We start from the raw sequence: 144,179 nt of genomic DNA, 5'->3' as shown, positions 1-144,179 counted from the left end.
TTGTGACCTGAAATAATATATACTTTTTGAAAGCATTTCTGACTCTTTGACTGTTTTAGCACTGATATGTGAATACAGTGGCGCAAAAAGTGGGTATGCGCTGTATGCGGCGCATAGGGGCGCCGCACCATGGGAGCGCCAAAGTTTGGGTAATTTTCTATATGCAGCTGCTGTTGTGCGTTACTAAATCATTTCTGCATTTCATTAATGTTATATAACATTTTAGAGGACTAAACAGGCTAGAGTAGGCGCCTCATCTCTTAAGATTCCATAATAGAATTTTTACAAAGAAGAGGGAGCGTGAGCGCCGTGACCGCTGAACACAAGCAGTTAGAACTAGGCTACGAGTAGTGAGTTGGTTGGATGGAAGATGGATAAAGCAAAAAAGCTGTCGGGAGCTGAAAACAGAAAAAGAAAGAGGGAAAAGGAGAAGACATGTCAGGGGATGCAACAGCAATTAAATAAGTTTTAAGTGGTTAGTGAAAGACAACAGGTAGGTTTTAAGGTGACTTTACGTTTGTGCTTGGAGGCTTGCAAATAATGTTAACAGACTAGCTAGCAGGCTAGCTAGCGTTTGCAAACATAGAAATGTAGCAGCCAAATGGGGGTTTATGGCTAGCTTAAGCCTCATCAATTAGGCTGATGATAGCTACATTTAGATTTTGGTTAAACCCTACTGTACCAATCCCATGTATGACACATCGCAATTTTATTAAGGCAAAATAACAACTGGTAAATATAAGGTGGCAGACGGGCCCTGGTAGCATTCACAGTAACTAACAAGAAGCTGGAAACGTAACTCTGGTTACCATGGTTACCATTAGCTGTTCATGTTAGCTGTGCTGTCAAACATTCAGGCCATCTGTTGGCATGGTGCAATACTAGATAAATGAGCAAGTGCAAAGGCAGGGCGTGTTATTATTTAGTAGCAACTAAAGAGCACTCTAGAATATTTTGGCTGCAGCATTGTTACACATCATCACCTTAAAAGATCTTTATTTGTAGGCTTACTTTTGCATATTAAGGCATTATGTTGCAATGGTTATCATTATAATGTTAATGTTTGCTACTGTTTATTATTTGTTAACATTGTTACTAATATATATATATTTGTGTGTGTGTGTGTGTGTGTGTGTACAGTATACTGTATGCACCATAGGGTACCATTACCATTATGGTAGGCATGCAGTGGCTGATATACTGATATAAACTGATACTGATATAAACCTTTATTATTTAAAGCCCATACATGATGATGTCTGGCACACTTATTTATTTATTTGTTTAAGAAAAGAGAAAAAACGTGTGTGTGGGGGGGGCGCCAAAATTGTTGCTGCATACCCCCCTGACACTGGGCAGTTGCACCCCTGTGTGAATATAATTGTCTCACTTTGTACGGACATGTTTATAGGCCATCTAGAAATATCTATCTTCTATTCTAATTTGGGCTCTTTAGTTTAGAATGTATTGAACTATTTATGTTTAGTTTAATTTGTCAGACATGGTAGTGGTGGCTTGGTGGTCACCTACACCAACTTTAACCCCCACTGAAGTAAGCGAAGTATTTGGGATTGCGGAATCTATAACATGCTGCATGCATTTTGTCAGTGACCGTCGCAGATGAACGCGGCTATGCACGTGTCCGTCGGAAGTAGCCTAATGATAATAATAATAATACGATCGATTTGTATGGTGCTTTTCATGGACCACAAAGACGCTTCAGAAAGCAAACATGTAAACAGATGTGACGATACGGTGGGTAGGTGTTGTAGTAAAGAACCATGTGACACATATGCTAGTATCACCTTAATTTCATAGCACCCTCGGTAAAATGCCGAGCACCCCCATAGCACCTGCAGAAAAAAATCTCTGGCGCCGCCACTGCTCGGCATGAGCTCTCTTTGCGTGGTGTCCCCGTTAAATATAAGATACAGAAGTGTACATAATTAGTCCTTTTTACCAGGTGCTGTTTGCATATCAAAACAGGAGTCTTTCTGTGAAGTGGGTTTCGGGCTACGGTAAGACCGTGTGTTCCCCGCCATCCACACCTTTCCAGCAAATAAGCGGCGTCATGCTCAAAGCTGAATGAGCCTGGAGACCGGAGGATTTAAACTAGCGCGGGCGTATGAGAGCGAAGGTGATTGGATATGTTGTGTTGTCACTAATTAGGGGCGCCTCTCCCGTTTCCTGTATGAACTTGGTCATTTGTTATGAAATGTAATGATCTGGTATATTATAAAATAATGTATCGAGCTAAATCAAACCAACTCCCAGTCAGCATACAAAGGTTTTTCTCATTTCAAAAGACAAAATATAATCTCAGAGATGTAAATGTACTGTACCAAATGCCAAAAAATAAATTAAAAGGAAATATATATCTGTTGTTGGAATTTCATTATGGAATGATGCTAACATATACTTTCTTAAGATTAGGACATTTTTTGTTTTCAAAGGGATGGTAGCTAAAGCCATTTTTGAGGGCTACAAGTGTCCATAATGTATGCAGGATTTTGTGCTGTTTATTTGGGATCTTGCGTCATTGCTCTTCTTGTGAATAACTTTTTGGAGGCAATTATTTTGTTTGTTTTTTTATTTCCATTACATGTATTACTTGTTAAAAAAAAATGCATATGTTGATGGGTAGCTTAAATTGGTCAAACAGGACAGGCTTAAATACAAGCATTATGCTTCAGCTTGTGCCTTTTCAGTCACTTTGAATGTATAGTTAGCCTATTTGTGTTGAACTTGTTTGTTGTTACTGTGTGTGACTGAATAAAAACATATATCAATATATCAATATCAACTTACATTACCACTGCACACTCACAACCTTACAGATAATGTATTGTATAGCATTTTTATTCAGTATGATATGACAGCACAAGATATATGGGTATGAGCAGTTGTAACATTGGCAGCAATAGTTGGTCATTAGCGCAGATATGATACAGGTACAGGTAGCAATAGAAGTTATGAATGAGGTAAGAGACATGAAAAGATATAAGTACAATGAATATGAGGTAAGAGTCATGATATGAAATAAGTACAATGCAACGGAATCTAACCAGAAGAACCATAGCAGAAGAGTGCAGAGTATTCTGCATAGTGGTAATATAAAAATAAATAGATGGGATATATACAGCATGATATGACAGTACAAGATATATGGGGTATGAGCAGTAGTAACATTGGCAGCAATAGTTGGTCATTAGTGCAGATATGATACAGGTACAGGTGAAGGTAGCAATAGAGGTTATGAATGAGGTTAGAGACATGATAAGATATATAAGTACAATGAATATGAGGTAAGAGTCATGATATGATATTTAAGTACAATGAATATGAGGTAAGAGGCATGATATGACATAAATACAATGAATAGGGACAACAATTTTAAATAAGTAGATATAGATATGAATACACTATAAAAAGTGGCTGAACAAAAAAAAAATAAGTAGATATAGATATGAATACACTATAAAAAGTGGCTGAACAAAAAAAAATACCAATTCAACACCCACAAGGTAGTTTACACAGCACCAGGTTAGAACCATCAAGGCGGCTCCTGGCCTTTTGTCTAGGTTGATGGGCCATCAGACCTGGTTCCTGGCTTTTTTGTGTCTTTGAACCAGAGCTATTACACTCTGATTGTTTGTTTTTTAAATAAATTACATGAAATGACATTGCTTGACCGTGTAACTATTTGTCTCTGTTTTGTTACCGACTTTCAACCACGAGAATGAGTAAAATCTTTAATAAGAGTCTCAACAACGTTTATAGGCTACGTGTAGCTATTTGTTTTGTCTTTGTGAGTCAACAACGTATAGGCTATGTCTTATATGCGCCCGTCTCTGTGCAATTCAGATTGCGTGTCTTTGTGAGAATTGTCAACAACGTATATTTCTCATATGCGCCCGTCTCTGTGCAATTCAGATCGCGTCAAGTGAAGTGCGCTTCATTCACAAAGTGGCGAGTCTCGCCCACTCGAATTGTGCCTGATTCGCGTGAAGCGAATGGCGACTCTCGCGCAGGCGAATTGTACCTATTCCCAGCTTTGGCCTTACCTGCATGTGGATATCTATTTGTCTCAGCACAGCCAAATAGCCTTTGGCTAGTCATCTCACCGACCTTAGTTTTACTCAAACAAAACAAAAATCAGTGTGGTTATCTCTGGCTGTCTCTGCCGGTCCGTGAACTTTGCGGCCAACGGATTTTCGTTTTGAGATGAGAAAACCAAAATCGGGAAACGAGCTGTCATCCGACTATCATTAAGAAATAGGAAAACGAAAATCGGGAAAGTACACATTTCGGGTCCGTGTATGATTCGTTCATTTTCATTTCAATTAAGAACTAAAAAAAACAAACATGAAAAAACGACTTGTTATCTCTTCATTTGTTTTTTAACGGTGAACAAAAAACGAATAACGACTTGTTTTTTCATTCTTCATTTCATACTCGTTTTAAAAATATATATATAGCCTATTTGAAAAACGGTCTTGGCGCATTTTGTTTTGCTTGCTTTTCTTTTTGTTTTTTAAATAACGTGCCATTCACGACCCGGAAGCAGGTTGCAAAGAGATTCCATGTGACGCAATACGTATGTCTTGAGGCGTGGGAGTAAAAAAAATCATCGTGAAAGAGGAAAACATGTGGGTCAATAAAGTAGCCAGAATCTTTCAGGTAATGTGATCATATAGGCCTACGATGTGTGTACATTCGTGATGTGAAATGTCTAAGTCTGTAGATGTGGTCTGGAGTATGGTGGCCTGCTACGATTGTGCTTGTGTCCTGACAGCTTCTCCTGCATGTAAAGGGTTAGGTAGAATTCCCTGCCATGGTCAACCCTGACTTGATCCCACATTCCATTGTTTGCCACGGCAGATCTGGATGTAAACAGTAAACACATGGAAGGTTAATAGGCTATACAATGTGGGCGTATGCTAGGCCTAATACCCTGTGTGGGTGTGTGTGTTCAGATGGTCTTACTTGTAAACTTCCTCGTATATAACAAGGTTGTTTTTGATTGGCATGCTGCAGTGAGCGACAACTTTACTTCTGAAGCCATCCACGGCCAGAACGTGCGTCACGCCAAACATAACCAACTTTTCGTTCTGGTCCATATGCAATTTATGGCCCATGTATGCGGCGTGGTATGGGACTGGATTTATATTTCGAGCACCCTACAAAAATATAAACTTTTGTCAACATGCAAGCTTACAAACATTAATACTAAAACGGGTGACAACCCCATCTGATCAGGCCTAATTGGCCTACCTGTTGCCGTAATTCATGGTACGGCCGGTGAGCTTCCCTCAACACATTTCCGACTCGACACTCAGCTGCACGCACTCCCTGTGTAGCCAGGTACCCGGTCATAAATTTACGACCATACGATGGGCCCGTCTGATAATAATAATAATAAAAAATTACATTAGGTCTATAATTTCTGAAAGACAGGCAGATGACATGTAACATGGTAAAGGTAGTATACGTAACGTATAAATAAACATAAGGCCTATACCTCCAATATAGAGCCCGTTACAGCTCTCTCCAACTCCATGTCAGTAACGTGCCTTTTACGCTTGAGGTTGTGATTGGTGCAAAACCGTCGGACACTCATTTCAGAGCATCTTTCAGCACCTATTTGTTGCAGCGCGTTTGAAATCTCAGCGTGAGTCTTGCCTGATTCAAAAAATTATTTTATCAAGTCTGCGTGGGTCTCTAAAGCAGCCATGGTGCATACCCGACTGTCTTGCCGCGTACGTGTGCAGAAATAACATCCGGTGCATATAAAACAGACATATTAAATAATAGAAATCAAAACCAGTGTTGATCGTTTTGAACAGGTTTAATTTTTTGACCTCAGCATGACATTGAATGTTCAAAAAATAAGTCGTTATTCATTTTTTGTTTGCTTTTGAGAAACAAACAATCAAATAACAAGACGTTTTTCGTTTTTTTGTCATTTGGTTCAGAATCGAAATACAAATGAACGAATCATACACGGACCGCTATCATCCGATCATTCAAGTATTCCATTCAATCTGGCAAACGGAAAACGAAATAATGACTCAATGTTTTGTTTTCCCGTTTTTCTGTATGACCAAATAAATGGGAATTGGTGTTTGTTTTCCTTTTTTTCAACACAAAACAGAACAATTAATAAATGCAATTTAATTTAATGCAAATTGAACTCTTCTATTTAGCAACCAGAAAACACAACTTAAGCTGCAATTTAAGTTTAATTTCTCAAAATCAGCTCACCAATAAAAAGAGGGCTTGTGTGTTTTTAAATTGACATAAAAAAATACAGCTTCCAAACATTTTCGAAGCAATTTGACCTTGAATGTGAGTAGTTGATCGAGTTATCATCTGCCCCGTCTTTTGATGCAATCATTTTAGCTCGGGCATTGGTCGCCCATTATGTATTTATCACTTCAATGGATTGGAAGTCCACTTTCTAGGCTCTCGCACGCCCCCTTCAGTGAGGCAGAGGTTACGTTTGCTGCGGTTTTATGACAGATCAGCAAGACTAAATAGGTTCTACACCGCAGTGAAAAAGCACATAGGGTAGGCAAACGTCTGGTTGCTAAATAGAAGAGTTCAATTTGCATTAAATGATAGCTAGTGATCTAGCTGACGTTATAGTCTCTGCGATTTAACTCATAAAACTATAATGGGGAAAGTAAGAAACCCATCAGGGTGCTGTTATCAATGTGCAAGCTGCCAATTTAATGGTTATTTAAGATACTGCATCTGTAACTTATTAGCAAATAAACTCCGCTGACGACCGTGTCTTTTATGTAGCCTACATTTTCCCAAAGGGACTGAGAAATAGACACTGTAGGCCTACTATCCGTTATCACCGTTATTGTAACCTATTTTGGCTTAAAAAAGGCAAATTTCGCCGAAAGGTGACAAGTTTGCACCCCTGTGTCAAGACCCGCCTTACGTTGCTGCTGATTGGTTTATATTGCGTGGTGCCTTCCGTGGTTGGTTAGATTTGGGCACAAAGGACTGCCAGATTGGTTATCTCGGTCAGTCAATCAGAGTTACTCGAAGCCAAGAGGACCAAAGTTTATTATCATGAAAATAAAAATATAGACTATTGAATGGGTAAATAAGCGTGAGAAATGTCAAGTGTAGCGTGTGGTGTGAAAATGGGTCAAATTGCGTGACTGTCACACTCAAAGCGTGACGCTTGGCAGCTCTGCATTATAACAACAGGCCTTTCCTTGACGAACACTGGTAACTTTCGCATAGGATCATGGGGGTGTGGGGAAACAGAAAAACAATAATAATAAATTACAGGCATTATTTCGTTTTGGCTTCCCTCTTTATTATTTGTTCTGTTTTGTGTTGAAAAAAAGGAAAACAAACACCAATTCCCATGTATTTGGTCATACAGAAAAACGGGAAAACAAAACATTGAGTCGTTATTTCGTTTTCCGTTTGCCAGATTGAATGGAATACTTGAATGATCGGATGATACACGGACCTTACAGGCATTATTTCGTTTTGGTTTCCCTCTTTATTAATTGTTCTGTTTTGTGTTGAAAAAAAGGAAAACAAACACCAATTCCCATTTATTTGGTCATACAGAAAAACGGGAAAACAAAACATTGAGTCGCTATTTCGTTTTCCGTTTGCCAGATTGAATGGAATACTTGAATGATCGGATGATACATGGACCTTTTCCGATTTTTGTTCTCCAATTTCCAAATGGTAGCCTAATGGGAAACAGCTCGTTTCCCGATTTTGGTTCGCTCATTTCAAACGAAAATCCGTTGGCCGCAAAGTACACGGACCTATCAGGTAGTGCAATATTACTGCAGTGCAAACAATAGAAAACTGTAGCCTAACATGTGTGTAAGGTGGCGAGACTGTATCACTGTCCATTTAAAAGGCCCATAGACATAGAATGGGCTACGTATTCTATGTCTATGGGTAGGCCTACCTGACCAGAAACCGCAGACTGTGAGTTGAGTTGTCTGTAAAGTTCTATGGACGTTAACTGAGGCAAGTGTAACTTGTCAGACCGATACCATCCATCATCTACCGAAAACCCGCTCATTTTTTTTCTTTGGAACTAGGAAGTGTTCAAATGCTAACACTTGAAACGACAAACGTCCGGTTGACTGCCATAGGCCTACTCTATCATCCTGTGACGCAGTGTATGTGATTTCACTCAACATCACCTGGCTACATTCTCCGCTGCTCAAGAGTCAACGTCCTTGGTGGCTGTCCGTGAATTCGTAACCTCCCTGACAGCTTCCCTAAAGAAAACTGCACCCAAGCCAGCTAGTATCTGTGAAGCTACTGCTGAGTTTACCGAAATAGAAACTAATAGGCTACCGATTTAGGCTTCTGATGTACGTATGTTTGCATATCACCTTGCCTCTTTTAAGGCATTAGAAGATCAGTTGTGTATGACCTGTAGCCTAGTTTCTTGCAGAAACCGTAATTCTTTACTAGATTTAGTGAAACAATAGTTAATAGTTTTATATTGTTTAAACAAAATACTAAAATGTAAAATGTCAATTTTCTACTGCAGCAGCACCCTCATGGTTTCTGCTATGTTATCTGTTGCCTCTCACCAGTTTTACAGTGGAACTGCCTCAGGTAAGCTATGACCTATAGCAGGTAGACTCAGGGTTGTAGTGGTAAAATTACAGGTGGGTAAACTATGAATTTTGTGAGCTGGCAGACCTCGACGCGAAGCCACCCAACACAAATCATCGCGAGCATTTTTATAATCAAAATCGCTGAATTTGCGCATGTCCTGTTCAAACTGACAGGAGACAGTAGTGAGACGGTGAGGCAGCGACAAACTGTGCCTCATCTCAGATTGCGCAATGCTTCACAAACTGGGTTGAGGGCATGCGAAGAACCTACTTAGTCTTGCTGATTTGACATTTCTGTAAACCGCAGTAAAAAAAACACGGAGAGGAGAGTTATTCTTCTACACTTATATTTGACCTTGACCGCGAAAATGGAAGATTCTATAGCTAAGCTAAAACATTTCACTAAGCAATTCACTAAGCTTTGTCTAACTGGCTTGCAAAGAATCTGTCTACAATTTTCAATGAATTAGCCTTATCTACAGCGATATGCTTGAGGATAATTACTCATGCATCCTCAATTGCTGAAATAATTTACGTTTTATTAGGCCTATTTAGATGGGACCGGGAAGGCTGGCTTGTTACCTGCATCATCGTAATTGCAAGCACTTTATTAATATAGTTTGTCCCTGTATTAATGCGATGTTGTCCGAACCAAAACAACGTTTAAAAACGTGAATTGATCTTCAGTCTTACTTTGTACTTGAGGCCTTTTGGGGGCATCTGTGGGAGTGGGAGCACTCGATGGTCTCTTAACAAAAAATCGCCTGATATCCATAATTAATCAATTCCGAACAGCCAGGCAGGCTAATCCGCAGCGTGTATGTGTTTACATACTTCCTGGAATCTGATATGTGTCGCCGCCACAGCCAAGGCCCTGATTGGAGGGTCACAGACCATACAGCGCAGATTAAATTGATTCAGACTACAGCGTTTATATGTTCAACAATTTGAAATTAAGGTGTATTGAAATGACACAAATTTATTTCCAATTATTCGAACGGCAAAATACAAGGCCCAGGGAACTTTGAGGTGCGTAAACGATATTGAGAGGTGCGTAAACAATATTTAGAGGTGCGTAAACGCTATTTCCAAAACCATAGGTGCGTAAACGGCGTTTACGTGCGTTAACCCTCCACTACAGCCCTGGGTTAACAGTGCACAGTACAGTAAACAGTGCAACCACAAGTGGTGCGGTTGGCAATGTTCAGTAGTCAGCAGTGTTACTTTAATCACTTTCAAATATGTGTCCAACAAATGTCTAGCCTGACGATGTCATACTCATAATTCTAGTCAGAATATGAGTCTGATACTGCTCCATTGAGCTGTGATTATGGGGCGTGTTTCAACGAACCAGGAAAGAAAATGCCTCTTCGCTCAATTGGATACATAGAACCATCAGAGCAATGTAGTATGACCATCTGATACATTAAACTTTTACCAGATCCTGTAGGAAGGACGGCAAAAACATATTTTAGATCGTCAAATACCTTAATCGCGTTTATCTGTTGCTCTTTCAATGCGCTGTCAATATCTGTGAGATATGCATACTCACGTTGGTCTAAGCGTTAGCAATAACCTAACAATAAATGTCTAGAGAGCTTCAGTTAAGACCTAGCCTGGATACCAGCCCAAACCCCGCCCACAACATTTTTTGGTCTGGGAGATTCGGTCTGACTTTGAGCTAGTTGGGAGAGAGTATCATCGGTCGGATTATGCCGTACCAATCAAAATTGTCAGGGCGGGCTTTATACGATGATGGACAGATGATCAAGCGGTAGATTCGAAATCCTCCCAAGATGGCGGCGTATCGGCAGCCTGTTAGTGGGACATATTTTATGTAAATGATGCTATCTACACAACTTTTTTTTATGTCTACATTGACTCGGTTAGTTATGTATTTGCAACCCGAATATTGCCGAGGATTGTATGTCTTAACTGAAGCGCTCTAGACCATTATTGTTAGGTCATTGCTGACGCTTACACCAAAAATCCATTGAAACACATAGTAGCTAGCTAGCCTTGCTGCTAATAAGTAACGTGAGCAGGCATATCTCAACAGATATTGACAGCGCATTCATTTTGAAAGAGGAACAGAGAAACGTGATCAAGGCATTTGTCGATCGAAAAGATGTTTTTGCCGTCCTTCCTACGGGATCAGGTTAAAGTTTTAATGTATCAAATGGTCATACTACATTGCTCTGATTGGTTCTAGGTATCCAATTGAGCGAAGAGGCATTTTTTCCCCTGGTTTGTTGAAACACGCCCATAACCACAGCCCAATGGGTCAGTATCAGACTCATATTCTGACTAGAATTATGAGTATGACATCGTCAGGCTAGTTAAGACCTACAATACTCGTGTGGCACATACACGACTAACCGAGTCAATGTAGACATAAAAAAGTTGTGTAGATAGTAGTGCTGTCAGTTTAACGCGTTATTAATAAGCCCATTTTAACGCCGTAACATTTTTTTATCGCACGATTAACAAATTTTTTATTAACGTTCTTTTTGCTCTCCCAAACTGTGTAGTAGGCTAACGTTACGTTTCAGTGAATTTTGAGGGCAATACAGCGTAATGGATGATAAAAAGCTTCTGAATAGAAAGTTTACCTTTAAAAGTTGTGTTGTGCAAAAAAAGCGAGCTTCACTGTTGTCGTAAAATGTCAACAGGCAGCTGGCTGAAAGCACAGAAGTAGTAGGCTTACCTTTTATTGGTAACCTAACTGTTACGGTTCATTGTTTTTGAAATAAGAGGCCTGACTTCTATGTTCACAGCAAACTTGACAAAAAGAAAATATTAAGCCATGGTTTAGCTGCACTATAGGCTGAGTCCTTGTTTATCTGAAATGTGCACTTTATAATTTTATTTTGTACCGCCCTGTTTGGCAATGTTGTTTTTCAATAAAATAAAACATTGCATAAAGCAAGCCAATCCAGTTTTCCATGTTGATAAGCATAAAAAAATAAATAAAAAATGATTAGAATAGATAAAAATGTGTGATTAATCGCGATTAAATATTTTGCTCGTTTGACAGCACTAGTAGATAGCTTTATTCACATAAAACATTTCCCACTAACAGGCTCGAATCTACCGTTAATTCAACTCAAGCCATCTGTCCATCATTGTATAAAGCCCGCCCTGACAATTTGATTGGCTGTCATGTTTTTGACCGGGAATAATTTCTCCCCAACGGAGCAGCGCCAGACCGAACTTCCAGATCAAAACATTTTGTGGCGGGGTTCGGTCTGGTATCCAGGCTAACAAATGTCTTAACCACAGTGTGTTTTTGTGGTGAAAGATTTTAATCTCAAACTCTCCTAGAACTGGGTCCTGATCCCGAAACACCAGCAACTCATCTTTCGAATATCCTGGAAGAGTATGTTTTTCCTTAAGTGGAGTGTACAATTGGATTGTCTGAATCAATGTCCCTAATCTGTCTGATCTCACATCTCTTCATACCAGTCAAGGCCAACCGGGCCCAAGCCCTTTTCCCTTGTTCATCATATTACATCATACGTCATACTCAGAATCTTCCAGAGTGCTCTCTGGTTCCCCTGCTCAGGGCTGTCAGAGGGAGGGCATCAGGTGCGGCAGTACAGCAGCCTGACATAAAAGGTTGTTATTGTTGCACACTTGGAGAAAGTAACTCTCAACTGTGTGCTATGAAAGGTTGTCTTCATTTATTTACACATTTACACATATTTCAGCTCACTTCATAATCAAGGACTGCTTCCTTTTTCTCTCTCGACAACTCAGTCTCGGTTAGCTCTTTTACTTCCTAACCGTCATGCAAACTGCATTAACTCTGGTATAACAGCGCCATCTAGAGGCCAAAACATGAAACAGCATCGTAAGTAAAGAAAATAAAAGGCCACAAAATCATGAAAAAGGGACCAAAGAAAAGACAATATGGGGGGTATGCCACACTATCAGATATTACAGTAAACTTGGAGCTAAGCAAGCCGCCTTGAAATGTCTGTACTACTGCCCACTTAAGTGCTAGGAGCTGTAATTTCTATAATTTGTGTCATTTTTTCAGCCTTTTTTCAGTCTTCTGCTCACATACGAAATTACTCTGGTATCTCCATCCTGATGCTGACATAAAACAGCTCCTAAGGGTGGCTTTACACGACAACGCTCCCGGGTGAAACTGACAAAATATTTTATCAGATGTGCCTTTTGTTTAGACGGTGACAGCGTTTTTGGGGCTTAAAAACGCAAAAAAATGAACCCACCCTCCAGAGTGGAAATCTTAAAAACGCTCCACCGCCGCGTTCCCGTCTAAAGGGTTGAAAACGCAAAAGTGTGCTCTGAGCTGCTCACGCTGGCTATCCTCGCATACGCGTTGACATCATATCCATGTGCATACAGCCAAACAACAACAAACATGTCGGATTATTTCCATCAGTCGGAGATTCAAGCTGCTTTGATATCTATCCAGGAGTCATTTCAGAAAATAAGCCGAGTAATCACAGATAAAACAGAACAGAGAAGGTGCATTAATTACACTAGGTCTCGAAGCTTGTCTGTTCTATCCCTTGTAGCCTACGTCGCTTTGGCCAAAGGCGTCTGCTAAATGACTAAATGTAAATGTACACGAACACTGCAAATGTAAGTGAATGAATAAATAAATAAGCACCCAATCGCGTTAAAATAGCCATAGTGGAATAGAATGGACAGGATATACATCCTGCAGTAGGTAGGCCTACCTCCACGTCTGCACCGTTAAGTTCAATTTCACACACTTTTGCGTCACCGTCTGCATGCAGATTTCCACCCAAAGACTCTCGTCTAAACGCAAATTAAAAAGTGGGAACGCAACGCCACTTTTGCGGTCTGCGTTCAGATCGTTGTCGTGTAAAGCTAGCCTGAGCCAAGACTTCTCGCATAAGTATCCACAATGAAAGGGGAGGTAAAGTCAAAGTCTCAAACTCAGCCTGAATGGACTGGCGTCAGCAACTAATTACATTCATAACAAGAATGCCCGGTACTGGCAACAGGCATCTGTACATTTCAAAGGAGTCTTTGGCTTCTGTGAAGGAATTATTCAATTCTATATAGGAATTTATCATTTATGGTTAACTATTAGTATTCTCATTTAGTTATAGGCATTTCTGTATTTCTTTGTGTGTGTTCCAGTGGCGACAAAAAGTCTGCTTGCCTTGTACGGGTTGGTATGAGAAAGGGGCCCGGATAACTTGTATGTCAAAGAATGTTTAAGTAACTTGGTTTATAAGGGGCTGGGTAACTTACATGTCAAAAGACTGTTTAGGTTGTTTTGAAATATGGTATGGAGCAAGACTGTTTCTAAACTTCAAAGTGAACAAAGAAAGGAGGGAGTGTTTTTATGTTTAAACCTATGTGAATCTTCTCTAATAAAACACCAGACTTGTAGGAGAGGCCTTAGTGTCGATCTTGGAGCGATCCGGGGTACGACACTCCTCTATGGCCAAGAGTAAAAAGTCTGTATTAACTTTATTCTGGTTTTGTGCTGAGTCTTATTTCTGAGGCAATACAGTCCTGATAAAAGAGTTAAGTCCTGGTAAAAGGGTTAAATTCCCGGACATTTTGGTCCTTCGAGCCGGATCTCTATACAGGTCCAGTTCTATCGGAGGCAGAACTACGGAAGCCGCAAGTCGATGCATCGCGCTGCCCAATAGCTTGGACAGCTGAAAGACCCGGCGAGTTGAATTCTTCCCGAGGCCGGTGGATGTCTTCTGCCCCTGCGAGACTGACCTTGACGAGAACAACGACCCAGATGAGACGCACAACAGAATATTAAGTGAGTAACTGGGTTACTGAATACACAGACAATAGCTATAAAGAGATCCGGGATCTCTTACAGAAATTTCTGCCTTTAATCGGGGATTAAGGGGGATGAATGAGTGTGTGTATGGAGTAAGTGATTGAGCACAATTAAAACAGTGAAATCTCTGCGCTAACGCCAAGAGGGACAGCAGACCGGTGTCTATGCCGGCCCAGAAGCACCTGTTCCTAGAGATTTTGCTGATCCATGAGATATTGTGATCCAATCCAAAAAACTCACCATATCTATAATTTTAATTATGGGTAAAAATGCGTCAAAACCGCAAGGTTGTACTGGTGACAGTAAGTACATAGAAAAGAAACATACTGATAGTCACACGAAGTATGTAGATCGTTGGATTAAAAAACATGGTTTCAGTGGAAAACTTGTTGTAGAGGACTGTGAAAAATTATGTAAGGACATAAATAAACATCACAGGGAAAAGAAAAAGTTGAAAACGCATCACAAAGATGAACTCGCATGTGCTGGCGTCTGGTTAACAGAGGCGAGAGAAAGACTTGATGGAATCAAACGATGAAAGAAGACGATGCGATAGTTATCAGTAAATCAAGATTTGCACAGCTGCAGCAACAACCGCAGCAATTGGTACAGCCAGCTGTACTACAGGCGCAGCCGCAGCAACAAGTAGGCCTAGTCGCTCAAATACCACCAGCCCCGCCACCCTTCAGTGCCAGAACTTCCAGTAACTCCAACTCGCGCAAACTCATTAAGTCCTGCACTGTACCCACCGTTGCCAGAAACTCCTCCATCTCAAAGCACACCTCCGCCCTATGAACATCCAAAACGCACACGCCATACTCCCATTAAATATCGTGATTGAACATATATTTCTCCCGCATCCATATGATAATCAGAATTATCGCAAGGGCTAGAGGCACATCAATTTCCGTTGATTGAACTACCCTATCCTGCTTTCATTCCTGCCGACGCAGTAGGAGTAAACAATCCTAGAACAATGCTGGTTTACCGTCCATGGAACCAAAAAGAAGTTGATAATGCGGTAAAAAGTGTCCCGGAACACAAAGAAAGATTGACGGATTTCCTCCAAGGCATGGAGACGTGTTAGGACCACATGGCTCGATGTGGAGGTAACATAAAAATGGGGAGACCACACCGAGTAAAGGTTTAAATCAAAAGATAATTTATTAACTGAATGAAATGAAAATACTTACAAAAGTCAGTGAATGAGAGGCAAGAGAAAGTAAAGTTCAATGTCGTGCCGATCAGTATAGTGTATGTGTAGTGGTAGAAGGCCAAAAGGGTAAACTCCAGGGGAAAGTCTGGCAGACCTGTGCCAAAGAGTCCATCTGAGAAAGAGGCCGCCCCCAAGCTCACCTCAGGAACTCTTTTTATTCTGTCCCGCCAATCATCTGCCATCTAGCCACATCTGCCAGACAAGAGGGCTCCCCCTGTGGATCGGAGGGACAGAACAACCAACAGGGTTTTAATGCGGCACACCCAGCATGGCCAAGCTGGGCATGACATCACTCCCCCCACAAGACAGAGGCCCATACAGGGGACTCTGTATAATGCATAACTAGCATTACCTAACTTCCACCAAAAAACAAGTGACTAAACCCATTATCCAGAAAGACTAAATAACCAAAACCACCAGCAGAAATTTCCACTCACAGCCCGCTAATCCTCATCAGGAGCCCTTGACAAAGCATCGGCTATGACGTTCTCAGACCCCTTTATGTGCCTAATAGTCAATCCATAAGGTTGTAGAAAGAGTGCCCAACGCATAAGGCGCTGGTTTGTGTTCTGAAGTGAGGAAAGGAAAGTTAGAGGGTTGTGGTCGGAGAAAACCACCACAGGGTGCACCCCCCCCCCCCACATAGACATCGAAATGCTGGAGCGCCCAGATAAGGGCAAGGGCCTCCTTTTCAATTGTCGAATAATTGAACTGGTGACGATTGAATTTACGAGAAAAATAACAAACTGGTCTATCGATGTCATTGTCATCCTTCTGAAGAAGAACTGCACCTGCCCCCACCTGGCTGGCATCAACCTGCAACTGGAACGGTTCCTCCAGCTTTGGTGCGGCCAGGACAGGTGCGGAACTCAGGAGAGACTGGGCGTTTTCAAAAGCCTGCTGACAGTCAGGAGTCCACTGAAATTTAACTGAAGACTTCAGCATATTAGTCAGTGGGGCAACAACGGACGAAAAATTACAACAAAAACTCCTGTAATAACCAATCATGCCTAGGAAACGCATCAATTCTTTTTTCGTTACAGGAGGTGGAAATTTGTCGATGGCTTGGACCTTAGCTCTTACTAACCGTACTTTTCCCTGCCCCACTACCTTGCCCAAAAACACAACGGTAGCCTGGGCAAATTCACACTTTGCTAGGTTCACAGTAAGGGTTGCTGCCACCAACCGCTCAAACAGTAAACGTATGCGTGAAAGATGTATTTCCCACGTGTCAGAGTAACAAACCACGTCATCAATGTACACCGCACACCCCTCCAGTCTCGCAACAACTTGATTCATGAGCCGCTGGAAAGTTGCGGGTGCGTTGCGCAATTCAAAGGCCATCCTTTTATAGGAATACAAACCAGTGGGCGTTATGAAGGCGGAGATCTCCTGTGCCCTAGGAGTAAGAGGAACCTGATAATATCCCTTTAATAAATCAAATTTGCTCACATAACGCGCAGCACCAACTTGATCGACACAGTCCTCTATTCGAGGTAATGGATAGGAATCTGGTTTTGTCACAGTGTTCACTTTTCTGTAGTCCGTGCAAAATCGAAAAGTGTGGTCAGGTTTTTTAACCAATAAACACGGCGATGCCCAACTAGAATAGGAGGGTTCAGCAAGCCCATTATCAAGAAGATACTGAACACTGTCATCTAAACTTTTCCGTTTATCAGGAGCAACCCGGTAAAATCTCTGACGGACAGGCCGTGCGTCTCCCACATCTATGTCGTGCTCGATCAAAGTCGTGCAAGTTGGTGTGTCGGAAAAAAGACAAGAATATTCCACAATCAAAGCTTTTAACTCTTCACGTTGTTGCACCTTCAAATGACCCAATACGACATCCAACTGAGCCAACGTCTCTGAATTGTTTAGACGAGCATGCAACATCGCACTGTCGGGCCCGCGCACATCATCCTCCGCTGAGACCAGCGAAGCATCAGATGCGCCCTCTACCACGACAAGACACACAGATCTCCCTACAGCCTTATCACTCGTCGACGGCAATGATGCATAATATGCCTTGAGAAGATTAACGTGACATAACTGTGTAGCCTTCCTACGCTCAGGCGTAGCAACCAAATAATTTGTGTCAGACACTTTGCGAACAACAGTATATGGGCCAGAATATTTCGCTCCAAAAGGAGAACCCTGCATAGGCAACAAAGCGAGCACCTGGACCCCTGGGCTAAAATCACGAGCTTCTGCTTTTCGATCATAATCGCTCTTCATTTTCTTTTGAGCTCCTGTTAAATTTTCGGTTGCCCTTTTACACGCTAAAAATAGCCTGCGTCGGAAACCATAAACGTAGCTGGACAAACTCTCGGGTGGTTCATTAGTCTCCACATCACTTGACAGCACGGACAAAGGAGTACGCACCTTGTGGCCAAACACTAAATCATTTGGGCTAAAACCTGTGCTTTCTTGCACGACTGCTCGAGCTGCCAACAGTAACCACGGCAGACCATCTTCCCACTCCCGTTCCATTTCCACGCAGTACGCGCGCAGCAGAGATTTTAGGGTTTGGTGGAAACGTTCAAGAGCCCCCTGGCTCTGTGCATGGTATGCACTGCTAAAGTTGTGTTGGATACGCAGCTCTTTCAATGCTGCGGCAAAGGTCTTCGAAGTGAAGTAAGAACCCCGATCACTTTGAATTACCTTTGGAATGCCAAAAATTGTTATAAACTGAGACAAAGACTTTACAATAGATTTTGTAGTAATTGTCCTCAAAGCAAATGCCGCCGGATAACGGGTAGCCTGACACATAACGGTGAACAGATAAACACAGCCAGATTTTGATTTGGGCAAAGGACCTACACAGTCAATGATCAAGTGTTCAAAGGGTGTGCCTACGGAAGGAATGGGTTGTAGAGGTGCAGGTTTAATTACAGTATTCGGTTTACCCGTAACCTGACAGACGTGACAAGCCTGGACAAACCGTGCTACATCCCTCTTTATCCGTGGCCAGTAAAAATGCTGTAACAATTTTCTGTAGGTTTTCTTTACCCCGAAATGACCCGACGTTCCCCCATGAGCTGTTTTCAATGCTACTTCGCGATACTTTTCAGGCATCACCACCTGCATGACCTGATCTGCCACCTCAGTATCCGCATTAGGTGACCACCTTCTAAGCAGCAAACCATCCATCACAAAGTAACCATGAGCTACATATTTATCATCCGCAGTGAAGGCCAAATATTTCTGTAAACTATGGTCATCATTCTGAGCCTCAACAATGTCTTTGCGAGACAATGGTGCTGGAAAATGGGGGATAAACACCTGAGCAGACGTGTTTTTCGAAACCTCAGACGGGTTAGCTGCCTGCGCATGGGCCATTGAGCGCGTCACAGCGCATGCCGTAAACACCTCTGGGAATTCTTTTTGACACTTATCTGGCTCGGCCTTCGGTGTAGCCTCAATCTTAACAACAGGCGGAGGTGATACCTGATCTGGAAAAACACAATCACGACCAAGATTATTTCCAACTATCAGATCAATTCCCTCTATTGGTAGAGATGGACGCACCGCAATGGTTACGTCACCATTCACAAAACCAGAACATAAATTAATTCGGTGCAACGGCACTGCAAATGACTGAAGCCCAATTCCCCTAATCAATACACAACTCCCCGTATCCGAAACAGAGGAGAACGGCAATATAGATTGGCAAATGAAACTTTCTGAGGCGCCAGTATCGCGCAATATCTTTATTGGAACTCGACGAGAGTCTCCCACCAACGACACGAACCCCTCTGTGACAAACGGAGCATAATCCGCCACATCGGACACAGAGGTTTCCTCATGCGTACCACATTTCACGTTCTCTAAATCTTCGTCGTCGGACACTGTACATTTTTCACGATTGAACATCTTTGTTTCAGTGAGCCCAGTCACCCTTGAACGTACAACCGGACTAGAAGATGAGCAGAGGCCCACTTTCCCCCCGTCACCTCTCATCTTATTACGCTCCAACAAAATCGGACAATTCGCCTTCCAGTGACCTGGCTCAGTGCAGTAATTACATGTTGTATCCGAATTAAACTCACGTGAATTGTTTCTAGTGCCTGGTATAACCGGATCAAACCTCCCAGGAGGACCCGCATTAAAACGGCTGGGCCGACGCTCCTTCCAACTTTGGTCATAACGCGGAGTGAACTCCCGAACTGCATACTTATGGGTCAGAGCATAACCATCAGCCAGAACAGCCCCCTCTGCTGTTGTTTTTACTTTATGTTCATGGATATAGGTGGCAATTTTATCCGACAGAGTATCCCTAAACTGTTCCAAAATCATAAGGTCGCGCAAAGCATCAAATGATTCCACACCCTCAGCAGTCAACCAGCGAGTGAAACTACTGGTGAGGTCTCTGGCAAATTCCGCATGGGTTTGTCTATCTGATTTTTTCAAAGACCGAAAACGCTGTCTATAAGCTTCAGGTATTAATTCGTACGCTCTTAACACAGCATCTTTAACACATGCATACACTTTTCTTTCCGCAGAAGGTAAGGCCACAAATGCCCTTTGCGCACGACCAACTAAAACAGTTTGTAATAAAAGTGTCTTTTCCTCATCTGTCCAGTTCAAATCATCCGCAACATGTTCAAACAACGAAAAAAATATATCAGGCTCACGCTCATCAAATTTTGGAATGAATTTAACCATGCCAGCCAGGCCACTTTGCGTAGACGGTTTAACGAGCTTTCCTTCAGCTGCCAGCTGTAGCCTGGTACGCTCAACATCGCGCTCTCTATCAAAGTTTTTAATCCTTTCTACCTCCAAACAACGATCTTTTTCTCTCTCCTGAGCATCAAACACTTTCTTTTTCAATTCATGCTCATGTTGCAGTTTCATCATCTGCATTTGTTGATCAAATGATAAATCCCTCGACCTAGCTTGGGAAACATTTTCAAACCCCGATGCTTCCTGATCGCTGCGCCCCTGGGGCTTCGCAGCTGACAGCACTTCCCTTTCTATTAACAATTCACGAATAAACCCTGCCAGCTGTGTCTTCCTGGCTGAACTCGGCAAAGTCACCTCAATCGAAAAGTGCTTCGCCACACTAATCAACTGATCCTTCGTCAACGCTAAAAACAAAGCCTCCGACGGCTCAGACAAAAATTCGTCCAGCGTATTCATTCTTTAATTATACAAAGGCCACCACACAACGATCAACGATTTAAACCGCACCACTATAGTCCTCTCAGGTCAACTTTCCAACCACAAACAAACCTACAATGGTGCAACTCATGCAACTGGACAACAACAAAACATTTTCCCTAACCGACTAACTAACCTATCTTCTGACTGAGCCCGAGAGCTGGGGATTAGTGAAAAATAATTTCACCCACCAATACCGCTGGAGAACCAGCCATCCCGACAAGTCAATTCAGCCTTACTCCACGGCGGTGACCTCCAGCCCAGACTCAGTCTCTGGAACCTAAACGCCTGAGCGCTCTAAATGGGAAAAAATTTGCCTGTTTACTTTGTCGTCCAGTTCCACCAGCACAACCATATTTCATCAAAACAAAGCAAACACACAAAAACTGGCTGGACTAAATCGCCCAAAGTTCACCCCAAAAAATATTAACCCTTTATTCAAATATGGAACTCCCCAAGCCAAACATACCCAAAAGGTCCACTCATGGACTTCTTTTTTTTTTTCCAGGATCAAGTGGCCGGTCGAGCCCCCATATGTTAGGACCACATGGCTCGATGTGGAGGTAACATAAAAATGGGGAGACCACACCGAGTAAAGGTTTAAATCAAAAGATAATTTATTAACTGAATGAAATGAAAATACTTACAAAAGTCAGTGAATGAGAGGCAAGAGAAAGTAAAGTTCAATGTCGTGCCGATCAGTATAGTGTATGTGTAGTGGTAGAAGGCCAAAAGGGTAAACTCCAGGGGAAAGTCTGGCAGACCTGTGCCAAAGAGTCCATCTGAGAAAGAGGCCGCCCCCAAGCTCACCTCAGGAACTCTTTTTATTCTGTCCCGCCAATCATCTGCCATCTAGCCACATCTGCCAGACAAGAGGGCTCCCCCTGTGGATCGGAGGGACAGAACAACCAACAGGGTTTTAATGCGGCACACCCAGCATGGCCAAGCTGGGCATGACAAGACGTTACGGGATATGTATAATTTAAATGGAAGAGAGGTAGAGTGGATTTATCGGTCCAAGATGAAGGTAGACTGGGCTCGAGTGAAAAACGGATTTCAAGTCGGTCCCGATGGTGTTGCAGCTCCGCACGCAGCTGGCAGCCCAGAGCTGGCAGCTCAGGTTACTGCGTTGCAAGCAAGAATTCGTGCGACGTTTGCGGCTCAGCCTAATTACACTAAATTAGGAGAAACAAAACAAAAAGACGGCGAAACTGTCTATGAGTTCAGAGAAAGATTTGAGCACGCATTTAGAAATGACAGTGAGTTAGCAGATACCACCCCAGCCGAGATTGCGATATTTAATGCGCATTTGAAACAAGCATTATTGGGGGGTTTCAGAGCTGAGGTCAGAGAATGGCTTAACAGAAATTTCGTTGAACTCCCTACATCTACCCTTGCAGCTTTTATGACTCAGTCTACACTGTAAAAAAAAAATGTAATAAAACAGAATTTCACTGTTTATTTTACAGATTTTTTCTGTATTTTTAAAATACCATTCAATTTACAAAAAGAGACTGTGATTTTACATGACAAATGTAAAATAGCATGAAATCACTGTAACTGTGAAAACACACAATATTTCTGTTGTTTTACACAGAAAAAAACCATTAGAAATAAGTTTATTTACTGTTGTAACACGGGTAGATGAAATCAAGCATTCTGATTGGTTGAGAGTGAGTCACTCAAAAATATCGAAACTGAACAAAGATGGCGGCGTGTAGCCTGTTAGTGGGAAATATTTTATGTGAATTAAGCTATCTACACGACTTTTTATACGTCTACATTGACTCGGTTAGTTGTTTATGTGCTACACGGATGGTGCTTGGTATTGGTGGTCTTAACTGAAGCTCTCAAATATTATTTTAGGTTGCTGATTTCGCGTAGACCAAAACTCCATTAAGACACATAGTAGCTTAAGCTAGCTAGCCTCTCTGCTAAAAGTATACCGTTAGCATACAGATTATGCTCTCATACATAGACATATACATGTATTATGTCTATGCTCTCATACGCCTCCCGCATTGAGGCCGATGTAGGGTCTGCGCGCGCCCAAATAGAACATTCTTGCACTGGTCACCACGGAGTTTCAACACTGACACGACAGCAGAAGACTAAAGGTAAATGTCTTTGTACTTTAATTGAGTTCTCAAAAATAAAAAGCTTAATACCCTGGCATTGTATTTGACGATGAAAGGCTCATTGTGTATAGGTTGTCATGCTGGTGTGCTGAATGGGGGCCGTAATGTGAGTGTAGCCAACACCATATGAGGCTCTGGCTAACTTTGACTAGCTAGCTTGCACTGACAACCTTCAGTTCGTAGTCGTTAGGTAATGTAAGCCATAGTAGCTAGCTAAGGTAACATTAACAGTTCAAGTTAGCTTGCTAGCCAACCTGGATAATTTAATCTGTAAAATGGGTTGGCATTTTGTATTTGCTATTGAAAACATGCAGAGTGAGAGAAAGTAGAAACCTGGCTAGTAACATATTGCGTTTTCTAATGACGAAGGCTCTTTTAAGCACATATCATAGATACTCTTTTGCCATAGCTTTAAGGCTAGCTATATAGCATATCGTGTTGGCTAGTTTGCTCCATTTTATATCATAACCATAGAGCAGGGGCAACGCCAGTGGTGGAAATCAGTTTTCCCCAAACCCTTTTCTCTCGAAGCACAATCTATGTATTCTTTGGGGAAAAAAGTCTCACGGCACACCAGCATTACATGTTATTGTGTTGTTTGGTTGTGAAATGCCTTTTAAGTTTAGTTTGTTCGAGTTCCCTCCCCACAGACAAGGCACAATGGAATCGGGAGCAATCTCCTGTGAACTTGAATGCATAGCTTGAGTATTGGTCATTGTATTGTCTGTTCCTGACCTGCTACATTTTCTTTTTCTGTTCAATTCTACAACAGAGGAACCAGCCTTGAACGGTTCAAATAAAACACAGTTCGGTAAGATTTCATTACTCAAATACGGCACTATCTATCAATCTAATTTTGCTACATGGTTTGATTAGCTAGCAAAACAATGGCAATGGTAGAAGTGGCTGTCTGTTTTTTTTTTTTTTTTTTTACTGTAGTGAATAATGACTAAAACCTTGTTTTTCTTCTCTTTATCAGCAAATGGAGGCTAGCTTTTAAAAAAATACTGGCATCTATCTACCTAGATGGCAGAGAGATCTGCAAGATAGTTACCACCTAAGAAATGCGAAGGAATTACTTGATGAATGAAAATCTCAAGATGGCCTACCTTCTGAAGTGTATATATAGATTGATTTCTCATGTATAATGCTGACTTCAATGAGTTTATTGATACAGATCGTAACACAGACATCAACGAACTTGATACATTTCAGTTATTTTTTTCTGGACGGGTTCTGAGCTAGCGGATGCAGAAATTCAACTGATATGTCCGGTAAGGCTGTAAGATAAGAAAACTTTGGTTGAATAGTTGTTGCTAATTTTTTAAGTAATTGTGCAGTCCTGTTGAAAATATGTGTTTTAAATGTTTGTTTAGGGATTTTAAACTGCACCAATGGCTCATACATTTTTGCTTTGGTTTGTGTTTTTCTCCAGCCTCCTCCCCTGCCAAGACAGACACATTTTCTACCTTCCCATGACAGGCTGGACGACAGTGGATTGGAGGCACTCAAAGTACTAATTCAATCAAAAGCTCCAAACATACTCACAGAATATGAGAAATCTGGTACCATATGCACAAAAAACAGGGTGCTACTTGTGAGGGTTGCTGTCAGCAATCTAGAGGAGAGATGAGGATTGTAAGTTGACGACACTGTCAAAGTGTGAGATTCAAAAGTATTGACAGTGGAGTGAAATTTGTTCTTATATATCTCATACTTAAAATTAATATTTTAGTCAATACATGTGAAGTGTGAGTATAACTGATGGCAATACATGTTTCTAATTGAAGAGTTCAGGTGCAAAAACCACTTCTGTGAAAATGTAGGTATGATATAAAGGGAAATATTCTCAGTGCCTACTATACGATAATCATGCCAGCTGTGTTTTTTCCAATTTACCACAAAAAAGGTCAGGTGGACTTCTGAACTCTTCAATGTGTGTTTAGAAATGGTTTGGTTGATGCTGTCTGTTATTTTCAGTTACCCATCCAGTGATGACAAGGTGCGTCTTGACAAGAATGTTGTCACCACGTTTCCTAAATTGAGTGTCAAAATCCAGGAACACAATGAGGGATATGTAAGTGAAAAAAAATGATGTTTACCTTCCCACCCCACATTTTACTGATGTACCAAATGTTTATTGTTTCAGAAATAAGGGCCATTGTATTGTTGGTATTATTGACTGATGCCTCATGTCCACTCTCTACCTTCAACCCATGAAAAGGAACACTACTTTGATCCAGCCTCACACAGCGGATTCATTCATTTTTAGCTACAGATTCAGTCCCTACGCATTTGACTTGTTAAAATCATCATTTGAATGCAGCGCCACTGAGCTACCGACTTCCCAAGCGACTCACTTCCACCCTGCGTTAAAAAACTTAAATTACGTAAACGGAGGTACTCTGTTGCACTTGGTCGCCATTTTTCCTGACAGAAAACACATTTTCTCAGGGAGCCACCGGCTATTTCTTAAGGATCAGTTGTAAATATGCCTTCACGGTGTGTTGCAGCATATTGCTCGAACGTCAGTTCCAATTCTTTTAGCCTTTTTCAAATTTCCAAAAGACGAGGAAGTACGCGAGAAGTGGGTGCAGAATGTGTGTCTTCTCCAGCAAGCTTGAAATGACAACTAAAGTAATTTGCTGTGAAGTAATGCTGGGAGCATTGCTCTCTATCCATTAAATAGGGAATGTATTTCACGTATGTGTAGAACCTATTTAGAATGGCTGACCTAACAAACAACAGCTGTGAAAGAGCTAAGAGACTGGAGGCAAACAGTACATCTGCCTCAATGAGGGGGGCGTTATACTTATTAGCAGCGAGGCTAGCTAGCTATGTCATCACTGTCAGAACTCGGCTCTTCTGCTGGCTCGTCTTCCAGATACGGCTCAATGCTCACAATCACCTTTACAAACTGATCCGGATCGAAGTCTTCCTCAATCTCATCTCTGCTTGAGTCTGTTGCAGAAAATTGCTCAAAATTGCTGAATTCTTCACCCTCCATCGCTAGTTGTGTGGCGTGGGAACGAATGAAGTCTACCGCCAGGTGACCCTGTGATGTCAGTGGCGGTAGACTTCATTCGTTCCCACACCACACAGCTATCGATGGAGGGTGAAGAATTCAGCAATTTTGAGCAATTTTCTGCCACAGACTTCAGGTTTCAGGTAAGCCGGCACTGCTTGTCGAAGAGCGTCGCGAAAACCACACTTTGAAATCGTGTACAAACTTAATTTTTCAATCATCGGGTTTACACATGACTTCAAAGTACTATGTTTTATGTATAGTCTTGATAATTATATGCCGTTTACCTTTTTTTTTTAGGTGTCATATGCACTTTAACCTTGTGAAATGGTAGATATCTAATTTGGATTCTAATATTTTCATGTAGACATGCTTTGCTTCAAAGCACTTCAGATGCTCACACACCTTCTTCCACCAATGCCATCAGGACGAGGGGCTGGATGGAGTCTCTGCAGTGTTAAATCAGCCATTTCCTACCTCATGGACTTTGTGCAAGTATGTTTGTTACTTATGACTTATTGGTTGCATCACTGAACCTCCTGATGTTGTGTTGTGGTCGCCTCCCCATGCTGGTTTAATAATGTAGTATGTGGAAAAGGCGGTATTGCACCCCCAATTCACACACGGGACGGGACGCCACAACCAAGGTTCGAAGGGTAAAAAGCAAGACGCAGCTCAGCAGTTGAAGTGAGAAAATAGTGCCGGTTTATTTTACAAGTGCGAAGTGGAAAAATAATAACAAAAGAATAATAAAGAAAATACTTTGGCAAAACAGAAATCAAACCGGCCCTTCATAGGCAATACCAAACTCACTTTCTGTTCAGATAAGTAAACACAGCCTCACAGCAAGCTGATATGTCACACACTGGCAACCCCGAAATCTCTCCTACCCAGTCTCCCCACTAGCTTTAAATAAGCCAACCAATCAACTACTAATTGGGAGAACTCACCAGGATAGGTAAATCAATACAGACAATATTCACAGAACAACAATTACAAAAGCCATAGAAAACATTTAGCATAATAATATCACATCATACTAAATATACATATTCATACACATTTCTTCATTCACTAATAGTCTTCAAATACATCACCTCAGTAATAATAATCATACACAGAAGTATTCACGGCAACTCAGCACCCCCCTCCATTAGCACAACCCAATTACACTGTCCCAGGACAGAATAAGGACCTAGCTCCAATGTGGCTCGCGTTTCCACCCGGACCAGTTTGCGGACGGACCTAGGAGACCTGCAGTTGACTCGTGAGTTGTGTTGCGTGTGTTTGAATAACTAACGAAAGTATTGTGAACGGAATGGAATCTGTAACTGAATCAGTGGGTACCTCACTGTTCGCTATGGTGTTAAGTAAATAAATGAAGTTTATTGAACTGACGTGTGTTGTGGTTGTTTGTAAAGTTAGCTTACCGGAACGTGCTGTAACTGACTATAACTCCGCTTTTAAACGCTGCCGCGGCTCCAGCTACCAGGTGTTGAATTATGGGAAATGTAGTGTGTTCATCAGGTTACGTGTGACGATGTGTGTGCAAACTCAGGGCTAGACGGTAGCTACAGGGAAAACGCGACCCTCGCTTTTCACATTTCCTCCCCCCTCTAAAGGCTCGTCACTAGGGTGACGAGACAGGAAGTCTGCTACTGGGTTCAGTTTCCCCGCCCTGTACTTGACCTGAAACTTGTATGGCTGCAGGGACAAAAACCATCGCGTAATGCGTGCATTAGAGTCTTTCATTTTGCCCAACCATTGCAATGCCTTATGATCAGTCTCAAGTAAAAAGTCTCTTCCCAACAGATAATATTTAAAAGTCTCTAGAGCCCATTTCATCGCCAGGCACTCAAGCTCCACCACAGAGTACCTGGTCTCACGAGGGAAGAGCTTACGGCTAATGTAAGCCACGGGCTTCTGTTCTTCGTCCTCCCCTTGGAGAAGAACGGCCCCAAGTCCCACTCCAGATGCATCGGTCTGCACCGTGAACTGGCTCTCAAAGTCCGGACTCTGCAACACTGGTTCACAGAGCAATGCTGCTTTCAGGTCCTGGAACGCCCCCTCATGCACCTCCTCCCACCTGACCCTTGTGGACCCCGACTTCCGGGTCAGATCAGTGAGAGGTGCAGCGCGGGTAGCAAAGTTTGGGATGAATCTCCGGTACCATCCAGCGAGCCCCAAAAAAGACCGGACGTCCTTCTTGGTCTGGGGTCGCGGACAGTCCCGGACAGCCACCAACTTATCCTTTTGAGGCTTAATCACCCCGCCACCGATGATGTGCCCGAGGTAACTAACCTCCGACTGAGCCAAGGCACATTTCTTTGGCTGGATTGTCAGCCCAGCTTCGTGGATGCGACGCAGCACCTCTCCCAGATGCTGCATGTGCTGCCCCCAGGTGGCGCTATAGACGACCACATCGTCCAGATAGGCCGCTGCAAAGGTGTCGGTGCCCTCCGGCACACGGTCCATCAGCCTCTGGAAGCATGCAGGCGCCCCCTGCAGGCCAAAAGGCATGACCGTGAACTGGTAGAGACCTTGAGGTGTACGAAAGGCAGTGTAAGGCTTAACTCCATCAGCCAAGGGAACCTGCCAATACCCCTTGCAGAGGTCGAGGGTGGTGACGAATTGCGCCTTTCCAAGCCGTTCTATGAGGTCCTCCAACCTCGGCATTGGATAGGCGTCGAAGTTGGACTGAGCGTTCAGCTGCCTGAAGTCAACGCAGAAACGGAGGGTTCCATCTTTCTTTGGAACGAGAACCACAGGGCTACTCCAGCCACTGCTGGACCGCTCGATGACCCCCAGCTGCTTCATCGACTCCAACTCCTCCTGGAGTGCAGGCAACAACCGCTCTGGGATACGGTACATCCGCTGTCTCACCGGCTTGGCGTCTTTGAGTTGAAAATCATACTCCACCACTGATGTCCGCCCTGGCTGCTCCGAAAACAACCCCTCTGGGATGATAGCTCGAAGCTCCTGCGCCTGTTGAGTAGTCAGGTGTGAGAAGTCAGGCTCCGTGGTGGGGACCTGCGCAGGGAAGTACTGCTCAGGAACGTCCTCATCCTCCCCCACAGCTCGCACCATCAGCTGGTGGCTGAGTGGCAACCCCCGTTCGTGCCACTCCTTGAGGAGATTGATGTGGAAGGCCTGCCTGGTCTTGCGCCTCCCTGGCATCTCCAGCTCGTAGGTCACTGGCCCCAGCTGACGAATAATCCGATATGGCCCCTGCCAGCGGGCCAGAAGCTTGTTCTCTGTCGTCGGCAACAGCAAGAGAACCTGCTGTCCTGGCTCGAAGCTCCTCTGCCGCGCTGACTGGTCGTACCACCGGACTTGGGTCTGCTGGGCCTGCCGCATGTTGTCTTCCACCAGGCTAGCCATCTCCTGCAGTTTGTCCCGCATCTTCAAGACGTAGGTGAGTATGCCGTCATTCTCGGTGGGTCTAGGATTCCCCCAGGCCTCCCGCAGCAAATCCAGAGGGCCCCTGACTTGACGCCCGTACAACAGTTCAAAGGGCGAGAACCCTGTGGACGCCTGCGGCACCTCCCTGTAGGCAAAAAGCAGATACGGCAGCCACTGGTCCCAGTCCTTGCCATTATCAGCAACAAACTTCCTGATCATGCTCTTTAAGGTTCGGTTATATCTCTCTACCAGCCCGTCCGTCTGAGGGTGGTAGGGGGTGGTCCTGATCCCTCTTATCCCCAGTAAACTATAAACTTGTTTCATGGTTTTGGACAAGAATGCAGTTCCCTGGTCTGTGAGGATCTCATGTGGTATGCCTACCCTAGATATCAGTTGCAACAAAGCCCGTGCAATAGCACTAGCTGTAATCTTGCGCAAGGGGAATGCCTCTGGGTATCTGGTAGCGTAATCGCATATCACTAGAATGAATCTGTGACCTGCCTGTGTTCTCTCCAATGGCCCAACTATGTCCATAGCTATCCTATGGAAAGGGACACCAATGATGGGAAGTGGATGTAGTGGTGAAGGCTTAACTTTGTAGCTACTGGTAAGCTGACAGGTGGAACACGACTTGCAGTACCTCTGAACCTCACTGTATAACCCTGGCCAGTGAAAACGTGCAGCTATCCTCTCAAGGGTCTTCACATTGCCAAGATGCCCTGCCCAAGGGATATCATGGCCTAATGCCAACACCTTCTCTCTCAGAGACTTTGGGACAACCAACTGCTCACTGCTGCCCCCTTCAGGTTGATGGTACAGTAGGCCCTCCCGGACAAAGTAGTGCTCCCCTGATAACGCTGCAGCTACACCAGTCTTCTCCCCATCTATCTCAGTGACTTTACTAAACACCTCTTTTAAAGAGTCATCTTCTCTCTGTAGTACACTAACATTACTGGGAATCTCCCACAAAGCTCCCTGTGAGACATCAGGAACTGGCACCTGGTCTCCAAGCTTCTTCACTGTGCCTTGCAGTTTCTCTCTCCTTCTCTGTCTGCGGCTCTTCTGCACCTTTGAATGCTCAGGTAAGCTAATGTCCTCCTGACTGAAAGGCATCATCTCTAGCAGTGACTTGTCACCTTCAGCTTTAGCCTTGGCTTGAGATCGCGTTGCTACCATGCTGACTGGCTTGGTAGTTTGCACTAACTCAGGTAGTATAAGTATATCCTGTCCCAACACTACTGGCTGGCTCAACCCTTCAACCACACCTGCATTTAGCCAAAAGGTCCGCCCTCTAACCTCCAGGCATATCACTGACACAGGATAGACATGCTCGTCCCCATTTACACAACACACCCTTATACGCTTACCCCCCAGCTTCTCTGACTTGTCTATCAGATGGGGCTGAACTAAGGTCTGTGTGCTGCCGGTATCTAGGAGAGCAAAAGTCGGTTTGCCGTTGACATACACTGGGACAGTCTGCACTTTGCTGACACACTCGTCGGATGTCCTACCAGGTCTAGGTATGCTACACATACTCATCTCTTTAGCCTTTTTGATGGGACACTCCCTGCTGATGTGCCCTGGATGATTACAGTAGTAGCATATAACATTATGTTTGCTCTGTGTGGCTGTGGGTGCTGAGGCCTGTCTAGGCTGTGAGGTATATGGTGGTCTAGGCTGTGACGTAGAGGTAGGGTGAGTCTGTGTGTTTGGTGCCCTACTCTGTCCAGACCCCCTAGGACCAACTCCCCCACCAAAACCCCCAGACTTACCCCCAGCTGGTGGTCTGTTGAAGCTCTGGTATCGGAATGTCTTCGCCCCCGGGCGTGCAGCAAGGAACGCCTCCACCAGCTCAGCAGCCTGCTGGCCAGTCGTCGGGTTATGCTCCTTCACCCACACACGCACATCAGGAGACAGGGTTTGCAGATACTGCTCCAAGATGAGGAGCTCTCCAACCATTTCAACAGTCTTGCCTTCTGGCTTAATCCACTTTCGATAGAAGTCCTTCAGACGGTTGTACAGCTCTTTCGGAGTCTCTCCTGGCCGGATGTCTGGATCACGAAAGCGCTGCCTGTAGATCTCCTCGCTGATCTCATATTTTGAGAGAATGGCATCCCTCACCTTGCTGTAGTCCATGGCCTCCAGGATATCCATTGCCACGTATGCAGAGCGGGCCCGTCCGGTCAGGTAGGGTACCAGGTACACAGCCCAGTCAGCTCTTGGCCACCGATAGGCCTCTGCCAGCCTCTCGAAGGTGGTGAGATACTGCTCGATGTCATCTCCCTCCTCCAGCCTTGGCACGGCTGCTCTGGTCCAGGCTGCTGGAGACGGCGCTGCTCGGCCTGGTGGTTCTGCTGGTCGAGGTCCTGGTTCTGGAGGTGCTGCTGGTAGTGGTGGTGCCACTGGAAGTCGATCGCCATCACCGCCTGGTCGACGTCCCTCACCGCCACGCCGTCGCTCTTCCTCCAGTTCATCGCGGACATTGTTCAGCTGCACCTGCACGCTACGCCATCTTTGCTCCTGCTTGTGGGCCTCACGCTCTTGGCCCTTGAGAGTCTTCTGTAGGAGACTGTGGAGTGATGCCAGGTTCAAGGTACCCAGGTCGTCTGCTGCCTCATCAGCAAGTGCTGGATCACGTCCCCTGGCTCCCTCATCGTCTTCATCTTCTTCCTCATTTTGCGCTGGCGGCGGCTTACCCTTGGTTAGATGTCGGATAGACATCCTCTGACGGATCAGCTCCCGTCTTCCAGAGTTCTTTCTTCTCTCGGAGTGCGCCACGATCCCACCGTTGCCACCAACTGTGGAAAAGGCGGTATTGCACCCCCAATTCACACACGGGACGGGACGCCACAACCAAGGTTCGAAGGGTAAAAAGCAAGACGCAGCTCAGCAGTTGAAGTGAGAAAATAGTGCCGGTTTATTTTACAAGTGCGAAGTGGAAAAATAATAACAAAAGAATAATAAAGAAAATACTTTGGCAAAACAGAAATCAAACCGGCCCTTCATAGGCAATACCAAACTCACTTTCTGTTCAGATAAGTAAACACAGCCTCACAGCAAGCTGATATGTCACACACTGGCAACCCCGAAATCTCTCCTACCCAGTCTCCCCACTAGCTTTAAATAAGCCAACCAATCAACTACTAATTGGGAGAACTCACCAGGATAGGTAAATCAATACAGACAATATTCACAGAACAACAATTACAAAAGCCATAGAAAACATTTAGCATAATAATATCACATCATACTAAATATACATATTCATACACATTTCTTCATTCACTAATAGTCTTCAAATACATCACCTCAGTAATAATAATCATACACAGAAGTATTCACGGCAACTCAGCACCCCCCTCCATTAGCACAACCCAATTACACTGTCCCAGGACAGAATAAGGACCTAGCTCCAATGTGGCTCGCGTTTCCACCCGGACCAGTTTGCGGACGGACCTAGGAGACCTGCAGTTGACTCGTGAGTTGTGTTGCGTGTGTTTGAATAACTAACGAAAGTATTGTGAACGGAATGGAATCTGTAACTGAATCAGTGGGTACCTCACTGTTCGCTATGGTGTTAAGTAAATAAATGAAGTTTATTGAACTGACGTGTGTTGTGGTTGTTTGTAAAGTTAGCTTACCGGAACGTGCTGTAACTGACTATAACTCCGCTTTTAAACGCTGCCGCGGCTCCAGCTACCAGGTGTTGAATTATGGGAAATGTAGTGTGTTCATCAGGTTACGTGTGACGATGTGTGTGCAAACTCAGGGCTAGACGGTAGCTACAGGGAAAACGCGACCCTCGCTTTTCACATAGTAATTCAAACGTTTTGTGTTACAGCCTAGAACGAGCATTTCATCATTGCTTGAGAATCCTGATTCATCGAGAGGCCACCAGCCTAGCATTGTGTGCATTGGACACCCAAGCGGAGCTGCCCAGCAGTATCTGATCGTCGCAAGAAGTGACAAGATTGCTATGCCACTTGGAGATGAAGGGCTGATGTATTGGGCCTTATTGAAAAAAAAAAACATTTACATTTGCAGTCGAGTTGGAAATGATATTAGAAGATATCAAGAGTCTGTGGATTTTTGTTTAGTTTTTTTAACTTTTTTTCTTTCATTTCCAATTCAGTTGAATTTTTTTTGTTTGTTTCAGAACCAGTTGCTGTATGGTTACCTGTTAGTTATTTTTTATATATATACAGAATAAAAATACAGAGAATGGGAAATTGCAGTTGTTCTTGTTCAGCTTAGTCTTGTTCAAACACAATTCATTTAAGCCCTTTTCCGACTGGCCAAAAACTGGTTCAAACCATTTAAAATTAAAATAATGATGGTGTTATTAGGTGAGTATAGTTTTTTTTTAAGTTGAAAGTGCTTTAAATATTCATTTTTTTTAACTTGTTTTTAAAGATTAATCAAATTATTGTTGTATACTATTATATTACATCTCATAAAAAATTATATACAGGATTTTTAAACAAATAATGCCATTAAAACCAACTAATAACAGCACATTTCTGTAAATGTAAGCATTATTACTCGTATAACAATGTTAATCTACCATCTTCATGGGTAATTTAATTTAACAGCACATTTCTGTAATTATGAGACCAATAAATGGATTTAGTGTGTGAACAAGTGATAGAGAGAGGCATATTCTCAAAGGCTGAAAGATCAGGTAAGTGACTATACACTAAAAATGATAATAAACGGTAATTTTGTGGCAGCTGGGGCGCCAGAAAAAATACCGTAAAATAACATTAAATTACAACATTTTCACATTTTAAAACAATTAAATGACCTAGAAAAATGGAAAATAAATGTTGTATTACGAATAATGTTCGTAATACAACGGTTATTTACCATTTTTCTAGGTCATTTAGTTGTTTTAAAATGTGAAAATGTTGTTATTTAATGTTAAAAAACCTGAAAATAAGGGAAAATCTTGGTAAAATTACAACTAAAAACTGTATTTTAATTACGGGAAATAACCGTATTTTTACGGTACAGTAATTTTCTGTTATTTCACAGTATTTTTCTGGCACCCCAGCTGCCAGAAAAAAAAACGTTTTTTTACGATTTTTTTTTTTTACAGTGTAGACATGCAGAAAAAGTAACTCAGGCTAGGAAAAAAGTCAAAGATGACATGAGGTCAGCAGAGATCTTCGTTACTGCCATTTCAAGTGTGTTAGACACCAGTCAGCGGGGAAGAGGTCGAGGTAAGAATAGAGGAAGAGGAAGAGGAGGACAGAGACAGAGAGGACAGAGAGGTGGAAGCAGAGGAAAAAGTCAGGATAGGAGAAAAGATGGATACGCACCTCGAAATAGAGACAGAGAAGAAGAGGAAGAAGAAGAGAGAGAAGACAAGGATAAGTGTTATTCTTGTGGAGAAAGGGGACATTGCACTGCACGAAAAGCAAGATTATCGGGCCCGTAAACGCTGTGATACTGCCGCGAATGATATGCATTCCTGGTTGATATCGGACATTCCCCCGAAATTTCTGTCTGCCGCAAATTCACGGAATTTCCCGAATACAGACCAAGAGGGGAGAGGGGGGCGATGTGTTAATTCTCACCTCCCGCTGACAGAGGTGTGAAAGGCTCTTATTAGCATATTGACTGTAGCCTCACACACAATGCAGCCATTGTTTGAAAATGACCATGATTTAAAATGTAACCGTCTTGATATTGGGGAAATAGATTCTTCCCTATTGGTCAACTTTCAACTGACAAAATCGTAGCCCCTCCCATTAACAGCTATTGCCTCATAAAAACGAAATTAATAATTTATGTATAATAATATTATGATAATGGTTATATATGAAATTAATTAATTTCTTATTGATCCTTTAAATAATCATAATCATAGTAGGCCTAATAGAAAGGCAGTTGCTTTAGACAAAATCGAGCATTGACGACCTTAAGTCAGGAATTGAAAACCAAAGCTTTATTTAAACAGACATTGCATCAGAGAAGAAAAAAAAAACAGCAGCCGCAATAACAGCAACACAGCACCGAAATCTGGGACAATAACATTTTGGAACGGCTTCATAGTGGCGGAAATGTGGTAGTCTTTCCGATGGTGTGCCGACACGAAGCCTTCTGTGGTCCCGCCCGGTCGAGTCTTCCTTGCAGAGCCGCACAAAGGTCAGAGAGCTTGTTGCTTCTGAAAACTGGCAGCCGCACAATCCAGCCAGTTTCCCCCTTGTCTGTGCAGTCCTCGTCATCGGACATCAGGTCCAGGGTAACGTTCTTCCAGAGGTCCATTTCTTCCGTCGCCAAGACGGTCATCCTCGCCTCCATCAGCTGTAAACATAAACCAAATAAGTGCCGCTGTGCTGACACAACGATAACGCATATTTCTATAGTTCGTCCATCAAATGTGTTTAACGACTGCAATGTACATTTGTTTATAAAGGACATCGTTTCTGATGCAAAACGTCACTTTTTATTAAACACGAATAATCTCACCCTTGCATTAGGTCGTATGGCATGGCGCTTCGCTCGCTGTTGTGTGAACGCCGCACAGTCTCCTGTAAAGTGCAATACACATTTCCAGAGTTAAGCAGCAGGCATTTGGGCAGTCTGGTAGCCTACGTTTCACAATGATTTCCCTGAATAATTTACATTGCTTGCGAGCAAAATTCTGAGGCCTTGTATAACTGTAAGAAGAAATCACCTAAACATAAATAGACTTACTGCGATTTTTGAATTAAGCGCCCTTCGCCCACCTCAGCGGTTCTGGACAGCTGTAGCTCGACGCACCGGAAACCGACATGGCTTCTTCTATCGACTAAGAACCGCACAGAAACGGTGCCATTCAGGCACAAAGTAGCCATCGATACACAATACACTTAATACACGGTACATGGACATTCAAATGCCAACACATTTTAACGGATATACGGTAGACATACAAGAGACTTACCGGCAGCATTCGTGATTGAGCTGAAGTCTGATTGTATACATCGGTCCCTGAGAAAAGGTTGCCGCCGGGAGACGCGGAATCTTTATTTGGTTCCGGGGGAATGATTGGGAAGGTTTAGTTTTGAAGTATAGTCCGTGAGCCAGAGGGGTTGGTCGTTACCGAAAAAGTCTGAAAGCCTGGAATCTCAGCTTTTCAAGGATGAAGTCCAAATTATGAGACAATTTCAGAGTCAGCAGCTTAGCATGCCATGGATGTGCAAATATGAAGCTGAATTTTCTAGCATTTTGGGCCGTGAAATGGTTGGGACTTTGTCACGTGATGATGACACTGATGTGCTTTATGTGAAGCACAATATTTTGCTGTCAGCAGAAAGACTTGTCTTAAAAAACTGTAACGTGCTGCCAATCTCTCCATTCCATAAGATTATCTTAGATGAGCATGACAGATGTGCTTTGCGAACAATGTATCACCAGATGTACCCTGACAACAGTATAGTTGAGGTTGACTGTTTTAGCATGACATGCAAAAGGGTTTCATATCTCAATGTTAATTACTCCATAGAAGGATCTAGAGCAGAGAGATCAGCATATGTATATGCTAAGTGGTGTACCAACACTAACAGTTTTGAGGTGCCCATCATTGACCCTCTATCTGAACCAAGACCAGCCGTTATAAAGCAGTTCTTGGTTGTTAATGTCATGACAAAAAGTACTACATGTTCTAGCTAAAGTTTCTTGGCTTTATCCCCATCCTGACAGACATTTTTATGGAAAGCCAGTAGAAGTTTGGAGTTTGCAGGGAGCAGACACCACCCACCCAGCATCTTTCCTCCCTGTTGTACACACATCCACTGTGCAGTTGAGCAAGACAAGGGAAAAGGTTACTGTTGTCATGCCACTCTGCACACTGGCTGAAATTTAACATATTAAGTGCTAACTCCTGTAGGATGACTCTGTAAGCTTTGCTAATGACAATTTGTAAATATTTTCAAAAGATTAAAAAATGAGATTATTTTCTTGTGTTCCCTTCCTTTTCTCTGACTGTACTCATACTAATTACCAAGCTGGTAAACGATAGTAAAAGCTGGCCTTATTTGTATAGCTGCAGTCTTGCCTTTACCAGGGGAGGGCAAGGGGGGGGGGGTTCAATCCAGGTCAATTCAATTAACATAACAAGACCTAGGCCTGGCCAAGGGGAAGAGGGGGGGGGGCTTTCACACTAATGTGGGCTTCTACGGCAATACACAGGGTCAAAAACTGTCGTAAATCCAGTGTCCTTTCAATCCAGGTCAATTAAATTAACATAACAAAACCTAGGCCTGGCCAAGGGGAAGATTACATGTGATGAATTTTTAGATTTGGAAGAAATCTGCTTGTCTACTAGTGGAAAACCCGAAATTACTCTGTTAGTGGATGGGAGGCCAGTCAACTTTCTCTGTGATTCAGGGGCGTGTAGAACTGCGATAATGGACGGAAAACATTTTCACCAATCAGGAGAGTTTGTGTTGGTACGGTCCGCAAATGGACACACACAGAGGCAAGCTCTAACTAAACCTATTTGGATAAGGAATCCCATAACAGGAGAATCGGTTAAAGCGCCCGTGATTATTTCACCCTCGTGTCCATTTAATTTACTCGGACGTGACGTTATGACAAAATTAGGTTTAGCCATTTATCCAACTCAGGAAGGCGGAATGTCTGTTCGCCGGTGCAAGAATGCGGATATCTTTGTAGTGGAGGGGAGGGGTGCTCCTTTCTACTCTTGGGGGCTAAACGTTCCAGAAAAATCTCTGTGTAATACAGCGAGTGCTTTGTTACATGAAGCAAAAAAAGTCGTGTCTCCTGAGTCAAAGTTTACACCCAAAAATGACATACAGGTCACTTTACGTTACTCAAATGACGGGAGACCTGGCCCAGACCCACAGTATGACGAATCAGTACATAATCTGGGTCCACAGAAAAATTTAATCACGGCTCTCTGTTGGAGGGAAAATACGTGTATGTGCACTGTAACTCTATCACCACAGGCTGAGAAACTGGTGCGCTCATTGACCCCAAACATATTATTGTCTAAAGCTTCCGACGAGGAATGGCAAGATAACAAAAAATATATGTGGGAAATTAACAGAGCGTGCGACTGGAAAGACATGGGTTATTCTCAATATAGTCCAAGTACTGGTTGGTGGAGGAAAAAGTTGAATTACGTTGTGATTACGACACCAGAGACAAGAATGAGTGATCCGAATGAAACTAAATGAGACATATTGTTAACTTCGGAAGAAGAGGCGGCGTTAAGTGAAATTAGTGACAAGCTGTGGAGCAAACATCCCACAGATGTGGGTAAAATGATCGGTGTTGAGCCCGTAACATTAAAGGAAAAACGGAATACTATCCTCGCGTCAAACAATATCCTCTCAAACCAGACGCCCAGGCAGGCATAGAGCCACTTATACAAGATTTGTTAAAAGCCAACATCATTCGACCGTGTGTTGATTCGCCATGCAATACACCCATATTCCCAGTAAAGAAGGCAGCGCCCTCTAGTGGTTGGCACCTTGTGCAAGACTTGAGAGTTATTAACAAAGCTGTTATTGCAAGAGCTGCTAATGTTCCGGACCCGCATACCCTTTTAAACCAATTAGACCCTGAAGCAAAATATTTTACTGTAATTGATTTAAGTAATGCATTTTGGTCAATACCAGTAGATGAAGCAAGTCAGTTTTGGTTTGCGTTTACTTTCAAGGGAAAACGGTACACTTTTAACCCTACTCTAACTTTTAAGGTTGAGTCAAGGATATTGCGAGTCACCCACTATATTTGCGGATGCCATACGGAACTGTTTAGCTGATTTTAATCCACCACAAGGTAGTCAAGTCTTATCCTATGTTGACGACATTTTGCTTTCTTCTAAAACACAAGAACAGTGCAAAATAGATACTTTATCTCTGTTACATTATTTGGCAAAAACAGGAAACAAAGTCAGTAAAAATAAATTGCAACTTTGGGCAACGGAAGTAAGGTATCTTGGTCATACGCTGTCTGGAAATGGAAGAACTGTAAATACGGAAAGAAAGAAAGCTATATTGGAAGCTCCTAAACCTATAACTAAAAAACAAATTATGTCATTTTTAGGTTTGTGTAATTATTGTCGACAATGGGTACCCAATTATGCGATATTAGTAAGGCCTTTGCATAATATGATTTTCTCTGAACCAATGGCGCCCCATGATAAAGTTACGTGGACCGAAGAAGGTTCAGAAGCGTTTCAATTAACAAAAGAAAAAATAGCCAGCTCGACAGTACTGGCTCTTCCTAAGTATGCAAAACCTTTCGTTCTCATGGTTGATTCCAGACATGGATTCATGACATCTGTTTTACTTCAAGTATGGGGAAGCAAAATGAGGCCGATTGCTTTTTATTCGACGCAGCTAGATCCAGTAGCTCGTGCCACTCCAGTCTGTGTGCAGGCAGTGATCGCGGCTGCAATAGCCGTGAATGTTTCAGCAGAAATTGTGCTGTTTCATAAACTCGTCGTAAAAGTACCCCATGCAGTGTCAATGCTTTTACTACAAACTAACATGACTTTCCCTTCTCCTGCTCGTCACTTATCATGCATGACTCTTCTTCTCTCACAACCACACATAACATTGGAGAGGTGTAATACACTGAATCCATCCACATTATTGCCGATACCTATAGACGGCACTCCACACATATGTCAGGAAGAAACGCAAAAGATTTTGAAACCAAGAATGGATCTGCAAGACACACCCCTACTGGGGGGACGTGTGATTTACGTTGACGGCTCTGCAGGCAAGGATGAGAGAGGGAGGAACTTAGTAGCTTATGCAGTCACTAGGCTCACTGACATAGTGGAAGCAAAGAAATTACCTTCTAACTTATCTGCACAAGCAGCAGAAATAATTGCATTAACAAGGGCATGTCATTTATACACAGGTCAGGAAATTACGGTATATACAGATAGCCAGTATGCTTTTGCTGCTTCACACATTTTCTGTGCACATTGGAAAAGGTGAGGTTATTTAACTTCTACAGGAAAAGAAGTTAAACACAAGAAGTTGTTACAATTGCCTAGTAAATTAGCTATATGCAAATGTGAAGCACACACAAATAGAACTGATGACATTTCAAAAGGAAATGCTTTGGCAGATAAAGCAGCCAAGCAGGCAGCTGGTCTGTATCTGACACAAGACACAGAGGATGACTTTTTGATTAACATGCAACAACAAGCACCCAAAAGTGAACAGGAAGGTTGGATAAAACACGGGGCAACATTGAAAGATGAGGTATATGTCAGTCCAGATAAAAAACCCATCTTGCCACGATCTTTATATAAATGGGCAGCGATTTTGAGTCATAGTGATACTCATGTATCAAGTGGAGGGATGGTTAGTCTAGTACATAAGTATCATACCACGTATGGATTCATAAACTATTCAAAAAAAATTTGTTTGCAATGTGTGATATGTATTCGTCATAATTCACAAGGGAACCTCAGGCCTAAGAGGGGCGTTTTCCCTAAGCCTGACTATCCTTTTCAGGTAATACACATGGATTATATCCAGCTTAGCAAAGCCAGAGGGCTGGAGTACTGTTTGGTTATAATTGATGTGTTTTCTAAATGGGTAGAGGTATTCCCTAGTTCAACACCAGATGCACTCACAGTAGCAAAAGCATTGTGTAAAAGAATAATACCAACTTTTGGTGTACCACAAATCATAAGGTCAGATAATGGTTCACATTTTGTAAATTATGTGCTGGACAGAGTGGGACAACAATTAAAAATTGATTTGAAAAGACATTGTGCATACCACCCACAGAGTGCTGGACTTGTGGAAAGAACGAATGGTACGGTAAAATCTAAACTTAGAAAAGCTATGGCAGAAACAGGTAGACAATGGCCTGATTGTTTAGATTTAGTATCTTTAAGCATGCATGTCACCCCTGCTCAGGGTCAACTCTTATCACCTTTTGAAATACTGTACGGTAGACCATACAGAATACCAGATCTCACTCCAACTGTAAGAGCCAACCCAGATGACATTTCCACACTAGCAGATTATATGAAGAAAACTTTACTGACTAGAGAATGCAAGGAGCCCAATACTGTTCCAGTTTTTTTCTGTGTCCCCACAGGTATAAGGACAGGTGAAGGTGGGAGACTGGGTGTTCATCAAAGTCATCAAACGAAAGTCTTGGTCTGATGATCGATGGGAGGGACCATATCAAGTGCTACTGGCCACTCCTACTGCTGTAAAGATTGCTGAACGCTCCACCTGGATCCACCTTTCACACTGCAAACTGAGATCATTATTAGGATACACCACTAGCGTTGAGTAGGGTTTAGTGGTTCCCTCGAGGGGGTTGAGAAATTTAGCTCTTGACCGTCTGAAAGTCACCGAATTCTGTAATTCGAGATTCTACTCTCCATAGTAGGGGTGTGTCCATTTTTTGTTTTACTGTGTTTATTATTTTTGTTTATTGTATTATTGTTTTTCTATATACATTATATCACTCCCTTACAACAATGTTTAAGCTGTTGCTATTAGTGATTACTTCAGGGGTAATGTTGGGTTTATGGTCCTCCACAAATGTAATTGAGAGAATCCAAAAGAGATGGATTTCATATGGGGAACATGAGGCCCTGGGGAATGTTACTCATCTGTATTTTACTAATTCATGGTATAGATATGCATCTTTGCAAGCAAACAGACGTAACAAGACAAACTGTTATGTATGTTCTTAAATGCCAACTTCCTCCTCTCACCCTAGACTTGAAGCTAGGCCACTTTCATATCAAGCCACAGTCTGTGTTGGAGAGAAGTGTGCCCCAGACAGCTGGGGCTACAATATTCCATCCTACTATCCAACTGGTAGCCAGGTGTGGGTAGCATGCAGCGATACACACCCCCTAGAAGAAATACAAAATGCTACACCCTTGCTGTCACCTTATGTGACAGTTAACTCCATATTTCCAATATGTTTTGCTAATAATGGAAACACTACCGTAGGTTCTCTAAGACAGAGACAGTGTAACCGAACCGTCATTCCTATTATTACCACCACAAAATATTCACGTACCAGTCTCTCAGGCAGTGTCCTGAAATTGAATGTCTTTAAATCGGATGTCATGAGTGTACCTTGTCCATGGGGAGACAAGTCCTTATGTTGGGGTTGGAATGAGAAGCACTGCCCCTCAGACAAAGGTACACCTACATTGAGTGATGTATTGTGGATGTGTGGTAATATTTTGTACAGTCATCTTCCTCCACACTGGGGAGGCGTTTGCGCCCCCGCCCAGGTCACGGACCACACCTTTATTGTAAGTGCTACCTCACAGCCAGAGTTATCTCAAAAGAAGAGATTTGCTGTTAAGGATCACGACAGCGTGTGGGGGACGGACGTGCCTGATGACCTCCAAAATTTGGACTAAAGGACTCAAGGTTACTTTGTCTCTGTTTCCATGGGTAGGAGTAGGTACACTTATGTTAAGGATGGAGACTCTTAACTATAGGTTAGGATTGTTTGTTAATGCAACCTTAGTCAACATGGAAGGTCTTAATAGTGAAGTTTCGAAAATTAGATTAATGCTATAACAAAATAGATTAGTTTTAGACCTGCTTACTGCATCGAGTGGAGGGGTTTGTGTGTTGCTGAATGACACCTGTTGTACCTGGATACCGGATGAAGTGCAAAGCGTCTCTGTTTCTGAAGCCTTACAGCAAATGAGAGCTGTACGTGATGCTCTAACACATGATAAGGTTGTGGATGTTCCGTGGTGGAATCCTTTTGCTTGGTTTACTTCTGGTGCCTGGTGGCAAATTGTTTTGAAAGGTCTGTTACCCATTGTAGCGATCTTTGTGCTTTTTTGTGTTTTTATGATATGTATTTCTACTTGTATCAAAGTTTTCATTTCTAGCCTAGTACGTAATTCTGTGCAGAATGTAATGCTGTCACAGGAATTTGATGCCCTGCTGTCTAATCAGAAAACTGATTCTTTAGTGTAATGATGCCTGTGCAGAAAACGTACCCACGAGATGTACTTGGTTGATGATTATATACTGGTTTATAGTTGAATGATAAACAGGAGGGAAATGTGAAGGAATTATTCAATTCTATATAGGAATTTATCATTTATGGTTAACTATTAGTATTCTCATTTAGTTATAGGCATTTCTGTATTTCTTTGTGTGTGTTCCAGTGGCGACAAAAAGTCTGCTTGCCTTGTACGGGTTGGTATGAGAAAGGGGCCCGGATAACTTGCATGTCAAAGAATGTTTAAGTAACTTGGTTTATGAGGGGCTGGGTAACTTACATGTCAAAAGACTGTTTAGGTTGTTTTGAAATATGGTATGGAGCAAGACTGTTTCTAAACTTCAAAGTGAACAAAGAAAGGAGGGAGTGTTTTTATGTTTAAACCTATGTGAATCTTCTCTAATAAAACACCAGACTTGTAGGAGAGGCCTTAGTGTCGATCTTGGAGCGATCTGGGGTACGACACTCCTCTATGGCCAAGAGTAAAAAGTCTGTATTAACTTTATTCTGGTTTTGTGCTGAGTCTTATTTCTGAGGCAATACAGTCCTGATAAAAGAGTTAAGTCCTGGTAAAAGGGTTAAATTCCCAGACAGCTTCACAAGAGCTTGTTCCTTTTTCAATGGCTCAGTGGGTTGACAGCATGTCCTCATCATTTACCCCTTAATGCTTACGGAAAAACTAATGTGTTATTGTGCTCACTTAACTACCCATGGACTCCACCAATCTTTATTTCAGATAAGATCCATTATTGCTTGTGTTCATTAACTTATTTGTTTCCCTTGATCAGAAACAACATTCAATCTAAGGTACTGACTGACATACTGACTTCTGTCCATAAGCGTTTACTGCGTCACAACAGGTCTCTTCCACATGATCAAGCACTGCTTTTAGGTTGTTCGGCATTTACAGAAGGTTCGTCTAATAGGGAAGCTTCCTCACACACTTCTACTTTTGTGAATGGAGGTTTATCTCTTACATATCTCCTTAGACAGGGACATGACAAATTCATATTGATCGTTGGCCGACTGATTTCTTGCACATAGGACCTGTTCTATCTCTTCAATAAAGTTATCTACTGACCTTCCATTGTTCTCAACATCACCGCTGAAGGGAGTGATATGGTCCTCTCAAGGAAAATAGACATGTGCTCCGATGTTCAGTAGTAGATGTGGCTTGTTCGTGTGCTCCGATGTTCAGTAGTAGCCTATATGTGATAGACATGTGCTCCGATGTTCAGTAGTAGATGTGATAGAAATGTTCAGTAGTAGCTTTGGCTTGTTCATGTTTTTCCCTAAGCACTTCTCATCAGAGGCAGTGTTGGCCTGCTCAGTCATGTTGTCATGTGCAGCCTCTGGTGATCACCAGGAAAATGTCCAGTAAACCTAAAAGTCTGTTATTCACACTAGGAAATGGATAAAGTCTTTGAGATGATGTGCCCTGACACAATATGACTAACAAACAAAGCATTATGCATAATACAGCAAAATGCTTATAACAATATTGAATACCAAATCGTTGTAATACACTCTAAAAACAAATGCGTTGGCTCAACGCAGAAAATTAACGCAACAGTTTGCATCAATCTTTTTTGAGTTATGACAACTTCTAATGAAATTAAGTTCAACCAAAGATCTAAATTGAGTTGGGGGAATTAGCTTTTCCTCTACAACCAAGGGAATTTTTAAGTACCACTAACTTAATAATTGTTAGCATAAACAAAAGTTTTTAAGTTGATAACTCAAAAAAATTAAGTTGTTCCAACAAGTTTTTCCACATTATTTAAAAGGAGTTTTTAAGCGTTATGTAATTAATTACCATAATCAGGACCACAAGTTTTTAAGTTGGCAACTGTTTAAAAAATTAAGTTGCTCCAATTAGATTTTTTTTCAGTATTTTGTTTTTCACTTTTTATTATGTTTTTGTTCATGTAGCTTTTAAGAAATCATTCAATTCAAGAACAAAATTGTTAGGCAATTAACTTTTTCTATATTAAATTGCAGTTGAGTACTTGAACACTCAATATATAAATCTTGAAAAAACAACAACACAAATGTAAATTGCCCAACAAATTATAAATACATACATTTGCAATATTGCCTTAAGTAAAGTAGCAAGCATATTCAGTTATGCCATTACAGCAAAGTTATAGGCCTTTATGTATTTAAAACCACAGTGCCAAACGTGTAAAATGTGTGTTGTTAACTCCAGTTTAAAAATTATTTTGTAAAACATTTGTTAACATTTAGCAAACTTTTACAACTCTCATTAGTGAAGAACCCACTTGCAGACATCACAGCTCAAGTTTCAAAGATTTTAATCAAACTCATAGGCAACGATGCAAAGGGAAAAGGCAGTCTCGTTACTAACAGAAAAAGGTGCAATTTTCAAATAATGCTAAAATACATAGGCAACGATGCAAAGGGAAAAGACATGGCAGAGGTTGCCCATGACCATGGCGTAACCTGTAATGTTTGAGCAACCCTGTTTTTGTAGAGGTTTCAAATGTACACATTTTGCAGCCACAGACCATTTTGCCCAAGATATGGGCCAATGTATGATAAACTAATGTATGTAGCCTTTTAGACCATGAAAAATGCAAACTTTAGGTTGTATCACAATAGTAACCAAAATCGAAAATCATTTACAATGCAAAAAAAAAAGAAACCAAAGGCTAGGCTACACTTGCTAACAGTTGATGGAATGTTGTAGCTAAACAAAGCTAATGCTAGTCATATTTAGCAGTGAATTTCGGCCATCCAACCCTTTAGTTTAGCATAGCAGTAGATGAGAATGATTAAGTAGAGTTTAATTGTAAATTAAACGAAACTTGCCTTGAAAATGTCCTTTATATTATACCACTTTGTAATAGAACTTTGTTCTGCCTACAGGTCTTCTAACACAGTCTTAACTGTCTGAAGTTGTCCAGGAATTTGAACTGGGTAGAGGAGGAGCCTAGAACTCCTGAACTCAAGGTGGAGAAAAATTAAGTTGTCAAGCCAATTACATTAAGTTACTACAACTTAAATTTAGTTTTAATTCAATGAATGCAGAAATTTGAGTTTGAATTACAAATAATATTAAGTTGATGTAATTACCAACATTATTAAGTCAACACAACTCATTTAAATAATGTTTGCAACTTAAAAGGTTGATCTAAATCGATAAATTAGAATTTTTACCTTGAAACCATGCATTTAATTAAGTAGTGGTAAAAGGTCCCCTGAATTACTTTTTAGAGTGTAATAACAACAACAATAATAACTAGAAAATGCATTTCCTGAAGGAAATACCAGTGCATGAAATGCAAAAGTTAGGAAAGGAAGAAGAAAAGAAAGAAGAGTGAAAGAAGGAAAGAAGAGTGGAAGAAGGAAAGAAGAAAGGATAGAAGAGTGAAGAAAGGAGAGAAGAGAGGATGAAGGAAAGAAGAGTGAAAGAAGGAAAGAAGAAAAGAAAGAAGAGTGAAGAAAGGAAAGAGGAGTGGAAGAAGAAAAGAAAGAAGAGTGAAGAAAGGAAAGAAGAGTGAAAGAAGGAAATAATAGTTGAAGGAAAGAAGAAAAGGAAAGAAGAGTGAAAGAAGGAAAGAAGAAAGGAGAGTGAAGAAAGGAAAGAAAAGTGAAAGAAGGAAAGAAGAGTGGAAGAAGGAAAGAAGAGTGAAAATATTGAAAAAAGGAGCTAAAAATGGAGTGAAGAAGAGAGATTGAGTGTGAGAGAAAGTAGACTGAGAGGGATAGAGAGAAAGATGGAGAGATGGAGAGAAAAAAAGTCGAGAATGGAAGGTGTCTTAATGTTCCTACACTGTAAAAAAAAAAAAAAAAGTTGGGTGAACTAAAAATTTTAAGGCAACAAACTTCAGTAAAATTTTAAGGCAACAAACTTCAGTAAAATTTTAAGGCAACAAACTTCAGTAAAATTTTAAGTTGGGCAATTAAACTCAATATTTTAAGTTTTGCTTTTGAGTTTGCTCAACTCTGAATTCTGATTTTGGTCAACTCAAGAGTAAGTTCTACTAACTCATAATTTTACATTGTAATAACATTTAATCCTTACTTGTGCCAACTCTCCCCTAAATTGTACTTACTTATTATTTAACATTGTAATAACATTTAATCCTTACTTGTGCTAACTCTCCCCTAAGTTGTACTTACTTATTATTTAACATTGTAATAACTTTTAATCCTTACTTCTGCTAACTCTCCCCTAAATTGTACTAACTTATTATTTAACGTTGTAATAACTTTTAATCCTCACTTCAGCTAACTGTCCTGTAAATTGTAGTAATTTATAATTTTACATTGTAATGAGTTCTTATACAGAATTCACTTTAAATGGGTTTAGTTAGTATAGCAGAATAATTTAAGAGGAATTTAAAATCGCACACTGCAATAGTTTATAATGTAACTCAACTTTATAATTTATAACCAGGAACTTCTAATCAAATGTATAGATAATTACAGACGCAACATATACATTCAAAACATTTGTTTTATTTATACTGTATCAAATCCCTTCCAAAAGGGGCAAGTAAATGCAAACTATCGAGACCATGTAACATGTTTCAGAAAAACCAACCAAAAAAAAAATGTTTCAGAAAAATAAATAAAATAAGATGCAAAATAAATGTAAAGTGGGAGATCGAGATACACAACAGTTGATTAATTAACATGGTGTTGGATGGACAGAAGGGAACAATTCCAGACCTGCCAACATTGGAAAATGTGTTTGAGTACCACCCCGGTGCGGCGCGGCAAGATTTTGTGGCCTTCATTTTATTAGTTATAATGCTGTTGTTGCATGATTGAACCAATCGACGACATTCTGAGCTAATAAATAATGCAGTTCTGAACCACTTTAGAAGGCCTAATGAAATAAAATAAAAAGACTGTGATAACAGTTATAAGTGATAACTGTGACAACTAATTTGTAGCCTGGGATGTTATTTCACTCTAGGCTCCTTAGGAACTTCTCACACAATGGTCATGTTGTATTTTTTCCCTACCTCATACCTATCAAGTGTCATGATTCATCATTCTTTTTTCTCCCCACGTCTGATGTTCGAATGCAAGCCCAATTACATGTGATACCAGGACTAGACAACTGCTAAGACCAAATGATGGCGCTGTGTTTGCTTCTTTATTATTTAGTTAAATTCTAGTCAGTGGAAGCGTTTTTTTAGGCTATTACAGACATCCCAACCTGCAAAAAGTCATTTCAGGGAGGTATCCCCCCCCCCTAGGCCTACGTATTACTGTTGTGGTCCCTAAAAGTTATAAAAGCATAATATCATTCTATAGGCTATAGCCCTATGCAATTCTTTGTTAATTATGTTTAAATATGTAGATTACTTTTACTATTTATTATATGCAGCTAATACTATCCTATTTATGTTAACTGCTTTTATTTGTATTCCATTGCAACTTTAAACAAGTTTAAGGAGCTTGTTGTTTTCATGTAGCCCTGGCAACTAGCTGGCATGAATAATATGCACATGAAATGAAACTTTTTGGGGGGCACTCTCCCTGTGCCATGGTGCCCCTGTTCCTAGATACACTGAACTGATTAATTCGGTTCGGGAGAAGAGATAAAAGGCCGCCCACACTGAAAATTGATTGGTTGACTTACCGAAACAGGCCAATCAGGATGCTCCTGAGGCACACACGCACACTGCCTCACACACGCACAGTCTCCAGGTCCCTCTCTCTCTGTCGTGCGCGCGCTACACAGATTCTAACACGGTTTGGAGCACGTCGCTCGCTCTAGATTCCGGGAGATTTTAAGTCATTTGCGGGCATCAGGGAGTGGTTATCAATATGCGGGAGACTCCCGGAACTTCCGGGAGACTTTGGATGTCTGCTATTATCATTAGCCTATTATTATTATTATTATTATTATTATTAGAAACATATAGCCTTTTACACTGTGGCCTGACAACAGCTGTGCGTAAGCATGTGTGGACACTGTACGTAGAAGGCTGCCGCGGACCTCTAGCATGAACTTGACAGATAGGCCTATGATTTTCTGATAATATGCATCTTACTGTGTTCGTTACCTGTTGCTCCTTGGTGACTGATGTCAATAATGACATTGCACACTGTGCAGAAAGCATGGTGGGGATGTGTCTGAAAAGAACGGAGGGATGGCCATCTCTCCCGGTAACTATCTATGATTTTTTTGCGATCTTTTTATTTTATCCGGTGGTTCTGCCATGGTAACATATTACAAGAGTTTGTCTAAAATAAGTAGTTTGAAAAAACACAAAAAGCGTAAAGTCAAACCATTCCTAACACAGCCAAGACACTTAGATGTATTTGCCATTTTAAATCGATGGCGAACACGAAAACCACATGGTTAACATCGTTGGGCTACATTTGTATAAATACATTTTTAACGTCTTATCTCTACATTACTCGTTAGTTTACCTTAAGTGATTTTTTTAATGTCCTCACTTGAAGAATTGGCCAGATGTGGTCGGGAAGGGAGAATTAGGTAAGTATTCATGAATGAAAAATCGTTAACTGACACCTAAACAGCGGTTGATTCCTCTGACCGCAGAGTAACCTAGTATTCTCTGATTTCGATGGTCATACAGGGGATAGTAACGATAGTAACGGCAGGGGGTCTGTGATTGGTCAAACTCCTCTTGTGCTTCTTGATCTGCTGCAGCTGCCTATGTACGCATTGGTGGCTCGAGACAGACTGTGAAGTTTGAACCCGTTGAAAACCGGCAATGCATTATTGAGCGTTATGCGTTCTAAAAAAAAAAAGAAATGCATATATTTTTTTGGTTATGCGTACTTTTAGACCATCAACTCGTACCAGCGTACTTTGATGTCAAAATGCGTGCCAGGTACGCAAAATGCGTACATGTTGGCAGGTCTGCAATTCCAGATCCAAGTAAATGTAAAGTGGGAGATCGAGAATACACAACAGTTGATTAATTAACATGGTGTTGGATGGACAGAAGGGAACAATTCCAGATCCAACACTTTACTTCACTGAAGAAGTTTGTTTTTTAGGGATCTGACCGTTGCAGAGAGGTCCGACCCCAGTTCCATTATGACCTTTTGGACAGTTTCAAAGGTGTATTTCAAATCCTTTGGGTAACTAAGGTTTAATGTATAGATCAGTCCAACAAGGTAGGCAAATGCAGTTGGCAGGTAAGGGAGATCTTGGAGGACAATCTCTTCTTCCAACACAAGAGCAACATTCCTGACACTTTTAGAGACTGCTCTGCTATCATCCTCCAACACAGTGAGGATACCCACAATGAGGCCTTTCGTCTGTCCCTCTTCTGGGTCAGTGTCCTTGTGTTGACAGACAGAAAACACCAATACATGAATTGCAAGACATTAGTAATTAAAATACTGTGAATCAGAATAAGCTCTTAATCTAAAATAACTCAAAATATTGTATACATTTTTTTTTTCCAAATAGAATTAATTATGAGTTTGACATATTAACTATTTCCATCCCATACACCACAATCAAAAATGTAACCCTCATACACACATCATATGACATCAATTAGGCTACATCAAGTCAAGGGCAGGACAGTGAAACTACAGAAGACACTCTGGACATGGTTAGGGAACCAGGAGGACAGAGAGGTTATGGTTGAAGACAACGTTAAATACAGCACTATAAATACAGTATAATAACATATTTACAATTTCTATTCATAGCCACTCACAAGACAGTTCCTGAAGAGCTTCTCCTGACTCTCACGGAGATACAAGGGAAGGCCCTTTAAAGCTGCAGTTTGTCTATGTGCAGTGATGTCAGATGTCTGAAACAAGAGTTGCATTAAACATTACAAGATGTAATTGACATATAAGTAGAGTAAACATGCAGGCAGCTGTCCTTTTCAATATCCAAAATGATTGCTACGATTACGATTGCTCACTGTGAAGGTATATCCACTGGAGGTGCTTTTTGTGTCACTGACAGGCTCATATCATTATCAGTGTCTGACAACATTATGAAAAGGCTCCCCACAGAGCAATGTCTTTTTGTTTTTAAGATTAAAATACCCTTTGTTTAACAAGAAAAAGCCGCTATATCACCTCGATTTGAAAACTGAATCAAAAACGTCTCAAAATGACCCATATATTCCACAATTCACACTACATGGACAAAGATGTAAACAGTGTTGTTGGACTGCTCATTAACTTCACTGGAGCAATTCCAAGAACGCGATTGGATAACAACGACAAAACGTCACGATTATAGGACCCAAAGTGTAGCTGCCCTCTCCATTTGCCTCGGGAATAGGCTAAAGTTATCGATAACGACTTAATAAACAATAACTGCAAGTGGCAACAATTTGTGTCTAAACGTGAATACAAACGTAGAACATATTTACAAAAACATGGCTTCTCCATATCCAGGGAACGTTAAAATGCACGAAATCGCACCTCGGCCCACCACCTATTAGGGGAAGCCAAGCTTTAAAGAAATCGCCACTGGTCGTAAGTGTGAACTAGCCAGGTAACAAACTACACACGATGGCAGACAATGCTAATATTTGTATGATGTACGCAAAAAATGAGCTCCCCCTCTTTGAAAGATCAGCAGCCGCCACTGGTGGGGCAGGCAGCACACTGACTGCAGAACCGAGCAGCAACCTGTCGCTGGCCCCGCGCTCTCTCTGTCCCTACTAAACCAGCCTGCTCACCTGCTACCTGGAGCAGAGACGGAGCATGACTACCACTGTGTAGTAACACTACACTTCTGAAAGATGGCATAAAATGTCAGCTAATGTTGCAACCACAATTTTGAGTTAGCATTAATACCCTAATGTCTGTTTTGTATCTGTAACAAGCTGGCAAACACGAATTAAAGCAGCACAACGGATCAATAGCTATACGCTAGCTATATGCTATCAGCTAAAACTGACGAAATCTCTTGAAATGTGCTGACTTTGACATTATTACAAACTAGTTACTCAACAACTGTCCTTACACAGAACTCCGACTCCCTCGTGAAAAGTGATAGAAATCCTAAAAGCCATGTATGTATGTGTATGTATGTATGTTCGTATGTATGGACGGATGTAGGTATGCATGTATGGATATGTACGTATGTATGTGTATATATGCATATGGGTGCGTGTATGCAGGTATATGCGGTGTATATATATATGTGTATATGTATGAACGCTGTATGTTGTTCTTCATTATTATTTATTTATTTTTCTGGTTCTCTTTCTTTTTTATTTTTTTTATTTTTTATTATCAGTTTTTTTTTTCTCCTTCATTAATTCTAACTTATTGACTTATCTTGAGTTTTTATTTTTATTTTTTTTTTCACGGGTGGGAACACAGAATGCACACTAGAATAGAAAATAGAAAAGAAATATGTGTTTCTTCAGAAATGGATACAATTATGACTGCTTATGAATTATGGAATATGAAATGAATAAACACAATAAAGTATAAAAAAAAAAAAAACAACTGTCCTTACACAGTCAAGCAAGTGCAACACAAGACAAAGCAAGATGGCAAATAAGCTTACTAGTTCAGCAGACAGTGGAAAGTTGGGCGGCAAAACTACAGAACGAAGTTATGTGCCTATAGACCCTGCATAGCAATGGCGCGGATGCAATTCTCCATATTAAAAGTCATTGTAGCGCCCCAATTTTTTTCAAGCTGTTATTTTTAGGTTCAACTGATTATCCTAACCATAATCCTGAAGTATGATTGTTGCATTGTGTTTCTTTAACACAATACCAACAGTCAGAAGATAACATGCCTGTCCTGTTTGAATAGGTTGCCTGACTGATGCTAGCTTTCTCTAATGACTGAAAAGCTTTGTGTAAATGTCTAGGTCGCTTTCTCCATTCAACGACGTACAACATAGGCCTACTGCACAACACAACTCAGAATAAAATTCGCGCATCATTTTAATTTAATTAAAGGTTGATTTAAAACGTACCTGTTTGGACTCCAGCAAGAGGCAGCAGCACAGCCAGAATGAGACTTCAATTGTAAAGTGCCAACGGACAGTTGGCTTTTCCCGCATTTCACAACAAAGAGGGCTTTTCCCCGCAATTCACAACACAGAAATAAGAGTTAGCAGAACTGTTGTCCCTCGTATTGAACCCCAACTTAAGGACTTAAGTATTAACAACTCACCAAATCGTTTTGGATCATACAACTTTCTTGCTTTGTTGTGTTAACTTACATTATTGCCTAAAATGTCACTAATTTATATTTTCAAGTTTTACCAACATAAAGTACTGTTTTAGGCCAACAAATACAAGTTGCTTTTTTTTACAGTGTAGTTACAGTTAAATTGAGAGGCACAAAGAGGTTACTTTGATTTGGCGCAGCTGTCAGTAAAGCACAGGTGCAAGCCAGTTTAAAGACCCTATTATGACGTCATAATGGCCCAATGTAAGTCAATGGGAAAATTTCGATTCGTTTTTATTTAATATCTTAAAAAGTATAAAGTTTAGAAAAGTGAAAAATACATAGCATAAGTGTCCTTTACAAGACCTACGCGACAAAGTTTGAATGAAGTTTCTACGTTAAGCGGTTTGAGCTGAATTAATCGCAGAAAAAGGTAAGAAGAACTAGAAAATGCATTTCCTGAAGGAAATACCAGTGCATGAAATGCAAAAGTTAAGAAAGAACGAATAAAAGAAAAGAAAAGTGAAAGAAGGAAGGAAGAAAGGAAAGAACAGTAAAAGAAGGAAAGAAGAGTGGAAGAAGGAAAGAAGAAAGGAAAGAAGAGTGAAGAAAGAAGAGTGGAAGAAAGAAAGAAGAGTGGAAGAAGGGAAGAAGAAAGGAAAGAAGAGTGAAGAAAGGAAATTAGAGTGGAAGAAGGAAAGAAGAAAGGAAAGAAGAGTGAAGAAAGAGAAGAAGAGTGGAAAAAGGGAAGAAGACCCGAAGAAGATAAGAAGAAAAGAAAGAAGAGTGAAAGAAGGAAAGAAGAAAAGAAAAAGGTAAGAAGAGTGGAAGGGAAAAAGAAAGGAAAGAAGAGTGGAAGAAGGAAAGAAGAAAGTAAAGAAGAGTAGAAAGAAGGAAAGAAGAAAGGAAAGAAGAGAGGAAGAAACAAAGTAAGGAAAGAAGAGTGAACAAGAGTGGCTCTGGATAAAGACAGTAAAGAGAGAGTGAAAATATTGAAAGAAGGAGAAAAAAAGAGTGAAGCAGAGAGATGGAGTGTGAGAGAAAGTAGAGTGAGAGTGATGGAGAGAAAGAAGGAGAGAGAGAAAAAAAGTACAGTATGGAAGGTGTCTATTAATATTCCTAGTTATACAGTTGAATGGAAAGGTACAGAGAGAAGAGGACCCTTGGAGGCTTGCCGCAGGTGTCAGTGAAGCACAGGTGCAAGCCAGTTTAATTACCCTATTATGATGTCATAATGGCCCAATGTAAGTCAATGGGAAAATTTAGATTCGTTTTTCTTTAATAACTTAAAAAATATAAAGTTTAGAAAAGTGAAAAATACATAGCATAAGTGTCCTTTACAAGACCTACGCGACAAAGTTTGAATGAAGTTTCTACGTTAAGCTGTTCGGGCTGAATTAATCGCAGAAAAAAGGTAACAAGAATAAGAAGAAGAAGAAGAAGAAGAAGAAGAAGCCTAGGAATAACAATACAGGGCATTTCATGCACTGTAATAAGAAGAAGAAGAAGAAGAAGAAGAAGAAGAAGAAGAAGAAGAAGAAGAAGAAAATGCCTAGGAATAACAATACAGGGCATTTCATGCAATGTAATTATTATTATCTATAAATAGGCTATTATTAAAAGGTTAGAATGACATATGAGTTCTAAATAGGTGAGTCTACCCTTTGAATGTACCATGGCTGTCACTTGATCGGATAGCACTAGGTAGGTCATTCCACAACTGATGCACCACTAATGAAAAGAGTCTTGATTGCTATCTCTTCATGTGCAGAGAAAGCATAAACAACGAGGAACGTTGACTTTTTCTATCTGGACTGGAACAGGTGCATTGCAGACAATACATGGAGACCATCAATGCTGTTAGAACATCAAGGGATATGTTTTCAATATAAACTAGAAAATGCATTTCCTGAAGGAAATACCAGTGCATGAAATGCAAAGGTTAAGAAAGGAAGAAGAAAAGAAAGAAGAGTGAAAGAAGGAAAGAAGAAAGGAAAGAAGAGTGGAAGAAGGAAAGACAAAAGGAAAGAAGAGAGAAGAAAGGAGAGAAGAGTGGAAGAAGGAAAGAAGAAAGGAAAGAAGAGTGAAAGAAGGAAAGAAGAAAAGAAAGAAGAGTGAATAAAGGAAAGAAGAGTGGAAGAAGGAAAGAAAGAAGAGTGAAATAATGAAAGTGTCAGGGCTGCTCAGGGATGAGACCTGAGTTGCTGGATTTGGGGAACCAGCGCTTAACCCAGTGGGCTACAGACAGGTGAGCTAATGAGAGGACCCAGTTGCAGGATGTCGTTTTGAGCTTAGCTTCTTTTTATTTTCAAAAACACAAAAGATTCCTCGACAGGAGAAACTACAAAAACGCAGAAAATCAAGAATAGGGCAAAAGGCCATAAACTAAATACTACTAATGTGCTTGAGAGCACTACAAAACAATGTGCTTGAGAGCACGACAAAACTATGGCGCTTGAGCGCACGACAAAACTATGGCGCTTGAGAGCACTTCTCTCAACCATGGGGAACAAAGACAATACAACGACCAGAGACAGAGCAGGGAAACTAACCAGGTATTTAAAGGTGAGGGCACATAGTTAGAGGAGGGCACACAATGGGAAACAGGTGAGGGCACACAATTGGGAACAGGTGAGGGCACATAACGAGAAACAAAGGCACATGTGAACACAAACATAAAGTAAAATGTCCTTTTGGCCACTAGATGCCGTCAATGTGCCAAATTACGGGAATCGCCGCCCAAAGTCCTGACAGAACCCCCCCTCTAAGGGTCGGCTTCCAGACGACCCAAAGAAAACTCAAAAAGTCCATACCGGGTGGGTGGAGGGGGTCCAGGGTAAGGAGCCAGGACGGCGGGGACTCAGCAGGGTCAGAGTGTCTGGTGGGCGGCCGTGCGGGCGTCCACATCGAGGCAGAGTCTTGTCGGGTGGACGACCAGGACGAGGCAAACGGTCTGGCAGGCGACTGGAAGCCTTGATGGAGCTGAGGAGACCAAGATGCCTCTCCTTGGCCAGGAACTGGAAGACCCCGTCAGAGGATGAGGTCAGGGTTGTAGCACCTGCGGTGGCTGGGGTTGCAGGACCAGTGGCTGAGGTTGCAGGACCAGTGGCTGGGGTTGACTCGGCACCGGGACAGCCAGGTTCACTGGAGCTGGCAGCACTGGATACTGGGACAGTGGAACCTAGGACAGAGGAGACGGGGGCAAGGCTGCCTGGTTCGCTCGGGGTGGCAGCATTCGGGCTGCCTGGTTCGCTCGGGATGGCAGCATTCGGGCTGCCTGGTTCGCTCGGGCTGGCAGCATTCGGACTGCCTGGTTCGCTTATGGCGGCAGCAGTCGGGCTGCCTGGTTCGCCCAGGCACATATTCACAGAAGCACACACTTTAACACTTACACACACACACACGTGCATACATACACGTACACACAGACGTAAGACACAGACAAAAAATGCCCACAGACACAGCCACACACACACACACACGCACGCACGCACGTACACTCTGTTAGGGCTTTTTTCGGGGATTGAACCAGAGTAGCTGGGGCTGGCGGCATCGGGGCTGCCTTCTTCGCCGGGGCTGAGGGTCTCCAGGACTGCTGCATCCAGGCTGGGTGCCTCTGGAACTGCAGCAGCTGGGGAGCCTGGTTCACTCAGGCTAGGGGTCTCCAGGACTGCTGCATCCAGGCTGGGTGCCTCTGGAACTGCAGCAGCTGGGGAGCCTGGTTCACTCAGGCTAGGGGTCTCCAGGACTGCTGCATCCAGGCTGGGTGCCTCTGGAACTGCAGCAGCTGGGGAGCCTGGTTCACTCAGGCTAGGGGTCTCCAGGACTGCTGCATCCAGGCTGGGTGTCTCTGGAACTGCAGCAGCTGGGGAGCCTGGTTCACTCAGGCTAGGGGTCTCCAGGGCTGCTGCATCCAGGCTGGGTGCCTCTGGAACGGCAGCAGCTGGGGAGCCTGGTTCACTCAGGCTAGGGGTCTCCAGGACTGCTGCATCCAGGCTGGGTGCCTCTGGAACGGCAGCAGCTGGGGAGCCTGGTTCACTCAGGCTAGGGGTCTCCAGGACTGCTGCATCCAGGCTGGGTGCCTCTGGAACGGCAGCAGCTGGGGGCCCTGGTTCACTCAGGCTGGGGGCTTCTGGGCTTGCGACCTCCGGGCTGGCGACCACCGGAACCATAGGAGCAGGGAGGTCGGGGACCGGAAGGGACCAGATATCCAGAGGAACTGCAGTACTCTGTGGAGCAGGGGTACGCCGGGGTGCTGGAACTGGAGCCCGGCGAGGGACAGGCACTGGCACAGGGAAACGCCGGGGTGCTGGCACAGGGAAACGCCGGGGTGCTGGCACAGGGAAACGCCGGGGTGCTGGCACAGGGAAACGCCGGGGTGCTGGCACTGGTGAGGGGGTTCCAGGAGGTGCTGGAGAGACACTGGCGACAGCGGCTGCTGTGGGAACAGCGGCTGTCATCATCTGAGCTGGAGTAGAAGCTGCCTCTCCCTCCAGAGCAGAGGCAATGGCGAACTGAGTCTGGTGCTTCTGCTGCAGCCTCGGATTCTCCTGGCTCTGGACGATCCTCTGACTGGAGGCTTCAGAGCTGTCCAGGTCGAAAGCCTGCATCATCAATGCCCGAAATGCCTCGAAACTGGAGCATTCAGGACCCTCCTTTGCGGCATCTTGCCGGCGAGTGAGAACTCTCTTCTGGCGAGCTCTTCGCTGTTGAACACCTGCTGGGTCCATGCGCTCTGGTCGTTCTGTCAGGGCTGCTCAGGGATGAGACCTGAGTTGCTGGATTTGGGGAACCAGCGCTTAACCCAGTGGGCTACAGACAGGTGAGCTAATGAGAGGACCCAGTTGCAGGATGTCGTTTTGAGCTTAGCTTCTTTTTATTTTCAAAAACACAAAAGATTCCTCGACAGGAGAAACTACAAAAACGCAGAAAATCAAGAATAGGGCAAAAGGCCATAAACTAACTAGAAAATGCATTTCCTGAAGGAAATACCAGTGCATGAAATGCAAAGGTTAAGAAAGGAAGAAGAAAAGAAAGAAGAGTGAAAGAAGGAAAGAAGAAAGGAAAGAAGAGTGGAAGAAGGAAAGACAAAAGGAAAGAAGAGTGAATAAAGGAGAGAAGAGTGGAAGAAGGAAAGAAGAAAGGAAAGGAGAGTGAAAGAAGGAAAGAAGAAAAGAAAGAAGAGTGAAGAAAGGAAAGAAGAGTGGAAGAAGGAAAGAAGAAAAGAAAGAAGAGTGAAATAATGAAAGAAGAAAGGAAAGAAGAGTGAAGGAAGGAAAGAAGAGTGGAAGAAGGAAATAAGAAAAGAAAGAAGAGTGAAAGAAGGAAAGAAGAAAGGAAAGAAGAGTGTAAGAAGGAAAGAAGAGTGAAGAAAGGAAAGAAAAGTGGAAGAAGGAAAGAAGAGTGGATGAAGGAAAAAAGAAAGGCAAGAAGAGTGGAAGAAGGAAAGAAAAATGGAAGAAGAAAATAAGAAAGGAAAGAAGAGTGTAAGAAGGAAAGAAGAGTGAACAAGAGTGGCTCTGGATGAAGAGATAAAGAGAGAGTGAAAATATTGAAAAAAGGAGATAAAAATGGAGTGAAGAAGAGAGATTGAGTGTGAAAGAAAGTTGACTGAGAGAGAAAGATAGAGAGATGGAGAGAAAACAAAATAGAGAATGGATGGTGTCTTAATGTTCCTAGTTACAGTTAAATTGAGAGGGACAGAGAGAGAAGAGGTTCCTTTGATTTGGCACAGGTGTCAGTAAAGCACAGGTGCAAGCCAGTTTAAAGACCCTATTATGATGTCATAATGGCCCAATGTAAGTCAATGGGAGAAATTTATATTCTTTTTCTTTAATATCTTAAAAAGTATACAGTTTAGAAAAGTGAAAAATACATAGCATAAGTGTCGTTTACAAGACCTACGCGACAAAGTTTGAATGAAGTTTCTACGTTAAGCGGTTCGGGCTGAATTAATCGCAGAAAAAGGTAACAAGAATAAGAAGAAGAAGAAGAAGAAGAAGAAGAAGAAGCCTAGGAATAACAATACAGGGCATTTCATGCACTGTAAATACTACTAATTAGTGATGTTACAAATGAACACGAGGCTTCGGAGCTTGTGTCGTGAAAATGAAGCACTTCCTCACCGGAGCGCGTATCGAGGCTTGTATCGTTTTGCCGAGATGACGTCACCGGTGACGTCTGAAGCCTCATTTGAATCAAGTGCTTCACCAAGTGGTTCGTTCGTTCACTTTTCGCGGGACGCTTCGACTATACGACGTCCCAAAACTCATCTTGTATTCGTGGTAGTTATTGTCAGTGGTTGGAGAATTGGCGATAGTTGGAGATTTAGATTGTTTGGTGTTGTTGGTAGTAGGCTATATAATATTTGAGATCGAGTTATAGAGCTAGTTAGGAAGAGAAAGAACTTGATCCAGTTGCACAAAGCACTTTCTCCCCCTTTTCAGTGCCCAGTTGTCCAAAAGCACTCATTGGCTTTACAAAAGTAGCCTACTGACCAGTATTCAAAAAGCACTTTCACTCTGTTCCAACGGCATAGAGAGTAAAGATAATTAACAGGCTTTTTATTTTAATCTAAAGCACCGTTTAAAATTTGCTTTGGTCAGGATTCGAAACTAAACAGATCAATGTTGAAGACGGCATCGCTTCCCGTTGTGCCACCATATATTTCTTTACCAATAGATCGAACTTTTATTAGAACAAAGAATACAAAAATACATCTTTTATTGTCATTGTATTCGCCTACAATGAAATTTTAATTAATGGAGAAACGTTTTCTTCCACCATACGTTCGTGTGCATGTTATTTTAGCAGGCCTTGCGCACCACAACAAATTTAACAAATTCACTGTCCCGAGAAAATCTTTCTTACACCGTATTTTTATTGACCTGCAAGTGTCACTAGAGAGCGAACGACGCTTCGAGTAGTGAACCTTTTTTCGACACGTCTGGCTGGAAAGCTTCGAGGGTTCATGAAGCTTCATTTCGCCATCACTACTACTAATGTGCTTGAGAGCACTACAAAACAATGTGCTTGAGAGCACGACAAAACTATGGCGCTTGAGCGCACGACAAAACTATGGCGCTTGAGAGCACTTCTCTCAACCATGGGGAACAAAGACAATACAACGACCAGAGACAGAGCAGGGAAACTAACCAGGTATTTAAAGGTGAGGGCACATAGTTAGAGGAGGGCACACAATGGGAAACAGGTGAGGGCACACAATTGGGAACAGGTGAGGGCACATAACGAGAAACGAGGGCACATGTGAACACAAACATAAAGTAAAATGTCCTTTTGGCCACTAGATGCCGTCAATGTGCCAAATTACGGGAATCGCCGCCCAAAGTCCTGACAGAAAGAAGAAAGGAAAGAAGAGTGAAGGAAGGAAAGAAGAGTGGAAGAAGGAAATAAGAAAAGAAAGAAGAGTGAAAGAAGGAAAGAAGAGTGTAAGAAGGAAAGAAGAGTGAAGAAAGGAAAGAAAATTGGAAGAAGGAAAGAAGAGTGGAAGAAGGAAAAAAGAAAGGCAAGAAGAGTGGAAGAAGGAAAGAAAAATGGAAGAAGAAAATAAGAAAGGAAAGAAGAGTGGAAGAAGGAAAGAAGAGTGAACAAGAGTGGCTCTGGATGAAGAGATAAAGAGAGATTGAAAATATTGAAAAAAGGAGATAAAAATGGAGTGAAGAAGAGAGATTGGGTGTGAGAAAGTTGACTGAGAGAGAAAGATGGAGAGATGGAGAGAAAAAAAATAGAGAATGGATGGTGTCTTAATGTTCATAGTTACAGTTAAATTGAGAGGGACAGAGAGAGAAAAGGTTCCTTGGATTTGGCACAGGTGTCAGTAAAGCACAGGTGCAAGCCAGTTTAAAGACCCTATCATGATGTCATAATGGCCCAATGTAAGTCAATGGGAGAAATTTATATTCGTTTTTCTTTAATATCTTAAAAAGTATAAAGTTTCGAAAAGTGAAAAATACATAGCATAAGTGTCGTTTACAAGACCTACGCGACAAAGTTTGAATGAAGTTTCTACGTTAAGCGGTTCGGGCTGAATTAATCGCAGAAAAAGGTAACAAGAATAAGAAGAAGAAGAAGAAGAAGAAGAAGAAGAAGCCTAGGAATAACAAAACAGGGCATTTCATGCACTGTAATAACATTATTATTTTAATAGCAGAGTGCGTGTTGTCCGCCTGATGTGTTCCACAATGTCAGTTTGTCACTGGTGTTACATTTTCAGTTACTTTCCTGTGCTCTTCCGTAGATGGTGAACTAATTTCGTACCTTAACAGAACTCGTATTAGGACCATGGGATCGTCAATGGTTATGACGTGTCGGGCGTCAATGAGGAAGCACTGCTGTGCCAGCTGTTGAAATGAGAAGTCTCAGCGGCTTCATCACTTCAGTGGGACCTTTGTGCTTATTTCAGAGTGCAGTGATTTTAAATCGATTTAGAAAAGACCGGTGATTAGTTACGATTCGAAAATCGCTGGTCAATTAACTCTGCAAACATAAATATAATTACGGATGAGCGATAAAGACAAACGCTGGTAAACAAATTATAACTTGAATTGCTTGTGTCGACGAGTTGCTGTAACGTTAGATCCATGGAAGTAATTTACAAGAGGGAAATACTTTTGTTTGCTGCAAATCTCTTCGATGTTCAGTAACAGTAACGCTACTTCTTACCTTACTAACTCAAGTCTACCAACTGTTGGGTAGGTGTGCGGATAGAAATAACATAATTGCAACGTTAGGCTAGCTAGCAAGCTACAATCATTAATGTTAGCCCTCATTCCCTAGATTAGGTTGACACTGACTCGTTTACCTTGTTAAACACTGTTAACCACAGTGAAACACTGGTCCATCCATTGAAACAGCGGGATTATGTCTGGATTATGATTGCATCTTGCCTATCTGAAATACGCGTTACATCATAGAGTTATATGTTTACACCAAAGTTAGCTGAAACTAAAGTACATCTCTTGTCTCTGGGATTGTGACCTTCCATGTTAGTATAGAGCTACTCTTCTGAACTCTTCCATTTCCGCATTACCAGTTTTGTGGGTCCACCTGCATTCTGTACTTTTCAGTTTAACGTCTGATTTGGTGTCATCACTGGGAATTCAGTTTAACGAAACAAATCTTTTGTTTTTTTTCTCTTTTCTTCCAGCAGCAAACGTTACTTTTAAAGGTTTATCTAAGTGAGGAACGTTGGGATATAAGTCGTTTCGGAAGGGAAGGTACTGAGCTGCTGAGACCAAGAACCTACTGAAACTGTTCTAAAATGGAAGATGAAGTCTTTCAGAAGATTATGTACATTGTCAATCATCTTGTCACCTGGACAGCTGCCACTGCTATCATATTTGGCGGTGTGGTACCATACGTTCCCCAGTACAGGGAGATCAAGCGGACCCAGAACGCAGAGGGGTTCTCCTCCTACGTATGCCTAGTTCTCCTCGTGGCCAATATTTTAAGAATACTGTTCAGGTAAACTTTTTGTTTTGAGAAGTTCAGTATTCTAGAATAAAAATGGTCTAATCTGGATTTAACCCAGATTAGTTTTTGGTACTTCTATTTTACAAAATGCATATCAAATGATCTACAGAGTGAGAGAGCTTCACCACCTGAGAAGTAGGCTCAAATTATCTAAAACCCAGCTCATCAGTTTCATGGAAAATATTGTGTGTGTCTCTGTCCCGCCAGGTTTGGGCGGTACTTCGAGACCCCCCTGTTGTGGCAGAGCATCATCATGATTGTTACCATGCTGGTGATGCTGAACCTGTGCACCGATGTCCGTGTGACAGCCGAGCTGAACACAAAACGCCGCTCTTTCACAGGTCAGTCCCGCCACCATAAAGCACCTCTTTATTGCTTTACAGCCTATTTTAGGAGTGTGAGGGAATACTGTCAGGCACATTGTGCGTGCGTGCGTGTGCTGGTACAATATACAAGAGATATTTCGTGTACACAGTAGTATTTGAGTAACTTCCTCCTGCCCTGCTGTTGCCATGCCACAAATGTTCACTGTATTTGTTATGTTCTCACTACCCTTGATACGTATCGGCTTGGGTAGCATGTGGCTCTGGTCAAAAATTGTGGTAGAAGGTTCTAGTTCAGCAGCAGCAGATGTAAATCAGTAGTCTCAGGTCAAGCTTTGAAATAAGTCCTGAAATATAACTGTTTAGGCCGTAGGTAATTTGTGCACATGAATATAGGGATGAGAACCTTTACGATTTTAACGATTCCGGTTCCTTATCGATTCCTGCTTATCGATTCGATTCCTTATCGATTCTCTTATCGATTCTTATTGGGTAAGGGGTGAAAAAAGAGCACAAACGGGTTTTTTACATTAATGTTCTTTTATATAAATTTCTAGAATGCTGCACACACCATAAACAGAATGTTTACATAAATAACCAAAAACTTTGATTAAAAAACAGACATTCTTGCCACTAAATATAAAACAACAATATTTAAATGCATATGTGGTGAGAGTGTCAACTCTAAAGCTATACATTGACATTGCAGAGCACTGTTGATTGCTATTTCACTCATACTGTATAGATGAGTCTATTAGTGAATGAGTGAAATAGCAAACAACCCCTATACAACCCTTCCTCTGCTACCTACTGATCTTTCTTTTCCAGAGCAGATATACCTCAGGAAATGTCTCATAATTGTTGGAACATTACAATGCATCCAGGTTTAGTTTAAGTTAGTCCAATCTAAACCCCTCCCTCATTGCACTCTTGAGATAAACTAAATCTGGCAATAAAATGGCACTAACAAAATCGTTGATTGTCTGATCTGACATGAAGCCCTTGTTATTGAGTAAACTGAAGGACTGTATATTTTCTTGTAGGTTGCTTGGTTGTATGGCTAATTGCGAACTATTATGCTTAACGCTTCTAATAGCAATGTAGAACCCACTACAAACACAATAACGTACTGAAACATACTTACTTGTATCATGCACATGCCTCACATACGTATTTGAACAAAGATGATTCGCAAACTAGGCACTCAGTATATTTAAAACTTAACTATTGCTGCCACTGAATTGAAAGAGAAACGTATCCATATCTAGGGAGCTGCACGCGTTGCTAGGCAACGCCATTATTAACGGAGTCTTTTGCGTTTCATCCCTGACTTACCAAGCCAAGGTAAAGTCCTCAAAATGTTTTATCATAACGGTGTTACTCGTGTGTTATCAGCAAACTTTCTAGAACCAACAGAGGGGAGGCAAGCACTGCCTCTGCCTCAAGCCAACGGCTGAAAATAGAAGATTCTACAGCTAAGCTAGCCTACGTTATATGACAATGTCCAACATCGCCCATTCTGTTAAGCAATTAAATGCTAAGTTTAGTTATGGTTAACACGACAACGCAAACGTTTGCTGATAACACACGAGTAACACCGTTATGATAAAACATTTTGAGGAGTTTACCTTGGTAAGTTAGGGATGAAGCGCCGTTGTTAGTTAGTCAAAAACATGACAATCTTGTAATTTAATACCATGTTGTGTGCTCAAGTGCTTATTCATAGTAGATGTACCTCCTCCCTTAGACGAAATACATGTTTTACAGACGTTACAAGTGACCATGTTTGCATTTGTTCGAGTGAAATAATGCCACACTTTAGCTCGCTTCTGTCTAGTTGCCATTTCTGCTGCGGTCTGATTTTTTAAAGGAAGAGTTCGCGCATGCGCAAACGGCACAGAGGTCCGTTTACAGACCCGGTTTTGAATTTGGCTAACGATTCCAAAGATTCGGCTCATTAGGAACCGTTTCTAAACAAGAACCGGGTTTCGGTTCCCATCCCTACATGAATATCTGTGACTTGTCGGTTTGCTAAGCACCACTTTTTCACCTGCAGTCAGTAGGTGGATATAAAACATCAAATAGAGCTGAGTTGAGGATTTGGTTAAATGCTTGTTTGTATTATGTGGTAATTATACAATTGTAAGAGTCAAATTCAGAGTGACTAGCCTATAATCACTGGATCCTTGCATAACAACCTACAAAAGGTCCATGGAAGCTATGAACCAAGTTCTCAGTATCGCAAATGGCTATGCTATTGCTATGATCACTAAACTGGCCTTATCAGTGGATACCAATTTCTTGCAGCAGGTCCTTTCTCCAGAATCCTATCGGCATGCAGACAGAAAGTAAGTCACTGCCAGGGTCAACTGCAACAGCAGAACGTCCCCAGGCCCATCCCCTGGGCCATGTGGATATGTGTGTGTGTCTATGTATCTGGAGAGAGGGAGAGATAACCTTTTGAACTTTAATTGATTTCACAGGTGTCCGAAGAGCTGCACTGTAGACCCATCGGGGGCCTCTGTTCTGTGCCGTTTGATCACACTTCAAATCTGTCATCATGTCTGGCAGCACGTGACCATTTCTTATACGCAGCCACAACAAAGAATACCCTTATTTAATTGCTGCATGGTGTATAGATGGGAGTGCAGTCTCCGTCACCCCATGATGCAGATGGGAACTGAATGAGTGCAGATTGAGAGGTGCGGGTTTGAATGGGGTAATCAGCAGGGATTTGATTTTGATTTTCCCCCTCTCTGGCTTAAATGCTGATCTGTGGGGAGATTAAGGATGTAGAGGATCTGAGTTGTGTAAGGGGGTCTGTGTTATGTCACATGCCTTTATCTGTCTGACTGACAGCATTCTGAGTAGGTTATCAGTGGTGTAGTCCAAAATAGACAGTTTCTAAGTATTATAATCCATGTAGAATTTCAGATTTCAGATTTAAGTGCCAAATTGTAGTTAGGCTAGTAGGATATTGTAAGGACAAGCAAAGAAGCCCTGTAGTATGACTGATCTTTGCATTCAATCAGCTCCTCTGGGGAAGGGGTCAATGACCCTCAGGGCTTTTTTTTTTAAGGTTAACGAACCCTATAAAGGTTAGGGGGAATCATAAAAGCCCTTTTTAAAAGTGTAGTTCTGTAAAATGTGTATTGTACAGTGGAAATCCTCATGACTCACATGATTTATAGGTGCAATCACCAATATTGCAGTTCTGGTTTGTCAAAAATGACAAGCTCGCTTTAAAGCTGTCTCTCTTTCTCACTCCCACTTCCACACACACACACACACACACACACACACACACACACACACCTTTTCTGCTGGGTCCAACTTGGTGTAAGATCAGCGCAAAGACCAACCTCTCTTCTCTCCTCTTTCCTCTTTCTTCTGTTTTTCTTTCTCATTTTCGTTCTGTGCCTGTAGCGTCAGACAATAAGGATGAGGAGATCAAACTCCCCAAGAAGCTCTTTCTGGGTATGTACCGTTTATGCTTCACCAAACGGCGCCAGGTCATTCCTCCACCCCCACTGTGACCTTGTCCCCAGTTCTGCTTTGTCACCTAAACCCACGCATTGGTCCAGTGATGGCCGTCCCCCACTAACTCACGACTGATCACCACTAGCCAGCTTGGCACTGGTGGAGCCATCTTCACTGCATGTTCCACTCAGTCGGATGCCTGATGTGTGAATCCCCAAGCCTGATTCATCTCACCTGTTAATCTTCGCTGTTGTGCATGCTGCGTATGACACTGTTGTGCATGCTGCGTATGACGGTGTGTCCTTGATGAAGTGCATGGTAGCTGTAGCTGATTCCAAGTTGTAGCTTGAAATGGCTGATGATCACACAAATGCATGCTGGCAAGAATAATGTGTGTGTGTGTGTGCGTGCGTGCGTGCGTGCGCGCGCGTGTGCATAAAAATAAACATACCTGAATGATTTAAAATATATTTAATCTGACTGCTCTACAAGATTTCTGATTATGCTTCTCTTGGTAGAATCACACATTTAACATGTGAACAGTTCACATATGACTGCATCATCTGCACTGATAACTGTTAACAAGGGTAATGTATCGCAAGCAGTAAAACATGCTCTCTGAGTGCCAAAAAACAATATTTTGGAGCTTTGCTTTGGATGTGATGTAAGCAAGCTAACTGGGATACAGAAAAACACTTTGACACGCCTTGCATGCCACTTCTTACTGCTGGCAGGAACGATCCCAATGCCCGCACGCTTAAAAGGGTGCTCTGTCTGACTTCTGACCCCCTCCTCTGGAGACTCTCCCCTGGTGTTTGGGAACAGTGGTTGCTCCTGTCTGCTTGGTTTTGTCTCTCGTGTTGGTTGTGTCTGTTTTAATTTTTCTTATTGAAATTTCTGGTCTGGACCCTAACCCTATCCCATCTGACCTACAGCTTGCTCTGTGGCGTTTAGGTCTTTGCTTGTAGTTGTGATGTTCGCTGTATAAAGGATGACTAAGTCACCCTTTGGCCTGGTTCTGCCTGCTGCGTTTACCATGCTTTTTGAAATTTGTGCTATGAATTGAGGAATGATTCAGTTGTTGGTGGTGAGTCAGGCTTGTAGAAAGTCAGCACAAATCTCTTTTGGTGGCTTTTTAAAGATGCGATGCTTATTTCCTGGCTCACTCTGGGGTCAAAGGTACAGATCCAAGGTACCTTTACCCAACACCTTTGTTTCATTTCTCATTCTTTCATTCTTTCTGGAATTGTAATGTAAATTTTTTCACCTGAGAATGTAAGTGAAATGAGTCGAGAGATACCAGTTGTTGTTCTGGTTGTAGATTTGTACTGAAATAGAAAAGGGACACTAGATGGCACTGCAAATCTAGGTTTTGACAACACAGAATCACTGCAAGGATTTTGGAGCATTTCCTTCCTGAAGTGTGTGTGTGTGTGTGTGTGTGTGTGTGTGTGTCTCTGTCTTGTATCTGTTTTATTTTGGATTTTTTTCAGCATCATTCTCCATGGTCTTTTTATCCCTTTGCATGACCGCCATAGTTGATGCCGTCGATCTCTGCCTGTCCTTAAGATTACAGCAGCAAGGAGCAGTTCAGGAATCACATGATCACGAGATGGACAGGAAACTGATACTGAGAATACTTTGCCCCCGGCGTTGAATAGCACAATGAGAGAGGCTGAAATATGTGTCTCTGTCAGAACCCTGTTTGTCCACTCTTTTTACACACACACACACACACACACACACTTGTACCCGGTGGTTGTTCATTTCTTGCTGGATCGGCCTTTCGATTGATTTCACCTCTTTCTGCATTACCTCATTAGGTTTGACAGAAAGTCATATCTCCCTAATTGAAACTTTGTGTGTGTATTGAGATTGTATTGACAGAGGAAGAGATGCTTCGGGAGAAGAATAAGTGTCTTTAGTTGTAATGTGTCTCTGCTGTCTGTTTAGCATCTGCTTATGTGTCTGTAGCCCCCCGTTAGCCCGTTCCCACGTACGCTAAGATAGAAACACTCATGTCTGTACACACACTTTCCTGCATGTATAGACACAGGCGTACACACACTCTCCAATGCAAGTAACACACAGGAAAAACACATGAAAACACATATTTGTGGGTGTGTGCTGCAGCTCCAGACTGGGCAGGATTGCGTGGCCCCAGTAGGCTGGTGTGTCCCAAAAATCTCAGCACCTGTTCAGCCTCCCTGCCGACAGACACTTCCACACATACACACACACACACACACACACACACACACACACTACCGGACACAAACCACACGGCCTTCCCAGTCCCATAGCTGGGAGCCTGTGCCACATTATCTCTGCGTGTCTACTGTGCTAGTCACAATTACCATCTGATTGCTGTGTAGAGCGAGAGAGCGACAGACAGAGAGGGAGGGAGGGAGAGAGAGATGGAAGGAGAAGACAGAAATGTAATGTGTTTATTGAAACTAATGTGCCTCTGTCTTGGTTTGGTGTTTTGGGAGCATTTCAATTCACTTTAGTCTCGTCTGCCATCTGGTGCGATTTACACTCTGTGTGTTCGTGTGTTTATTTTTTCACACAATGTGTGTGTGTGTGTGTTTGTTTTTATTTCCTCCCCTGTAAGATATGAATTGAGTTTCCCCGTTTGATAACATCTTAATCTTCTGATTTGGAAAGCCAGGCAACTGCTTAGCTGGATCCAATGGAATCTTTAAGGAGATAACACCTATCAGCCCGCGTACAATAACAGACTAAACCCTGCCAACCAAACCACCATTGAACTGTGAAGATGACCGCGCCATTCCCCCCGCGCTCGCTCGCTCTCTTGTTACACCCTCTTTATGACGGGACGGGTGAGAGGCTTGTCAGGTGGCGCTCCGATAAGAGACTTCATTGTGACACCGGCGCAGTTATAGCTCCAACCGTGCCAGCGCGGGATTCTGGTTCTCCACTGAGGCATGGTAAAGGCTCCGCAGAGCTGACGGAGAATTAAGCTTCACACAGCCATACCTCAACCGCGTTTATTGGCATTAAAATGGCTGAGCTGGTCTCAAATCGTCTGTGGCACAAGTAGCCCGTGTCCACTGTACCATGCTGTACTTTGACGAAGCATGATTTTGCGAGAGGTGGTCCCTTGAATGGTTAATGGACCAGTGCACTGACCCGTGTTTGAAACGGTAACAGTGATGTGGTCAGGATGGTAGAGAATACACTGAGCAAGCAGGAAGTACTTAACTCCCAGTTACATTCCTGCGTTTTTTTTCCATTTCTTTTGTAAAGTAGTATTTATTGTTACTACTCTATTGCTCGTAGCTTGATTGTTCTCTCCTTTGTACGTCGCTTTGGATGAAAGTGTCTGCTAAATGTAAATTTGGTAGGTAAAAAAGTATGTATTTAGATGTAGTCAGTTGTTTAGCATGGATGTTTGTCTTAAAGGTGGCATGCCAAACGGTAAAGATATAGGTTTCATTCAGGTTAGACACTGGTGTTTAATTCTGTGTCCTTGTTTAACCCTCATGCTGTGTTCAAAGTTCAAAGTACTTTATTTGTCATTGCCACAAAGACAACGAGACAGTAGAGGCAACCAGACATCTTACACAGCTAAATAATAATACATAACAATTAATAAATAGATTCATAAATATCATACATAAAATAATAATAATAAAAGCAATATATTTCCATATCTCCATATTTCCATTTTAAGGTGCATCAAGTGTTAGAGTGCAGTCCATGGGGGGCCGGGCGGGCTGGGAAGGGGGGCGGGGGGTGGGGTGGGTAAGCTGTTGAGGAGCCTTATTGCACAGGGATAGAAGCTCTTTGCCATCCTGGAGGTGCGTGCCTTTTTTGATCTGAACCTTTTCCCTGACGGGAGTAACAGGAACAGATGATGGGCAGGATGAGAAGGGTCTGTGAGGATGCGTTTAGAGCGCTGCAGGCAACGGGAGGAAGAGATGGACAAGATGTCGGGCAGCTCTACTCCAATGATCCTTCCCGCTGTTTTAATCAGCCTCTGGATGGTTGCCTGCTCCGCCTTTGTGCAGCTGTAGGACCATATATTCAGGCAGTATGTAAGCACACTCTCTATAGCGCAGCGGTAGAAATTATACAGCAGCCTCTGAGGAAGGTGTTCTTTCCTCAACTTCCGGAGGTAAAAGAGGCGTTGCTGGGCCTTCCCTAAAACGGAAGCTGTGTTTTTGACCCAGGACAACTCCTCCGTCAGTGTCAGACCCAGAAACTTTAGAGAGGTGACACGCTCAACCTCTTCACCGTTGATGTAGAGTGGGAGATGGTGATTATGCTGGGAAGACTTCCGGAAGTCAATGATCAGCTATTTTGTTTTCTTAATGTTGAGACTGAGGTTGTGCTCAGAACACCAGACTGCCAGGTTTCCCACTTCTTGCCTGTAGGCAGCCTCATCGTTGTTGGAGATGAGGCCAAGCACTGTTGTATCATCTGCAAATTTGAAGATGTAGCTGGATGGGAAGGAGGGAGCACAGTCATGGGTGTAGAGGGTGTATAAAAGTGGGCTGAGCACGCAACCTTGTGGGGTGCCATTGCTGATGGTCAGATTTGAAGAGTGATGCTTCCCCAGTTGTACACTCTGTGTGCGATTGGTCAGGAAGTCCAATACCCAGTTACACAATGTAGCATTAAGGTTTAAGTCCTGAAGTTTGGAGATGAGTTTGCCTGGAAGGATCGTATTGAACGCAGAACTGTAATCTATAAAGAGAATACGGATGTAAGTGTTCTGTAACTCCAGGTGCTCCAGTGCAGTGTTAAGCAGCAGGGCTACTGCATCCTCTGTGGATCTGTTCGCTTTGTAGGCAAATTGGTGTTGATCAAAGGAAGCTGGTGTGATGCCTTTTATGTGTTTCATGACCAGCCTTTCCAAGCATTTAGCAGGTATGGGGGTGAGAGCCACTGGCCTATAGTCGTTCAGGCACTTGACTGCAGTCCGGTCAGAAATGACCATTTTGAAACTTCAGTCTTTCATAGAAATAATTTCTTTCATTTTACAGTTTTTTCCTATCGTTTTGGGTCATGTACTCATACCATGGTCACTTTTCCCTATCACTTAACACAGTGGGCTTTAGAGACACACACCTCTGCATATCTGTTAACCTTTGGTGCAAAATGCACTACAACAACCACACCACAACCAATGCTGCCATAACTTAACACATGTTTCCTCTCAGAACACAATGACCTAAAAAACACTAACATCTTGAAGCATTGCCAATTGCATGTATAAAATGCTGCTGTTTCCTCCAGTTTGGCATAGATTTCCTGTAGTGTTGCATTGAAAAAAGAGAAAAAACACAGACATCACTTCTTTGGACTACAGTAATAAAGTTTGTAATATGAAAGTAAACAAATCATTCTAAAATGCTGAAATATGTCAATCCAAGCCAAGAATCTGCTGACAATGTTCATATGTCGGTTTCCCTCTCACAATAGATGTCACAATTGACAAGTGCTGTACATTTACTTTACTGTAAGTGCAAATACTGTAAATGAGTGTTTTATCAGAAACCTTAAATACGTTTTTTTGGGGGGGGAAATTACGTAATATTTGATCAAGAAACTAATCACAAACACAACAGATTTTCGTCAACATCGAAACATATGGTTTCTCTTGCCATTCATCGTGGATAAAATCTTTGTGCATGCCTTATCCAGGCCTGGATGTCTCGAGGGCTATGTCCATACACCCAGCAGCAATTGCCTCTAAAAGTGACATCTGGTCCTGTGGGCGTTGGTCATACACCTTCCATCTCCATGCGGAGAAAAAATCTCAATGGGGTTGAGGAAAGGAGAGTACGGCAGCAGGAATAGGGACACCATCCTAGGATGCGCTGCAAACCACCCTGTGACTTGGCGGGAGTTGTGAAAGGCCACAATATCCCATACAATCACTAAAGTTGCTAAATTTTGCCTGTCTAGCTGTATTTCCAAAAAGGAATTCCATTCCAATTCACCAAGAACTATGGTGCACAGGAAAACAAAAATAATAATAATTAAAATAAAATAAATAAACTATCTGCTAAAATAAGAATTTTTCTTATTCAAACATATAACTTAATTTGTCTGTCCAAATGCAGCATCTTTCCATCTACAGTGATCTAAATTACTGATAAGTTAGGTTTTGAACTGAAAGTTAACTGTTTTGAACAGAGTATCTAAACATTGGTAAAATATGCTGTAGTTGCACAGCGTTTTGCCAGGAGTGAACATTGACTGGGACAGGTATCCATGAATTTTGGAAGAAGGTGTCATTGCCAGCATTTGTATCTAAGCATAGGGGCAAGTATCCACAGTTCACATGGTGTACTGGTATGCTGGTAAGTGTTTTGGGAATGTGAACATGGTTTAGGTAAATTGACTAAAACGATAGGAAAAAACTGTAAACTCTTGAGGATTCATGACATCCACCATCCTTAACATCTATAGTTAGGCTCATTACATTTTTTCAAATCATTTAACATGATTACATTTGTTGTGTCTCTGGTCAAAAATGACTGGCCTGACTGGACTGGATGTACTAGTTGGGTGCATTTTCACCATAAATCACACCAGTCAAGTGTTATAATGGTGTAATACATAATGTATTCATATTTTAAATGTATGTTGTTAATTCTTAAACACATTGATACATACTTAGGGCCTGATTTACTAACATTGCGACTGTAGCTTAATCTGCGGTCGCACATTAACGCACAGTGTTTTTGCGCATTTTCTGTGGTATTGATCAAACCAGATCCGCGCTGGGCACTCTGTGCTAACTCCGCCCTTTAGGGCCTGATTTACTAACATTGCGACCGCAGCTTCATCTGCGCCTTTGCCAGGCGCACATTAACGCACAGTGTTTCCCCGCATTTTCCGTGGTATTTATCAAACCAGATCCGCGCTGGGCAATCATTATTTAGCGCACCGTTAAAAGACGGGAGAAATCGCCTGCAAGTTACTGCCACCATGGAGATTCGAGGAAGAAAAAACTAAGGTTCAGCGAAGAGGAGATAGATATATTGGTTCACGTTCGCTCAATCACTGAACCTGATTCAATGTGCACAAGGTTATATTGTTGTTCTGCCCGCCATCACCTACAGCGAGATGTTTAAAAGAACACGATTATAAAGAATATGCTATTGGTGGCATTAATGCATAAACTGTCTATTATAACAATATAGATGTGTACATGGCGAGATTAATAAGTTCTACAAGGGACATGGGTTCACTACAATATATCCGGAAGATAAAACTGTCATGGACAGATCCAGGGTATTTGGCTACCACGTTAGTAATGGTCATGTTGGCATCACATATGACCTGGACATTCATTGAATATGTGTGCTTTCTGTTTCGATAAATGTGTTATTGGATTGAAGGTGGGACTGTTTGCATGTGGGTGCAATCAATGGCTCCAATTACGTTCAGAAAGTTTAATTTCAGCTATCGTTGTGGGGAAATGTATATTGACCAGTGCGCCGTAGCAATGCGTCGAGTACCTGGGTGAATATTTGGCTGAGTGAAGGCTGAGATATACCAACTGCAGATGCTATAACTGTTTGAAATTATCCGGAGGCCAATATTTGCAAATGTTGACAGGGGTTTAACAACTGATGGAATGGAATGTGATTGCCGGGTGGAGGGTTCGATGTCGTCTCTGATCTGGTCCAGTAATTGAAGTATTGCGTTGCTGGTTAACCTGTACCGTCTAATGATTTGTGGTTCGCTTAACTGAAAAAGTGTTATACGAGTTGAAAAATTCTTTCTGTGCGCTGTCTCTGTCTTCTTTCTTCGCCTTGCTCTTATAACTGCTGCCATATCAACGTTTTTAGACTCAATGGAAATGCGCTTCCTGGTTAAGACGTGCTTTTATGAGGCGGAGAATTAGCCCGCAAATTAGAGACGTGCGCTCGCCAGGCAGTTTTAGTAAATACCACGCAATACATCATTAGGCGCACTTAACTTCTCTCCTCCCATATATTTGCGCTTCACGCCCAGGTTTCTTATAACCTCCCATCTCGTTTCGGCACACACCCACAAAGCCTAAAAATGCGCTTCTACTCAAATGCGCCTCCTTTGTAAATACCGTTTCATGTTTACGACCGCTATTTTACGCCTGAAATGGGCGCAATCCTGTTAGTAAATCAGGCCCTTAGAATTTAGATTTGCACTAGTTGTATGCATGTTAACCGAGTGGCACAGCATCATTAAAAAAGCTTTAAAAACTAGAAATTATACATAATTGGAGAAAAAAAATTATTAGAAAGGTTTAAATCAAAACTGTGTTAAAATATCCAATATTTACAGAAAGCATTATTAACAGTTATATCGGGCAGCTCAATTCTGCGTGCTCCAACCACAACATGAGACTTAAAATAGGCTAGAAAAAATGACGCGTTCAGGAGAGGCTTGGACCGGGCGCCTCGCAGTGTTCGGCCTCTGCATGAGTGGAGGGGGGAGGGCACAGCGGGAAGGACCCGTTTGAAAGCAGTGCCAGGTCTGTGCCCACTCGCCACCCCGCTGGCAGGGATTGAACACTGCAGGGGTTAACAAAGAGAGAGCGAGAGATGGAGAGACAGAAACCGAGAGGGAGAGACAGAGAAAGAGAGTGAGGCAGAGAGCCAAAGGGAAACACCGGGAGAGAGAGAGCAATGCCAAAGAGGTGTTGAGGGTTCCACATTGTAACACAAAGACTACAAACATCAGTATAGAGTATAGAGTTTTCAGGTTTTTATATCTATGCCACGTCATAAGCGATTCTTCTCATTTTGCTTCACATCAAACGAGAAGTACAGTTGGTCATCAGTGTCTCCTATTGTATGGAGCCCAGTGTTCGGTGACCTGAGAAGCAAGCTGTGTGCCCACAGCCAGCCTGGCCAATGGCTGTGTTGGGCTCTCCTAGGGGTTTGTCCCATGCCAAAATCATTGTATCCGGTGTGGGCACCGGTGGCTGGTGCTGTACCCCCTTAGGCTCCCGCTGTTATCAGTGAGGTCCAGACACAGCCCAGTTAATGACATGCCATATCACTCATGGTTACACCAGCAGTCCTGGCACCCTAATCCCAGGATGACTCAGGCCCTAGTTCAGTGGCTTTTTTCTCTCTCTCTCTCTCTCTCGCTCTCGCTCTCGCTCTCTCTCTCTGCGTGTTCGTGTGTGTGTGTGTCAGTACACATGTACATGCTGGAGAGAGACAGCAACGATGAAGGACTTATTTTCTGTTGGTAATAGATTCCGGTTTAGTGATACTGGTCCTGGCTTTGGATGCTGGAGCATTGTGTGCAGTGATTCCAAATGCAGCATGCCAAATAAGGCTAAATCCCCGTCTCTCTGCCACTTCGGCACCCAGAACACAGGAACTGGTTCAGTTGTTTTGGTTTAATATACTTCCACCCATTTTAATTTTTCTGTCGTATCTGACAATGTTTTGTCACGGTAGTGAAGCTGTGACTATGATCTGATTCTTCCAAATTAATTCCTGGTCAGTTGTTACCTTTTGATGTGCTAACTGGCACAGTGCTTTCTACTAATGCAGACACGCGCACACACAGACAGATTTTAGTTTGGCTAACCTCAGCAACAAAAGCCATAGGATTGATTTTTCCCTGTGTACTTTCCCCTCTTCACTAATGTGATTTTGAATTGAGGAAGTTTGGCAACCCCCCCCAACCCTCCTCTTGTTTTTGTTTGTTACATAATCTCTCTCCCCTCTCTTTATCTCCCTCTCTCTGTCTTTCCTTCCTGCATCCTGTTATAAAGATGAACATGCTCTTTTATGTAGGAGCGCAGGAGCGGTAATGGCTTGGTGGATAATAAAACATGGCAGACTAATCGAAAGTAGCCACAATAAAAAACAACAATACAAAAAATTCGACTTCAACCAGCCATTCCTCTATACTGCTTGTCGCTCCTTTCCAGTCCATGCTTGTCTTGTTTTGGCTCCCATTGCTGCTCTGAGATCAGAAGCCAGGGATCTTGGCGGGTGGCAGATTCAGTGATGGGATAGGACAGGCCCTTAATTAAACATGGGATTGGATGGGGATTGATCGTATTGTTACAGTGCCCTCCGCAAGTATTGGCACCCTTAGTGAATGTGACCAAAACAGGCTATGAAAAAATATTTGTTTGCTGTTTATCCTCTTGGTCTTTCACTCAAAATATTCACAAAAATCTTACCTTTTCATTGAAATAAAATTATTTCTTTTATTTACTTTTTTTTTTTCATTAAATAAATACTATTCTCCTAAACAGGTGTGCCACAATTATTGGCACACCTTAATTTAATGTTATGAGCAGCCTCCTTTTGCCAAGATAACAGCTCCAAGTCTTCTCCTATAATGCGGGATGAGGTTGGTGAACACATGGCACAGACCTGAGACCATTCCTACATACAGTATCTCTGCAGATCCTTCAGATTCTGAGGTCAACACATTTGCAGATTCGGCTTCAGCTCTTCCCACAGATTTTCTATGGGGTTTAGGTCTCGGGACTGTGATGGCCATGGCAAAACTTTTATTCTGCTGTCGGTGAACCATTTTTGTGTTGATTTTGAGGTGTGCTTCGGATCATTGTCCTTCTGGGAAGTCCAACCACGGCCCATTTTAAGCTTCCTAGAGGGGGTCTGTTAGGTTTTTATTTAAAATCTGCTGGTATTTGATGGAGTACATGATACCATGTATCCTAACAAGATGTCCAGGGCCTTTGGAAGAAAAACAGCCCCACAACATCAGAGATCCGCCACCATACTTCAAAGTGGGTATGGGGTGCTCTTCTGTATGGCTATCTTTCTGTCTACGCCAAACCCACCTAAGATGTTTGTTGCCAAGAAGCCTTATTTTGGTCTCATCTGACCATATAACTCTAATATAAAAGTCTGACTTACATTTGGCAAACTGTAAGTTTAGTTTGTTGTTGATTGACAGCAGAGGCGTTTTCTGATAACCCTCAAAAACAACTTGTGGTGATGTAGGTGCAGTCTGATGGTAGTTCTGGAGACTTTCTGACCCCAGGACTTAACTAACCTATGCAATTATCCAGCTGGGATCCTTGGAGATTCTTTTACCAATCGAACCATCCTCCTCACGGTGCGTGGGGTCAATTTACAGATAGGTCCTCTTCCAGGCTGATTCCTTACATCTCCTGTCGCTTTTAACTTCTTAACTATTTGCCTGATTATGGAAGTGGGTATTTCCAACTATTTAGATATTTTCTTATTTCCCTAAATCTGGATTTCAGCAGCTCAACAACTTTTTGTCGCACTTTGACACTGTGTTCTTTTGTCTTTCCCATCTTGATGAATGACTAAGGGTATTTGGCCTGTGTCACCTCATATTTATACCTCTGTGAAGCAGGAAGCCATGGTTGACCACTTAAGAGTTCCTAATGAAACAGGTGAACTCAAAAATGTAAAACATGACTGGTAATATACTTCAGTTAGATTTTTATTATAGGATTTTCTAGGGGTGCCAATAATTGTGGCACCCATGTTTTGGAGAAAAATATTTTATGTAATGTCAAAAAAAGAAATTCTTTCAAGAAAAGGTAAGATTTTTGTGAATATTTCGAGGGAAAGACCAAGATGATAAACGGCAAAGATATATTTTTTCATAGCCTGTTTTGGTCACATTCACTAAGGGTGCCAATAATTGTGGAGGGCACTGTATGTGAGGGTCTACCCCGCTGTGCTGTTGTTTTCACTTTTCATCCAGTCCCAGAATCCTTCAATATATGATGGTTTCTGTTCCGTTTTTTTTTTTGTCGTTTGAAAGATAGAAAGGAGACTGTCAGTTAAATGATCCTTCACAGGCAATGTTAAATGTATTTTCTGCCAGAGTGGTTCTTAGCTCTCTCAATCTCTCTTTTTCTAGTGAGTCAGCAGTTATTTCCCCTCTTTCCAACCAGATTGGCATTGCTTTTACAATGTTTTTTAACACGCATCACAGATTTATCTTGTTGTATGCAAAAGCTTGTCTTATAATACTTTGTTCAGAGTGTCCGGTAACTAATTAGGTTAAAAAGCTATAGGGAGAGGAAAAATCAAGGCAATTGGATTTAAATGTGTTGCACAGTAGGTCCATAGTGAATTTCCGCTGATAATTTAGCGTTTCGTAAATGCTTAATTTTAGCATCAAAATTGTAGGTATGAGAACACACTTTTCGTAGATGAGGCCGCATAAGTCTTGAAACAGTAGCTGTTGGGAGACTAAGTCCTGATTCTGAGGGTGGAGAGGGGGGCCTAGGTCTTACGGCAGGGCCTGTGGCGAGCCCCTCTGCTCACAGGAGCACAGCTAATTGGTTCAGTGGATTATTCTGGTTCTGTTCAACCCAGCGCTCTCCCTTCCTCTGTGTGTTGGGAACTTGCTGACCCGATGAAGTCCCGCCTTAGATGCAGGTGAATAGGGCACACTTCCTGACCGCCGGATGGAATTAAGGGGTGGAACGACTTTGAAAAAAACAATCTTTCATTTGAACTTTTGAGTACACCCGAGGTTGAATACCTTTAAATGGAAGTCGATGTGCCATTTTAATTAAATGCACCAGAACCTTTGTGGTTCCTGGATGGTCTAATTGGTAGAGTGGATTACTCCTTCAGATGTCAACCCTCAACTCTGATTTGAGTGGCTATTCCCCCTCCATCTCTGCCCTTTATAACCAGTTGAGAGCTTACGGTCTCATTCAAAGTACAGGTCAGGGTCTCTCCCATCTGACCCTCGAATCCTAGTGTGGTCTTGTGTGTTATTTCCCACGTTTCTCACCTGCACCTGTCTCTCCTGCAGCTGTCTAGGCTAGCCAAGCTGGTCATCAGAGTGCTCTCAGATTAACTAGTCTGGCCTTGTACTCAATTACTCCTATAAGCTGCTTTTCCACTACATGGTAGTGGCTCAACTCTACTTGACTCTACTCGCTTTTGGCACCAGGTACTTGGTTTTCCACTGCAGTTCCCCTCAGTATAGCTGGTCGTCATAGTGATGCCATGACATCAGTATGTGGTTGTTTGTCACAGCAAGAAGCAAGGTATCTGGGTGAAATGATCTACTTCTCTGGAGTTTTGTTATCGTTTTTACAGGTGTCTATAAAGTGTTTTGTAACACAGTTCATTCTAATTTCTGAGTTGAACTAAATCATGTCAAGCAGTTGGGGTACTGTAGTCTTCATCCATCGAAACTGGAAAGCCAGTTGAGTATTTTTTCTCTTCATCCTCATTTACATCCATGCATCCCCTACACACGGTCATTCATAACACTGAGCCATACGGTTGTGTGTGTTATGTGCGGATGTGTACAACAAAAATACATAAGCATGGCTAACTCTGTCACCTACTTCCTCTTGTTAAGCATAAAAACATTATCATGGCTAACTCTGTCACCTACTCCTTTATGTCTTAGACTTTGAGTGGGGCTCCTTCTGGTCGTGGAGTCGCTTCGTGGACTACCTGCAGTGCGTGCTGGCTTTCACGGCCATGGCGGCCTATGTCACGTACCTGCTGCTGGACTCGGACCTGTTCGTAGAGAGCCTGGGCTTCCTGGCGGTGTTCACGGAGGCCATGCTGGGCACGCCGCAGCTCTACTGCAACTACCAGAACAAATCCACAGAAGGCATGAGGTGGGTCATACATACGTCTGGGTTCAGTCTGGGTTCAGTCTAGGCATACCCCAATACAAGGAACAGAACAGAGTATATCAAAATTTAGGAACACATTTTTTGCTTACCTCTGTGAAGGGAGAAGGTAGTGGTGCACAAACGTGCTAATATACTGCCCCCAATCTGATTGGGTTGGGCAGTATGAAACCATTTAGCTCGCTAGCCAAGGACTAGCCAGTCTTACATTTAGTTCCTTCAATGTCAAATAAGTGGTCATACACATACAGACAGAACAACTTAAACTTGCTAGCATAGAACCCCTGAGATCCGGTCTCTGAGCTATACAGGGCCAGGCAAGACACACACATACATACACACACACACACACACACTGTACTGTAGTGTACTGTACTGTACTGTACTGTACTTGTACTCTCCCTCTCTCTGATTCCGGTTGCTAATGCTCATGCCATATATCCTACAAGCACAGTCAAAATCTGCTGAGGTTATAAGCAGACTGTAGCTCCTGTCTGTGGGCTCTTTGAGCTTTCAGCTGAACCCCCCCTCTTCTCAGCTCTTCCCCTCTTTCTCCTGTGCTATAATGAAGACTCAAAAAGGGCCAAGTGCCCCCCACCCCCCACCGCCATGCTGTGATTATCTATGCTTCCATCTGAAGATCAGAGTAGATGTACCTGTGACTGAAAAGATCCCAGGGACTACCCTTGCACACTCCCTCCGGTCGCCTTTAAAAGGTTTTATGTTCTGCGTTTAGCAGTCTAGGGCGCCAGAGACAGAGTGGCTTGCGGCGTGCTCCAGAGTGTTTCCGAGCAATCCATCAGCGTAAAGACGAGTGTATCGACACGCTCACTAGACCACACACACACACCACCTGTCCTTGTCCTGCTCAGCAGCTTGGGCAGTAGTGGGTTTGTGCCATTGTACTCTTGACAAAAGAGAGATGGAAATCATCAATGTCTTTTTCCTCTCATTGCAATTACACTAATGAATGGCTATGACCTACAGTGCATGTTGTCTGTGGAATAAGCATACTAAAGACCTAGGGTAGTTATAACTGCATCATATAATGAGGAAATGCGCTAATGTTGTGGGTACAGAGGATATTATAGAGATGAAGATAATAAATATGACCATTGCAGTGGTTATGCTGTAATGTCTGTATGGCTAATGGAGACAGTTTAATGTGTTGAAAGCCAAAGGGGACTCAGTGCGCTGCAGATACTACAGGAGGTCACCACCATTACCCATAAGTCATTGCTGCATGATCAAACAGGGGCTGCGGTCGAAATCTGTACTATGTCATTTCCTAACGACTTTTCAGGAACGGTGTGAAGGGGAATTGATGAGCCCTTATGAAAAGAAAACCGCTGTGCTAAAATAATGTGCTTATAATGGCTGCCACTTACAACAGCCAATTAGGAACATTTCTATGTCAAAAAGACAATTTTAACTGCAGCCAGGGCCAAGGAGAGCCATGTTTAGAGGAACTTTTCGCGTTAAGCTTAATTTCCATAAAATTCTTGAGATTAAGCCTCTGTGCACAAAGTAGGAAGGAATATTGCCTCCTTGATAGAAAAAGAACTAATAAGAACTTTTGGTTCACATTTCGTTTTGAAATGTAGAAATGAATAAATTGGATCGCTAAACAAAAATGTTATGCTGTCGCACGCACGCACGCACGCACGCACACACGCACGCTGATTTTCAGGCTCTCTATAGAGCCTTGGTTGGATAAAGTACAAATTAATATTACCCTTTAAGTCCTTTTACTGAAAGTGCAGTGATTATGAAAATAGCCATAAAACTGAAAAGTTATAATACCCCATTTCTGACTGTTACAACAAATTACTCTTTGTGTTGTGGTAATTTGAATAAACGGACCAGTTATCTAGTGAATTTGTTTTTCCGTTAAATTTCAGTGTGACCGCTGCTTTTGGCTGACAGTTTGAACCGGTCCTAATTACAGCAGAAGAAAAGGCTGTGATGTGTTCTAATATTCACCAGCATGACGGCAGCTAGTGGCAGCTCAATTAATGTACTGCAATGAAATGGTACACCATGTTTTTCTTCTCTTTTTTCCCCCCTGTTCTTTGCTCTCTTTGCCTCTCTTTCTCTACCTTTCTTGCTCTCTGACTCTCTGTGTCTCCTGTCTTTCAGGCTCAGTCTCTCTCTCTCTCTCTCTCTCTCTCTCTCCTCTTCCCCTCTCTCTTTCCTTTTCTCTCTTCTTCTCTCTTTTCTCTCTCTCTCTTCCTCTCTTCTCCTCTCGCTTACCGTCTCCCATCCCTTTCCTCCTCTCTCCTCTCTGAGGAAGTTTGCCTCCAGTGTCGGGTTCGAGCCACAGTGGGAGAATATGTAAATAAGCTTTCGTTGTCGTAGTGATGAGTCCCTCCCCCGTGTTTGGCTGTCTGGGCTTCCTACTCAGCCCGTTTCCACGGGGCTGTTGCCACGACTACGCTGCCCGGTGACAGCTCTGTGTAATTGCTCCAAAGCATGGCGCCCCCCTCACAGGGAGAGGTGCTACACTGGGGAGCTCGACCCTCAGCATGGATGCTTGTCAGGATGAATCCGCTTTGAAGCACCTCTTGATTTAGTGTGTTTGCCCGATAAGAATCGGCAGGCGGTGGAGAACAGAAGGGGAGTGGTCACGGATGTGGATCAGAGGCGCTGTTGAATTCTTGTGCCCGTTCAAGGCGATTGGTTGGTGGGTGGGTGTGTGGGATGGTGCGAGGTGTGAGTGAGTTTGTGTTTGAGTGGTTGTGTGCCAGTGTGTGTGGTTGGTTCTGTGTGTGTTTGTTGTTGTGCGTACATGTGGAGGAGATCTCCGTCACAGTCAGTTAAGTGTGTTTCTCACACACACACACACACCCCTACAAACAGTCTGGAGATACACACACACACACACACACACACACACACTACAAACAGTCTGGACACACACACACACACACAACGTGTGCTCTGCATGAGGGTGTCATGTGTGGCCTCCTTACTGAGCGTATGGGTCTGTGCTGTGTGTATGTGTGTGTCCATACTTCTGTGTGTAGGTGGGTTTGTGTAGGGCGTCTCATTTCACTGTATAGGGACGTGTGTTTGTGCTGCCAGCTGAGTGGATGACACTGGAGCAGGGGCTGCTGGGGTGATGCCAGCTGTAAGAGATAAGGAGCACTGGCAGCATGGATGCCAGCGTGGGTTTGCTCTGATGTGCGAGAGGAATGCTGGGTTTCTTTCAGCATGTCTGTCCTGGTGTGTGTATAGGGGGGTGTGTGTGTGGGTGTTGATATTTCTTACTGTGTATTACTTTCTGTTGTGTAGTTTTGAGCCAAATCTTGGGAAGAGTGATTTTACCTCTAATGCAGAAACACTTTTTATTCTCAGAGTGGAAGGGAGGGGGAATGCGTTTGTTTGTGTGTGTGTGTGTGTGTGTGTGTGTGTCTGTGTGTCTGTGTTGGGAATGCAGTGTTGTGTGGTGTGTGTATTTGGATGGGTGTTAAAGTATCTTTCTCAGTTAAAGTTACTTAAATGTTGGATTTAATTATATTTTTCCCATATTTACATTCTACATGTATCTTGTATTTCTGTTTCCACTACTGATTTGCAATTGGCTCAAAAAGAAAACCCCTCTGGCCAAGCTAATAAGGAATAACCCCTAGCCGGGGGAGATGAGGAATAACCCTAGCAGGGGGAGATGCAATGTGGGGGTTCATCTTCAGCTGTCTTCCTCTGCTCTCAGTGGGTCCAGGAGGCACCGCGTGGAAAAGGTCATGAGATGAGCTTACCTTACCCCCGGCTGTCTTAGTGTGTGTGTGTGTGTGTGTGTGTGTGTGTGTGTGTGTGTGTGTGTCACACAGACACACCCACACACACACAGACACACACATTCCCTCACACACTCACACACAGACACACAGACACACACTTTCATTCCACTACTCATCAAAGCGTTCACTCTGCTGCAGACATCATCGCTGCAGTTTAACTGTTAGGCAAACATCACTTGGGATGCCTCAGAAGTTCGATCTGTATCAACAGATTTAGCCACTCTCTTTCCGTCCCTAATGAGCCACTTACCTCAGAGAGGCGTTTAAGGTAAGAAGACTGTTAGGTTTGTTAAGACGCTCTCCAGATAGCATCTCATTCGTTAAAAGACAAATAATTTTCCATCCTGCCGAGGTCGTGGCTCCAGTCGTCCGCTCGAGGCTGGAGTGGCACTGAATTTGGAGCGGCGTGTTTGCCGTGGTTACTGTTGCCATCAGATCAAAGGGATCTTTTTCTGTGCCACCTGTGAATCACAATCACCGCATCACAGTCGCTTCTGCTGCAGTCCTTAAAAGGCTCAGTGGGTGAGTTTGGGTCGCACTACCAGCCGCTCCAGGCCTTATTTAGGCTGCGGTCGTAGCTGATGGCCGTAAGCATGTGCGCTGCCACGCCGCTTAATTTATGTCATATACTGTACATCTGGTCAGCATCTGCATCTGCAGGAAGAGATGTGTATGTGTAATAAAACAATGCTGTTTGTTTCCGTTCAAATAGCTCTGTGTCCTCTATCCACTGTGGCCGTGAGTGCCTGACAGCGTGGCAGAGGCTGAAGCTTCATGCTCGGGCGCCCTAGACAGGCTTCATCAGGTGCGCTTACACGCTAGGTGTCAGATGATGGGAATTGCTTGACAGATTCTGCCGACCTGCAATTGACAACCTTGTGAGGCTGCAGTCAAATGTTTACTTCTAGACAAAACATGTCTTTGAGAGCGCAGACCCCTGAGCTGCCTGGGTAATCAAAAAAGACCCGAGCAAACAATCAAAGAGGCGCTTATGTCCTCAGCCACTCACCTGTTCATTATTCCATACACAGACAGAAAAAACATTGATTCAGGTTTGGGGGAAGGCGTGTGTGTGTGAGAGAGAGAGGTAGCGGAGCGATGTGAGGAATGGCAAAGCACCCCGTTAGTTCTCTTAATTTAGTTTGCCATGTATATCTCCATCCCCAGTCTCCAAACTGAATGTTGAAACTTGAGCTCAGGGGGTTCCGCTGTCGTTATACTCAGTGTTTCTGATGTCGTGGGGGACTCCACTCCGCCCTGTGTGGGGTAGCACAGCTGCTAAGGAAGGAGTGTGCTGCTGCTCCGTCTCTCTCTCTACTTTCTCTCTCTCCCTCTCTCTTTCTTTCTTTCTTTCTTTCTTTCTTTCTTTCTTTCTTTCTTTCTTTCTTTCTTTCTTTCTCTCCCTTCTTTTCTCTCTCTCTCTCCCTTCTTCCCTCTCTCTCCCTTCTTCTCTCCCTCTCTCTCTCTCGCTCTTTCTCTCATTTAGCTCATCCAATCCAAGGTCCTCCCTGTTTCCACATTCTCATACAACAATGAATTATTGATCATGAAAAAGGAAGTCTGCTTAAGTAGAAGGAGAGAGTGGCCAAGAGGAACGTGGACCACACACAAACAGTATTCTTAGAAGTGCATGTACACACTAAGTTAAAGGGTGAGGATGAGGCGTTGATTACTCTCGCGACAACCAACTCTCCCCGCTATGAGCCTTCCTGTGTGTGTGTGCGTGTGCGTGTGCGTGTGCGTGTAGGTGTAGCTGAGTGTGTAGCTGAGTGTGTCTGTCTGTGGATCTGTGTGTTGAGTGTGTGTGTGTGTAACTGTGTGTGTGTTCGTAGCTGTGTGAGACAGAGAGAGAGAGAGCAAAACAGATATAGGAAAAGAGAGATAAAGAATGTCAAGGGCCACTCTTACACCTTGACATTTAGACCTGTAAAGTAGCACTTTACAGCATCAGCATCACCATCAGCAGCTGACCTCTCCTGGCCCCCCTAGACTACAGGGCAGTCATGTTCTGGAGAGACTCACTCTTGTGTCATTTGTACTTCAGGTAGCCCACTATCTTTGTCTTTAGAAGGATGAGATGTGTTTAGTGGCCCTCAATGAGGCCAGTAGTGAGAGGTATTCGATTTTAACACTTGTCCTTGGCTTCCTGCAATTGACTCTGTTGTCATGGTGCAGCGGTCTCCTCAGCAACCGTCAGCGTGTCTGGCGAATGCCAGCATGCCTCAAAGCGCTGACCGCGGTGCCATGACGGCGAGAGAATTTTTGTTGTTGTTGTCGTCTACGCTGTGTAATTGTCGCCATAGAAACAGCCGTGTCCAGCAAGCCCTCCTCGCACTCTGGAGTGCACAGCGTCCCCCGTTAACCAGCTTCCTGTCAGTGCTGTAGACCGCTCCATTCCCTCATCAAACCAAATGCTTCATTTAAAACGCAAAAAACAAAGCTGTTTAAAAAAATCAACCTATGGTTGCGATGGTTGTGATTTTTGTTTGGTCTTTGTCAGACTTCCTTAGGGATTCCCACTGTTCCTGCCCCATGTTTAATTTGAAACCCTCGCTGGTACACATCAGACATCATGTTCCCCTCTACATTCGCTCACATTCTTCCCTAGAAAAGTCTGTTGAGAGTGTACCTTAATGATTACCTCCATGATATATTTATTGAGGGGCCACTGCCTGGCCTCTATATATTGTTACCTGGGCTCATTTGTTGACAGAAAAAAAATGGAAAAAAGGTCAGGAACAGGGCAGACATGTGTTCAAAATGACATCATGTGCACAGTCGAATGCCGCGAGAAAGGTGCCAGTTTGGCGAGCAAAAAAAACAGCTTGATTCCAAAAATGTGTTACCTGAGACTTATTGAGTCTACGGAGACTCCCAAATCTCCAGATTTTAGGAACCAATTATCACTGCCATTTGCCTCAGCCAGGGGCAGAGGTCCCATTTCATTGTAGGGGGGGGACAACGTCTGATCTTCGCCTATGGCCTCAGGCAGCAGCACAGCAGTGTGTGAAACAGCTGGTGGCACAGAGAGCCACCAAACTCACACAGCTCTGGTGCCGTCTTCCCGTTCAAACGGCCAAAAGTGCCACTGGAAAGGAGGAGAGAGGAGGGTGCTGTCAGCTCAGAGCAGGGCTTTGAACCAGATTTTTTCCCAATTGGTTCGTTCCGAACAGAAACAGTATTTTAACGTTTCCGGTTTTCGTTCCAACCCTAAAATTGACGTTCCTGAACCGGTTAGAACAAAAAAATAAAGTTCCTGAACCGGTTAATAGCGTTCCATGTTAGCTGCGGGACATACAAATAAGTAGGCTGATCATTAGGACTTTAAAATAATCTTATATGTCTCTATCTTGTCATTAAACATTAAAAAAGCACTATAGGCTACATTATGTAAGCGGCAACTGTAATTCTGACATTTTGTAAGTATTATACATGAGTTAAGACAAGGAAAATGTATGCCATGTTGTTTATTGGGCAAACAAAACATAACAGCATTTGGCCAAACCTTGTCAGGGCCCAATCAGTGCATTTTTGTCAACAGAGACAATACAAATATTACAAAACTACAATGGTATCTACATACATCCATCAATGTTGTATTTGGATTTGTTAGTCGCGGGGTCAAATGAATAATGCTGCCGCATAGGATTCTCGCAATGTCTTCCCATCTGAACAAAAAAGTTAAAATTCCAAATATGAGAACTACAGTATTAGCCTACGTTTTAAATAAAGACTTAACAAACTAGGGTAGGTTATGCTGGGCAATAGCCAGGTAGTCTACTGCCAATGCTAACTGTATAACTTAGCTATAATTTCCTTAACTTGACCCTGCAGATTTTTACAACAATGCATTAGAAATTCGTAGCCTATCTTATAGAATTCCTATTTAAACTGGTGGCTATAGATTTGATCCGATAAGGCTACTAGCTGGCGGCGTGCGGCAAGGTTCTCTAAGTGAATGACCGGAAGAGAACATCACCAATCATATTGCATTTAGGAATCTTGTGAAAGAGCGAAAAAATAACGTTATTAACCGGTTACCATTATTTTAGGGAAACGATTCTGATCCGGAACATAATTTTTTTTAAAGTTTCTGGTTTCGTTTCTGTTCCTAGCAAAACATCAAAAGTTTCTGGTTTTCGTTTTCGTTCCGTGAACCGGTTCAAAGCCTTGGCTCAGAGTTTGTTCTCTTGGTATGTTGTGTGAACTCTAAATGTTTCTCTCTTTCTCACTCTGTCTGTCTTTTTTTTTCTCTCTCTCTCTCTCTCTCTCTCTCTCTCTCTCTCTCTCTCTCTCTCTCTCTCTCTCTCTCTCTTTCTCTACTCACTCAAGCACACCCACACTTTTATGATGTGGGCTCTGTAGCTGACTGGACCAGATAACTTTTAAAGCAATCAAATGCTTTTTGTACTGCCCCAGCCCCAGATTTACCTCTTTGTGACTTCCCCCCACTTTTACCTGACAAAAAAAGCCTCGCATCCACAATAGCTAACTAATTAGCCAGCTAGTGCCATGCTCATCCACTTGGCAGACTCTCTTGAAGACCTGGTTGGCGCTGGAGTTGACAGCCGGAGGTTTTTTTTTGTGGGCAGCGAGGGGTGCTGAACAGGTATCAGGAAACTCCAACTGATCCAGTTTTCTGATCCAGTCTCCCTCTCTGGCTGCCTCTTTCTCCCTTCCCTTCGCTCCCTTCTCTATCTCTCTCTCCCACTCTCCCTCCCTCCCCTTCTGTCTTTCTCTCTCTCTCTCCTTCACCTTCTCCCCTTCTCTCTCTCTCCCTCCCTCCCCTTCTCTCTCTCTCTCTTCCTCCCTCCCCTTCTATCTTTCCCCCGCTCCTGTTCTCTCCCCCACTCCCTCTCTCTCTCCCTCCCTCCTTCTCTCTTTGCTGTCAGGACTCTTGACATTGCGCTCCTCATTAGCACCTTCCAGAGGCCTGTTTGAGTGCCACCTCCACCTCCACATGCTTTGCCAGACAAAGCGCAGGTACTTCCCTGGCCCCTGCGCTGGCACCAGGAGCCGTTCAACTCTTCACCGTCTCCCTGCTTTGTTTTTTTTTTCTCTGCAGGAGGAGAAATTGTGTCACTTTGTCCCCAATGTGTCTCGTTACACTCCAAATTTACCTTCATGGTGGACAAGTTAGCTACATCAAGTCCTGCAAAATAGGCCTGTCACCATAGGAAAGTTATGTTTCAAGACGGGTGATGACCATTGTAAAAACATAAGGTGCAATACGTTAGATAAAAGTAATACTCGTAAGCATATGTGTACTGAAGCATACAAGAAGTTTGTTAATATTAGAATGACACTTTTGAACATATCTGTCCTTCCTCAATGTTCTACCATTATTATGTTTACATGTCTTTCTACATATTGCACACACGTCATAATGGCTACTAACAAGGACACCTCCATCCTGTCCAGAAGGACTTGGGTCTACTGAGTCCAACAGTAAGAGGTTGACTGTCCACTATAAAACATTGGGGACAGTTGTGTCTGTCTCCCTGACGTCCCTGTGTTTGTCTGTATCTCATCAGCATTAAGATGGTGCTTGTCTCCCTGATGTCCCTGTGTTTGTTTGTCTCTCTGCAGCATTAAGATGGTGCTCGTCTCCCTGACGTCCCTGTGTTTGTCTGTCTTTCTGCAGCATTAAGATGGTGCTGATGTGGACAAGCGGGGACACCTTTAAGACGGTCTACTTCCTTTTGACGGAGGCCCCCGTGCAGTTCTGGACCTGTGGCCTGCTCCAGGTGTGTGTGGACGTGGCCATCCTCTTCCAGGTGTACTACTACAGCCGCTACCCCCAGAAGCCTGTGTCCCACACCACACACACCACCAGCGCCAAGGCGCTCTGAGACGGCTTCTCTCTCTCACACACACGCGCAAACATGTGTGCGCAAACACACACACACACACACACACCACCAGTGCCAAGGCACTCTGCAACATTTCTCTCACACACAAACTCACACGTCCAGCACCAAGGCGCTCTGAGATGGCATTTCTCACACACACACACACACACACACATCACAACCTTTGCTTGCATTCCATTGCTCAGAGACGACATACGCACACAAACAACTCAAATCAAGACACACTGAAATTTGTTCTCTCTCACGAACATGTAAAAACACACAGACACACACTCACAAACATACACACTCACATACATACACACACACACACACGCATACCTGCCAGCAATACTGAGGCGCATTGAGACAGTCTCTTATATAATCTTTACATGCATTATAGACCCCAGTGTGCACAGCAGGCATGGGCACACACACACACACACACACACACACACACACACACATATATTCTGAAACAGGTCAGGAAGACTGCCACACAAAGGTGACCTCTTGAACTCTTTGTTGCATTTGTCCTTTTTTAATATGTTCTTATTGTTTGTGAAGGAACGCAATCGTATTCGCTCAGCTCTGGAAATGTTTGTGTGGTGTAAGGCCGTTGGCCACTTAAACATGTTTGCATCCATGTATGTACGACATATGTATACTTTCTCTCTCTCTCTATCTCTATCTATATTCTCATATACCTGTGCATGCATACAATCTGTGTCTGGTGCAAATGCACTGCACACAGGGACACTAGAGTGTTGCATTCTGGGAAGTTCTTCTCTGAGGACACAAGGCCCAGAGCTGATGATTGTTGTTGCATGGACACTGTTGCCTTACAGTTATTCCTTTATACAAACAAGGGCTGGTTTTCTCTTTCTCTGATGTAATGTTCCACACTAGCTCAACCAAGGCTCAATGAATGTATGGACATTGTGATGGCGCTTTTTAGGCTAGCTTTGTTTTTATACTTGGAGGGCAAGGCGGTCCAGACTACTCAAGCGTTGCCATGGTTGGTGGCCAGGCACCCCCTCTACTCCAGAGGCAGAAGGAGAAGCAGAGGATGGGCCGGCCTTATCTAGAGGAACTGGACTCCTCTGTGTGCAAAACGGGTAATCAGGACTCTGTCGGGGCCATGCTTGGTCCCTTGGCCCAAATGTGGCAAGGAGGACAAGACCATGATCTGTGGCTGAGGCTCAGTGTGTGTGTTCGTAGACGTTCATGTGTATATGTATGTCCATGTTTGTTTCGTACAGTGTGTTTGGTTGTGGACTGAGAATTGAAAATGTTGTGCACAAAGGAAGCACAAAGGAAGGGTGTAAATCTGTGGCCTGCACCTGCCTAACCATAAGGTGTAGTTTCCTCTAGCCGGCCAATGCTGCACGACACCTAGCACACGACACCTAGCGAGTCTCCGCACGTACACACACAAGTAGACACACACACACACACTCACACATACGAACACTGACTTTAGTCGGCTCTTCAAGTCTTCAGTAGAGCTTTTATCTAGGTGTCTGTGAGGTTTCTTGGGGTAATGTAAAAAGGCATGACATCCGTTAAAAAGTGTGTGTGTGTGTGTGTGTGTGTGTGTGTGTGTGTGTGTGTGTGTGTGTGTGTGTGTGTGTGTGTGTGTGTGTGTGTGTGGGCATGTGTCGGGGCACTTTCAGGGACTCCTTTGGTTAAGTTGTGAGTGTGTTAGCCCTCTGTTCGCTCTCTGTTATCCTAGCTCTGTCCGCTCTGTTGCCATCATTTTAGTTTTGTATGGTTCTGTTCAGTGTGGAGTGGCTGTCAGTGGTTGCCAGTATAAGAGTTGTTGCCTCTTATTCATGTTCAAACTCAAGCCACCTGAACTGTTCAGGACACGCAGCCCAAAATGACCCAAAATGGTGGTGGAAGAGTCCCCTGCTGTTCATTGTAATGCATTGGGGATGGTTCATTTCATCATTAGCATCTGTTATGAAGGTTAAGTACCCAAGTAATGCGAGTGCAGTTGAAGGTGGCCAAGTATATTGTTCGATACCAGTGTGTTTATATATATTTTTTTAATTTATATTAATACCGGTGTGTGTATGTGTGTGTGTGTGTGTGTGTGTGTGTGTGTATATACATATATTTTATACGTTTTAATTTTTTAGCCTTGTTATTTTTGTTGTTTTTATTTGATATGTCAAGTTCATGCTAAGAGCAGTATATGAGGTGTAAGTATTCCTATTGTGAGGGGGGACCTTTTTGTTTTGTGGTTGTTTTGACACATTCCTGTTGCAATAGTTTCATAACCTTGTTTATTTCAATACCACAAATTTACATGGGAGTCAACCCAAAACCTTGTTATCTTAAACTTGACTAGACAGCCATTAACATAAAGTGAGTTAACTTCCCAGAGTTTGGATAAATATATGGATGTATATATATATATATGACAGGATGTGTAGTGTCATTCTGCAGGTCTTTAACATTTTTTTTAAATTGAACCTATTCATGAAAGTTACAAGAAAACTACTTCAACTCCGCAAAGAGCCAAATAAAAAAAAAAGTCCCTTGAATGGTCCGCCTTCAGCCTTGGTTGATTGGCCAGTTGGATTGATCTTCAGCTCTTTTCACCCTCATCAATCAGATGCCAATCTGAACTGTCGAAGGGATAACCAGAAGCTTTATTTGAAACTTGGGTTGAATGGACATTAAATGCCCCAACTCCCCTTTAATCTCTGAATGGAGGGATGACTCTGCTTTTAAAGGGTCACTGTTCACTTTGCTCTAGACATATGGCATGTGGGATGTCTGTTAACCCACTTGCTTAGTGCAGGTGAATTGTTTCTGCTTGTATTTTGCCATATATGTTTCCGTGGTAACGGCAGGGGAGGATGGAGATCAATCAGGCGATTGAGCTGCCAAATGTCCTGGTGGGTGCACCCTGTGGCATCTGAAGGAAGACTATCTGCTGCATGTTTTGATTACTTTGTGCTTACCCTCAAAGACATACTTTCCACTTCTCCGTCTTTTGGTCAAATGTGTTTTTGTGTTGTCGTATTTTTTATTATTGTTATGTTTGTTATGGGAGAAGGGAAGATGTCAGCAGAATTCAAATGACGTCATTGGTTTTCTTTGTCCTGACATTGCAGAAAATTAGGTTTGTCAACAAATCATCCACATGATATAATTGATAAATGGCTTGTATAGTAAGTAATCCGTCATGATCAATGCTGTTTTCTATGGGTGCCACTGAGGCTTCGCCATTTTTATTCATCTCGTGTACTCAGTGACATAGAAGCGGCCTTAAAGTTTACATGCTGGTATGAATCTCAGAAATGGACAAATAAATAAAAGGGGTTTGCATTACTGATAATTGCTTTAAAAGAACATGTTAAAATACAAATGTATTAAAGGAATGCCATGACCTATTCACAAACCTCATCATCGAACATGGGTTTCTCAAATCACTTCCAGTTTTTATTTCGTTTTATTTGAGGACTGGTTGTTTGTGGTTTCATTGTTTAATCTTTCCAAACGTGCATTCCTTTTGCCAGAGAATGGTCTGTGAATATATGCCATATGGGACGTCTTTGCCTATTTATGAAAAGCGACATGGAACCTGCTCATTAAAAAAAAAGAGCCATTCTGTATAAGATTGTGTGTTTGTGTGAGTTTCTTCCAAACAAACGGAGGGCTGATGGTTTGGAGAGACATGATGGAACGACAGGTGCTTGGAGATGCCAATTAGGTCATGTTTAGGATCGTTTTCTGCACAGCAGAAACTACATGGCAATCAGTTTTCCCCTCAGTAAAATTATGTCCAATCTTGCACCTGACGGGGATGTTATGGTGTATGCAGAAATGTGCTTACAAAAATGTTTCTTTTTTTTCTGTGAAAAACAAAACAATGTACATTTACTTTGAAGATTTGTGTTAGACATTCACTGATTATTAAAAAACTGCATTTAATGACAATGTTGCTTACACCTTCATCTACATAAAAAAAACATATTGCTTTAACTACAAAACAGGATGCACAGTAGCTGTCTTTAGAGAGAACATTAAAGGTCTTTTTAAAGGTTCTTTTCTTGTTAAAGGTGCAGGCTGTAATTCTAGACCAGTAAACTTTTGTCCTATTCAGCAAATTCATCATCTGTTCAACAGACAGTTTTGCAAGCAACAAGCAAGCAACTCCTAGTTGCCCTGTAGTATTTAGTAGTCATTGAAGTATTTTTAGTAGTCTTCTGCTATTCCACACACTGTATTTCAAACAGTGCCGTTAGGTTGCCAGGTTATGTTTCAGATGAGGCAAAAGTCAATAAATGTATCCAAAGATTCTCCATACAAAACACCAGTGGTCACACCCATCACTTTTGATCTAATGTTTGTTTGGCTCTTGGCTCTGCTTTCAATTCATTTTTATCACACTACAACTTAAAACTGAAGTTACAACTGCATACAACAAATTAAAACCGTGGTGATGTCATGCTGCACAAACAGGACACTATAATCCAATTATGTTGTTGGTCTGAGTAATGTGTAGTGTTATAATCCCTTTTATGATCCAGACATGTTTATTTCAAAACTATTACAGACATTGTTCATTTAAAGACTATTCAATGGTCAGCAACAGAACTTTGAGTCCAAACAAATAAGCACAGCATATTGGAATCTATAAAGATTGTGCATTGAGTCTGTGTCTTGCTGTTCCGTCTGGGCTGTTCTGGGCTCATAGGCTACCTAATGCCTCTTCCTGATGGGTTCGGCTGGCTGTGAATGAGCTCCATTAGACTTAGACCATCTCAGTGTCTGGGAGCTTTTATCACACTCCTGATTGCCTGCAGGAAGAGGTACTGCTCAGGAAAGCAAGATGCAAATTGACGGGGTAATGGCGGGGGGTGTTTCAGTCAGATTGCACTCTGCCTCATCATGTACTACTCGTCTAGACATCACACTATAATGAAAAACAGACAAAAACTAGCAAGGTCTAACATCTATTATCTTTGTGCTGTTCAGTAAAAGATTCCAACTAATCGGGAGTAAATCCAACTCCCGTAAAGTGAGGTGAGTGCAGGAACTATCCTCCAGCTAGATATTCTATGAAGGCGGAGCATGGCGGAACTATTGATGTCGTGCTGAAGTTCATTATTCGGTTGATTACTGAATCTTTTTCTAAGGCCATTTGTGAATGATGGCTATTAAAATGACTGACTAATTGGCTTTTTAAAAGGTTGTTGCCACTGGCAGTGAGAGAAAAAATAAGATTCACAGCTTGAACATATTTAGTGTTCTCTGAGAAACACAATCAAGTATGTTTTAAGTAAGGTTACTAAATAATGTTTGATTTTGGATGTTCGCATTGAAAAACACTACAGATTTATGTTAATGGCTGTCTAGTGAATTGAGAGGCAGTTGATGTGTGCCTGTAATATACAGTATGTGTGTCTGTATTTACTGGGTGTGTCTGTGTTTGTAGAGCAGGTCCTTTACCCAAACCAGCCATGCCAGCTTTATTCTCTATTATCCTCTATTATGTCTACAGAGCTTTATATAGACCAAACCGGCATTTCCTGCTGATGGACGTAATTGGAGCAAGGTTTGGATCATGACAACATTGGAGTCCCTTTAGTAGCATGCTAACTAATGACAGCTGTTCATTCATAACACATTCATTAATGGATATTGTCTTTTAAGTAAAAATATCCCCGTTGTGCTAGTCCAATAATGATGTCAGGAGTCATACATGCCAACATTGTTCTATGGTAATCAACAATAATTGTTCATGATGTTACAAATTCTGATGTATTAATATTAATGTTGCTGCTGTTATTCTGCAGCTACTGCTGTAACATGGCTGACGATGTGCTCTGGCTTTGCATGCGTCGATAGAATGACCTCGGCCTGCTCACCGACAAGTAACATTTCAATTGCTGTGTAGCTGATGAATTTAAATTGCATGCATAAACTAAATAAGCAACATCGTTATCCTTGAAGCTGCATAAATAACCTGATAATAAGTAAATAACCTATGTTTGGTCTGCTCTGCTTCACAACACAGACATGGCCTGCTCATGCCTAATGAGGTGCTTAAAAATAGACTAATAACTAGGAGTTGAAATAGGCCAACAAATACCCAGGAATATTTTACCGTTCGAATGTTTGTTCACTGGACATGGACCAGTGATGGGAGAAAGAGATGCTTTATCATCTTTATTGAAACCAGCAAGCCCTGAGTCTACGGAGTCTAAAAGCAAGCCAAACAGAGAGTTGGTAGGAATCTGGTGTGTATAAAAACAGTGCTGCTGTGCATGAATTGAAAGGTGAGTCTGCCATTGGGATTGTTCCCACAAATAGCACAGGCAGTTAGTTTATTTTATTTATTTCACTCTGCGTAAAAGACAGAGAGAAATGCACTTCCATTTTTCCACTCCAACTTCCACACAGCCCCTCCGAGTCTCAGAGCACTGACAATGCAAAATGTGCAGTGACAGAAGGACACCACGGACCGGACGGACTCCACAACTAAGTGCACTGGGGGCCTCTGTCTGTCCTGTGAGAAGCCCTCATCAGTTTAAAGGAGTTTTGCGGTAGGATAAGAAACACTCTGGTAAAAAAAGAAAAAAGAATCCATACAACAGCCTTGTTTTGCTGTCGATAAAAAAGCATACATTAAAAGCCACCCAGTGGTACTGCACCCAGCACTCAAGTCCAACAAAATACAATCCCCTCCACAATTACTGGCAGCCTTGAAAAGATGAGTGAAAAGGACTTGGTGAATTAGGTTATATTTACACTGAAAACATTTGGAAAAATCCAACCTTTAATTTAAGTAAATTTATTCTGAGGAAAGAAATAATGAATTTAACAAAACCACATGTGCCACAATAATAAGCACCCCTAGAAATTCTTAGAAACCAAATGTACCTAAAGCATCTTTTCATTTATGTTTTAGAAGTGTTTAGAAACTTTCAAGCAGTAATCCATGTTCACTTGGTTATAAATATGAGGTGGCACAAAGGCCATCTCATTCCAACCAACCTGAACAAAATTGCTTGGAAGATGACCCAAGTTTATTTTGCCCCCATGCACTTTGAGGAGGACAAATCCCCAAGGATCGCTATCGGAGAGTAACAGAGAAACATAGCATCTTTGTGTCATGAGGTCTCCAAAACTACCATCAGACGCCACCTCCATGACAATACATTATTTGGGGGGCTGTTTGTCATGCAAAGGACCAGGGAATATCTTTAGGGTACATGGGGTCATACACTCCATGAAATACCAGGACATTTTAAACCCAAATCTGGCTGCATCTGCCAAGAAACTAAAACCAGGTCATCATTGGATCTTCCAGCAGGACAATGATCAAAAACATATGTCCAGATCAACACAAAAATGGTTCACTGAACACGAAATCATGCTTTTCCCATGGCCATCTCAGTCCCCTGACCTGAACCCCATAGATAACCTGTTGGGTGAGCTAAAGAGGAGAGTTGAGAGAGGACATTGGACCCTGGACGACCTTGAGAGATTCTGTAAAGAGGTTGGGCCTTAAATATCCTGCTCTGTATTCTCCAACCTTATAAACTGCCACAGGAGAAGGCTCTGTGCTGTTTTATTGGCAACGGGAGGTTGTGCAAAGTATTAAATGCAGGGGTACCAATAATTGTGTGCCACATGTGGTTTTGTTTAAAATAATTATCTCTTGATGAGTTTTATTTTTCTCAGAATAAATGTACGTCGAACAAAGGTTGGATTATTTCTCATTTTATTAGCGTGGGACTAAGTTTATTCCCCAAAAGGTGAATTTAATAACGCTTGTTACTCATATTTACCAAGGAAAGCCAATAAATGTTGAGGAGACTGTAAGAGAAAAAGGTTCATGGCTTCTTCATAATTACATTTGGCGAGAAAAATCTGCCAAAAAAACACACACTGGCAGCAGAAACCATGGCTTTGAACATTGATCATTGTCTCACCAGCCCAGCAGAAAACACTACTGTAGTCCTTAGTTCCAGCATGAATTTCCTGCTCCAAAACATGCTTGCTGTGTCGGACTATTCCCAGGCTTAATCCAGCTCATTGAAAAATCACACATCCTAGTAAATGACTTCTTTCTTTCTTTAAAAATAAAAGGAGACAGTTTGAAGCAACTATATTTCTCCACACGCACCAGCCTTAGGTCTTATCCAACCTCTTCACCTCGTCCACCCTTTGCGTTACCATGACGGCGATGGAGCGTCGGTGCAGCGCAGCCACGGAGGCCTGTGCAGCAGCGGCCATGTGGTACGAGTTGTCCGTATCCTGCGAGTCGTCGCTGTTCTGCGACTTGGTGCTGTCCTGCGAGTCGGGCCTCTGGCGCATCGTACGCGTCTGCTCCTCCTTCAGCTCCAGGTAGGAGCGCGAGAACGTGTGGAAGATGGACGTGACCGGGAACGCCATGAGCAGGATGCCGCTGAGAATGCTGCTGAGCGCCACCACCTGGCCGGGGATGGAGCGCGGCACCATATCGCCGTAGCCCACCGTCGTCATGGAGATTACGGCCCACCAGTAGGTCCCGGGAATGCTGGTGAAATCCTGCTTGGCGCCCAGCTCGCTCTCGGCCAGGAAGACCAGCGGCGAGAAGAGGGCCATTGCCACGCACAGGAAGAGCAGCAGCAGGCCGAACTCGCGCGTGCACCGGCGCACCGTCAGCGCCAGCGTCTGCAGACCTAGCGAGTGACGCGCCAGCCGCATGACGTAGAAGATGCGCAGCGCCCGCAGCACACGCAGCACCAGCCCCACCTTCTCCAGGTAGTTGTTGTTGCCCGAGCCGCCCTGCCGCCCGCCCGGCTCCTTGGCTGACAGCGCGTCCACCACCAGCGTGATGTAGTAGGGCAGGATGGCCACCACGTCGATGATGTTGAGCGGCGTGCGCAGGAACTCGCACTTGCTCTGCGTCTGGATGAAGCGCAACAGGAACTCCAGGGAGAACCAACCCACGCACACTGTCTCCAGCACGAAGATGTTGAAGCAGCGCTGGGAGCACTCGCCCTGAGGGGAGAGGGTGGGGGAAGAGGGATGAAAGAGAGATGAATGGGGGGAGGGGGGGTACACAGAGAGGAAGGAGACAGACAAAGGGATGCAGGCATAGAAGAAGGAAAAGGCAGACACACACATACACACACGCACACAGACAGACAGACAAAGTTGGGGAGTTGATAGAAAGAGAGGCAGAAGAAAAAGAGGGATGAGTAAAGAGTGGAACATCATAGAGAGAGAGAACAGAGATGAGAGACATTTCTCATCAGATATGATAGCTGTGGTATTATTTACACATCGCACATACTGTCCCTTACTCGATGCAGGCATTTAATCCCTTCTATTTTCATTCTTTAATGGAGTTTTGTATGTGCTCTACATTAATTATTTATTAAAATTAATTCCACAGAAGGCTGCACCAGAGGAAGTGATAAGATTCTGTCTTCGGTCTCCTCCGACGATCCCGGCTAATGAGCTGCAGGAGAGGAATGCATATTTTCTCCACGCAATCAATGGGGAACACGGAAATGGCTCCTAATGTATCATTTCAGTCATTAACGTTTACTGCATTCATTTACTGAGGTCACATCCTATCAAACATTTAATTTTTCTATCTCTGAAAATGGACGGATGGATTGATATGTGTGATACTCATTGTGAGTGTTGGGCTCCAGGGAGGCTCATAGATGGCTGGTTTGGTGATATCACTTTGGTGAGGTGTTCTGTGTTGAGCTGGCTGGACTGCCAGGAAGGTTGGGAAGAAAAGCAAACGGAGTGCACTTCTGACCTCTGTGTCACATTTACTCTGAGCTAAAAGGACAGTGGGAGCAACAGATCTAAGTGTTTGAACCACACAACAAAGTCTCTCTCGTCTATCTCTCTCTCTCTCTCTCTTTCTCTCTCCCTCTTTTTCTCTATGATCTCTACAAACATTAGGATTGATGCCTGGTGATGTGAACACCAGACGCGTAGCTGCATCTTACTTCATTCTTCATCATGTTATTGCCCAGCCATCGCAGCATATTTACAAACAGCAAATGATTCACTTTCTACTAGGCACACTGTCAAATGCATAAGAAAATGTTTACTGGTGTGTGAGTCTTTGGGCCTCATTTATAAAACGTACTTACGCACAGAACTGATCTTAGACTGTGCATGCGATCAAATCCACGTCTAAGTACAGATTTATAAAAACCGTCTTAGACGTAGAAAAGGACGTATCTCTACGTCTGGTTTCAGTTCCTGTAAGTACATTTCCTTGTGGCAATACTGGATTACTGCAGGAATTCAGGACTCTCCGAGCGCCAACAGCCGACACGCATTTTCATCATCATCATCGTCAGCACCACCGTCACCATTTGGGCTAATGGTGAAGACCAAATTAATGTTTCGCCTAATAAAATCAAATAAACTATTAGAATAATTCACACATGAATGAGATTCACGTCTTATAGGTATCCGTTTTAATTTCACAAGTGTAAAACATTTTGCTCTAACGAAAAAAGTCTAATAGTGGCTTAGTTTTCAGTAGGAGATATGGCTGCATTGGCGTTGTTAGAGGATATTGCCAACTGTGCAATAAGGAGAGAGGGTTTTTTTGTGATCGCGCAGACTTTTTGACACAGGATGATGTATGTCTGATAAGCAGGTACCGCTTGCCGAGAGCGTTGTGCCAAGATGGCCTCTCGTCTGCAAAGGCGCACCAGATGCAACCAGGCCATACACGTTCAAGTTTTGTCCGTTCTTGGATTCCTGGCTACAGGAACGTTCCGATTAGAAATTGGAGACCAGTCGAGCAATCCCCGTCATCATTAAGCAGGATTTTGCCCGATGTTCTTTGCAGTAGGCTACTAACCCTCTATAGGCCCGCAATTTATTAGATTTCCATACAGTGCCCAGCAAAATGTGAAAGAGGATTTCCTGCGTAAAACAGGGTTCCCAATGTATTCTCATCAAGATTTTGCACACTCAGACAGCCTAGGAAGCCCACTTCAATACAGCACAGGTCGGTAGTGGAGCGCACCAAAGCCTTCGTGCTGCTGCCGCAGATGCGGCTTCTGGTGCTGTTCGTGCCGCAGGTGCTGGTGCTTCGGAGACGTGTCTACTACATGTCAAATACTTTGCTTTTGCCATTACGCCACCAGACAGGCTTTCTAACGATGTTTTGGCCCACATCTGCTCTTCCATCAGCAGAACGTCGATGTCAGCCTCACTTTAATTCTTCTGTTTACATGTTTCTTTCTTGCTTGCCACTGTCACAGAGAGTTTGTGCATTGAGGATGCGCTATGTTTGTGCATTGATAATATGCTGATTAGATTAAATAGGGCCGTTTTGAGGGCGGAGATTCAGTTGCGCACAACTCCAAGATCATTTGTGATTTATAACCGAAGAATTGGCGTTTCTGTGGATCTCACTTACGCTCATTTGAGGAAATGTCTCAGACAAAATGTAGGATGGTTTCTACACAACGTTTTATAAATGAGGCCCTTTGTGTTTGTATGTGTGTGTGTGTGTGTGTGTGTGTGTGTGTGTGTGTTTGTGCGTGTGTGTGTGTGTGTGTTTGATGTGAATGCACATCTTTTATGAAAGGCCTTTAGCTCCATCCCACAAAATGTCCCTTTTCTGCTCTCTCTCTTTTGATGGAAAGCTGACAATTCATTCAATTCATTGTCGCTCCCTTTATCTCTCACCCTTTCTCTCTCCCTCTCCCCCTCCCTCACCTCCTCCCTTGTTGATCTTTGCCTGACTCCGCATGTAAAAACACTGAGCATCAAATTAAAAACACACAATTATCCGTCCCACTGTGCCGGGCACCTCCAACCCCTCTCACCCCGACGGGAGAAGGCGGCTTCGAAGCGAGCTGCGACAGACTGAGGCCCCCTTTACACGGAGTCTAGATTCACTGATTCATTTTTCACACCTATCGAATCTTTTAATTGCGTAAGGATGGAGTCTGGTAGTGATAGATTTGTGTAAAGACTAACACACCCGTTTGGGATGAACTGACTGTAGTACATACCACACGCCTGTTGGTGGCGCTTTAGCGCTGCTACAGACAACTGAAAAAAATTGAAAAAACGTAGAAGAAGACAGGAGGACACGGGTAAGCAGCCAGTAAACAAGCTACAATTAGCAACGTTTAGCCTAACCGCATAGCCTACATTTAAACTGCACAGTAATACATTATGGTGGTTAATACAATCGGTGGTCAGAGCAGACTATAGGTTATGCGAAAATGAATTTTAATTTCTATTGATAATAAAGAGTTTGGAAAAGTGCAACATGACATGTCTGTGAGTTGTTAAATGCCTTTGCTTAATTGAGCATTTCCCATGAGGCTTTGCTCCGACCATTCTACATTAATATATGAAGAAAAAAGCTAATTAAATCGCTGGCCAATTTATATTTGTGGTCATGAAAGTTATGTAACGTCTGAATAAAAAGAATTAGATCAAGATAGGAGGCTAAACAAAAATCAGTAGGCTGGATTAGTGAGAGTGAATTCGACACCCACCACGAGTGAAAAGTAGAGGGAGAACAAGTGATATATATATTGGTTGGAGATCATGAAGCAATCACGTGGTGCAATGACGTCATCAGGTTGCTTGAATGCGTGCAGACGAACACCAGCCCCTGTACCAATTCAAATCTACTCACTTTCTGCCCCCGATTCGGACCGTTGCAGATGCCGTGTGCAGATAGAGAGTGTTTGTCTAAATGATAGGGCTATCTGTATTCTGAACTTTACCGACGGAGACAAACTAGACTTCGTATAAACAGCCTCTGTGACAAGAGACCTTTGATCTCTGCGAGCTACTTGAGTGGGCGTGATACAAAAACAGGCCCGGCTCACCCCCAGCCCTGTTGAGCTGGCATTTTACACACACAACCACACACACACACACACTCACACACACACACACACACAAAGAGATAAAGGTAGAAGGGAAACATACATGGAGAGATGGAGAGGGAAAAAGGAAAAGAAGGACTAGCAAGAGGCACAGGGCGTTCAGTTTATTTACTCATGCTACTTTAATTGACTGCGTGTGTGTCCACATTCTCCTCACTCAAGACAAGCACTGTGTGCAGAAATGCACTGTGCAGAAATAAACAATCAGACGACTGCAGAGCCAGAGGCAGACTCAGGTTTGATGTGCACATGCTGTGTTATGTTGTTATTCTACTGAGTAATATATTCACCGATTAATATTTATTCAGCTTGATTTTGTGACATTTTGCAGTTATGATGATTGACAGCAGGAGAGCACTACATTAGAACCTGTAGTCAGAGATCCCAGAATTATTATCTGGGTTTTGTTTGCCCAACATTATTTTAATTGCTGACAGCTAAAGGATCAAGAGAAAAGGAAAAACAATAAAGTGGCCTTCAAAATGTCATGGACTATTCTGTTATCCGACATCCGTATAATCAGATCAGTGAACCGTTCATCTCTGCACATTACCTTCACTAACCATTAAAAACAACATTAACATAAATAACATACACAAATAAATTAACGCATTTAAAAAAACAATAAGTGTGCTAAGCCTCCAGCTATTGTTTGTGGAAGGAGAAGCATCTTGCATAAATCTTGTGAGATATGTAAGATGCCGCTTCATACACAGATTTGGCGCTAACACTAACGCTAGCTGCAGTATGTGCTGTTAGTGGCATGCATGCTCTGTGGAGCTTAGGAAACACATGCCCAAACAAAATGTGCTCACCGCTGATTTAACAGAGAATAACTGCCTATCTTATAAACTGTAATCTCCCTGTAACTTCTAAAGAAGTACATGGTTTAAAATTAGCTGATTCAGAAACTATGGCTTGAGTTATTAATGATATACCATAGACAATAATTCAATGCATCTTATACTGTATCTAGTTGTAATTGTGCTTTTATTTGGACTTGGGCTAGAATGTAAGCATTTCTGGTTGAATATTCTGAGAGAGATTGACCTGGGGAAGGTGTGAAGGGTTTCTCACTTGTCCTTGATGGCCCTTAGCCTGTGAATCAAGTCTCTGATTTCTTTTTTTTTTTGAGTCTCTGATATCTTAAAGCTCAGTTGGAGCTCTTGACCGACATTCCCTCTGTGTGGCAAATGGCTAAGAGACTTGTGTCTCCAAGGCCTCATGAATACAGGGTGACACCCATAGACATATAAAGGCATCTATACGTCTATGGTGACACCCCTTGTTCTCAGAGGGCATATAACTGAAATGTTTCAATGGCTGATTAGAAGATTCTTAAGGCCCTTATACAGTACTCAAAACAGTCGTGTCGGATAGTTGGACAGTGGGCGGGCGGCCTGATAGTACGTACTAGTTAGCATTTGTGTCCCTTTATAGTACTCCAACGGCTGTGGGTGCTGAAAACAATTCTCTTCCAGAACAGTAGGGGGAGTAACGGTTTAAGTGCCGAAAGACAAGCTACCCCATGACATTTTCGTGCAATGGAAATCGTTAGTTGGCTTTCCCTCTCCTGCTCAACTTTTACTTACTTCCCTCTCACCAGCTGTCGCTACTGAAATGCAACAGGTGTCAGCAGACATACACCTTTCTTGCTTTGTCTAATGTTAGATATACACCTGAAAGGGCAAACTTATCTCTTTCATGGTAGGTATTTTTTGTGGGAGAAATAGTTGCAATCTACAACAAAATGATATGCTTATCTTACACTATAGAAACTGTTAAAAAACGATTAAATTAAATGAATACGTTCTTATATTTTCCTTGGTATTTTCGTCATATTCAGATTTGCAATGATTTCTAGGTAATTTTTGTAATCTCTATTTGATCATGTGACGAGACGATACGATATAGGCACAACATCTGAACGACTGACAGTGTTGTACAAGTCCACACCTTTCATGAAATAGTTAAAAGTTCATACAAGTCCAACAGCAGCGTGTCTCGAAGTGTGGTGGAAGCCCAACTTGTGGGTCGCAGAGACGTGACAGGTGGAGCACAATGAGAAGAGATTCAGGAGATTTTCCCGTTGCAATGCCTTCCTTTATATACAGTAGCCTAACTAGAATATCGCACTAAACAACCACACTCAAACAAAAGGAATATTGTAGGCATATTGTTATTATATATTGTTATATAGAACAATAGCAGGGCAGAGCACACGGATAATCCATATTCATCATCTTGGCAAATTGAGATACTGCGGCTGGCGCGAATAAGCATTGAACATTCCATATTTGAAATATCTTTATAAGTAGGCTAGTGAAGTCAACCTGTTGATAGTATTCCCAACTCAATTGTCCTTCATTCTATCACCGTGTTTGAAAGGTATTGGTTAGGTAATAGCCGAGTGACAGCTGTTTTCTTTCTGATTTGACAGTAGCCTATAGGATATACTTGTGTGTTTTAAGCAAATAAAATGTGTAGCAATGTTTACGAAGGGGCAACTGCTATCGTGAATTATACAGTAAATACGTTGTGAAATGAAAGGAAAACACATCACAGCGAGTGCAGCATCACAGCGAGTGTGAGCGAGTGCATGTAGTATATGTTGATGCCGGAGTTAAATAAAGGCAGGCTATTCACAAAATACGTCAATGTGTCAGTAGTATGAACAGTTGAGACATTGACTCCGTGGGGCTCAGGTCGTTTGGACAAATATTTTAATTGCTGTCGCTTGTGCTGGTTCTCTGGCAATAGGCTACTTGGCCGGCTCATGTATTGTGATATACAGGGAATAGTTTTCAAGGAAATGATGTCGTAGTGGGCCAATCACGGCCAAGGAGTATCCGTCGCCATGAGCGGACCGACAGAAATTTTTGCGGGGACACGGAGAGCTGTCCGACGGCTCTGGAGAGCACGGAGAGGGCGTTTCAGCTACCTGAGAAGGCGTTCCAGCTACCTGAAGGCGTTCCTATGTGCCCAAAAACGCGCTGTACGGAGTACCATAAAAAAGCCTTTAGGTTAAGCTCTGTGGCGTGAACATTGTGTCTCTTCCTTGGTGCGCACCATTGTACAAGATTAAACCTGTTTTCCTGGACTGCTCATATCTCAGACTGAGTCTCCAACATATGGTATAAAAATATTACTATCAACCGGGGTTCAGATACTTTCTCAAATAGGAAAGTGAGTCCAGATAAAGCACCAAGTGGCAACAACGAGACCAGCCTCATTGTCTTCAGTAACATTTCAGGTAATGAAGTGTTACGGCTTCCAATAAGAGCTGATTGCTCACATGGTCTTGTTTTTGAGAAAGAGAAAATGATTGCCTCTGCATCTCAGGGGCAAAATCCCTCCATTCCACCACAGGTGGCACAGTTTCAATATCACTCTACCCTCTGGCTTCAGGACTCATTCATTTTGGGTCAGTCTGCGAAGGTAACTGCCAGTCGATCTGTTCTTTCCCACCAAGATAAGTTGGATGGGATTGATCCATTCCCATCAAAATGTGACAGTTTAAACCTTTTGCACACACATCCAAAATCTGTTCTGCCCTGGACAGTCAGATATTTTCTGGTTTGTTGACCTCACCTATCTTGTGCAAAGTGAGGTTAGTTCAATCTTCCCCTCAAAACGACTGACAGTTTAAACCTCCTACCGAACCCAATGGACCATAAAAAGAGTACACGCAGAACCTGTGATTGCTCAGGGGAACTGCTCTAATTTGTTTTGTTTTGTTCCTTCTGCTTGGCTGTCTCTCAGGTGAGTTGCTTGTCTTCTCATCTCACAGTCATCATTGTCCATTGGAGCGATGATGGCCATCGATCCCCCGCAAGACATCTGCACCTCAATCGCGGTCACGACCAAATGCTTTCTCTCAGAGACTTCAAATCTTGTTTGCCGCCCATTACACACTCTCAGTAGCTTCCTGCCTGTCTCCTCAGCTGCCCAGCCCATAGTCATTCTCCGGGGCTATTCACCAGGAGAGGCTGAGAGTGCTAGGGGGGTGGGAATGGACTTTTGAAATGCTGGTGGGGGGGCTGTTAGCATAAGCTTTTAGCGCTGTCAATGCCTGCAGTCCATTGTCCTCAGTGTACACAGCCACTCTGACAGCACACAGCCAGAGATGATTTTTCACAGCGTGTCAGCAAACAAGGCTCTGGAAAAATATGTGTGTGAGGGATATTGACCGTGGGCAATGAATGTGTTTGTGTCTGTGTGCGGGCGTGTGCATGTGTATGTGTGTGTATGTGTGTGTGTGCACAAGACCTGGAGTCACTCTGTCTTCAGAGGATGGTAAGGTTGAGTACACTGATGAATGTGGATTAAAAAGAGAAACCACAGTCTCTCTCTCTCTCTCTCTTTCTCTCTGTAAACCCTTCTCCTTACCTGTCTAATTCATATGCATTTTTCTTTTACCCCCATTTTCTCTCAACAGTTTTGACTTAGTAATGGACCCTTCCGCAAACTCCGCCCCCCTTAGCAACGGTTGCTATATCAGTCAAGCATTCACGTTTCCCAGGTTCTCAGCATTGGTATGAATGGCGTGGCAACATGTTTTCAACCGTGTCAATTTCAGCTCTACCCAAAGAAATCACAAGCATTTTTTTGAAAAACGGCAAGATCTCGAAGCAGGCAAAAGGGTCTGCAATATGCTTATATAGGCTACAACCACGACATTACATGCCGTGTTTGTAGACAGACAAATGCTAAGGCTAACAGGTTCGTTCCAGCTATGTTTATTTGTTCTATTATCTACACACTCGCCGCTAGGCAAACATGTAAGGTAGTGAAACTGAATCGTATTTTAAGCAAGGGTTTTCTCACGTTTTCGATGCAGTGGGCAGATTTTAGCGACATAGCTTCTTGGAACAAAGTAGGTGCTTCTGTTTATGTTGCTGACATTCAACTGATGGGGGGGTCGTCCACATTGTTTGATCCAGGCATTTCTCTCTCTGGGTCTTGGGTTTCGGGAAGGGATAAAATGTTACCCCTCCCTCCAGCCTTTTTGGATATCGGCTGTCAGAATTACACACTCCATAAGCGCAACGTTTCATTTTCTCTTCTCGAGCAGACGTCTCTCTCATTGACTTCCATTCATCAAAATGGCTCGCTTGACTGAGGTCCCGAGCTTAGTAACCGTTGCTATGCTATGATTGATCAGTTACCGTTTTGGGGAGTGGTCGCGGAAGGGTCAATTGTCAGCCTTGTGTTTCCTTCTCTCTTCCACACACACACACACACATACACACAAGATACAGAAACACACACACACACACAGAAGTGAAAGTGCTCAAGGACAAGAAGACCTTTTCAGTTTTTTTCTTTGGTGTGGTATTTGCGAGAGAGAGTCTTTGCATATGAGAAGGTACCTGTGTGAAGCTGTGAGGCTGTATGAGGTTATGTATAAGAGTGTGTGTGGACATGCTGAATGTACAGTATGTCTCCACATATGAATGTATCTGTGCATGTATCTCTCCCTCTCTCTCTCTCATTTGTGTGTGTGTGTGTGTGTGTGTGTGTGTGTGTGTGTGTGTGTGTGTGTGTGGCAGTGGCAGTTATTCCCTGGCTGGAAAAACATGTCTCTGACCCCCGAACCATCAGCACCGGTTCCCCTCAAGGCTGCGTTCTTTCGCCTCTACATTTCTCCCTGTACACCAACAGCTGCACCTCCAGTCACCAGTCCGTCAAGCTCCTCAAGTTCGCGGACGACACCACCCTCATTGGGCTCATCTCTGGTGGGGATGAGTCTGCCTACTATGGGTGTCCCGATACCAACAATTCAGTAGTCGGTACCAATACCAGTGAAATAACACAATTCTCGATACCAATTTCGATACCACGGTAAAAAAAAAAAGGATTTTCCAAGATGCCATGTACTTGAACTTGACACATGAACTTCTTTATTAAAATATGTCAAAATAGCAAAATGTCATAAGACATACAAATCATGTGCATTATAGCATAGCACAACATAATAAAGTGCAATTAATGGTTAAAGTGCAACAACTAGTGACCCCAGACACATTCCAGACTTCCAGGCATCTTTTCAGATGGTGCTGTGCAAAAACAACGACAGTGCAAAACAAAGCCGTGGATATAACAGTGCAGCCATTCAGCTAACAAGATGAACCTGAGTTGAGCTTCTTAAAGGACGTATTTAATACAAAATAAATCGAAATGTTCAGTGTGGTCGCGGCGAAATTCCAGCTGTCACTCGCATCATGTTTAACATCGGCTACATTGAGTGTATGGCATCGAAAAAAATAAATAAATTGGGTAATCGTGTTTTATCAAACCAATTGCATATTTATGTATAACTATACTAGGACAGTCTGTGAATTTCCCTAGTTTAGTCATGATACTTGCAAGATACATGCTCTCTTTCTCTCTCTATCTCCTTCTAACCAAGGTAGGCTATAGGCTAATACAAGCATAGCTTACCTAAACTACGTACATAACATAAGCCATTGTCTGTCTGTATTTCAGTATGACAGATTTGAAAAACTGCATTATTTGGATGTTGTTAATATGAATCAGAACTATCCTTGAGTTCTTTATACAAATACAGATGACTGTCTTTCAGGTGCTTTGCTAAATTGAAAGTACTATCTCCCTTGGCCTGAAGAACACGGTAGCATCGTTTGCATAATGTTCAAAAGTAGGGTGAGTAGATGTCCTGTTTTACCCGTTCATGTCCTCTTTTCGAAACCTAAAAATGCGTCCGGCAGGGATTCCAAAAGCGTCCGGGATTTAGCATCGTCGGATATTTGTGTTTCTCTGGGTGTTTCACAAACTAATATTACGTCTTTTGGAAAGGGTATCTCCGTTACGTTCTACCTTTTTGCACGTGCTCTCATTGGTCCACCGCCTTCCAAGTGTTGCCAGATATGATAATTATCCTCCTAAATGAGCCTATGATACGATATGCCATTTCCAGTCTGGCAACACTTCACACCTGGCCACCTCCACTAGTTACATCGTTTACAATAGTAAATGGCAGATCTGTGTGTGAAAAACATGTCAAAACTTCGACTGGAACACAGAAGCGTATACTGCCCCCGTCAGTTCCAGAAGAAGCGCAGCACCGATTCTAACAGCTGGCACCGGCATTCACGGCATTCACAAAAAAAAAATGGGAATCGTCGGGGTTTTGTTATTTTAGTACCGAAAGGTATCGTAAGTATCGGTTCTCGTGACATCCCTACTGCCTACAGGTGGGAGATTGACCATCTGGTGACCTGGTGTGGACAGAACAATTTGGAGCTCAATGCGCTGAAAACAGTGGAGATGATAGTGGATTTCAGGAAGAACCCAGCCTCACCCACCCCCATCACCCTGAGAGATGTGCCAGTTGACAGTGTTGAGTCCATCCGCTTCCTGGGCACCATCCTCTCCCAGGACCTCAAGTGGGAGCTAAACATCATCTCTCTCACCAAAAAGGCACATCAGAGGATGTACTTCCTGCGGCAGCTGAAGAAATTCAACCTGCCAAAGGCAATGATGTTGAACTTTTACACCTCCATCATTGAGTCCATCCTCACGTCCTCCATCACCATCTGGTACGCTGCTGCCACTGCCAAGGACAAAGGCAGACTGCAGCGTGTCATTCGTTCAGCGGAGAAGGTAATTGGCTTCAATTTGCCATCTCTCCAGGACCTGTATGTATCCACGACCCTGAGGCGTGCGGGGAAGATTATGGCCGACTCTTTCTGAAACTCTTTCTGACCCTCCCCTCCGGCAGAAGGCTGCGGTTCATCAGGACCAAAACCTCACGCCACCAGAGCAGCTTCTTCCCGTCTGCGGCTGGCCTCATTAACAAGGCCCTGGACCCCAGCCCCCCAACACGGACTAATCCTGAACTCTGTATTGCACACTAGTCCTGCATTTTCCATTTAATATATTCTGAACATTTTTAAATATATTTTAGATTTAGTTTTTCCTATAATTAATAACTTAATATGTGTATAATAACTAATATTTGTATAGTTTATTGTGTATGTTTATTGTTTGCACCAACGTCCCACAAAAATTCCTGGTAGGTGAAAACCTACTTGGCAGTAAAAACCTTTCTGATTCTGATTCTGATTCTGATTCTGATGTATAAATGGACTGGCGCAACAGCTGGTCTGGGTGTGTGTGTGTGTGTGTTCAGGAGATACAGTGTAATGTGTGCAGAGCAAACGGCCATCTTAGCTCCTCAACAGAACCAAGTAAGATCTTATCTGCAGTGGACTAGTGAACTGTGTTCTAAGAAGGACCAATTCAACAAGCGTTCATTTCTGACCACCTGTTCTGTAGCTGGAATAAAAATGCCTTATCCATAAAAAGAATAACCTGAATATCTTTATGAAAATCTCAGCCAATCAAGCACTTGTGTCATATTGTGTATATTATATTACATATAACATATTATATATTAAATATTATATATTCAAGGCTATGGTGATACAAAAAAATGCATCTGGCTCCCTTGCCCGTTTCTAGTGGGTTGGCTACAGCCATGATATGGTGCAGAACCCAACCTAATCTTCTGTTATCGTAGTGAACTAGGATGACTTCACTTTACAGACATTCTTAAGCAAATTCACTATCCTTTTAAACTCAGAGTGGACAGCAAAGCTAAACTTGTCATGACACCTCGGTGTCACATCAGCTGCAGGAAGAAGCATGGTGAGTCAGAGGTATGTGCTGCATATAACCACTGACATGGTGCTCACAACAAGGGTGACAAATAGTCCTGAGCTGTGGACTTGTTATGAGCAGGAACACAGATGATCCACTCTCTATGAAGATAGTTTTACAGAACTACGCTTGATAGCTTGATGATACAGAGGGGCAGAAAGCAACTCACTGTGATTTAATTACGGATGAGGATCTGCATTAACACTATTAGATTAGCCGTGTTCATCAAACAGTGCCTTGGGTCTCATTCACCCCAACAGGTGCTTCATAGATTGCTGCAACAACTACCAAAAATACACACGGTCAGAAAGGGCAATATAAGGACCTTAAAGTAATACTATGCAACAATTTTAAACCTTTATGGTTTTAGAGGCAACACGTTTTGGTACCATCCTCAAATTAATTTTTATAGCATATGGTCATGTGAAGGACAGATAAGCACATGTGTCTTTCCCAATACCCATCAAGGATATGCCCTATGTAGTTCTGTGTACCGGTTTGGAATACCAGGCAAAAATGGAAGAAAAGCTTTCACAGCATGACATTGCCAGCTATACTGTCAAAAGACACCACTTAGTCTATCAGTGTCAACTAGGCTGTTGGTGGTGTTTGCATGGTTTGCATGCTTGTTTTGGAACAGAACTCCTTATTGCTGCTTTGTGAGGACACACAATTAAGCAGAGCTCGTAACCCAAACAAATGCAGACCATAGCGTAATAATAGTAGAATAATTGGTCATGTTCACTCCATACTTCTCTCTCCTCACCCCTCTTCCTTCTTCCTTTCTTTCTTTCTCTCTCCATCTTCATCTGTCCTTTCTCACACTTTTTCACAGCTTCCTCACTTTCTCACAGGAGTAGTAGACGAGTGGATTGGAAAAAGATTTGTCATACACCTCCACCTCCATCACACCTGTGCAGCCTGAAAGCTACCAGCCAGACAACACTCATTTATTTCATAGGGGGAAAAGCGGAGGGAACAAGAGGAGAGAGGGAGGAAGAGAGAGGAGAGAGTACTCGGGGAAGAGAGAGAGGGAGAGAGAGAGAGAGAAAGAAAGAGAGGGAGAGAGAAAGAGAGGAAGAGCGATAAAGAGGCATAGACATTTATAGAGAAAGGAGAAGCCATTTTGAAACTCAAAATGCGAAAAATTACAGTCAGAGGTTAGATAACTAATGTGATCAATCGCCAGAGTGAGAAAGAGCGAAAGGGAGAGAGAGAGGGAGTGAGAGAGAGGAGTGAATGAGAGAGGGAGTGAGAGAGAGAGAGAGAGAGACAAATTTGGTCTTTAAAAGTAAATTTAGAAAAGACAAAAATTATGATATTCCAAAAAAAAGCAAAATAAATTTAAATTTAAATTAGGCCCTAATATCTTAGAACACACAACTAGCTACACATATTTAGTTATAAATGCCTCAGGCAACTTTAACACAGGCATACAAATACTCAGAGACAAAGCTCGAAGAGCATTCTATGCAATTTACAAAACTATATAATAATAAATTAATAATAATAATAAATGAATAATACATTTCAACCCCCAATCAAAATTTGGCTTAAAATAATTGACTCTGTCATTACACAGATCCTCCTATACAGCTCAGAAATTTGGGGGCCAGCTTTAATCCTATCAAAAAAATCTCGGGATAAATCCCAAATAGAATTTTTACACGGAGCTGTGTAAAATCCTCTTACAGGTGCACAGAGGTACATCCAACCACGCCTGCAGGGCCGAATTAGGTCGTTTCCCTATGTCCCTGGCCATCACAAAAAGATCAATTAAATTCTGGATACATTTAAAAAATTTAGACCCCCAAAACCTATATCATAAAGCACTGCTTGCAAACTCAACAAAACCAGACAGAGATAACCTCTTAAATGTGATTATTAACAGCAATGACATTAGTGACACAAAACCAATACGACTAAAAGAAATCCACAACAAAGACAAAAATGCCTACACTTCCCAATGGCTACAAGATGCCCAACACAATAAGAAAAAGAATTGTTACCTTAGATTAAATCGAAAACATGAATTGGCAAATTACCTGACTAAATTAAAACAACCAAAAGTCGTTACCTAACAAAATACAGATTGGGCGACCATAAACTGCAAATTGAAACTGGACAGCATAGAAGATCCTGGCAAGAGAGTCAGCAAAGAATTTGCTCCCACTGTGACCTCATGGAGGTCGAGGATGAGACACACCTCATGGAGGTCGAGGATGAGACACATTTCCTTCTGAGGTGCACCAAATACACTCCACTGAGAAATAGTTTTTACCCTAAATTTCTTGAGAAATGCCCTCAATTTGCAGGGCTAGATGAAGATTTAAAAATGAGAGCCCTCCTAGGTGAGGAAGAACGGACAGTGCAGATCGCAGCACAGTTTGTGTATGGGTGCCACAAGCTGAGAGAAGGCACATAGGTGACAAAGATCAGACATCCAACCCTAGTCTATGTATATTCTTTTGTTGATTATTATTATTTTTATTCAACTATTTTTGTCTTTCTGTATGTGTATATAATATGTATGTGTTGAATCAGCTTTGGCAATAGTGTTAAAAAACATTCATGCTAATAAAGCTTCTTTGAATTGAATTGAATTGAGAGAGAGAGAGAGAGAGAGACAGAGAGGGAGAGAGAAAGAGATGGGGGTAACAGGGAGAACAAGAAATAAAAGGAGCTATGCACACCACCTGCAATCCAAAACTGTGTTCCACATGGCTTCAGCTCATTGCCATCTGATATCCACCTAAATGACAGGCAGTTAGGTCTCAACTATCAATAGCACAGCTACCCCTAGCATTTCACCCTCCATCCAACATCAGTCTGTCATTATGGTAGTCTATGTCTGTCAGTACGGTACTCTATGTCTGTCATTTGTTTGACTTTTCACACCTCTGTGAACACGATGGAGACACAGGTGTGCTCTGGGCAAACTGAAGCCTCGTCCGTGAGATGGAAGCCAGAGGGTCATGGTGGTTTATTTTTCTGCCAAACGCACAGAATCATCGATCAGCCAAATGCACCCATGCTGGAAATGGAGTTGTTGAAAGCCGGCAGATTTACAACAGCAGGGCTATTCGGTGCCAGACCAATGTAGATGCTTTATTCATGACTCTGAGAGAGCAGAACAACTGTTTTCAGAAATAGTGCTGTACAGTTTTTCCTGATTGCTAAGACACATTTCCTGAAATAATTCATCATTTTCTCAACACCACACATTGGTACAACCATCCAACTGCCAGTTCACAGTCAAACTTTGCTCTCAGACAACACACAAAAGCAGTCAAAAACACAAACTACACACTGCAGGGATTATTTTAAAACACTTCCACCAAAAGGTCCTTTCCCCTGAAATTGTTACTTTCGGGGAAATCTACAATATTGTAGCATATAGATTACCCTTACAGGAACACACTTTCAAAACAATACTATGATAAAAACACATTTTGCAATTAGGAGTGCACATTTCTGAATGTTTCTGAAACCAAAGCAGTCTGAAGGAGACTACAGGAACATTATCCCCAATGATAACGTAGCGGAGTGCTGTTGTTGCCCTGGTTTGCATTTCTGTACTTTGGCACTGCTGATAATGACCATATTGACTACTTGCTCATCAACAGAGGTAGTGTCTGCATTTCAGTTCTATCGAAACAAAAACATGATTCAGCAATTACTGATGTCACTGTGACGGTCGTGGTGCGACCGCACATGAACCGCACACTCCTGCCCTATCCTTGCAACCACAAGAGCACCCAACAGACATGGTTTGCAAACACACGCACACACAAACACTCATACCACTGATTACAATTGGATCCACCTCAATCATGGACACCGCTAATTGCCGAGACCGGCAGGGGGGGACACTACAAATGGTTTAGGCCATATCATTTGACTAAGATGATTTTACAAACATGTGAGACATTATGTATTTATTTATTACATAGTTGTTTCTTTGTTTGATAGTGCGGAAGTGCTATGTTTGTGTCAGGGTCTGTTTTGTCATTGTTGTATCGTTTGGTTTTTGTTTTGGAAATGGTGCTGGCCGCCAGGTATATATACAGTATGTTCATTGTTCTGTGTGGTTCAGTTAGTCAAGTCTTGTCAGGTATGTGCATTGATGTGGACCCTTATGTGTGACAGCTAATTTTTGTCCTCTACCCCATTTAGAGGCTGAGCAGGTGTTATTCCTAAAGACTGCTGCTTTTTGTCCTCTGCCTAGTGAGAGGCTTAGCAGTTCTCCAGAATATTGGATGAGTAATAAACCGTATATTTTGAACCCTCACTCTGTCTCTGAGCTTTCGGGCCAAACCCACACATTTCAACGGCAACCGAGGCTCGGCCCGTCACCGTTACTGTGGAATTCAATTGTAAAAAAAAAAAAACAATGAGAATAAGATCCCAGAGTAGATTTAGCCTGCACTACACTGCAAGTTCACAGTACAAGACACATATTGCAGTTACAGCGATACAAATTATGTTGAAAATGGATGCACTTGTGAAATGGCTCACTGTATGTTTGGCTGCACTCATTGTCCAGCTTCATCATAGCACATGAGCACATGATGAATGATGAATGAACTACTTGCTTTTCTCTTTTAAGGGCATTTAAGGGCAGCAATCATTGTGCTAATAGCTTCCGCTCTATGGAGCCGCTCTTTGCTTCCCACAAAAGTGAAATACTACACAGAGAAAACACTTCCAAAAACTCCACAGTCCTAATGTATTTATAATGAAAGCCAGGACAGTTAATTGTTATGCACTCCACTGTTGGGTCAGCGTTCACATTTCCAGTCAGTTGTTCGTTATGTACAGTGAGGGCACACGTTCAGTAGCACCTAAATGCTCCAATGACTAAGTGCTCTGTCATTCAGACATGCGGGAACATTCTACATCCTCACATGAACTGTAAAATGAATTGTAAATGCAGAGAGTCAAATTCAATCAGATCAGTCATTTAACCAGCCAACTAGCCCTGGCTCGATGTAAATGATGAGAACATGTTGGGACTGCAAGCTGTGGTGGCTAAAGTGATTTTAAATGATTATTATTGATACTAAGAAGCCCACTTAAGCTGTTGGTTCAGATGTAAGGGGAAAACAGCCAATGCAGCTAGCCATGCAGTCTAAGCACACTGCCAACATCTCACTAGACCCACTATATCACTGAACCCACTATATCACTGAACCCACTATATCACTGAACCCACTATATCACTGGACCCACTATCTCACTGGACCCACTATCTCACTGGACCCACTATATCACTGAACCCACTATATCACTGAACCCACTATATCACTGGACCCACTATCTCACTGGACCCACTATATCACTAAACCCACTATATCACTGGACCCACTATATCACTGAACCCACTATATCACTAAACCCACTATATCACTAAACCCACTATATCACTGGACCCACTATATCGCTGGCCCACTAAATCATTCGTCCCCCTTGTATCCATAAGCACAGTTAATAATCGAGAGAAAGCTGTAACAGAAAACAATGTTGGCTTTAAATAATTAAAGTCTAACGGCCACGGGAACCATCACAATCACCTGCAGTGACTTCCAGGGTACCAGAACTCCTCTATTCTGTATGTTGTCATGCTGTGACTAGTTGAAGTTAGAGTCTCCAGATGAGATAGAGGCCACTCATCCCCACAGAACAGGTCTGCAGAACAGGATGTCTTTTGAGTAACTCCACATTGCCATTGCCCAGGGAAGTTAAGGGACTTATTTTTAGGACAAACTATTACAACAAAGTATTACAGCTGCAAACGAGTTTGTGAACTTCTTGGAATTACCTAGATTTTGATCACAAATACACCACATACGTAATAACACCTTTAACATTGTTACACAATGTCAATGAATTGTTTTAAATAAAAAAAGGTCTACTGTACCAACCCACAAAGCAGCTAATGCAAATGTTTGGTTGAGGCTTCTACTGCTGGAGAAGACTGTTCATCAATAAATCTAAGGCTTCATATATATTTTATACCATGGACTATAAATATTTAAGTATTAGGCGATAAAGGGCACAACTGGTTGAGGATTATTACTGAAACGAGTTACCATTTCTCCATTATTATCACATTTTCAGCAGTTAATGCAGAATTCCAGATCAGTTAACTCAAAGATTTCACAAAGCTAGTTTTGAGTAGCTGGCTACAAGCATGGAGAAGAACAGTGAAACTCATACGGCCTCCTCTCCAACTCTGCCCTCCAGCCTCTCTCCCTGCCTGAGCTCCAGAGCTCCAGAGCTCCAGCTTCTCAGAGGGCCTCTCTCTGCTGCAGGCTCGCTGGAGATGAATGGCTCTCGCTCGGGAGAGCACAACCTTCCCCTTCGCTTTGCTGCACTCTGAACCGCCTGGCACTTTGAAGTTCAGGTGCTTCCTCCACACCACCACCACCAGCCATCCTCACTCCCTACACCCCCCACACCACCCATCCTCACTCCCTACACCCTCAACACCACCACCACCATCACCACCCATCCTCACTCCCCACACACCACCAACACCACCACCAACCATCCTCACGCCCTACACCCGCCACACCCACACCACCACCACCACCACTCCCTACACCCCCCACACCACCACCACCACCACCCATCCTCACCCCCTACATACGTCTACACCTCCCAGCCCTAAGCAGCTCTTTGACTGCTAGAGTTGCTGCCAGCTCTTCACTTGGCTCATTCCTGGCCAACAAGAGGCTGTTTATAAGGTGCCTGCCTCCTGAAGCTGACACAGGAAGAGAAGATGAGGAAGAGGAGAGGAGGCTGAGGAAGAGGCACTGGCTTGTGCTCCTGTGTGGGTATGCTGCCCCGCCGCAGCCATGTCAACTACAGGGGAGTACGTGTCAGATTTTGAAATAGTTAAAAAAGATTAAGAATTTAATGGACAGTTAAAAAAAATGTAATGGACATTTCTTGGAAATGAGTCACCAATCTGAGCATTCATAATAGTTTAGCACATCATTCTTCACATCATATTGCCAATACAATCCTTAGTAGCCTTTGAAAGCTATGCCTTACAGCCACTTTTGTGAGACCAAGTGTTAATTATTTACAAAAGTAGTGCTGTGCAGCAGGAGTGCAACACAAATGAGTGTTCAGCACAGTAATATTTATGGATTGTTGGACCGGCTCCCTGCAGCTGTTGGAACAGTATGCTTTTGAAGGCATTCGTAGTGTGGAACAGTATGCTTTTGAAGGCATTCATCATGTGGAACAGTATGATTTTGAATGCATACATCATGCGGAACAGTATGCTTTTGAAGGTATACATCATGTGTTTCTGAAGTTACATGCAGGGGCTGTTTAACATGTGTTACATGCATGCAATTTTTATGAGTTGCATTTTCTCCAAGTAAATGGAGGCTTTGTGTAGTGTTTTGGACCAGGCTAGGAGAGGAAGGAGATAAAACCAGACAGGCAAGAGGAAAGCCTAAAAGACTGCACTGAGCTGATATGCAGTCTAGCAGAGTGTGTGCGTGCGTGCGTGCGTGCGTGCGTGCGTGCGTGCGTGCGTGCGTGCGTGCGTGTGTGTGTGTGTGTGTGAGTACTGAGTAACTCCAGTGTTTTAGTATTTTTATCCCTGGCCAAGGGCTGTCCCTGGGCTGGGGATGTCACTCCTGTCAAGAACTCAGGCCAGCTGCAAAGAGAATCCCCCTGTCTCTCTCTTTCTCACTCACACACTCACACACACACACACACACACACACACACACACACACACACACACACACACACACACACACACACACACACCAACTTAAATACCACAGTGCACATACACACAGAAACACTGGGAGGGTGAGATAGAAGGAGCATACTTCACCAAAGTAGATGCAGTCGGGACTCCGTGACACACTCAAATGCACTAACAAACTCATCAACATACATAGAACGATAGGAGCAGCATACATTGCATGGTACATATTTTAACTTGCACTCAGCATATAAAACACACACACGCACGCACGCACGCACGCACACACACACACACACACACACACACACACACACACACACACACACACACACATACACACACAGAGGGTGAAGACATCTAAAAGCTCTCTCCCCACTAGTTGAAGATATGAAGCAAGTTAGCCTGCATACTTCAGGCATTGCGGCAGTGAATACTGTATATCAGTGATGCTAATCTGTGTGACTGTGAATGAAGTGGAGGCTGTTCACCTGCCCAGCACTGTCCCCCAGGGAGAGGCCTGCAGCCTGTGTGCCGATGCCTGTGGGTGTTACTCCATTCTGCTCTGTCACAGCTGAAGCCTGCCTTTGTCCTACATTTTCTGATAACGACTCAGTAACAGTCAACAACATTCACCAACTCTGTGATAACTCATTCACTTGTGCACTGGGGTTGCTAACTGCTCTGTGATAGCTCATTCACTGGTGTCTTCTGTGTTCACTCATTCACTGGTGCACTGGGATGTGTGTTTACTGTAAACATTACTATGTAAATAACTTTTAAGCACCATGTGAATCAATGTCATTTGATTATTCACTTCGTCCCTCACCTACTTATTTATTCATTCACTGACTCACACATGTTTATGACCCCCTTAGTCACATATTGACCCCTTTAATTCGCTTTGTCAGTCAAGTATACACATGATCTCCCTTCCCCTTCTGCTCACTTCGGTCCTTATGTCCATCTCTCCCTCCCTTCCTCCATCTGTCCCTCACTCTGACTCACCCTCTCCTCCTTTCCTCCCTCCTCCCACCTCCATCCCTCCCTCCCCCCTCCTCCATCCCTCCCTCTCTCTCACTCACCCTCTCCTCCTCAGCCCTCATGTCCGGCATGGTGCTGACGCAGAGCGTCACGGCGGTGATGGCCACGAACACCACCGACAGGCACGCAAAGATCTTCCCCGGCAAGCCGGAGTGCGGGTTCTCCACCATGTCCCTCAGCTTCCTCATGCAGCACGCCATGCGGGTCTCCTCCGGTGCCACAGAGCTCCCGCCCCCAACGCCGCTGCTTCCACTCCCACCCCCAACATGCTGCACCTCCTCGCAGGACTGCGGGGAGGCCAGCTCGGCCTCCTCCTCGTCACGCCTCAGTTGCTGTTGGTGCTCATCCTGCCGCAGCTTCAGCTTGCGCAGGCAGCACCACTCCAGGCTCTGCTCCTCCACGCCCCAGTAGAGTAGCTCCTCCTGAAAGGAGAGCGCGCACATCTCCCGCAGGAGGCGCAGCTTGCCCGCCGCCAGGAACGTGACGATGGAGCGGAAGGCCGAGGGGCTGCGGTCGAAGAAGAACTCGTTGCGGCTGACGTCGTAGTCGTCGCACACGTCAAGCAGCTCCTCTGAGTTGCTGCAGCTCCGCAGCTTGCACAGGCGCGTCAGCGGGAACTCCTCCAGCGTCGACCACGGGATGCGGTACTTGATGCCGCCCACATTGATGATGGCCGGGGTGTCACCGGCTGGGGCGGGGGCGACCGGGGCAAGACCGTCGTCCCGGGGGGGCAGGGAGACCTCATGGTCGGGCAGGAGCAGCTGTACGCGCTTGTAGAAAATGCCCTTCCTGGTGGTGACCTCCGGGGGGGTAGGGTCAGGGTTAAAGTGGAAGGTGGTGAACTGGTGTTCAGTGCTGCCAGCCAGGAAGGCCACTTCCTGGTACATTTCTGCAGCTTTGCTGGGTGGGCTGGGGGGTTAAGTCCCCAGCCTGTCAGGTCAAAGTTCACTGGAGGGGGGAATGAGGAAGGGGACGTGCAGCCAGGTCACCCTTCCAGAAGCAGAGATATTCCCTAGGAGGGGAGAAGGAGGATGAGCAGAGGATGAAACACCATCAAAATAGAACAATGACAGTCGTGACGTCAAAACAAATAAGAAAAAATAACACTTAATACTTAAAAGTACAGTCTTTAATTTTGGTAAAGGTTGTATTTGAACTCAACGGAGGTTTTTTAACGTGCACACACAGAATGGAGAGCTATATAACCATGAGCAATTCAGTTAAGCTGACAAAATATTTATTGGATTCGAATTGCGGACCTCACCTTTAAACTAGACATATGACGGGAGGTAAGTGACAACAATTTGCTGCTTAATGTTCATTCATAAATTATCATGCTCAGCTGCACACGCACAAGAGATTCATTTGAATGTTAATTATTTATTCAGAGCAAAATGAATCAAAATCAAATCACAGAGGCAGAGCGGGGTTGTTATTGCTGAGCAGTGATATCACCTCTTGCAAAGCCAACAGTGAATGTCACAGAGCGTGACGTGACGGCATATGATGTTTGCTACATATGCGCGTGCAGAGTGCCTCTAAAGCGCTGAAGATCTAGGCCAAGACCTCGGCCCACATTTGCATTTTCAATGACCTGGGTCAAAACAAGTGTGGTCTTTGTCAAACTAACGGTGACAGGCATCTCAAGGCACGGAAAATTAGCATAGAAAAGTCGCAGCCTGGTGCATAACGCAGGAAAAAAGGAAATGTAATTAAGTTGTTTTCCTCTTAAACACACCACTGCATCTCTAAATGAGACACTCTGCCTTAAAACAATTGCTTTAGCCACGACTGGCTAATCCGAAATAAATACGGAGCACTTAAGTGGCGAGAGCAGAGGAGAAACCCATTTGCGGGAGGATCGCCGACGCAGCGGCTGCACTGTTGGGGAACGGAGGCTAGACGATGCTCATCATTCATGGGCCACCGGGCTCATTCTGGCCAAACAAATATGGCAGCAAAGCCCAGGATTTCACACGGCATATCAACTCTCTGTAAATCTCCTCACGTTTGCTGGAACATGAATTAGGGCTCTTTTACACCTCATCAGCTTGTGTCTTGGGGTGGGTACACTGAAGGAAGACAACGCTTGCACACATTCCTGAGCCCGTCTTAAGGTTTTATTGCTGTTTTACAGACTACACTACATTAACAGGGAGGCAGCTAAACTTAATACACTTAGGGCCTGATTTACTAACAGGATTGCGCCCATTTCTGGCGTAAAATAGCGGTCGTAAACATAAAACGGTATTTACTAAGGGGGCGTATTTGAGTAGAGTCGCATATTAACGCTTTGAGGGTGTGTACCTGCAAACAGGTGGGATGGTTCCGAAAAGTGGGTGGTAACGTATGCGTGAAGCGCTATTTAATGGGAGGAGTGCGCCTAATGATGTATTGCGTCGTATTTACTAAACTGCCTGGTGAGCGCACATCTCTGATTTGCAGGCTAATTCTCCGCCTCATAAAAGTCTTAACCAGGAAGCGCATTTCCACTGAGTCTGAAAACGTTGACATGGCAGCAGCAAGGCGACGACAGAGACAGAGACAGCGAACAGAAATATTTTTTTCAACTCGTATAATTCATATATTCATATGAAATTAAACTTTCCGAACGTAATTGGAGAAATTGATCGCACCCACATGCAAACAGTCCCAACTTCAATCCACGAACACGTTAACCGAAACAAAAAGCACACATATTCAATGAATGTCCAGGTCATATGTGATGCCAACATGACCATTACTTACGTGGTAGTGGTCTGTCCATGACAGTTTTATCTTCCGGAATAGTGCCATCTATCCATGATTGAGCAACGGTGATTTTGGCTACTTGGTAAATGTATTTGTTTCAGTGGGGATATATTGTAGTGAACCCATGTCCCTTGTAGAACGTATTAATCTCGCCATGTACACATCTATATTGTTATAATAGACAGTTTATGCATTGATGCCACCAATAGCATATTATTTATAATCGTGTTCTTTTAAACATCTCGAGGTGATGGCGGGCAAAACAACAATATAACCCATTGAATCAGGTTCAGTGATTGTGCGAACGTGAACCAATATATCTATCTCCTATCTATTCGCTGAACCTTAGTTTTTTCTTCCTCGAATCTCCATGGTGGCAGTAACTTGCTGGCAAGTTCTCCAGTCTTTTAAACGGTGCGCTAAATAATGATTGCCCAGCGCGTATGTGGCTTGATAAATATCACGGAAAATGCGGGGAAACACTGTGCGTTAATGTGCGCCTGGCAAAGGCGCAGATTAAGATGCGTTCGCAAATCAATGTTAGTAAATCAGGGTCTTTAAAGGGTGGAGTAAGCACAGTTTGCCCAGCGCAGTTCTGGCTTGATAAATACCACGGAAAATGCGCAAAAACACTGTGCGTTAATTTGCGAACGCAGATTAAGCAGCGCTCGCATATTAGTAAATCAGGCCCTTACAGTTCCTTTTAGTCAGGGGTGCAACTGCCCAGTGTCAGGGGGGTATGCAGCAACAATTTTTTTTTTACCATCGCTTTGGCGCTCCCATGGTGCGGCGCCTCTATATATATACATAGAGCGCATACCCACTTTTTGCGCCACTGCTTTTAGTCACACTCTTCGTCGTATTGTTGTTTACATCTTGATCATTTAATTTTAATTTTACAGCCTGTACGCTACCCCTATGGTTTTCAGCAGAATTAATCTATATGAATAATATGGATGAAGGGACATTTATGTCTTTCTAATTCTACCTCAGGTCTATTACTCTCCACAAACTGGGTTTACAGCCAGCCCACACAGAAGAAGTAATGTCTCTCATTACCCATAATGTGAGCCACCAGCCCAAAGAAGACCATGAGACTGTGTTATAGACCATGAATATTTATCATAATCAATGCAGTTGGACTGCTACTTAGAGAACCAGCTAAAGTGTCCACTTGAAATATGCTTGAAGTGTAGTTCCATTCCTGCACTTTTTTGTATTTCTTTACTATTTAAAGTAGTATTTATTGTTACAGTAGGTCTCTATTGCCCATAGCTTGATTTTTCTCTCCTTTGTACGTCGCTTTAGATAAAAGCGTCTGCTAAATGACTAAATTTAAATGTAAAATGTAAATGTGGTCCCACATAAGTTCAGTTCGCTCATACAAAATTAGGCTGTAATGTAAATAGATGTCCTATGGCAACTCAACCAGTTATTTTCCCAAAAGCAAAATTTTTCAGTCAGTAAAATGTGAAAATTAAGTTAAGGCTCAGTACTTTCAGTCACGTCTGGAGTGATTTAAAAAATACATGCCAGTGCACACTGTGAACTGGAATCAAAAGACATTCAAAGATTATCTGAAATGCCTTCAAGGAATGTCACAATCCGGTTACCCTTGCCAATAAATGATTCATTTAAAGCACTCTTGAGATCACACAGCAAGCTCAATGGGTTTGTACGTGGGAAAGGGAAACTGATACCTGTGGGAAAAAAAATAGTTCTTTCCATCTCAAAACCACTTTCATGACATTGTTGTGATGGAGCATAACAAACAGGGAAAAGTCTATGTGTCAGATGCATACTCCTTGATGTCAATGCTGACAAACGAAATGAAATGAAATGAAAAACGACTTTTTGGGCATGTCATTAAAACCCTGTAGACAAAATGCTGACATTTTTGTTGTTGTTGTTGTTGTTGTTTATCACAAGCGTTGCAGTTTTTTGTATCTGTCCTCGCCCAAAACATGTCAGTCTAACCGTCTTCTCTTTTTCATAAAATATTGATTGATAGTGATTCAAAATCCATTACGCGGGAGCAACTGGTGAGAGGCTTGCTTTAACAGCCATAATCAGGGTTAGAGTTGGCTGGGAGCAAGAGCCAAAAAGGCAGCGCTAATGGCGACAGATGACAGACCCACAGTAACGAGAGCCAAGCCCTCAAATGTGGGAACATAATTTCGCCTTGAGTGCAATTTACCGCTGTGTCACAGCAGCCACAGAGAGAGGAAGAGAAAGAGAGATGGGGGAGAGAGAGAGAGAGAGAGAAAGAGAGAGAGAGACATCATAGAGTCAAAGAAATGATACGTTATATCTAATGCATTGGCCATTGTAGAGGAGATGGAGTTGAAAATTCTGGTTCACCGAGACATTATTAAGCGTCTTTGAGTATTTAGAAAAGCGCTATATAAAAGTTAATTATTATTACTATTATTATTATTATTTTTGCTACACTAGGTCTCTATTGCTTGTAGCTTGAATGTTCTCTCCCTTGTTCGTCGCTTTGGACAAAAGCGTCTGCTACATGACTAAATGTAAATGTAATGTAAACATTAAGGGTTTTCTAGGTTCGACATGAGCCTTGGCTTGGGTTGCCTGATCTACTCTTTCAGCTGGGTACTCTAGTTCAGATATCAGCTCATTCTCTTTCTCTCTTGATTTCAGCAGTACCTCATTCTTTGTGCATAAACAGAGGCTTGTTAAACCATCCAGTTTGGTCTAATAGCTCTTCAAACAAACCACTACAAAGAGGAGTAGGGAGTGTGACCCGGTTGACACTCTGCCTATATGGGACTGTTTGTGTTCACTGTCATTCCACCGAAATCATGTTAATACTGATTACTAATAATTACTGTAATTGCAATTTCACTGTTACTCTCTGCTTTAACTGGGTTTTAACAAGTTGACATTAGAAACAAGTTTCACCAGACATACACTGGAAGTCAAACTTTTAGTTTAATCTGAAGTAGTTGCAAAGCTACAAACATCATCTCAACAACAAATATTTTCTCAAACCACCTGCAGCCCACCTCCTTTAACCTGAAACCAAGCATCGGGACCAACAAAGAAACAGACATAATGTGATAAGAACAGAGATTGGAGTAGCGGCATCTGTGTTTGATAGACAGTTAGCTGCCCTATCTGTTAAGCTCCCTGTCTGTCTCTTCAGGGACCCTACACAAGTCCAAGGGCCTAAAAGCACATCTTATCCCTGCCTCTGTGACATACAGCTTACCCCACTAAGCTTTTCACCCAAGAGTGACATAGAAGTGAAACAGATCACTGGTTAAAACTGCACAAAGAGATCCCCTAAGGCTGATGTCACTAGCCGCAATCGTCCCCTTGATATATACAGTGATATCTAACTGGACACCAATGGGTTCTACAAGATGGTTCTTTTTTTAAGGCATTGATGCATGTAGTTTAAACACAAAGGGTGGTCATGGAGCCAAATGTTAAAGAGGGTCTGTAAGATGGGGGGATGCGATGGAGGGAGAATGGATAATGAAAGTCTTTTGAATGGCAGCAATGAGATCAGAATGACGCTGATGCTGCACAATGCTTTACCACAGGGAAATGCGGCGCGCATACACACACACACACACACACACATACACACACACACGCACGTGGCACACACACACACACACACTGAAGTCTGTTCTGTTTGCTGCAACAGCAAGTCTAAGTAGCGAGCATAGTTTCACAATGACAGAATTGTAAGATCAATGCATACGCTGAGCACGTCACATGGATCTGTTTCTCAGCCTGCTCTTCAAATCATGATCAGTAGCTCTTTTAATATGCAGGCAGGCGATGGTTACAGATGAGTTATCGTACAACAGAATGGTAATATCCAATATCCAACTACTCTACTCTATTTATTATAGAGTATTGATTTATACTCTAATCAATAAAGGCTTTTCTATTCTTTCTATTATATTTCCCTGTAGAGCATCCCTTTGTGTTTATTATCAAAGATAACTAGAAACCAATGAGCTGCATCTCACACTTACAGCTGCAGCATAATTCCACATGGGTGAGTTAGGAGGGAGGAGTATGTGTGGTTGTATTGACTACGTGATGGTAATAGAAGAAACACACACACAGGTCAACAACCCCCAATGTACACTAGCCATGACATTGACTAATGACACTGATGACTTCCTGGTTCTTATCTTAATATGGTGATGATGAGAGACAATGTGATGTTGATACAGGAGACGGCAGGAGCTGGGTAAATACTTGCATGGGCAATGCAGACCGAGAAATATGACACTGTAATCCAAAGAGTTGTAGTTCTTCAAAAACTGAACAGGGTAAGAGAAAACAAACTATATAGACGTATAAAGAATATATATACAGAGAGAGCTCTCAGAAGCAGAAGAAGGCAAGAAGAAGAATATATATCTAAGCAAACGAACTGAAGGTCATGGTGGTTTTTAATAGCCCCCCTTTTAAGACATGGCTTAGAGAGGATCGTTTTCTTGCATTACTAACAAACCGTGCCAGAGGTACACAACCGTATACGTTTTTCAATTTGGCTGGATTTTTGAATGTAAGAAGTTCAATTTGGCTGGATTTCACTCCAGCTCCAGAATATTTTTATGCTTTTATGCCTCATAGCCACTTAATGGAATTCCGCTCTCAGCTTTGCATTGTGACCCCGTTTTTAAATAATAACTTCTAATGATTCGTCAAACTTTTGCACTTCCAAGTGCTGGGCAATTTAACAAACTTTAAATCCAGAATTAACGTTGTGATTATGATGGAGGTCTCTGCAGGTTATGAAACCGGAACGCAGTTGAGCGAAAGTGAATGTAGGCTCACGTCTGCTTAGTAAATTGGCTTCCTCAGGCCCCGTTCTTTTCCAGGCCTAATCATAAACTATTAGGGTAGTCGTTCAGAAAGCAATTACCTCAACTAACCAGAGGAGACATAAACATCCGAGCCTGCTTCTGTTCCCAAAAAAAGATACGTTCAGGTACATGTGCGCAATTGCCTTCTCTTTAGAGATTTATCCTTCCTTTGTTATGCCTCTAATGTGAAACCAGGCAGGTGAGGCAGCCGCTGAAGCTCCTTAAGAGGACCTGAATACCAATGCAAATGGAGCTGAGCTCCGGATCCTGCTAGACAGCGGAGCAGGCCGGATCTCCAGGATGAGGACTGAACTCTCCTGGTGTACAGTAAGTGATCGATTGTTCTAAACGTTCAATAGATGCTGAAGTTAAGGTAATGAAACAGATGGTTGCCATCATTGCCATTGCCATCACATTTTTGATCATTGCTGAATAATTTACCATCTCATTCATGATCACATGCAGCCCGGCATGGCCAGTCTACAGTCACTGCATTTCTTGTGGTCTGGAGTCATACAGTCAGATTTGATCTAGATTAGGGACCGTGGCATCAATCCAAATGAGATTAGAAGTGATTGCTCATAGTACAGTGAGTCAAAACAGAGAAAAGTAAATCAACTTACTGAACCCAATGGAGATGAGTCCTACCAGCATTTCCCTATAACATCTATAGACATTCTGATCAGTCTTCCATTACTTTAATTACATGACCACTGATAACACAGATCTCCCTTGACAGCAGCCGTTCTGTTGTAGCTGAATATTGAAAGATGACTCTTTCTTCACCCCTATCACTACTCCTACAGCTCACCGACTGGAGGTGTGATAAATTGGTCGCAACTCTCACCTCTCAATTCCAGACAATAATCTTGGCAAAACAGCTGAGACCTAGTCCAGCTATTGCAGGTTGAAATATTGATCTACAGTAAGATATTTTCTTGAGGTGACCTTTTTTTATTAAACAATGATCAATTGTGACCATAAAGATGCTAGCAAATAACAGTGATTGTACAGATGATAGCTATTCACAGCGACATAGTGTTTCTGGCCAAACGTCATCAAACTAAGGTGATTAGAGTACGCTACAAACGGTTCACTGAGGGTCAGGGATGACTGGAGGCTAAGTACCGCACTGGGTGGACAGGAAAGGAGACTGCGAGGATGAATGGAAATTAGATTCTCTCTGGAGCATCTCCAGGGACTAAAAACAAGGTGACATCTGTGGCAGCCTTGGCTAAAGCTGTGTTCACCAAACGGCTGCTGTGACCTTTAGGTGAGAAGCTATGGCAGACACCTAATGACTTGGGTGATGAGCTGGTGACTCAACAGATTGACTTTTCATGTTACAGTGGGAAGATGTGCCATGCTGACACATCATAGCCTTGTAAGACATTTTGGTGTTTTGAAAGCTTCAAAATGGTCATGATTCTCTCTCTCTCTCTCTCTGACCCTGGTGCTCAGTAGCCTACCTTTTTATCTAGTTACTCTGTAGCCTAGGACTACTCTTCTACTATTACTATTAGTACATACTAATGTACTTGTCCCATGAAGTCTATTACATATTATTTACAACTTCAAGAAAACAGAGCACACTTTACCCATCAGGACGTTATTCATTAGAATGCCTTACCACGTACCTGAGACAACAGTCACTCGATGAAACCATGACATAGTATAGTTCACAGTATAGGACGTTCTCTGTGGCGAGAGTTTTTCGCTAGGAATGTATTGCAAACATTTTCATGCATTTGCATTTTCCAAGACCTAATCTGGTGTTGTAGTGCACACGAGATAAGTGGCGTCGAAGCAAACATAAGTTGACGTCGTTTGCGAGAAAGTCAGAGGTGTGAACAGCCTTCTGGTACTTCAACTTCTGTGTGCGCCACAGCCTCTGATTGAAATGTTGAACTTAGGAGGAAGAAATCATTGTTTTTTAACGTTATTTTGAAAATATTTCAAGTCCAAATTGTAGCATGATCTTTCAACCTAGCTATCTATCAGGTAGTCTGTTAAAATGGAGAAAAAAACACCCTGGAGAGTCAATGTGCTTGCCTTGCAAAAAGGTTGCTGAACCTACAAATCAACACTAAGCCCATTAACCCACCTCTTATTTCATGTCACTCAGTATTTGATATCCATTGAAACGGCACATGTGTTTTAATTAAAATCAAAATAAAAAACACGATAGAAATGCCGCAGTGGTTATTATGTAGCATTTAATGTATGGACATACACATACACGGAAAATAATTGTATTCTCAAACTTAAGGGGAATAGTCATGCTAAATCTGTGACTCACCCGCTGTTTCTGGCGTAAACCCATTTAGAGGAAACTTCTTTACATGTCGATGCTCAACATGCAATAAATGGACAAGATAACAGAGGCGACTCCATCGATCCCAAGTATCGTTAACGAATTCTCATCACCCCAATCAGGTGAGCCTATATTTACTCCGCAGGTTTCTTTCATTCAGGAGCAGAGAGAGGAGAGAGAGCAAGTTTCACGTCTTCTTCAACTTAAGGTTCTTGGGCACCGTCGTCGTGAGTCCGCTGACAAAAGCGTAAAACACAAAAAATACCAAAAAATCGGCATAATATCCTGCCAGGAGAGAGTAAGAAAAAACGGGCAGAATTCGCTCAGCTCGTACAGTAGGATGGCAGAAGGGTGTAGTTGTGGTTTCGCCTCTTACGTGCTTAACATCGGAGTCGCTCACGCGCCACATCCCGCGTACCTGTCAGTTTGCGCAAATCGATCGGGCTGGTTTGTGAAAAGGAGGTTGTTGCACAGTCTTGCCTAATTCCTACCTCAACCTTTTAGTCTCTTTTAAAGCTTTCTAGCCCTCTGTAACACACCCTTGCGTTGACAGAGGTGCGTCAGGTGACATTCACAGCAGGCATGTTAAGAGATTTATGTACACTGAGCTGTTTTTTGAGGCGTAGTGTTACGTTGTTCTGAGTGTTTCTTAGCCAAACAGAATTTTATGTTTTTTAATAAGTCGTTTATTCAGTTTGGACAGTTTTGTTTTTGTACTTCTTTCTTTCTTCTCTTTCACTGACCCCAGTGTTTACAGAATGATGACGTTGTAGGGATGGAGTGTAAGCCTTATCTCTAAAAATGTCAGCCAGTTGTTGACTTAAAATCATCGCATCAGACGCCTGAAGTCTCAGCTTGACACGTACACACACCCCCGTATTCTTGTTCACTGAGCTGTTCTTCCCGCTGGAGGGAGCACCATAGACCCTTTTTCTAGCGGTCAATCCCAATATACAGCCGCGGAAAAAATTAAGAGACCACTTCAAAATTATCAGTTATTCTGGTTTTACTATTTATTGGTATGTGTTAAAGTAAAATGTACATTTTAGTTTTATTCTATAACCTACTGGCAACATTCCTACCAAATTTCAAATACAAATATTGTCATTTAGATCATTTATTTGCAGAAAAATGACAATTGGTCAAAATAGCAAAAAAGATGCAGTGTCTTCAGATCTCGAATAATGCAAAGAAAACAAGCTCATATTCATTTTTAAACTACACAATACTAATGCTTTAACTTAGGAAGAGTTCAGAAATCAATATTTGGTGGAATAACCTTGATTTAAAATCACAACTTTCATGTGTCTTGGCATGCTCTCCACCAGTCTTTCACATTGCCGTTGGGTGACTTTATGCTACTCCTAGCGCAAGAATTCAAGCAGCTCGGTTTCTTTTCATGGCTTGTGACCATCCATCTTCCTCTTGATCACATTTCAGAGTTTTTTTTATGGGATTCAGGTCTCGAAATTGGGCTGGCCATGACAGGGTCCTGATCTGGTGATACTCCATCCACACCTTTACTGGCCTGGCTGTGTGGCATGGAGCATTGCCCTGCTGGAAAAAACACTTCTCAGAGTTGGGGAACATTGTCAGAGCAAAAGGAAGCAAGTTTTTCTTCCGGGACAACGTTGTACATTGCCTGGCTGAGGTTTGTAAAAGACCATAAGGATTGAACCAAAGCGGACTGGAGGGTCTCCTAGTTCGTCTTCTCTGATGAGTCCAATTTTCAGCTTTGCCCAACACATGGTCGTCTGATGGTTAGACGGAGACCTGGAGAGGCCTACAAGCCACAGAGTCTTGCACCTACTGTGAAATTGGACTCATCAGAGAAGACGAACTAGGAGACCCTCCAGTCGGCTTTGGTTCAATCCTTATGGTCTTTTACAAACCTCAGCCAGGCAAAGTACAACGTTGTCCCGGAAGAAAAACTTGCTTCCTTTTGCTCTGACAATGTTCCCCAACTCTGAGAAGTGTTTTTTCCAGCAGGGCAATGCTCCATGCCACACAGCCAGGCCAGTAAAGGTGTGGATGGAGTATCACCAGATCAGGACCCTGTCATGGCCAGCCCAATTTCGAGACCTGAATCCCATAAAAAAAACTCTGAAATGTGATCAAGAGGAAGATGGATGGTCACAAGCCATGAAAAGAAGCCGAGCTGCTTGAATTCTTGCGCCAGGAGTAGCATAAGTCACCCAACGGCAATGTGAAAGATTGGTGGAGAGCATGCCAAGACACATGAAAGTTGTAATTTTAAATCAAGGTTATTCCACCAAATATTGATTTCTGAACTCTTCCTAAGTTAAAGCATTAGTATTGTGTAGTTTAAAAATGAATATGAGCTTGTTTTCTTTGCATTATTCGAGATCTGAAGACACTGCATCTTTTTTGCTATTTTGACCAATTGTCATTTTTCTGCAAATAAATGATCTAAATGACAATATTTGTATTTGAAATTTGGTAGGAATGTTGCCAGTAGGTTATAGAATAAAACTAAAATGTACATTTTACTTTAACACATACCAATAAATAGTAAAACCAGAGAAACTGATAATTTTGAAGTGGTCTCTTAATTTTTTCCGCGGCTGTATGTATTCAATAATGGAGGTGGAGAAGCAATATAATCTGTTTCTCGATTTCCTTTAATACGTAGTTGTGCGAATCTCTGGCTTTGCGAGGACTTATTTGTAGAATTACATATTTGATGTTATCACAGTCTGCTATGATATCAATACTGTTCAACAAACGGTCATACTCTCCAAAAATAAACACCCTTGATATTTACATTTGGACAACAGAAGCTGTGTACAACGGAACTCAAAAATAAAATGAATATGTTACAGTAAAATTCTACTCTAATTGGTGGCAAAATTGTGGTATTGTCATAAAGGGTTCTTTGGCCTTGTTTTAAAATGAGATAGAAGAGATTGCCTGAAGCCATTCTAAAAGATACAGGAGACAAATTTCAGTTCATATCTTAACTCTACATTGGACTTTAACTGGGAGGTCAAGCCCAGAAAAATGGCAACATACACAACACTGAACACCAGCTCTTTCTTGTGGTCTGAGGCTGTGAGAGAAAGACATCAGATAGGTCTCCCTGTGAGACACCTGGTTTCGCCAGGGCAGGTCATGGCAGAACTATTGATAAAGTAATTTACAGTATGCTAAGGAGATACAATTAATCAGACAAGCAGACAGAATCTTTAGGGAACGAGCAAACACATCGATGTGGTTGTGTCTGTGTGAACACTGTATGACTGAAGAGCTACTGGGAACCATTTGTCATGCAGTCTGCAGGTAAGATGAGTGTGAAAGATCTGCAGAGAGAAATAGAGATATATAGGTGCATGAATTGCGAAAGGAGGGTGTAAGTGTGTGTGTGTGTGCCTGTGTGTGTGTGTACCTGTGTCTGTGCATATGGAGAGTTGAAAGGAGAAGACAAGACACACACGCGCGCGCACACACACACACACACACACACAAAGGCACACAAACACACAGGCACACATACACACATACACACATACACATACACACACACACACTCACACACACACACACACACACACACACACACACACACACACACACACACACACACACACACACACACACACACACACACACACACACACACACACACACACACACACACACAAATAGTGCCAGATAATTCTGTGTTTTTTCAGCAATAGCCGCTGCACAGATTTACTTGCATGCTTTGACAGACTCCATTTTGAATGTCCTAGAGACACAATGTGGATGAGAGGAAGGGAGGGAGTGTGGATGGATGGATAAGAGGAAGGAAGTGGTAAAGTGGTGACTGGCCACTGGACACTCAGAGGGGCAGTTTATTAGGTCTCATAGTGATTGGGCAGAGTGACATTCATCTGATTGGTTAACTGGTGTCAGACAAGACAGACATGCTACAGGGAGGTCCTGTGGCACCATTGCAACTCACACACACGATCGGGCACGCACACACACACACACACATGCCTGCTCTGTTTCAAGAAATATGCTGTGATGTTGATCCTAACTGGTGTGAGGTGGTGGTGGTGTTTGTGTGTGTGTGTGTGTGTGTGTGTGTGTGTGTGTGTGTGTGTGTGAGTTGCAACAGTGCCGCAGGACCCCCCTGTAGTCACAAAGGCATGTTAATAATAAAAAATGACTTTCAGGAAGGTGACGATATTCATAATCATTAGTGTATACCAATGAATCATTGTGTTTTTTTCATTAGCTTAGAATGAGTCCTTCATATCTAAATAGGAACCTACATAGTCCTCTTCCACGGAGTCTGGCATGTTTTTACAGTAGCCCAGAACAGACAAACCACTGTCGCTAGAGAGGACCTTTCACACTTGTATGGCCCCTGATGGCCTCCTTAGCTACTCCTTCGCACTTAGAAAGGGAGAGGAATTAAATTGGTTGCATCTGCAGCCTCAGCACTATATGCAAGTAAGTCCTAGTGCACTATATGTGAGTAAATGATGCATACTTCTCCTACATACAACCAGGCTGCTCCGATACAACCATGCAGAGGGGTCTTGGCAGGTACCAGTGTGTGTTAATTTCCTCACATTGTCTTTTGTGGAGACAGAGCACGAATTGTGCAATGGCAATTGGGGAGTTCAACGTTTGAGCTCTGGGTATACATGGAACGTAGAACATAGTAAATACGAGGTTACAGTTTCAGAACATGGAAATGTTTGCAAACATACAGTATCTCAAGAAAACTGTCACATCCATAGCATTTGTACTAAACAAGTCTTTATCATTGATATTATGTTATGCCCTGATTCATTACTGGACAGGTGCAACAGCAATGTACAAAGCTAAAAAGGTGTGTATGGTTTAAGCACAAAAATAAGTGCTTATTTAGGTGTTCAATCAAGCACTTGCATTGAACACCGCACAGCCAATGCTCCCACCTATCTAATGATGTTTGCAGCCCACAGGGTCTATTGATCCCGCAAGATCAATGGCGCCCGAGCGGACATCATCTTAGTCTTAGCAAACAAACGGAGAGCGACTGAACGGACAGCCCTCAGTACCACATTATTCACATCCGAGTCCATTCATCAGCTTCTGCATCTTTGCCTTTCACTTGCAACCAAGACACATCTGCCTTCTGATCTTGTCTGCGTTTCAGGCTTTACATCATGAGCAAACAAGCAAAAACATAGAGCAATGAGCTGAGCGACTGACTGACTGCACGGATATGCCTGATGATCGTAGGCCCCTGATTAAGAGCGATCAAATGCCTATCCACAGAAATCCTGTTATGGCCGAGTGGCTGCTTTGAAAAGAGAGTTAGCATCGTGGATTAATACAGTCTTGTCTGCACAACTACGGATGATTTAATTACACTGTGTACAAGATCTTGGTGAAGTAAATTTTCATTCAATTAAATCATATTAGATTAGTGTGGCAGACAAAAGACAGTCACAGAATAGGCCTCACTGCCAATGCAAAGGTGACGGTGACAGAAGATTTCTTCAGAAGAAAGAAGGAATATTGAATTCTCATGGAAATTTAATTTCCAGGAAAACTTGTCAAAAAGGGACAAAGGGAACCAATGTTTCCAATGCAAATTACTTTGAGGAATTGTCAATCAACAGACATCTGGGCTGTTTTTTTCCTACAGGGGGTATGATTTAAGGGTTCTTATCGGGTTATCTGTCAGGGGCCCTTCCACTGACATCTGGTGTGCAGTGATGTGCAACCCTGCACAAGGCTGTTTCATCATAGTCTGCCATCAGACAATATCAGGGCAGCATGCTGGCTTTAATGATGTTCAAAGTTTTGCCATTATGTTTCAGTACAGATACTAACACGCACACGCACACGCACACACACAAACACACACACACACACATACACACACACACACACACACACACACACACACACACACACACACTGTGATGCGTGACCTTGTGAACAATCTAACGGAAAATATAAAAACAGTATAAAGACGTATGCCTACATGTGCAGAAACCCTGATACAAATCCATAAATAAGGACAACCAGTTAACACTTTATGGCAAAGAAAAGCCCTTTTTGAGGATAAAAAGTAAAACAAAGAATTTCAAAGTCCAGTGGCAGTGATCCTTTGACGCGAGCCTCATTTCCAGAGCTCTAGATGACCCAAATAAAAGGAACCGGATGATAATAAGGGCAAAACTCATCCCTTTGATCTCCTTCTATGAAGTGTGAGGAGCCTGTTAGAAGGAAACATCATTTGCTTTCCTGTAAACAGACAAAACAACAATGTACATAATATGACATAACGCACACCTTCACACACATACACAACACAACTACATTACACAATAAACATCCCCAGGATGTATGCAAATATCACCAAAAAACTCAATACTAACTCTCACATGCAAAAGTTGAATATTTATTTTCCTTCACTGCATACTGTGGAGAGTCAAAATATGCCCATCCAGTGATGTGGTACACATAACAAAGCAAAACCAGTACACAACAGAGAGCTGGTTCTTGGTTATTGGTTCAAAACAAACTGATTATTTTTCTCTGAAGTCTCTAGAAAACTAAGTGCACCTTTTCTGGCCCATTATTGCTCCTGACGTCCCTCCATTCTCACAAAATACACTTAGATTCTACATTACAAGTAAAAGGTGTCCAATACGGCCACAAAGGACTCACTTATCAAAGAAAAGGTGTCCACTACGGCCGCACAGGACTCACTTATTAAAGAGAAGGTGTCCAATACGGCCACACAGGACTCACTTCTTAAAGAGAAGGTGTCCAATACGGCCACACAGGACTCACTTATTACGTCACCCACCTTTCAAATGTCACCTTCATGACGACGAAGGCGGAGACACAGACTCTTTTATGTGCGTCCATTAAGGCAGGATGGAGGGGACTGGGGAGGTGAGTGGTCGAGAGACGGAGGATAGGCAAGATAGAAGAGTGTGTGTGTGTGTGTGTGTGTGTGTGTGTGTGTGTGTGTGTGTGTGTGTGTGTGTGTGTGTGTGTGTGTGTGTGTGTGTGTGTGTGTGTGTGTGTGTGTGTGTGTGTGTGTGTGTGTGTGTGTGTGTGTGTGTGTGTGTGTGTGTGCGTGCGTGCGTGTGTGTCTTTGTGTGTGTCTGTGTTTGTACAGTATGTGTTTGTGGGCTGTATCTGTGAGATGGAGGAAAGCAGTGCCACAGGCAAGACAGAAGACAGGGTGGTCGAGAGACGGTGGAAAGGCAAGAGAGAAGAGTTGGGTGTGTATGTGTGTGTGTGTGTGCGTGTGCGTATGTGCGTGTCTGTGTGTGTCTGTGTCTGTCTATGTGTCTTTGTAAGAGCAGAATGGAAAACTAACAATGTTCCCTTTGGCAACAGCCTGTCCAGCTGAGGCTGTCAAAGAAGCACGTCAAGTGGTCAGCTCCTCTATGCTGACGTAATACATTACATACATTACATTAGCCACAATAACTTCTTCCAGCTCATCCTTCTTCACCAGCCATGCACAGTCCAATTTTCAATTCTATTGGAACTGATTGGGGCTCTGACTCATCAATATGGTCATGGCATATTTCATCCTTTGTCCCCCTATGAGTGTAGGAGGACTGGAATACAACTCCATTTTGTTTTGTTTTGTTGAACCTGCAACGCATCAATACAAATCTGACTTTACTTTATAATTCTATTTTGCTTAGACGGACTAAGCCAGGAAAACACTGCCACATAAAAACAAAAACGAATAACATAAACAACAACGAACTACTTACCACATATAAAAAATACATAAGGGTTATAAAACCACAAAGCCATTAAATACATCAAAGACAATATAAAGGACATTAAAAGCAATGAATTGCGCAGGTTAAGCAGAGAAGGCCATTGTTGATTTGGCTGTTGGACGCACTCAGAATTAACTTTATATGCTCTTTTAGCCGCTCTGTAGCTAATTACATTACATTAAATAGGACAGTTCCTGTTTTAAAAAATTCTTGGAACTGAGTTAAGAACACATGATTTATTTTATAAAACAAAATATCTTCCGTTTCAGTTAAACTCAAATCAAATAGAACAGAATAAAATGGCAAATTGCTCTTTTCAGAGATTCACAAGGTTTACAATGAAACAAATGGCCATTTCGCTTAGCACTTCCTCACACAAACACAATCAAAATGCAGAAGAATGACTGTTATTCCCTTGGTGCAAAAAATGATATACTGTAACTATTGAAATATTTCATACCTGTCAGCGGAAATAAATTACATAATATGGAATAACTGCATTATAATATAATTTCACAGAAGGGCTCCATATCCATCAGCAAAGACATTGTGGTCAGGTTCATAAATATTAAAGTTACTGTTTGGCAAGGACCTATGAATATTCACCTTTACACCTGTTCATGAAGCCCTGCTGCATACTATCCATCTATATGCATCCACTTGGGTGGAAAAGACTTCTGTATACTGTATATATATAAACACACACCCAACCCCATTCATGGAGAGTTTTGGAGTAAAATTTGCGAGGAGCTCTCTGACTGAAAGCCCTGGAGACTGGGATCCGAAGTTCTGCTGTTTTTGGGGGTAGCCAGCCTCTCCTGGAACAAGGGATGGCGGGAGTGAAAAAGGAAGAGGCAGTGGGAAGAATGCAAGACGACAGGAGAGGATGAGGAGGAAGAGGAAGAGGAAGAAAAGATGCCCAGAGCAGCCATGCAATCAGCATAGACACAAGAGAGAAAAAGAGAGGGAGAAAGAGAAGGAAGAGAGAAAAAGAGAGATAAATAGAAGAAGAAGAAAGAGGTGGAGAAAGTGGAGAGATGTCATGCAGAGAAGTGATAGGGCAGAAGGGGAGAGAGCCACGAGTTGGTGAGGAGCACTCAAACAGACACTAGGGTTTTGAGCTTAAATAATGAACGCAGCTACGAGACTCTGCATCATGTCACATCCTGCAGCATACACACACCTTCAAGGCCCCAGGATCTTGACAGCAGCTCAGTTTTGCTGTATCGTACGGAACACACTGGAAACTCCAGGTCAGGTAATTAAGGCCATGACAGAGCTGTATGAGTTTGTGAAAGATCTGTATGAGTTTGTGAAAGCATAAAGTGTGATGCTCGAGGAGTTGGTGCTATTGCAGAATGAGTCTGTCATATTATTGTGGTGGCTGACATATATGGAGCTAATTCTTTAGATACCTTCAAGGTTTCTGCATAATGCCATACTTTCATAGCACTAAATACTGCCCATTAACACACCAGTACTCTCATAATTAGTCCAACTCTTTGAATAGACGACAGTCCATTTATCTGATCATGTATTTCAAACTGAACCATATTTATACAGCATATACTGTGTTTAGATCCTCTTTCTGCATCACTTAGATAATCGCATTCATATTAGCGGTTCAGCCAATGGAGAGTTCTCAGATTGCTCAAGCTCTGAGGAATAATCCCCCGCTGGTTGGGTATCAGCCCCACTGACACACGGATCAGGAGAGAATGAGATTTATTACATGGTCTCTTCCCTTTGGCCTTAGGCTCTTCTATAGACTTTTTAAGCAACTCTCTCACATACACACACACACACACTCGATAGACCTTTAAAGCAACTCTCTCTCTCACACACACACACACACACACACACACACACACACACACACACACACACACACACACACACACACACACACACACACACACACATTCAAACAAAACAGCAGTGTTGTTGTCTTGGGCAAGCTGTGCACACACTAATTCCACCACTTGCAAGTGACTTTATTTCCACCTCACTACAGGCTTCCATCAGTATCCCAGAGTAATCTCACAGCCAGTCCTGTACAAACACCCCCGAGGGTGGGCCAGGGCTTATACTGAAGCTGAGGGGAAATACCTGCTAAATGCTAATGTTTCCTACTTAGGTGTTTGAGATTGTGTTTGGGACTAGGACTCGCTGGCCTTAGCGTTAGCCAACCATAAGGTAAACAAGCCAAAGGCGTCCACAAACCTCACTAATGGGCTGCTCTGGGGTCATGTGCGCTCATGTGCGCTCATGTAAGGCCTCTGTCATTATTCAAAACACTCAGGCATACCTAAGGGAAACCATTTTTTTTCTTTTTCGTTCAAAAAAATTAGGTATCTGTCAGCACGACACATTTGCATGAAAGAGTCTTCTCAGAGATTTGCGTTTTTGCTGCTTGACATTTCTAAAGAATTGGCTGTGCATACCAATCACTTATTGACTTCATTTGGATAAGGTCAGAGTGTCGCTAGCTAAGACTAAGATATGCTGATAGCTCTGTGTGCACTACAGTAAATGTTTGGTCCCTCTCTGACACCATCAAAGCCAGTTGCCAAACAGGGCGATATAAAACAAAGAGCCTCCAATGATCCCTGCTGAGAGCGATCAAGCTGTAAATGTGAACATGTGTTTGTCCTTCAGTAAAATAGGCCCCTTCTCTTTAGTTTAAAACATAAAACATGGACCCAGTAAATGCCATGCTGTGCTCCGCCAGATGATTGGCCAATAGGACCGACATGCTGATAAAGGAGTGGGTCATGTGCACGTTAAGCAAATGAGGCGACACGCTCCGCAGATGAGTTCCTTTAAAGTAACATTTCTGTGCTGTACGCGGAGAATGGTCAGAGCTATAGACAGATAAAGTGTGAGAGAGAGAGAGAGTCAGTCTTTGACTCCATATGCTCTTGTAACCAAGCTAGTAGACCATGATGACACCATGATGTGTCAGTGTTATAGATGAGTCCTGAGTAGGAACTGAATAATATACTCCTCCAAACAGATATTTGTTTATAAACAGACAAATATACATACATGATATAAATCAGATGGCCTCCCTTGAGCTTGGACCTCACTGCACTGGGTTCCACATGATTCATTTCATGATGATGAAAAGACCACGGGACAGAAAGGGGCACTTCAAAAGAACCAGAGATGAATGAAAGACTCCACTCTTTGTGTTTATAGAACTCACTCAGGGAGTGGAGTGCCATGGAGTGCAGAGAGATGGAGGTCCAGGTAGAGAGAGGGAGAGAGAGAGAGAGAGAGAGAGAGAGAGAGAGAGAGAGGGGAGGTCCAGGTAGAAGAGAGGGAGAGAGAGGAGGAACAGATAGAGAGAGGGAGGTCCAGGTAGAGGAGAGGGAGAGAGTGAGCTTCAGGGCCTGTTTGGTTGTCGTGAAGGACTAGCTCTGGAGAGAGAAAAAACGAGAAGACCACAAATGCTGCTGTGATGTATTCTGCAGCGCAAAAATCCACTTGAATGCATTACAAGAAAGGAGCAGAAGCCAGTTGGCAATTGGCAAATGCCAATGAATATGAAAAACATACAGCCTTCAAATCCTCTGATGATAATAAGCATATTGACCTCTACAAAATAAATACTTACCACTAAAGAATGACTTTCCCTTTCCAGAGGCTTTATGTTAATACGCTATAAATCGTTGTTAACTGTGTTTCACTAACAGGGATATTTGATGTGTTACACTTTTCAAACAAACTACCCAACACTAAGGCCATATACCACTGACATCCATTCATATAAGTGGGTTATCTAAGACAATTTTCCACCATAATATCCACTGAGACCACTGAATGAACCCGCATCCATCTTGATTACCTGCCCTACAGCTGCACGAGTGTCCCAGCAACCTCTTTTAGCAGGATGAACCTCTGCGTGGGCTCGGAGGGTTGGAGGGTTTTGAAGGAACGCAATGCGTTATAGAGGACATAACACACAGTTGTGGGGGGGGGTTATATCACATACATTTTTTGTGCAAATTCAGATAGTTCTGGACGGAGGGTTAATCCCACTGAAGTATAGACATAATCTCCTCCGCTCCGACAGGGTGGTAAAGAATAGAGAGAGCCTGATAGGGACGACAGAAAAGGGCGCCAGATAACCATGGAGGTCATGTCTGGACTTCAGTGTCACGGTAGCCTTGCCTATCTATTTTGATACACAGTTCGGAGAAATAGGATCGCAGTAATTTCACTGTAATGTTATTACACCTATAACTATGTTCCCGCTGCCTACACAGTCCCTTCTTCCTCGGTGAAGGGGATCCGGCTTATCGAAGTATCCAGGCGAAGGATATGGGTGTGCAGGATATGGAAAGATTCAGCAGTGTGTACCAGGATAAGAATCAACTCTCAGACACTCGTTCCACTATCTCATACCACAGCTCTTTGATTTACGGTACAGCAAGGCTTTAAGCAGAATGCTAAAAACACAAATTCATTATTTGAACACATTGGGGCACACAGGAGTATGTAGAAAAATGCAGAGGAAAGGTGCTCTTCACCTAGCCAAAAGAGAACAGAATATACACTGCTGTTCATTAGTGTGTTTTTCCAGCATTTCACATTACAAACAAATATATACGATTGATCAAACTGTTATAAAGATACAAACAAGCAACCGATCGCAGTTTGAAAAGAAACAAACATAATCCTCCTCTGCACATAGTGGACAGCTAAATGAGACTCGCTACCCTGTGACAACGTGACAAGAAAGACAAGAAAAGGCTTTTAAAGATTTGAACAGGGACATAAAATGAGATGTGGCACTTAGCAACACACACACACACACACACACACTGATCACACACAAACACATACTCACAGTGATCACTCACACACACACACACACACACACACACACACACACACACACACACACACACACACACACACACACACACACACACACACACATACACACAAACAGACCCACACATACACACACACACACACACACACACACACACCCACACACACAGTCTCTCAGCAGCTGAATGCTGAGAACAGCACAGGCTCTCAGATGAAGCCGTCAGACACTAGATTGCTCCAGACACGATAGGCCACTCTGTGGGAATCTATTCAGCTTTATGACGCCTCATGCTGGCAGGACTAATGCCAGGACACACGCAGAGTGGGGACGTGGAGACGTGTCCCCTCCCCTGCTGGTGAGTTGCAGAGCGGGGACGTGGAGACTTGTGTCTTCTCCAATTTCTACCGTTCCACCTCCAGCAGGGAAGGGCAGGACTGTCTCGGCGAGCTGTCGGACCGAGTTGCCGCCCGGCAGAAAGGAAAGCGACTATCCTCCTGCTGGGTTCATTTCAGAAGCCCCTGGAGCCACGGTGAGAGCTGACGTGATCCTGCCCAACACAGAGTCATTCAGAGGGGAACACCAGTCACACAGTTCACAGCTGTCGCTAGTTTCACAGCTGTAAGTGGTGGAGGATTCACAACACAGCAAAGACAAATCAAGCAAAACTGAAATAACTAAGGGAAATAAACTGATGCCAGGACAATGAAATAGATACAGTAAGGTATTCAAGGCCATAATCAAAACATAGTTACAATGGACAGTGAGCACAAGCTGACACATTAATAGTACATAAAACATATGATCTCTGCATTCATAATTGTTACGACTTGAATTATTGCAACATAAATTGGAGACAGACCACAGAGGACACAAAAATAGGGGTTTATTTCAATAAAACAAAAATAGATTAAAAAAAAATGTAAACGCAGAGCACACAAAAAAACCAGCACCGAAAGCATGGTGAGAATGCTAAGCCCTCTCTGGGTGTGGACAATCAAGCAGATTCACCACCCATTCACCACCCAAAGCAAATGTTGCCCATTCACCACCCAAAGGCTGTGGCACTGCAAAGCCAGTGGGGTGCAGAGGTATGGAGGACTGAAAGTGCCAAAATTCAATAAATAAATACACCATCAATAATTATTTAAATGTGTCATTAATTAATTAAAATGGGAATTAAATACATAAATGTTTTATTAAATGTGTCATTAATTAATTCAA

The 144,179-nt window shown here is 42.8% G+C and overlaps 2 protein-coding genes across 2 annotated transcripts; one reads left to right on the top strand and one right to left on the bottom strand.

Moving 5' to 3' along the window:
* Positions 1 to 62,768: 62,768 nt before the first annotated feature.
* Positions 62,769 to 90,050, top strand: slc66a2 (solute carrier family 66 member 2; the record flags this gene model as incomplete). The annotated part of the gene is made up of 5 exons (XM_080838073.1): positions 62,769 to 62,971; positions 63,188 to 63,321; positions 66,730 to 66,780; positions 80,167 to 80,383; positions 89,843 to 90,050. 5 exons carry the CDS (start codon positions 62,769 to 62,771, stop codon positions 90,048 to 90,050), a joined length of 813 nt encoding a protein of 270 aa, XP_080694199.1.
* An 8,157-nt stretch (positions 90,051 to 98,207) lies between these two features.
* kcng2 (potassium voltage-gated channel, subfamily G, member 2) lies at positions 98,208 to 121,315 on the bottom strand (the record flags this gene model as incomplete). The annotated part of the gene is made up of 2 exons (XM_080837721.1): positions 98,208 to 99,062; positions 120,470 to 121,315. The coding sequence occupies 2 exons, from the start codon at positions 121,313 to 121,315 to the stop codon at positions 98,208 to 98,210; spliced, it is 1,701 nt and encodes a 566-aa protein (XP_080693847.1).
* Between the last annotated feature and the right edge of the window lie 22,864 nt (positions 121,316 to 144,179).

The sequence above is a fragment of the Sprattus sprattus genome, assembly GCF_963457725.1.
Source record: "Sprattus sprattus genome assembly, chromosome: 4".
NCBI classification, from domain to species: domain Eukaryota; kingdom Metazoa; phylum Chordata; class Actinopteri; order Clupeiformes; family Clupeidae; genus Sprattus; species Sprattus sprattus.
This window is presented reverse-complemented; position numbering and strand designations above follow the sequence as displayed.